Source organism: Callospermophilus lateralis, chromosome 1, assembly GCF_048772815.1.
Source record: "Callospermophilus lateralis isolate mCalLat2 chromosome 1, mCalLat2.hap1, whole genome shotgun sequence".
NCBI lineage: Eukaryota > Metazoa > Chordata > Mammalia > Rodentia > Sciuridae > Callospermophilus > Callospermophilus lateralis.
This window is the reverse complement of record NC_135305.1, coordinates 201,471,481-201,612,264: the sequence shown is the minus strand read 5'-3', so window position 1 is coordinate 201,612,264 and position 140,784 is coordinate 201,471,481. Positions and strand designations below refer to the sequence as shown.

Here is a 140,784-nt window from a genome sequence, read left to right as displayed (position 1 = left end):
GCAGCCAAGAGGAGGCAGGTGTGATTCTCCCCACCCCCATCCTGTCTGAGACTGGGAAGCTGATGACTCCAGGGTCAGAAATAACCCCACAGTCAGCTCCCACACGCCTCCCCTCCCCTCCCCTCCCCTCCCCTCCATTCCCGGGAGGTCTGGGCCCTGAGTCAGAGGGAAGAGTTCCGAAGTAGACAAGGACCCGGATGATGGGGTATGGAGACCACAGAACTCTTCCGTGGGATTATTTGAAAAATCAGGCCTAGCAAAGAGCTGAGGCCTGGTCATTCAGACGGTTCCCCCAATCTGCTTCAGTCAAGGCTGCGGGGCATGAGGAGGAATGGATAAGAGAGGGGGAAAGCTTTGGGGAACCCAGGAGAAAAAGAGCTGGGCCTTATTCTCAGAGGTGTTCCTGCTGGGGACAGAGAAGCCCGGCCCTGCCCATGGGGAGCCTCCAGTCTCCTGGCATGGTGGTACACACAAGAGTCAGAGGCCAGTCCGGCACAGAGACAGGAGGCTCAGAGGATGAAGGAGCAGGGCCACCCCAGTGTCAAATGCTCCTCCTTAATCATTCCTTCAAAATAGTCTGGACACCCCCATCCCACACCACAGTTGAGTCACTGACTGTCCCCAATTCTCCGAGCGGACTTTAGATGAATGGAGCTCTCCCCATTTCCCTCTGTTGCCCCTCCCCAACCCCAAAGACATGTAACTGATTCCCTGGGATGGCAGAGTGACTTCCACAAGCCCTAAAAATAGCGGCACCACTTAATAGTCTGAACATAGCCTCCCTCCCCGCCCCCTCTCCGGCCCACCCCCTAACCAGCAAAATAAAGGCAGCTGCTGGGGCTGGCAGAGAACAGAGACCCAGAGACAGGCAGTGAGAAGGTAGCTGACCAAGCCACAGAACAAAACCAACCCCACCCGAGAATCTCCAGCAGGACGACAGACGCTTAGGCCACACCTGCTACAGACCCAAACACCCCACCAGCCAAGCCACCTGCTACAGACCCCAAACACCCCACCAGTGAAGCCGGACCCTCAGTAAGTAATCTCCCTTCTGGGGCCCTCTGCACCCTGTGGAATGTGTGTATTGGGGTGGAACCCAGGAGAGAGGGAGGTTGAATGGTAAGAACAGGTGTTGGTGAGTGGAAGAGTTTCTGAGATAAAGAACCCATAAAGAAGGTAACATGAGTTTGTAGGAGTCCCACAGGAGAGCTCAGAGGGGCTGCCACAGGCCTAGGCTGGCCAAGGGGACAGGCTTTTGCGTGGTGCAATTCAGAAAGGCTTCCAGGAGATGGCCTGGATTTTGTGTGTGTGTGGTGCTGGGGATTGAACCCAGGGCCTTGTGCATGTGAGCCAAGCTCTCTACCAACTGAGTCATATCCACAGGCCTGGAATTTTGGTTTTTAAAATACAGGTATGGAGTTCCTCAGGTTTCAAGGATTCCTCTCAGGGAAGCCCCAGGAAGTCCCAAAATCTGGAGGAAAAAAGTGACAAAAGAGAGCTGAGAAGGAGCCGGGCAGAGTAGGAACAATAAATTAGGCCAGAAATGTAGTCTAGGATGGACCCCATGCCCAGCTGTTGTGGGTGAAAAGTCTTGGCATATCTGGTACCAGTGATATCTCCCTAGGGCTGGCCTGAGTTCAGCTCCCCACATATAATGTCCTTGAACCCGGGCGGGATGCCTGTAACCCAGGCCATCATCTTGACTTGTGGGAAAGTCCTCAGGCCAGAAGATGGTAGGCGTTGGGGCAAGGAGACCAAATCTGAGTCTGCCCAAAGGTATAGAGCAGGCCAGTATGGGCCAAGGATGAGATGGAGACAGAGGTGAGTCATCCCGAGAGGCTGACCCAGCCCCAGGAGCCCAAGCTCTGGGACAGTTCTTGGGGCTCACTCTTCCCTAAGCCTGGTCACAGTTCTGAATTCTGCCCTCCCAAGCTCAGGCCAGACAGGGGTGGAGGTGGGCAAGCCCAGAGTCAGGAAATCTGTTTCAGACTTTGCCACTGCCTTGGTGAGCTTCCCTGGACAGCTCCTTTCCCCTCTTTGAGCCTCAATTTTCCCCCTTTGAACTTCTTCATTAGAGGTTAGATTCAATGACCTCTGAGGATTAGCTCTGACATCCCTGGACTCTGTGCTATCAGCCTGCGACCCTAGCAGGGATTCTGGAGATTCCTGGGAGTGGGGGTGGGGTAGAGTTGGTGGCCTGTAGATGACATCTGCTCATCTGACATCTGGTGGTGACAGGCTAGAGCAGAGGTGGGGACAGGCATGAATTTGGTTTTGGCAGGAAATCCTTATCAGAGCTCAGAGACGGAAGGAAGCCATGCAGAGGATTGATGAGACTCACGCCACAGGTTTCAGACCTTATACTCCCTAGGGCTCTCATGCCTTTGGTGAAAAGGCCAGGTGTGGGTGAGGTGGGGCAAGCAGGTCTCCGTTTTCCAGCTCCTCCTTCTGAGGTAGCCATAGGAAGAAGTCCTATCTCCTACCTGCTGCCAGTGTCCTTGTACCTACCCACAGCCCAGGCCCCTCTCTAGGCTCTAGCACCTGGTTGGCCTGCAGACCAGAGTCCTGGCCCCAACTCAGAAGGCAGGAGGCAGGGTCCTCTAGGAACCACGGGTAGTGCAGGAGATGACGTGGGCCACAGGCACCCAGGATCCCCAGTGGTGGAGCCCAAACGTCCCTCAGAGCACAGGGCTCCTATGCCAAGGCCAGGACCTCAGCTATATTTAGTACCAAGTGTGGAGCACAGTAGTGGATCAGAGGCAGCAGTCGGGGGTACATGCTTCTCATTCTTGGCCTACTGGCCTCTGGGGACTGTCATAACACCTGTCACGAGACAGATAAGACATACATGAGACAGACCAGAAGGGCTTGAGAGGCGGGGATAGAGTGGAGAAAGGTCACACCTTGATAGAAGTTGATTGACATGAAGAGGGAGGGAGAAAAGGAGCCAGCTTTGGGGCCGGAGTGGGTTGAGGGCCTTCAGGGGTTGATCTTAACCTGAGACCCTGCACCCCAGCAGACCTGAAGCTGTGCTTGCTTACACATGATTGGGGAGGGGTCTCCATGAGCACGGGGCAGGCTGTTTCTGCAGAAAGGACCCTGATCCACAGGCGTCCCTCCCTGGAGATGTCACCTTCATATTCTCCTGAGGAGCCTGCTGAGGGATAGAGGGGGTTCTATGGCCGATAAGAAAGCTTCACATCCCCTACCCTCTTATTTCTTGGGAATCAGGCCCTAAATAGGGTCTAGGGACCTCATGCCGGCACTGCCTGCCACTTGTTTGCCAAGATCTGACTCTGGGCCCCAGTTTCCTCATTTTAATTATAAAGGGTTGGGCTTCATCTCCCTGGACCTGAGAAAGTTTGGAATTGAGACCCCAGAGGTAAAGGTTGGGCAGGTTCTAATCAAAGTGCTCAGCACGCCCTCTGGTGTTGTTTGTACGAATTTCCTCTCAATGAGAAATCAGTCACCCATTTAGGGACCTACCTCTTGAGACTCCTCAGTCAAGATTACCCCAGGTCACTCACTTAAAAGTCTAGCAGAAAAAAAAAAAAGAAAGAAAGAAAGAAAAAACTGATTTGGACAAAGGAAGGCAAGGATGGGCACATCCAGTTTTTCCACTGGAGATGTGGGTGGGCATCCCTTGTGGGGCCAAAGGAAAGACCCTCAGTCCCCCTAGCAAGTCAGGGAATCAGGGACCAACCTTGATGGATGAGTCCAAATGTCCTAAGTTCATGACTTTTCACACACCAGCCAAAGTGAACCCTGTGCCAGGATGACATAGAGAGGGAGAGAGTCTCTAAGTAAATGTCACCCAGAGCTACTCAGCCCCTGGGCCTTCCTCCCTGTCCTTTGTCCCAGCAACTGGACCCCACCCCAAGTGAATCCCCCAACCACATCTTCATCTCTGCCCCTTCTCCTCAGAAGAATGGCCAACGCCCAGACGCAGGCGGCCCCCACACCAACCATCCCAATGGCGACTACAGAGGACCTATCCCTCCCTCCACCCCCAGTCCTGGAGGATCTGCCACCACCGCCACCCAAGGAGTCCTTCTCTAAGTTCCACCAGCAGCGGCAAGCTGGCGAACTCCGACGCCTCTATAGGCACATCCACCCTGAGCTCCGCAAAAACTTGGCCGAGGCTGTGGCTGAGGACCTGGCTGAGGTCCTGGGCTCTGAGGAGCCCACGGAGGGTGATGTCCAGTGCATGCGCTGGATCTTTGAGAACTGGCGGCTGGATGCCATTGGCGATCATGAGAAGCCAGCTGCCAAAGAGCCTGTGCCAGGCGGAGACGTCCAGGCCACTTCCCGAAAGTTTGAGGAAGGATCCTTTGCCAACAGCACAGAGCGGGAGCCAGCAGGACCCCGGCCATCAGGAGGTGATGTTCGTGCAGCCCGGTGGCTGTTTGAGACCAAGCCACTAGATGAGCTGGGGGGCCAAGAGGAGACAAGAGAGCCTACTGTGAGGGAACCTGCAGCCAGTGGAGATGTGAAGGGTACTAAGATGCTCTTTGAGACGCGGCCGCTGGACCGCCTGGGCTCCCGCCCCTCCATCCAAGAGCAGAGCCCCTTGGAGCTGCGCTCAGAGATCCAGGAGCTGAAGGGCGATGTGAAGAAAACCGTGAAGCTGTTCCAGACAGAGCCACTGTGTGCTATCCAGGATGCAGAAGGTGCCATCCATGAGGTCAAGGCTGCATGTCGAGAAGAGATCCAAAGCAACGCAGTGAGGTCTGCCCGCTGGCTCTTTGAGACACGACCTCTGGATGCCTTCAACCAAGACCCCAGCCAGGTGCGGGTGATCCGGGGGATCTCCCTAGAGGAGGGGGCCCGGCCCGATGTCAGTGCAACACGTTGGATCTTTGAGACGCAGCCCCTGGATGCCATCCGGGAGATCTTGGTGGATGAGAAGGACTTCCAGCCATCCCCAGACCTTATTCCTCCTGGCCCAGATGTTCAGCAGCAGCGGCATCTGTTTGAGACACGAGCCCTGGATACTCTGAAGGGGGAAGAGGAGGCTGGAGCAGAGGCTCCACCTAAGGAAGAGGTGGTCCCTGGTGATGTTCGCTCCACCCTGTGGCTATTTGAGACAAAACCTCTGGACACTCTCAGAGACAACGTCCAAGTGGGTCACCTGCAGCGGGTGGGCCACCAGGAGGGTGAAGGACTCATGTGTGAGCATCTACCCAATGGTGGCTCCTCAGCACTGTCTCTGTCTCAGGGTGTGCCCCAGAGAGATGGGGTGAAGGGGGATGTGAAGACCTTCAAAAACCTTTTTGAGACCCTTCCCCTGGATAGTATTGGACAGGGTGAGCCTTTGGTCCCAGATGGTGCAAACAGATCAGAAACAACTGATTCTGCTAGACAGTCCCAGGGTGCAGGATCCCCAGTATATGCCATGCAGGACAGCAAGGGTCATCTCCATGCCCTGACCTCTGTCAGCAGAGAGCAGGTGGTTGGAGGTGATGTGAAGGGCTACCGATGGATGTTTGAGACACAGCCCCTAGATCAGCTGGGTCGAAGCCCCAGTACAGTTGATGTGGTACGGGGCATCACTCGGCAGGAAGTGGTGGCTGGGGACGTTGGCACTGCTCGGTGGCTTTTTGAGACCCAGCCCCTGGAGATGATCCACCAGCGGGAACAGCAAGAACGACTGGAAGAGGAGAGAAAGAATCAAGAAGGCCCCAAGTCTGAGACCCCCACAAAGGGCGATGTGCAGACCATCCGGTGGTTGTTTGAGACATGCCCAATGAGTGAGCTGGCAGAGAGGCAGGGGTCAGAGGTCACAGATCCCACAACCAAGGCTGAGGCCCGGTCCTGCACCTGGATGTTCAAGCCTCCACCGCTGGACCAGGCAGAGGGCTCCAGGGAGCAGCACCTGCAGGTCAGTCAGGTCCAGGCTGGGGAAAGACAGACAGATGGACATGTCTTTGAGACTGAACCTCTACAAGCCTCTGCAGGCCGACCCTGTGGAAGAGGACCTGTGCGATACTGCAGCCGGGTAGAGATCCCTTCGGGGCAGGTGTCTCGTCAGAAGGAGGTTTTCCAGGCCCTGGAGTCAGGCAAGAGAGAAGATCAGGGGGTCAAGATAACCCCGGGAACTATCGCTGAAGGTTCTGTACACAAGTTCACCTGGCTCTTCGAGAATTGCCCCATGGGCTCCCTGGCAGCTGAGAGCATCCGAGGGGGCAACCTCCAGGAGGAGCAGCCCGGGAGACCCTCAGAAAATGGGATGCTAGAGAAGCAAGAGACTGCAGCCGAGTTGACCCTGAGGACGCTGCATGCCACACCTGGCATCCTGCACCATGGGGGCATCCTCATGGAGACCCGAGGGCCAGGGGACCTCTGCCTTGCTAAGTACATGCTCCCCAGCCCAGGGCAGGGTCATCCTCACATACGAAAGGAGGAGCTGGTGTCTGGCGAGCTTCCCAGGATTGTCCGCCAAGTGTTGCGCCGGCCAGACATTGACCAGCAAGGACTGTTGGTACAGCAGGACCCAACTGGCCAGCTTCGACTCCAGCCACTGAGGCTGCCAGCTCCTGGCAATGGTGGGAATATTGAAGACCTGGATCCCGAGCTCCAGCAACTGCTGGCTTGTAGCCTTGGGGCCTCTGTGACAAGGACTGGGCTGGTGATGCAGGAGACAGAGCAGGGCCTAGTCTCTCTGACGGCCTACTCCCTACAGCCCCAGCTACCCAGCAGGGCCCCCGAAAGGAAAAGTGTGCAGTTGCTGGCCAGCTGCATAGACAAAGGAGACCTGAGTGGCCTGCACGACCTTCGGTGGGAGCCACCGGCTGAACCAAGTCCAGTGTCAGCCAGCGAGGGGGCCCAGAAGCTTCCCCCAACTGAGAACATCATTCTTGTTCCTCCACTGGACCCCAGCATGGGGGTGGGGCATCCCAGAGGCGCAGGAGCCACCCCCTACCTGCCTCAGGCCATTGGAAAGGCAATCCCTCTGGCTGGGGAAACTGTAACCCCAACCCCATTGCAGGATGCAAAGAAGCAAGAAGGCAGCCATCACACTGGGCAGAAAGGAATGGCAGTCATGGGAAAGTCAGGAGGAGCCATGGCTACCCCACCAGGGCCTGGGACCCCAGACCTACAGGCAGCCATGCAGAGTTTGCGGATGGCAACAGCGGAGGCCCAGAGTCTGCACCAGCAAGTTCTGAACAAGCACAAACAGGCCTCCGCCCCTGCAGCCACCTCCGCACCCGTCCAAGATGGTCTCCTGAAAGCACCAGCCACTGCCACTGGGGCCACCCAGAGCAACAGCAGGCCTGTGGCCAGAGGTGACTCCAGGAACCCGACAACTCCCAGAAAGGTCAGTGGGGAAGAGAAAGCACTACCTGGAGGGCTGCCTGAGGGGTGGGTGACGATTCAGGATGGCGTCTACACTGCTCACCCTGTGAGGACTTTTGAACCACCCAGGGGTGTCCAGCCTTCTGAGAAGGAACCCCAACCAAGGGACAGGGAGACTGTCCTCTCAGCCCAAGCTCCCAGCCCACTCCAGGGAGGCCTAGGACAGAGTCCTGGGCCAGGGCAGAAGGAGCCTGGAAGCCACACACAGAGAACCTGGGAATCTCCTGGGAAACTCCAAGTCTGCTCAGGGGGCCTCCAAGCTGCAGAGACCACCCTAAAGACTGCCCCTTTAGCCCACAACACTCTGCCCTCTGGGGTCCCTGCTGCAGGTGCCAACCTGCACTCCCATAATGCCTCTGTTCCTCCTCCTCCTACTCTCCCAGCTGCTGTGACGGGACCTGACTTCTCAGCCCAAGCCCGCCATGATGAAGACTCCACTCTACAGACCTCCAAGCCCTTGCAGGACTCCCTTCACATCCACAGCAGCCCTGCTGGCCAGAGAACCTCTGGGGGGTCACAGACAAAGGCCCCCAAACGGGAGCCCAACATACCTCCAAGGAAGAAACCCCCAGTGCCCCCCAAACCTGCACACCTAGCCCAGACCCACCCTCCTCAGAGGCTGCCCAAGCCTTCAGCTCTCTCTCCCAACTTTTCCTTGCAGACGGGACAGCAAAACTACAAACCAGGTGAGACAGAAGCAGCCATTCCTCAGCAGGCCAAAATTCCCACCACCTCAGACCAGGGCTGCCTGCCTCTGGTTGTATGCTCCAGTGGACAGAGCCATCCTGACCCCCAACACAGCCTCGGCACTGTGGCCTCCAGACCCACCAAGGATCATGCTGCTGGCAGCAATGTCCAGAGCCCTGAGCCCCATAAGTTCAATGCTCTCAATAATGACCGCACCTCACCGCAGCAGGACTCCAGTCCCCCTGGAGAGCAGCCCATGGAATGTTCCAAGCAAGGAGCCCCTGAGAACCCTCAGATTCTGCAGGGAAGCCAGCAAGAGCTCCAGGGCCTCCTGAGCCAGGTGCAAGCCCTGGAGAAGGAAGCAGCAGGCAGCGTGGATGTGCGTGCCCTGAAGAGGCTCTTTGAGGCTGTGCCCCAGCTTGGAGAGGCTGCCTCTCAAGCCCCTACTGCTCCCTGCAAACCAGAGGTCTCGGTGGAGCAGGCCTTTGGGGAACTGACACGGGTCAGCACAGAGGTTGCCCGCCTGAAGGAACAGACCCTGGCCAGGCTGCTGGACATTGAAGAAGCTGTACACAAGGCCCTCAGCTCTATGTCTAGCCTGCAGCCAGAGGTGAACACCAGGAACCATTCCCAAGGACCCCACAAAGATCCCAGTACCCAAAAGGTCAGTGTCTTAGCCAGTAATAGAGCCAGGCCCAGTTACTTAGACCAGGAGGTCAAAGATCCAGTTGAAGTCAAGAGCCAAGCCAAGGTTGAATGCCATACTGAGGACCAGGGTCAAGCCAATATCACAAATCACACAGAGGCCAGAGGTCAGGTTGCTTCAGCTGCTTCTCCTACCAGGAGGCTGGAGACATTGAGAGAAGATTCAGGCCTCCCTCGAGTCTTACCTTTCAGCAGAGATTCACCCTCCTCCCCAACCTTCATCTCCATCCAGTCAGCTACACGGAAGCTTCCAGAGGCTTCCAGCCCTAAAGGCAGCCATGACGTCTCAGGGAAAAGCATACACTTGGCTCATGACATAGGACAGACCCAACTTCACCAGGAAAGTGCCCAGGACCTGGCTAGGAAAAAGGAAGTGGTCACACAGTGCTCTGAGCAGCCCAAGCCTACGCCCACCTCAGAGCACCCCCTGCCCACAGAGCGGCAAAAGAGTGTCCTGGAGTTGCAGACTGTGCCGGGCGGTTCCCAGTGCTATGGAGCCACAAGAACCGTGACGGAACAGTATGAGGAGGTAGACCAGTTTGGGAACACAGTCCTTGCATCCTCCACTGTAGTCACTGAGCAGGCAGACCCGCTCAGCTGTCCCCACCTGGGGGCCCATGCCTCCCCCTTGCTGAGGCAGTTCCTGCACAGCCCAGCTGGGTTCAACAGTGGCCTAGAAGAAGCTGAGATGGCGTGGGTGCCCTACGGCCACTCCTAGCCAGCTGCTCACTGAGCACCTTCACCTCTCACCCATCACTGGGGTGCCTCCTTCCAGGGCCCCAGGATTAAGATGGGTCCCTCCCTCCTGCACATATAGGATGAGGACCAAGAAGAAAGAGCATCTCTAAGGAGTGTTGAGGACTGTTTCTCTTTTGTCAGTTCCATCAATATGCTCAGTTCCTGAAAAAAAAAAAAAAAAAAGGAGGGAAAGGTTAAAAAGAGGCCCACTAAGTAACAGAGGCCCGGGGTGAGGACTGCCACTCCCACTTGTAGAAGATGTAGCATGTACACATGCTGCTCACACAGGCCTGCCCCAAGCTTTGACCTGTGGTCATCTGCACGTCATTGTCTACAGAGTTGGAATCCCCAGCCTTTATTTTTTTTATTAGGATTCTGAATGTTCTTAGCCTTCTGCTCCTTAATCCTTGGAGAAAACCTAACTGGTCACAGCATTGGTCTCTGTTAGGAATTGGTCTGAGAGACCCAAAAGGACCTGGCCTCCAGTCCCTCCTTCACCACTTTCATCATTCATCTGGTCATCCTGGTGACCCAAAGGTCATGTGAAAAGAGTTCCCAATCAACAGGGCCCTTAGGAGCCAAATGTACTGTCTTTCTCTGCCCCCTCCTGCCCACTTCCCCTCTTCATCCCAAATGGGAAAGATTCAGTCTGAATAAACCAAAGCTTGATTCTCCACTCAGTGGGTGTCTGTGTGCATCTGTTCAAGAGTCTGTGTTCACACTAAGGGAAAAACAGCCCCAACCTCCAGATGTCCAGTTTTTCTAATAGCAGCTGCATTGAAGGCTCTACCCTCTCCTTTGTTCTTGCCCCCAACACACACATTTGCCCCCTCTACCTCTGGCCTCCCCTCCTAGATGTTCTTGGACATCATCTGGGCACAGGGGAGGGGTCCTACAATCCTGCTCCAAAATGGGAGAGCAGCCCTGTCACCTCACCAGGTATAGGGAGATAGGAAGACCTCACATCAGGAGAATTCCCATGCCCAAGTTGGCTGGGCCACTGCCTATTCATGCCAAGTGCAGTGTGCCAAGCAGTAGGGAAAGGGGTGCTGAGATTCTGACCTGGAAAACTGGGATTTGGTGAAGGACACTTTTCACTCTTTCAAAAAGCACTGAGCATCTTCCGTATGCCAGGTCTGTTCTAGGTAGTAGGAACACAGAAGCAAGGTCCAATAGGGTCCTCCTCTCAGGAAACCAACTTTTGAGAATGAGGAGATGGGCTGGGGATGTGGCTCAAGCGGTAGCGTGCTCTCCTGGCATGCCTGCGGCCCGGGTTCGATCCTCAGCACCACATACAAACAAAGATGTTGTGTCCGCCGAGAACTAAAAAATAAATAAATATTAAAATTCTCTCTCTCTCCCTCTCTGTCTCTCTCTCTCTCTTTAAAAAAAAAAAAAAAAGAGAATGAGGAGATGGACAGGCAAGAAAAATCAGATCAGAAACAGAGTGATGTGCCTGACTGTGCTGCCTTCCCACTCTGGGGAAACAGTCTTAATACATGGTGATGTGATGATGACCAGGAATTTCCTTAAAGCGAGTGGCCAATGCAGACCTTCCTAAGGAAAAACATCTTATTTCAGATCTGAATACAAAGAGCCAGCTAGTGAAAAGCAGAGGGGAAAGCACACTAGACACAGAGAAAAGAACTTGCAAAGACCCAGAGGTGGGATAAGGTAGGTTTTCTGGATCCTCTTCCATAGAAAGTGGTGTTAACAACTAGGTTTGCTCCTCACAAGCTTGAGCAAGAATTTGCACATACTGTGCTATGGCAGAATATGCAGGTTCCTACCTTACCTCCAGTCCAGGACTCAGCCCTCCATACCTGTTACTGGTCCCTCAGTGCCTATTCAGCTAGTATGGATGAGCTTCCCTGGAGCAAGAGAACTCCAATCTGGAAGGAACCCATCCCCTGTGAGAGACTGATGTATAAGAAACAATCAATATCAAAACTACCTACCTGGGCCTAGTATCCCCATATTGCTGAGTCCCTTACCACATCTCTCTCCCCTGCCTTTCATAGGATCTTTGATTACAGAACCCAGCAGCTGAAAGAATGAGTGTTCTCATGTGTATATTGGGTGCAATTATAGTACCTACCATGCTGAGGATTAAGAGAATTAATAGGTGTAAAGTACATGAAGATATACCTGAAGTCTGGACAAAGACATTCATTTTTAGTATTGTAGTAATTACTATTTAATAATCTCCTTTCTCACCTCCAGGGGGGGTCCCTTGCCTTGCTCATCTTAGTATCTCTAATGTTTATCACAAGTTCCTAGAAGGCACTCCATACATGTCAAATAAATAAATGCATAAGTGAATGAAATGATCGAGTACATCTGCAGATTCGTCCCACTAACATTTATTAGCACTTCATGCCAGATTCTGCTCAGTGCTAAAAATAGTGGTGAACAAGACAGAATTTATCCTTGACCTCATGGAACTTTGGTTTAAAGATAGAAGACAACATATAAACAGATTAGATAGATTTGCAAGGGAGAAATACTGTGAATTAAAAAAAAAAAAAAAAAAAAAAGATCAGCCCACAGGGCAACGGATGGTAGTTATTTTAACGTGGGTGACCTGGAAGGCATCTTTTCAGAGGTCATCTGAATGACAGAGGAGTCCTGATTCGCAGGATGTGGCGGCCTGGCAGGAAGAGAGGTAGGTGGTGGATGATGAATGCACCGGCGGCAGCAGCCGAGCAGCAGCCGCTCAGCGGGGCCTCGCCCAGGGCCCAGCACACCTGCCTCCACACCTGCCGCCCAGGCTGAAGCTCCGCCTCTCCTCCCGCCGGGAAGGGGCGGGCCGGAAGGCGGAGTACGCCGTGTCCAGACCCCGCCCCCGGAGCCGGAGAGGCTTGTTCCCGCCGGCCGTCGCCATGGTGACGGTGACGTCACGGGCCCCGCAGAGTTCGGAACGTTCCGGCGGCGGCGGCGGCGGCGGTTGCCAGGAAACGCCCGGCAGGCGCTCCGCCAGGGTCTGGCTCCGCGCGCGCAGACGCCGGACGCCAGGACGCGCCGTCCGGGTCGGCCCGTGCTCCGAGCCTCCCTCCTGGATTCCAGAAGGATGCCGGGTTCCGCTCCTCACCCACGCCTCGGCCCCGCCCAGGACCGACCTGCTGGGCAGGGCTCCGCCTCCCTCCTTGGTACAGTGTCCTGGCCTCTGTCTGGAATTCGTCCAGCAGCCCCATCGTCATCGCCATCACCCTGCTTCAGGCCACCATCCACCTTTCCCTTTCCTGGGCAGGCAGGGGGGAAGGCACTGCTTTCGCCTCCTGAGTGGTCCTCTTTCCTTTGCCGGTCTGTCCTTACAGTTTGTCCACCACCAAGCAGCCAGAATTCTTATTTCAGATCAGGTCACTCCTGCATAATACCCTTCAACGGCTTCCCAGTTCACTTAGTCTGGAATCTAAACTCTCAGTGGCCTGTGAAACAAGAATGGCTTACCTCTCCAACTTGGGTACCTGTGCTCTCCTCCTCACCTGCCTCCTCCTAGTCATGCTGACTTTCTTAAGCTTCACAGAACATACAAGATAATTTCTGCCTCAGGGACTTTGCACTTGCTTTATCCCTCCTGGAGGTCTCTTCTAGATCTTTTTTTTTTTAAAACCTTTATTTTACTTATTTATTTTTATGTGGTGCTGAGGATCCAACCCAGCACCTTGCCTGTGCTAGGCAAGCGCTCTACCGCTAAGCCACAACCCCAGCCCCCCTCTTCTAGATCTTTAGTGGCTGAGCTTCTCACTCAGATCTCAATTCAAATGTCTCCCATAAAGTCCTTTCCTGATCCATCCTTCTCTCTTCCTCTTATCTGAAGAGGGCTTTCTCATAAGTTTCCATGCCATTTCACGTTTTCCTTAGGACCCATCCCAAAAGGAAATTATCTTGCTCAGTTTTCTTTTTTATAGTTAATGTTGTAGATAACTTTCTGCATAGCAAAACATCCCAAGCTTAGTGGTTTATAGAGCTGATACTTATGAATCTGATTACCCAGGAATTTGGACTGAACATGATGGGGATGCCTTATCTCTGTGCTGTAATGTCTGGGACTTCAGCTAGACACAAACACCTGTCTATATGACCTGGGCTTCCTTACAGGGTGCAGTCTCCAGGTACTTGGACTTCCAGAGACATAATCTTAACAAGACAGAGACCTCATCACCTTTTGTTACCTAGCCTCAGAAGTCACGAAGAATCACATCTGCTGCACTGCTGGTTTACAAGTAAGACACAAGTCTTCCCAGATTGAAAGAAAGGGGCATTAGACACCAGCTTTTGCTGGGAATGAGGCAAAACCTAGAACACGCAGCTAGATGTCTTTGTAAAATATCATCTCCACAATCTTCCCCCACTGGAATATCATCTCCATGAAGCACCATCATATTCCCTTTGCCTAAAATGCTGCCAAAGCACATTGTGAGTATTTAATTTAAGTTTTAGATTGAATAAAGGTTTGTCTTTCAAGGAAGCATTTGAACCCAGCTCTTCTCCCTGTGTTTCCTGCACCAGCCCTTAACTTTGGCCTAGTCCGCTCTGGAGGAAGCCTGGCATTTGTATTATAAGGTGTGAGTCAAGTATAGGGGTTTTGTGGGGGAGATATAGGTCTACAATTATTGGGGATTGAGAAATATGTGGCCAAATGAGACTTGGGGGTGGTTTTCTACTCAAAGGAATGTTGAAACCCCAGTCTGTTTTTTCCCATTCTGAACTCTGGAAATGCCCAGATGAGGCAGTTTGTCCTCTAGGCTGTGAGAGCAGGAACGTGAGTGGCCCAAGGTAATGGAGCTTTGGGGAGGTGCATCAGGCAGTAGGGAGGGGCAAGATGCCTATCAGAAGCAACTGCAGTGACCTAGGCAAAAGGCAGCCTGAAGCTGCCTATAAGCCTAAGATAACTCAAATTCTCCCTGCTTTGTTTCTCCTGAAGGGTGTTCCATTGGATCATCTCAAAGTCCTTGAGCACTTAATAGTTTCTCCTCCCCTCTTCCTTTTTTCCCTGAGGGGCAGCAGCATCTGCCATTCACCCCAAGCCAGAGAAGACAGTCCAAAGCTTCTCCAGGCCCAGCCCTCTCATATCAGTAGGGGGGCAGGGGTTGTATCTCAGCGGTACCTAGCAGCGGGAGGCCCTGGGTTTGATCCTCAGCACCACGTAAAAATTAAATAAATAAAATAAAGGTATTGTGTCCAATTACAACTAAAAAATAAAGTATATATTTCTTAAATGGGCTCACTGTTTTTTTAGATTTTCCAAATATCTCTTCCCCTACCCCTCCTTCAATCTTCACTGTTGTTGTGTGTGTGTTCCTATATTTCAGCAATAGCCTGCAACCTCCAGTGCCACCCCAAACTGTCACTTCTCCAATCCAGCCCTGCAGTGGCTCACCATCTCCATCTTAATCTCCACAATCCTTAGGCCACTTAAGGCACTTCCAGTATGCAGCTGCTCTCTTGTTTATTACCTCCCCTAAATCACCCTTCCTTGGGCCTTTAATGTTCTATCCACCCTGACTTTGCCCAGGGCCAACTTATCCATTAAGTACATTGGTCATAGTGACTAGGGTCCATCATACTTTTAGGGAACCATGAAAATGTGTTTTGTTTTCTTTTTGTTTTGGGTACTGGTGATTGAACCCAAGGGAGCTTAACCACTGAACCACATTCCTAACCCGCCCCAGTTTAATGTTTAAATTTTGAGACAGGGTCTCCCTAAATTGCTTAGAGCCTTGCTAAACTGCTGAGGGTGGCTCAAATTTGCAATCCTCCTGCCTCAGCCTCCCAAATCCCTGGGATTACTGGTGTTTGCTCATTTCAAGAATGGATTTGAAAATGTTTAAACTTCTTTTAAAATCAGTAGAGGGAGAAAAGGAACTTGTAGATAAAAGAAAATGTTTACCATATAACATTACTCTATTAAAGCTTAAATATATATTATATATATTTTTTTTTTTAAATGGAAAAGGAGTCCATGAAGGCAAAAGTGCCTAGGACCCACAAAGTCCTAATAGGACCTTGTTTTTGCTTAGGCTGGACCCCACCTTCCCCCAATTTTCCATCTGCCATTTCTGGAAAGCTTGGTTCCAAAGACAGCGCTAAGGTAAAGCCATTGGGAATGTCCCAGTGGCTTTGGTCCCTGTCCCTTTCTCTTCAGTGCCCCGTCGCACCCCAACCTTATGAGTCTGGTAGTTTGTAAAAGTTTTGGCAATTTCTTTGGTTTTGTACATCTCTCTCCCCCTCCCCCATTACTGTTGCTCCCGCCAAGTCCACAGCCGTTTTAGCTCGGTCTTGGTACCCTCTCCCCCGAGGGCAGGAGCTGCCCAGTTAGTTGCCCAGCTAACTTCCGAAGAAAACTGGCAGAGGCTGGGCCTGGGGACCCTCAGGATCCGCCCCCGGGTGGGAAGCCAGGAGTGGCGGGGGCAGGCGGCCACCCGAGTCCTCTGGGGAGGGGCGCACGGTTCAGGGCTGAGGGTGGCGGGGCGGGTCCTCGGCCACTGGCCCCTGCAGGCGCCTCCTGTCCGAAGCACCCGAAGGAAGCCCGCCCCTTGCGGTCTCTCCTTATTTCCCCCAAGGCTCCGCCCCGCCCCACCCACCTCCACTGTGAGATTTCTTACGAAAAAGTGCAACTGAGAATTCCCAGAAGGTCCCGGATGTGAAGTCACTGGCGTGAGGTCACCGAGCTTGGTTCCAGGAATCACAAGCTGGTGGGGGAGGAAAGAATGCACGGAAAACGAGGGAAAGCAAGTGAAGTCGTGGGTGCTGGCGAGCGAGGGAGGGGGTGAATGACGGCGAGCTCAGCTGCGTCCCAGGCTCCTCTCCAACCAGGCCTTGGCGGGCCTGACCTCAGAAAAGATTTCCTTGGAAAGGAGGCCGCCCTCTCCCGTATTAGAGGAATGCCGATGGAACCCAGAGATACTATCCCTATTAACCAAGATCAAAGAGTCTGATACTACATGATGCTGGAGCAGATGGGGCAATAGTTGTATTTTTTTTCGCTGTTGACAAGAAGGGAGAACTGCCTGCGTCTGCCTGTTTGGAAAACAATTTGCAAATATGATCAGAATTTTAAATGAACATGCCCTTTGACCTCACAACTTCACATCTCAAGAGTTAGGCCATGGACACAAATATGAGGATCAGCCGGGTGTGGTCACGTACTCTTGTAATCCCAGCTCCTCAGGATAGACTGAGAGGCAGGAGGATCACAAATTGCAGGGCAGCCTGGAAAACTTTGTGAGACCGTGCCTCAAAGAAAAAATAAAAAGGGCCGTGGGCGTTGCTCGGTGATAGTGCACTTATCTACTATGAAAAAGAGCAAGGCCGTGGGTTCTATCCCCAGTACACAGGGGGAAAAAAGAAGATAAATGCATACAGTGGTTTTTAGAGGCGTTGTTTGAAATGCCAAAGATTGACTATCTGTAGGAAACTGTTTTAAAAAAATGACATGGGAGACCAGGCACCGTGGCACACGCCTGTAATCCCAGTGGCTTGGGAGGCTGAGACAGGAGGATCACAAATTCAGAGCCAGCCTCAGCAAGGGCGAGGCACCAGGCAACTCTGTGAGACCCTGCCTCTAAATAAAATACAAAATAGGGCTGGGGATGTGTCTCAGTAGTCAAGTGCCTCTGAGTTCAATCCCTGGTACAAAAAAAAAAAAAAAAGACATGGTATATCCAGACTTTGGAATACTATGTGTTATGAAAAGTTAAGTTATTCATGAGCCAAATGCCCAAGATACATAGTGGGGAACAAAACCCAGGAGCCCCCTCCCAATTCCTGTGCTCTTCATTATGGTCAATTTTTAAAGATGTATATGTGTTCAACCAATATGTATTGACTTATTACAAAATGCACGGCACATTGCAGACACTGGAGATATGCCAGTGAAGAAAACAGGCCCTGAAAAAGAAAGGGTATGGGCTCATGGGGAGTGCACCAAGGTGGTAAATTCTTATGGAGAAAGGAGGCCTCTCCAAGTTGACAGAACAAGGTTAGAAAACTTCATAAACCTGCCAGGCAGACAGCATAGTGAATGCAAGACAGGTTTTTACTTGGCATGTGGAGAGCAGAGAACCAGAGTAGCTGAAGCCAAAGGAGAAATGAGCAGCGAGGTAAAAGGAAGTGTGGGAAGGTTGGAGGGGTATGGGAGGTGGGGGGCAGGTATACCCCTGTAGGTCCTTGTGGGGCTTTTGTAGATGGGAAGATTTTGAAGGATGTTGAGCAAAGAAGTGACATGATCTGACAGGTTGCAAAAGATCCCTCTGGCTACTGAGTGGAGACATACTCCAAGGGAAGAAGAGGGGGGGGCCAGGGAGCAGGCTACTGCAGTAATCCCTCAGAGAGATCATGATGACTGAACCAGAGTGGGAGGAGACATCAAGCAGTGTTCTGCTCCTGGATGCATTTTGATAAGGGAGCTGGTAGAATTTGCTAAGAGACCAGATGTAGGTGTGAAAGAAGTCTAGTGACTATGTAACTGTAAACATGGAGTTAGCTTTTATCAGGATAGGGGAGAATGTGCAAGATTTTTATTGACTGGGAGCTGCTTATGTGGGTCAGAAGATTCTGGGTGATAGAAATATGAGCTGTTTGGAAATTATAGCAGAGAGGGTCCCAGAAAGAAACAGCTGGCATGCTTAAATTGAGAAATTTGAAGAGAGTTTAATAAAAGGAGAGTTTTTGTTTTTGGTACCAGGGATTGAGTTCAGGGGGCACTCAACTGCTGAGTCACATCCCCAGGCCATTTTATATTTTTTATTTAGAGACAGGGTCTCACTGAATTGCTTAGTGCCTCGCTTTTGCTGAGGCTGGCTTTGAACTCGTGATCCTCCTGCCTCAGCCTCCCCAACAGCTGGGATTACAGGCATGCGCCACAGCGCCCGGCATAATAGAAGGAGTCTTTAATCTTTACAAAGGGTAGTAGAGTATAGAGGAGCAACTTGGAAGGCTGAGGCAAAAGTTCAAAGCCAGCCCAGGCAACTTTTCTCAAAATTAAAAAAAAAAAAAAAAAAAAAAAAAAAAAAAAGAGCTGGTAATGTAGCTCAGTAGTAGAGTATCCCTGGGTTCAATTCCCAGAACTGAAAACAAACAAAATGAGAAGCCATGAGGACACTCTGAGATCCCAGGGTTACTAAGATGTGGGACTTAGACATCTATATTTCTGAAGAAGGGAGAAAAGGATGTTGCTGGAAACTTGAGGACAGAAAAAAAGTTAAGTGGAAAGGACAACATTCAAACTTGTGTGACCTCATCCAGGGAAGGGGATTAGTTTCTTTATTATATACATTTGGATGTGGCCCACTAATAGGAGCTGAGGCCTTTGGTGGAAGCCAGGTGGCTTGGGTAGAGGAATACAGCCAGTCCACCGCAATCCCACCGGCAGAACGTATATCCTGACCTCAGTCTCCTCCAAAGCCCAGGGAAGCCAAAGGCCAAGGAAGCCCATTGATGCAGCCAGTACAGGTCAGTTCCCAGCATGGAGCAAGCCAGGAAGTGTGGAGCATCAGTGGTGATATGCAGGGGCCAGCAGTGAAGAGGCCACACAAAGCCATAGGCCAAAGGAGGGATGTCTTAGGGAGTGAGTGCAGATAGACAAGGGGAGGAGGTCACTGCCCTGGGGACCTCCAATTAGAGATTGAGAGATAAAACAGAATCAGAAAAGGCTTCTTCAAAGGAGCAGTGAGACGGAGAACAAAGAGAGCCACTCATGCCTGTAGCCAAGCAAGCTGTCCAGTAGAATGGAGGAAGAGAAGGGGGAGGGGGAGGGAGAGAGAGGACTGGGATAACCACTTCAGGTAGGTCAAGTAGTCTGAAGGTTGTGGATGTGTGCCTGTGCTCGTGCGTGTGAGTTTGCATGTGTGTGAGTTTGCTTGTGTGTGGGGGGAGGGGGCAATAATGTACATAGAATATTTCTGGAAAGTGACAACAACAATTTATAGTGAGTGCTTCTAGCAGAGGGATCTAGGGGTGAACAGAAGGAGGGAGACCCAGCTTCTCATTTTCTTCCATTTCGGATGTATTTAATCAAATCCTTGTATGAATTTTTTCAAAGGAAGAAAATACAGTTTTAACCCACCCCCACCCCGCACCCCTACTGGGGTATAAGTGGTACATGCCAATAGTATCAGCAACTCAGGAAGGATCACAGGCCAGCCTAGGCAACTTAGCAAGGTGCTATCTCAAAATAAAAAATAAAAAGGGCTGGGGATGTGGCTCAGTGGTGAAGCGCCCCTGGGTTCAATCCCCAGTGCTGTAAGGAAAAAAAAAAAAAGGTTCTGTCATAACAAAAGAGATACAATATTTTCTAAAATAATTTTTGTAGTTGTGGATGAACAGAATACCTTTATTTGTTTATTTTTATGTAGTGCTGAGGATCGAACCCAGTGCCTCATGCATGCTAGGCAAGCCTTCTGCCAGTGGACTACAGCCCCAGCCCTGAGATACAATTTTTTGATGCTGGGGCTTGAACCCAGGACCTCATGCCCGTTAAGCATGCACTTTATCACTGAGCAATACTCCCCAGCCCCAAGAGCAGATCTGCAGTTTTCTCTAATCCGTTGGAAATCAGGCTTGGGATAACCCTGAGACTTAAGGAGCAGAGTTAATGGAGTCTGGGAGGTGCAGGCCTGAGAAGACAGTTGCCATAAGGATGACCTCCCTGTGTCACTCCAGCCAAAGGCTTGAGGAGCAGTGACCTCAGAGATCCAATTTAAACTATGTCCTGCTGTGTGCTGTAATCCCCTTCAATTACTCATAATCCCCTACTCCATTCAGCCCAAGACTTCAGGAAAGCTTAAGTCTTCTCATTGTAGTATCTTTTTGATAATTTTACACGGCATGCTTTTAGTATTCCTAATCTTATATATCAAAAAAGAATCCCTTGCTGGGCACAGTAGCACACACCCAGGAGTTCCTAGGTGATAGAAATATGAGTTGTTTGGACATTATAGCAGAGAGGGTCCCAGAAAGAAACAGCTGGCACGCTTGATTGAGAAATTGGAAATCTCAATAGTTTGGGAGGCTGAAGCAGTAGGATTGTGAGTTCAAAGCCAGCCTCAGCAAAAAGTGAGGCATAAGCAACTCAGTCAGACCCTGTCTCTAAATAAATACAAAATAGAGCTGGGGATGTGACTCAGTGGGCAAGTGCCCCTGAGTTCAATCCCTGATACCCCCCACACACACACACAAAAAAAAAAAAAAAAAAAAAAAGAAAGAAAAAGAAAAAGAATTCTCTTCCTTAAAGAATTTATGAGTTTGGACAACATTATCTTGAAAGAGTGATTCATCATAATTCTCTTTCTGATAAAGTTGTACCTTGGACAAAGTATTTTTTCCCTACAGAGCACTCTAGAATCCTTTGAAATTTTTGTTGTTGTTTGTTTTTTAGTTAAGAATCAGCTGTAATCCAGGCATGGTGGTGCATGTCTCTAATCCCATCTGTTTAAGAGGATCATAAATTCAAGGTCAGCTGGGCGTGGTGCCCATGACTGTAATCTCAGCTCAGGAGGCTGAAGCAAGAGGATCACGAGTTCAAAGCCAACCTCAGCAAAAAACAAGGTGCTAAGCAACTCAGTGAGACCCTGTCTCTAAATAAAATACAAAATAGGGCTGGGGAGGTGGCCCTGAGTTCAATCCCTGGTAACTGACCCCCTCTCCCCCCGAAAAAAAAAAGAAAAAGAAAAAAGAAAGGAGGTGGGTAGGGGAAAGAATCAGCTTAAAATTTGTGGAAATTAGGGAATGTGCACTAATTTTTATTCCCATTGCATGTCCAAAGGATAGGGACTCTGGTAAGGTCCCCAGGGGAATTAGCCTCTCAGGAGCCACAAGCCAACTTCAGGAGGCTCCTTACCAAGAGAAAGAAGGGTAGGATGTGGGAAGGAGATAGCTTTAGGAAACTGTTCCCCTCCTGGAGCTGCCTCCTTGGGGTGGGTGGGGGACTCCCAATCTAACAGACTTGATATTTTTCTAACACAGGGGTTTCCCAAAAGGGAAGGACCAGATGAGGAAAAGGAGCCATCAGCCCACCTCCCTTCTTGGAGCCCGACATGCTAAGGTCAGACTGGGCTCCACTTCCCTCTCCATCACCCACTCCCAAGTCAATTTTTCAATATGACCTATGCTTTGAGTCTTCCTGCCTCAGTCCTGATAAAAGAGAAACTACAAGGAGCTGGGGATATATCTCAGTTGGTAGAGTGTTTGCCTCGCATGCACAAGGCCCTGGGTTCAATTCCCTGCACGGCCTCCCCCCCAACACACAAAAGAAACTGCAACAGAGCAGGGGGCTTGCTTCCAGAAAACTAGTTGTTAATTATTTACTAGCACACAACTGCCCCTATTCTGTTTCTGCCATCAACAAACTCTGGGATTCAGGGAAGTCACTCAGTCGCTCTGAGCTTCAGTTTTCTGTCAGATGGAAATCTCATAATATCTACCTAATTGGATTGCTGGGAGGATTAAATATGATTATAATCCTGTAACATAATTAGCATAATGTTTGGTTATTAGTAAATAATTAATATACTTTAGTATGGTTCTAGTCATCTATTGCTGCATAACCAACCAACCTCAGATTTTAGGAATTTAACACACATTTGATTTGCTCATGAATCTATAATTTGGTCATAATATGGTGAAGATAACTCATAACCAGAGAGATACAAAAGCTGGAGTTTGGAACCATGTTAATTCATGCCTCTGGCAATTGATGCTGGCTCTCAGCTGGGAATGCCAAGCATATACCTACACAGGCTTCTCTGGGTAGCCCCAGCTTCCTTTCAATATGGTGTCTGGTTTTCCAGGTTTTCCAGAAAAAAGCTAAATGTTAGGTGTCTCACCATTTGTAATTTAGCCTTGGAAAACACACAGTATCACTTTCTATTAAAAGCGAAATTCTAAATCTAGGGAGGAGAATTAGATTCCTCCTTTTGATAAGAAGAGCAGGAAAGAATTTGTGGACTTGTTTCTAAACCATCACAGCTATTATTAGTATCATTGCTTTCAGTACACTTTAGCTTCTGTAAGTGAATTATCCCACTTCTTACTTCTGGGCTCCCTGTAGGAGGGTAGGGTCCATTGGATTTGTTAAGGTCCTTTCCCCCTTATCACTCTCCAAGTGAACCCAGAGCCCTGCCAACTGCAGAACTCAGTGAGTGTTATAGAAGTGAATTCTCTTCTTGCAGGAGCTGGCCCTGAAAATTTATGTTCCAGTTTCCTTGGATGGCATCCCAGTTGGCCACATAAAAACTGAGGTGAGAGACCTCGGCAGGACACAGTCCAGGAGGGCAGGAGACTTTACCAGCAGAGCTGTGACTCCAACAGGCCCTACTCATCTTGGAGTGGGGGTGATTGTGATAGCAAGTTTATGGCTTAAAGAAACTCTCTCCAAAGGTTGCTTTGAAGTTGGAATGTCGAGATCACTGTCTGGGAGTCAGATCAGGGGTTCAGGATGTAACTTCTTTCTTTGGTCTTATTTCCTGTCAAATTGAGATAAGAAAAGCTTCATGGATTGTTCATTTGGAACAGATCACCCTATTCTCTAGAAAGCCAGGTTGGAAGCCAATTTCTTCTGGATTGTGACCGATGCGGGGTCACAGTCTCTCTATATAGGAAAAAAGAATAGAAAAATCCAAAGTGGAGCCAGGCATAGTGGCACACGCCTGTAACCCCTGCGGCTGGGGAGGGAGGCTGAGACAGAAGGATCACAAGTTCAAAGCCAACCTCAGAAAGGGCGAGGCACTAAGCAACTCAGTGAGACCCTGTCTCTAAGTAAAACACAAAATAGGGCTAGGGATGTGGCTCAGTGGTCAAGTACCCTTGAGTTTAATCCCTGGTACAAAAAAAAAAAAAAAAAGGGCAAAGTGGAGAGAAATGCCTTGCCTACTGTGGGACATGAATCTATCTCACACTTTGAGATCCATAGAGCTGGGATCTAACTCCAGGGAGAAGTGTGTGTGTGTGTGTGTGTGTGTGTGTGTGTGGTGTGTATGGGATGTTTGGGTAGGGACTTAGGGACTTCTTGGGGAAAAACCCAGGAAGGAATGCCCCAGAAAACTCTTCAGTAGGAGGAGTTGGGAGTAAGAGTTGGAGAGGTTCAGGGGAGTAAGGTATAGAGCGTCAAGGCTCCTTTCAGCCTTAGCTGTCTCTCTCTGTTTCCCCTCCTGCCCAACTTATGCCAACAGGTTCTTGTCCTTGCTCAGTGATCTCCCTAGTAAGTCTAAGATGGGTTGAGGCCCTGTGTGCCTGCCTGGGTGGAGAAATTAGGGTCAGTCCTTCCTTCCAAGGCAGGACTTTGCAAGGGCATCAGGATTTTGGCCTGTGCTAGTTCCATCACAGGGAATGTCAAGGCCCTCTGGGCCTGTCTCCAACTATGGAGTAACCCTAGGCACACTGGGGCCTCCACTCTGAGCCACGGTCTGCTCACTTGTGCATAGCACAGTTGTCTTAAACCATTTTTCCCAAAATGTGGCTCATGAATCCTATAGTCAGTAGGGATATTTAGGAGAAAAAAAAAAAAAAAATGGGCTTGAGCTCATTTCCCCAGAAGCAGACCCAGAGACAAAGCTTTGAGTGAAAAGTGTCTCACTTGGGAGGGTGATCCAGGAAGCACGCGTGGAAAGAGAGGAAGGTAGGTGGAGAAGGACACGAACATAGGGTGTGCCGAGGAGATTACTATGGTGAGCAACTGTGGCTCGTCCCCCTGGTACCTCTGGGATACTATCTTACCTATGGCAAGTTAAGGGCCTGTATTCAGGGCACTGCCAGCCTGTCCTGTGCGCCCGCAGCCAGAAACCTCCAAGGGTGAGAGTCATCTGTGCTTGCAGTGAGAAGTCCTCAGCAGGTGTGAGAATTGTGAGGACTAAGGGGATATGATCGAGGCACAGGCAGGAGTTGCTACAGGGACAAGGATTTTGTTCACTACTCTTCATACGTGAGAGATCAGTGATAGTTTCCATAGAAATACTGTTACCTTTATGGTAATTATCATGGTCTTCAATGTGCACCTGGGCCACCAAAACTGAGTTGTCCAGTTCAGCTTAGCTTATATCTAGTAAAGAGAATGCCACTAGTTGTAGACCAACTGGCTAAAATATTCCCACACCAGTTTCATATTATTGCCTATGTTTGTTTTGTTTTCATTTTATTTATTTATTTTTTTAAAGAGAGAGGTGAGAGAGAGAGAGAGAGAGAGAGAAACAGAGAGAATTTTTAATATTTATTTTTTAGTTTTTGGCGGACACAACATCTTTGTTTGTATGTGGTGCTGAGGATCGAACCCGGGCCGCACGCATGCCAGGCGAGCGCGCTACCGCTTGAGCCACATCCCCAGCCCTTGTTTTCATTTTATTAGTAATATTACATGGTGGTATGACTCCAAGCTCTAAAGATGGATCATCAATGCATAAAAATAGGATTGAAAAATAGTTATAGGGCTGGGGATATTGCTCAGTTGGTAGAGTGCTTGCCTCACATGTACAAGGCCCTGGGTTCAAACCCTAGCACCACAAAAAAAAAAAAAAAAAAAAATTAGTTATAAATATTGTAAAATAAAATGTGATTAGATATACTAGAGCCAATGAGTATGAAGAAAGAGCTGAGTTAAACAAACAAAAAAGAAAAGAGAAGTGTGAATCAGAAAGGAAGTTATGTGACTCAATATCCAGAAATGGGATTTTTAAAAAATAGTTATTTTTTAGTTGTATTTTTTTTTTTTTTTTTTTTTTTTAATGTGGTGCTGAGGATTGAACCCAGGGCCTCGCCTGTGCTAGGCAAGCACTCTACCGCTGAGAAATGGGATTTTGTTAGCTGATCTGCATTTCCTCCAGTCCCTGAGGCATTGTCTATTTGCACCATCTTTGCATCAGGCCCTGTAAGCTATTAGAAAATTGTTTTTCTAGCATAGGAGTAAAAGAGGCTCCAGCATGATAGTTATGCATTTTCTCAACAAAGAAAGAAAAGATAAAACCTCTAGAAGGATCATTAAAGTTGTCCAACTTACAGTGAGGACCAACACAATTGCAAATCCAAATGGAGTCAGAGGCTACTAAGGAATATTTTGATCAGAAAAAAAAGCACAGCATGCTCTTGGCAAAATTACTTGATCAAACCCCACTTTCAGATGATGCATAAAATCAATGACACACAATGTGAAAGAGCGATTGTTGTCCCCAGCAAGTACTAGCAGACAATTGGCTTTATTGTTGAATAAAACCACTTGTGGCAAGTCTTGTTCGTTGTCCATCCAGAATTCATTCCTTTCCTTCTTTCTTAATAATAGATCCTTGATTTTGGTCCATGCACCAAAGTCTCCAGCTCAGGCAATCAATTGTAAGTGATCCAAATCAATCATGACCAATCCACTTCCCACTTCCCCAGTCGTTCCCTTCATGCTACCGAAGACCAGGAGACCCAGTTCTGGCCAATTAAATGTGATGGGACAGTTGGGTGCTGTGGTGCACACTTGTAATCCCAGCTAGCCAGGAGGCTGAAGCAGGAGGATTTCAAGTTCACAAAGTCAGACTCTGCTATTTGGTGAGATTCTGTCTCAAAATACAAAATAAAAAGGGCTGGGGGGCTGGGGATGTGGCTCAAGAGGTAGCGTGCTCGCCTGGCATGCATGTGGCCTGGGTTCGATCCTCAGCACCACATACAAAGAAAGATGTTGTGTCCGCCGAAAAACTAATAAATAAATAATTATTAAAATTCTCTCTCTCTTTCTCTCTCTCTCTCTCTCCCTCTCTCTCTTTAGAAAAAAAAAAGGGGGGCTGGGGATGTAGCTCAGTGGTAGAGTGATCCTGGATTCAATACTTAGTACTGCCAAAAAACAAACAAACAAATAAACCACTGATGGAATATCTGCTGAGGATCCTTCTCTGAGAACTTTTGTTTTCTCAATAAATTAGTTGTACACGCCAGCCCTCCTCTTCCCCTGTCTTCCTAACTTGAACACAGTCATGGTGCCTGGTGCTGGACAGCCATCTTGTAAATATGACATAACCAGAACAAAGCAAAGTAAAGGTTGAGAGAATTATTGAGCCACTGAATGCATGTGAGTGTCTGCCTGCTTGTTCACAGTCCAGAAGTCAATCTCTCCTTCTGCTGAAAGCCATTGTAAATACTAGTAACTGAAAGCATCTCTGATGGGCGTACCGCTGGCATGTGGAATATACGTTAGCGGTAAAAAATCTTTTCAAAAGGCATGAGAGAAATGTGCTTGATGATTTTTTGTTCTGTTTATCCCTGAATTCCTTTGCAAGATTAGAGATGAGCTCTTGGGTCCAGCTGGCTTCAGCCATGAGGAACCCCAGCAGGAAATGGAGAAGGAAGAGAGTGAGATGAGGCACCTGATCGCCTGGTGACCTGCCTGTGAGTCCCCATGGGTTGTGTGCATTCTTCAAGAGGCCATGGTTCCTCCAAAGGCAGCCTCTTCTACCAGTTTCCTCCCTTCTGATCATGTCCCCAGTTCTCTCCCCTCTTGCTTCAGATCAAATGGTAGAAACAACTCTGCTGCTGCTCACACAGGTTGTCACCCTGTCCCGTGGGGTGCTCCTACATCCACATGTGTGTAAATAAGCCTTCCCCAAATAAACCAGTTTTGAGTGCATCATTATCTTTTTGTATGCTGACCCATCAAGCAGCATCAATTCACAGATTCAAAACAAAACAAAACTTGCATCTGTGCATCAAACCACACCACCACTGTATTCACAAAGACCAGCTGTCAGGCAACAATCTGGCTCCTGATCTTGATATATATAGAAACAAATAGCAAGAAGAGTCAATGCTTTCCATTCATGGCCTCTCTGACTATTTTCAGATACTGTGTAGAGAAATGGACAAGTAAAAGACACTGTTGAATAAAGTATGCTGGCTGTTGAGGGAAAGATATTCACATGAGGTTTTGAAATAAGAGATGAGATACAGCATCCCTTCCTGGCACGGTGGCCCTTTGATGTGGGTGGCTGGCCCAAGCAGGAGCTCAGTTGCACACTCAGTCTCTTGATTACCCTGAACTTTCAGCTTCAGAGTGAGACTATCGCTTTTTTTTTTTTTTTTTTTTTTTTTTTTTAATGCTGAGGAAAAGACATCAAGATTTGGAAGACAGAATGGCGGTGCCAAAGCTTAGCCTTTGAGAATATAATTCTTTCCTTCCGTTTTAAAGGTTTTCTTCTCTTGGCAGAGAAATCTATATAAAAGCACCACTAGAAAAATAAAAAAACTCCATCAGACACAAATACAAACATGTGCACACACATGCATATCAAAGAAAACACAAAAATGCTTGTGGTAAAACAAAACAGAAGATGCAATGAAATAGGAAACACCGCAGAAAATAAGATGACAGAATCGCTGGGCGTGGTGGTGCACGCCTGTCATCCTAGCAGCTCGGAAAGCTGAGGCAGAAGGATCCCAAGTTCAAAGTCAGCCTCAACAACTTAGAGAGGCTCTAAGCGACTCAAGTAAGACTGGTGTCTCAAAATACAAAATAAAAAAGGGCTGGGGATGTGGCTCAGTGTTTAAGTGCCCCTGGGTTCAAATCCTGATACCAAAAAAAAAAAGAAAAAGAAAAAGAAAAATTAATGTGAATATATCACCTATATCAACAAATATAAATGGGATAAACCCACCCTTATAACAGAAAAAAGATACATTGAATAATAAAACAGTGTCCTATTGTATGTTATATGTGACGCATCTTCACCAAAATAACTCAGAAAAACTAAAAATAAAATATGAACCAAAGTATATATACCAGAAAATACTGAGCTGAGACTTCAGTGTAACTATCAGCCAAGGTTAAATTAAAAATGTTAAAAAATGTTAAATGAGGCAAATGGAAGTTAAACAGAAAAAGGAGCATTATCTATGTTAGGAATCTAATTTCCAAAAATCTCTCTTCCCCAATAACCGTTTCAAAATAAAAAATAAGCTATGATAATTTAGAATAACTCTATACAGAAATGAAATCAGAATGAGCTGAAACATGAGAATAGGTATTAATCAACCCCATCAGCTCGTAATATATCAAGAAAGCAAAAGATAGGTAGGAATACAGAGAATTTAAATAGTAATTAAATATCATTAATACTGAGATAAGAATCTCAAAATATTAGCAAACATAAATAAACACTATCTCAAAGGAATCATTCCTCATTCCTCGTATTTAAAGAAGTTCATCCTAATTGTACAATTAGGAACTCTCTGATAAAATTGATTATATTAACAGATATAAGGAGAACTACATAACATCTTCTCAACAGATGTGAAAAATAAATTTGACAAAAATCTCACATATACTTTTTTTTTTTTTTCTAGAAAAAGCTAAAAGGTGATTTATTGCTCTGCTAGCAAAGGAGAAACACAGGGGACTTCTGTCCCAAAGGCTATGTTTCTGCCCATTAGCAGGAACTGGGGGTTTTAAAAGAGGTGATTCAGAGAAAATGAGATTAGGGAGGAGAGATCAGGAATGAGAGGATCAGGGAAAAGATCAGGGAGGAGAAAGTTAGGAAGAAGAAGATAGAGAAGATTAGGGAGGATAAGATCAAGAAGGAGAAGGTTAGGGAAAAGATCAGAGAGGAGAAGGTCAGAGAGAAGAAGATTGGGAAAAAGAAAAACATGTAAGTTTTAAAGCCACAAGGATAGAGTCAAAGCATCAAGTGAACCTCTGTTACATCTCCCCACTGTCAGTTTCTAGCTTCCATTTCTATGGAAAGTGGGCAATGACATCTCCAAGCTATTTCCTGTTGAAAGGGGGCGAAGTTGGGGGAAAGACCCAAGATTCACATCCACTCCTTGTTTAAAAACAAACAAAACAAGGCATGGTGGTATGCCTGTAATTTCAGCAATTTAGGAGGCTGAGGCAGGAGGATCTTAGCCTCATAATTTAGTGTGAGTCCCTGTCTCAAAATACAAACTAAAAAGGGCTGCAGATATAGCTCAGTGGTAAAGAAGCCCTGCGTTCAATCCCCAGTACCAGAAACAAAGAAAAAAAAAAAAAAAAAAAAGGAATAGATTGATGTAGTTCCTCACCATAGTTTCATACATCCGTATGCATGAACCAAAACCAGCATCACACATAAGAGTGAAACCGATAATTCATTCCCACTGAAGGCAAGTACTGGGTGATAGCAGCCACCAACATCACTATCATTTACTATGCCTCTGGCAGTTCAGACCAATGTAAACAAAAAAGAGAAATAAGAGGTGTAAATAGGGGAACAAGATGGGGCTGGGATTGTGGCTTAGCGATAGAGCACTTGCCTGGCATGTGTGAGGTCCTGGTTTCAATCCTCAGCATTGCATACAAATAAATAAATAAAATATCCATTGGCAACTAAAAAAAAAATTTAAAAGTTTTTAAAAAGATATGGGAACAAGAAAGCAGAACTACGCTTTCTAAAGCCAGGCATAGTGGTGCATGCCTGTAATTCCAGCAATTCAGGAGGCTGAGGCAGGAGGATTGCAAGTTTAAGCCCAGCCTCAGCAATTTAGGGAGGCTTAAGCAACTTAAAGAAACCCTGTCTCAAAATAAAAAATAAAAAGGACTAGGGGTGTGGCTCAGTGGTAGAGTGCTTGCCTGGCATGCATGGGACCCAGCACTGCAAAAACAAAGAAACAAACAAAGGCTCAGATTCACTTATCATAAGAGAAAAGATGCCAATTAAAACAGTAAGATTCCTGTTTCTCCTATCAGATTTTCAAAGATCAGTATTTTTGATAACACCAAGTGTCACTGAAGATGTTGAGAAACAGTTTCCCCAGAGACAACGGTTAAGAGCGAAGTCAGTACAGTTTTAGGGAGGATGATTTGGCAATAGTTGTCCAAAATCTTTTACCCAGAATTCAACTTCTTGGATCTTTAATTCACATAACTACACTTAAAAGTTTTCCAATTTAAAACCAGATGCAGTGGCAGACCTGAAGTCTCAGCTACTCAGTAGGCTGAGGTGGGAGGATCACTTAAGCTCAGGAATTTAAGACCAACCTGCAATACTTAGTGATACCATCTCAAAACAAAACAAAACAAAAGCAAGCCACCAACGACTTGGGATGTTGAGGCAAGAGGATCACGAGTTAGAGGCCAGTCTGGGCAACCTAGTTGGAGCCTATCTCAAAATAAAATAAAGGGCTAGGGATGTAGCTCAGTGGTAGAATGCTTACCTAGCATGTGCAAGGTCCTGGGTCCAATCCTCAGCCCAGCAAAACAAACACCACCACCCAAAAGCTGTTCAAGATATGTGCTTGAGCTGGGTGGGCATGGTGGCACAGGCCTGTGGTCCCAGCAGCTGGGGAGCCTGAGACAGGACGATCACAAGTTCAAAGCCAGCCCCAGCAACTAACAAAGTCCTAAGCAACTTAGCCAGACCTTGTCTCAAAATACAAAATAGAAAATAAAAAGGGCTAGGGATGCAGCTCAGTGGCTAAGCACCCCTGGGTTCAATTCCTCGTACCAAGAAAAAAAAAAATGTGCTTGAAGACAGCCTTCTTTCCTGGTTTCTGTTTTCTAGCGTCTTAGCTTAGTGGGCCTAAAAACTGATGCACAGGGGCTGGGGTTGTAGCTCAGTGGTAGAGAACTCGCCTCACATGCGTGAGGCCCTGGGTTCGATCCTCAGCACCACATTAAAAATAAACAAATAAAAATTCATGCACATAAGAATCAAGTAGAGGGGCTGGGGAGATAACTCAGTTGGTAGAGTGCTTGCCTCTGCCTTGCATGCACAATCCCCAGCACCACACACACAAAAAAGAATCAAGTGGAGGACTTGTTAAATCACAAGTTGCTGAGCCTTCCCTTCCAGAATTCCTGATTGAGTAGAGCAAGAGGAACCAAGGAAAAATACTTTAACCATAAATTTTGTATGGCATAAGGTAAGGTTAAAAATTTACTTGCATGTGGATATGTTGAAAAAGTGTTTTTTTGTTTGATCCCCCAGATCAAATTAAAACTTCAACCTCACCCAACCTCTTATGTTGAAGCCTAAATGTAAGAGCTAAAACTATAAAATCCTTAGGTGAAAAGTAACATGAAGTTCCTTGTACTTGAGAGCCATGGTGTACTCATCTGTGGTAAAGTAAGAATATTGGGTCTCTGTGCCCAATTTCTGACAGAGTTCCTGAAAACCTGTGGAATTTCCTCAGTGATAGAAATATCTTATTTATAAGGAGCCCCTTTTGATCACACCTGGGTTTATGCTAATGAGGTGATTTAAGCTAGGTTTCCTAGATAATTTCAGGATGGGGCTGGTCACCAGAAGGACCAAGTGATTAGAGCGAAGTCTCAACTCTACCCTCTCAGTAAGGGGTTGGAAATTAAGGTCTATAAAAATTCTCAAACAGCAAGATTTGATAAGCTTCTGGACTGGTGGACACATTCAGATCTCCATACCAGGAGTGTGGCACAACCCAACTTCACAGGGACAGAAACCCCTGTGCTCAGGACACTTCCAAATCTTGCCCTATGCACCTCTGCCTCTGAGGGATCAATTGTATTCTTTTCAACAAATTAGTTAGTAAAGCATTTTCTTAAGTTCTGAGAGCCCATTCTAGCAAATTACCAAATCTTAGGAGGACATCATGGGAAACCCAGATTTATGTCTATGTCTGTCAGAGTAGGCCAGGAACTTGTGACTGGTGTCAGAAGCTCAGAGCTCTGCATACTTCCGAAAAGTTAGTGTCTGAGAAAGTGTCCAGAGAAACAGAGAACTGGTTGTTGGTGTGGGAAAACTCTCCAAACCAATAGTTTCATTTAGATGGAAAGAAATTCAAACAGTTGGACCTGATCTGCAGACTCTTCTGACCTGGAGGTAGACTTATGGATGGAAAGCACGGTTTCCTATTCATAATAATGGCACTAATATTGTCACACACACACACACACACACACCCCACACTCACTCCCCTACTCCTCCCCCACTTTTTTTTTTTTTTTTTTTTGTCAAGGTAAAACAGTAAAGTAAACAAATCTTAAACCTGACTTTTTACATGTACACCCATCTGACCACTACCTAGATCAATACATAGAACATCTCCAGCATCCCACAAGGCTCTCTTGGACCCCTTCCCCAGTTTTTAAACCTCACTATGTTTTCATTTGTTCCTATAAATACATGGAATTGTAATTACTATTCTTTCATGCCTGGTTTCTTCTATTCAATATGACTTTATAAAGATTCATGCATGTTATTGTAGGAAGCAATACTTTGTTGTTTTTCATTGCTGAGTACCATAGCATTATATGCTAAGTCACAATTTGTTTCTACTCACTTATTAGTGAACATTGGGGTTGTTTCCAGTTTTTATTACACATAAAATTGCTATAATATCCCTGTAAATGTCTTTTGGAACATATAAGCACCTTGCTTCTCTTGGCTATACAGTATATCAAAGAGTTTAGTACAGGATCATAGAGTTACCTGTGCTTAACCTTAGTAAATGACTGCAAATTGTTTTCTAAGCCATTGTGTCAATTCACCTTCCCAACAAAAATGAATGGCAGATCTGGTGAATTCTCCATCTTGCCATATTTGGTACTGTTAGTCCTTTCAAGTATAACCTTACTAATAGGACTATATCATTAATTTTTAACTTCTTATAATTTTTATTTGGCTTATATTAATTTTTACTTACCTAAAATGGGTGGTCCGTGGATGCTGAATGTTTGAGAAATGTGTAGGACTCTTCTAAGTATTCAGAAATTCCCTGAGGATGTGTGGGTGTGCTTTTGCCTATATGTGTGCCCCAGTCACAAATGAATGCCGCAGACCCCACCCTCCTGGCTTCAAAACAGACCCTTCCTTTCCCCATGAACAGGAAGAGTTTAGTTGGGATCCCAGGGGAGATGTTTCCATCACCAGCAACATCTGGGGAACATCTGGTGAGCCTATCCCAGGACAGGAAGATGCTTTTATGGAGAAAACACATCACTTATTTGATTGTATTTTCCCTTAATCTCTTTTCTTCTTCCTGCTCCCCAATCTTAAATCCTCACTCCATTCTTTGCCAACTCCCTGCCCTGGTTTTCCCAGTGCAAACCTAGGCAGCTGGAGAGATCCTCATTAACTCTAGTGCTCAATCCTGTCCGTTCCCTGATCAGCAAGCAGTCCCTTCCAGAAACTGAGTCAAGGAATGTTGCAGCTCTTGGGTTCTCTGGTTCAATGCTTCCATTTTACAGATTGGAAAGAGGGAGTCAGGGATAGAAACCAGACCAGAATGCCACTTCTAGGTATTTCAGACACTACTTTTCTGCAGGATGCTTGCACTGAGGATTGGAGGCAAGTAGGAAGGCAAATAGTGGAAAGGATTCCTTGGGACCAGCAAATTCTGCAGCCTGTAGCCAGGGAGAACACAACTGAATATCTGGGGTGGGGGTGGGGGTAACTGCTCTGACAGCTGAGTCACCTTTAGCAAGTGACACTCAACTCTGTAGACATTAAACTCCTTCCTGAGCAGTCTCAGCCACACCATAGATTTCATACACCACTGTGTGTGTGTTGAGAATTCCTCAATTGCCATCTCCAGCCCTGTCCTCAAGAAGTCACTGGAAGCTTGACTCCAGCTGCCCAGACACCTCCCCCTAAGAAATGCATCTGGAAGGACAGGAGCTATGTCGGCCCCTAACCTGTTTTCCTCTTGTTCTCTCTGGGAAGTAAAGGGCCATCGATAGGTCCTAGCCCTCTTTTTTTTACACACCAATGTCAGAAGTGGGGCCCTCACAATCATCTCCACTCCAGATGCCGTCCAGGAGGACAGAAGGTCACCCCCACCCCCACCTGGAGGAGGGTGGAATGGAATCCTGAGGGCTGGGCTAGTCGCTGACAGTATTCATCTAGGACAGTCAGAAGAACCCAGAATGCAGCGGGAGCATAGCTGGAAGGGGGAGGGTCAGGCTCCCACGAAGGCTCCCTGGAGGAGGCAGTGCAAGCAGAGAGCCCTTAAGGCGCTGGGATTCAGGTAAGCAGAGAGAGGGCCAAAAGGCAGTTCAGGTGATAAGGAGCTGCTGCAGCAAGGGTGTGAAGGTGGGAACCTCCAGGTGCTGGATAATATCAGGACTGGTGATTGGGAAAAGGAGCAGGGAGTGGGCTCCTGGACCAGTAGTTGGTTGCTGGGCACACACATTTTCCTCTGCGCAGAGGTACTGGGGAGAGTTGGCCCTGAGTCAAGGAAGGTCTTGGCGGGAGCAGAAAAGGCAACAGGCCATTTTAAGTGGCCAAGGTCTGGCCCGGAAGAAACCAGCTTCTCTCCACTTTTTTAAAAGGGGGGGATGGGTGGGGGTGGGGAAGTTGGTTCTGAGAACCTCTAGTCCTGGGCTCCAGCAGGGGTAGGGTCTCCGGCCCGGGGGCATAGGTGAAAGTCAGGCCCTCGGATGATCTCCTTTACTCTCCCTCCCTACTCCTCTTACATCCCGGAGATGGGTTCATCTCCAATCAGTTTACTTTTCTGGCGGATCTGGGGGTGGGTGGTAGTGTGGGGGCAGAAGAGTTAACGCTTAGATTGGATTATAATAGACTGTCTCCGGTGGAGTGAGGGTAGAGGGCGTGTAGGAGGCCTCCCTTCTGCTGTCTTGTCCCAGGGTCTTGCGAAGTTTCGCGAGACTCCTGGCCTCAGTCTACCCTTCTGCAACGGCGCGGTGGGGTGAGGTGGGCATCTTTACGAGAGGGCTCTCCCAGCCAGGACGGTCGGCGCCTTGAGGACCAGTGCAGGAGGGCGGCGCGGGCTGGGGGAGGGTTGGGCGGAGAGCTGCAAGGCGCCGCCGCGGGGTCAGAGTCCGCCGGGAGGCCCCACGGCCGCTGCGCCGGCTCCGGGCTGGGAGGAGCGGCGCCTCCGGGGCGGGGCCGCCGGGCGGCCTGGCGGGAGGCCCGGCGTGCGTCAGCGCAGTGAGCCCCGGAGTTTTCCACTGACGAGGAGGGCGGAGCGGCGGGCGGGGCCGGGCGCAGCCAGTCTCCCGCCGCCGCCGCAGCCGCCGGACGCGCAGAGCGAGGGGCGGCTTGACCGACGGCTGCCCGGCGGAGCGCAGAGAGTCACGGCGCGGGGAGCGTGCCGGGCTGGGACGAGGGTCGCGTCGGTGTCCTTGGCGAGCGACCGGCTCTCAGGTGAGTGCTAAGGGGACCCGAGACCGACTGGACGGGACTTTGGGGAGGGGGCATCCGGCGCTAGTGGCAGTGCTGCTCCGGCCCTTGCCATCCACTCTCGGGCAACCCAAGTGGGCTCCGGGGCTGGGGGCTGCCCAACCCGGTCCGAGTCCACGGCTAGGAGCCGGGGAGGCTGGAGTCGCAGGTTTTTCGCTCCCCTCCCCCGCCCCGCCGCAGTTGCCCCGAGATGTCCCGGCTCCCAGAACCGGGTGCAGGTGGCAGAGTGGCCGGGCGCGCGCGTCCGCGGGTGAGTTTCCTTTTGACCCCGCTGCCTGAGAACTTTTCAGAAGTTTCTCGCGTGGCCGGAGCAGGTGACATTTGTCGCCTTTCTCATCGGGCTCCCCCCCGGGGAGGGTGCGGGAGCTGCGGCGTGTGCCGGGTGATCCCGGCAGGCGGGGGTCAGGGAGGGAGTGGAGGGATGGATGAACGAGGAGTGAGGCTTGGTGAGTCACGGACCCCGGGAGGGAGGAGGAGGGATTGTGTCGTACGCTCACCTGTGTGTCAGTCACCGTCACACTCAAGAGGCCACCACCGTGAGTCACGGGGCGCAGCTATACCGGCCACCCGCGGGCACACGTAGGTCCTCTCCCACGCACTCTGCACGTACTTCCTCTCCGTCCTCAGTTTCCCCTCCCCGGGGGGCCTTTTCCCCGTCACGCACTGTTGAGATGCCCACACCACAGCAACAGCCATACACTTAGTCACTCCTGTTCCCGGCACAGTCACACAGCCATAGCCCACATTCCTGACACCAGAGCGTCCTCCCCAGCTCTCTCACTGCCCACCCAACACCTCCACTCAGAAGTCGCACAGTCCTCTGAAGCGTAACTCATCACCCCACGTCCCCAAATCCTCCATAGCCCTGCCCTCTTATATCTTCGCATCCCAAAGTCATCAGGCCCACCCCCCTTTCTCCTCTGTTCTTGTACTGTCACCTCACCTGGCCCTGGCTTCTCTGTCCAACAGGTCACACCCCCTCTAGTCCCGGTGCTGAGCCATCTTTTAAGAATGCAAATCTGGTATTGTCACTCCCTACTTAAACCCTTCAGTGGCTTCCTGTGCCCTCAGGCTAAAGCCTGCCCTGTAGCCCTGGCTCTGCTGTCTCTTAAGCTGCCCCTCCTCCACTCACCTTTTTGGCTGTTTCTGCTCCAGATCCTCACCCACTCTCTTGAAGAACTCTCCCTACATCCATTTTCCAGAGAAATTTGCCTGTACCCCCTCTTTTCCCTGTGATTCTTTCCCTGCCTGCATGGCCCTCTCACCCTCTCCATTCCATCACCCCACACTGATTGTCCCCATCCCCCAGCTCACACTTCTAGAGGACAACATTTGTTGTAAATCTTGCCCCCTGTATGACCAAACACCTACCCCTGTACTTGACTCATTATGGGAGCTCAGTAAATATTTGTTGAATGAATGAATGAATGAATGAATGAATGGAGTTAAGGAGGCCTTGGCTTAGGTGGAGGGAGCTGTCACTGTCAGGTGTAATTTCCCTCCTGCAGAAGCAAGTGCCTTAAGTAGCCAGCAAACGTTTGGCACCTACCCAGTGCCAAGCCCTAGAGGCTAGGCCTAGGAACTGTCCCCTCCCCCAGATGACTTTCAGAGGGATGGGTGGGGGAGGGGTGTGCCCATGCTTCCTGTCTGCTGTCTCTGGGCTGTCCAGGCAATTTGTTTCACTAGGGACCAGAGGTGCTCTTAGGTGCTTTTCCCCTGTCCTAGGAAGTAATTCTTGGGGGTTGGGGTCATGTGACCCCAGGTTTTGGGGGTGGGGGTAGCTGGCCAAGGCCTTCAGTTCTGAGGTTAAAGGACACATTCTTCAGATTCCTGGAGGGGTTTGGAGGCGACTAAAGGTGCCCCCTCCCTAATACCAGCTCTGGCTGGGAGCTGGGGCGCTGATGGGACTGCTGAGGTGGACAGAGGAGTTGATGGGACTTTTTAGAGGTCTTGAAATGTCCTTCCCCAAACAGCCCTGGGTTGCTTGGTGCCAAGAGTGAGGTGGCCTTCCTTGGATTCACATAGTGCAACCTGAGTGTGTAGTTGTGGCCTGTAGGCTTGGGAGACATTCTCCTAGGCTGCCAGTGCCTGTGTGTGGTGGCTGGAGGGCTGCCTGATTCTCAGGGCCCAGTCAGATCCCGGAAGAAGCCTGGTTCTCTTTGATTCAGGGCCTGTCTCCCGGGGCTCCTTGGGGGTGTGGTATTTCTGTCTGAGCCAGCTCCCTGGGAATTTCTTTTCCTTCCTCCAGGACCCCAGGAGGGGGTTGTGCTCACCCTGGGAACAGTGCCACGGTCAGGATCTTGATTCCTGGGGAGCTGCAGAGGGCCCCTCCCCCACCCTCTGACTCACTGTCTGACACTTTTCTTGGACTCTTTTCACTATCTTTCATTCTTTTTTCTGACTTGGCTTCTCCTTGTTTCTGGCTCAGTCTTTCCATCTCATCTCCTGCCTCTGCCTCTCTCAGCTTCTGAATCCCCAGGTGGGACGGAGGAACTGAGATCCAGGAGCTCTTCCCCACCTCCCCAAGGGAATATCAGGGAGGAGATGATTCTCATTTCATTCCAGGTCTGCAGATCCTGCAAGGGTCTCATCGCTCTTGCCTGCAGTGATTGTAACTTCCCTATGACTCTTTTCCTATCTGCAGCCTTGGAGGCTAGAACCCCCTCACCTTAAATCCTTCTGTGGACATTCCTGATGGCAGAGCCCTGGTATCTGGCCTGAGCTGCTTCCTTGACATCTCTTCATCTGTTTACTCTTGGGGAACAGGGGGCCTCCTGTTATGCCTGTGTTGGCACCACCTGCAGTTGGACCTTCCCTCTCCAGTCTTTAGGACCACCTTTAAGTGTCATTCTTGCTTGAATCCTCTGGCACTGGCCGGAGGAGGAACATGTGGCCCTCTCCTAAATTAACTGCCAGGAGCCAAAGGTCACATTGAAAACTTGTGTGCTTATAATCTGTTTCTAGGTCGATTCCTGATACCATGGGAGCTATCTTGGTCAGTTTGGGCTGCTATAACAAAAATGGCGTAGGCTGGGTGGCTTAGACAAAAGAAGTTACTTCTTCTGTTTCTGAAAGTGGGTGGGTGCAAGTTCAGGGTGTCAATCTGATGAGGAGGGTTCCTTTTCTGATTTGCAGATGCACTGTGTCTTACTGTGTCCTCACATGGTAGAGAAAGAGGTCATCTCTGTGTTTCTTATAAAGGCATTATTTCCATTCATGACCTTATCTCCCAAAGGCCTTTAAGCACCATCACTTGGGATTTGGCTTCCAACACAGGAATTTTGGTAGGACACAAATATTTGGTCTACAGCAGGAACCTAGAGAGGCAGGAGGAAAGAGTAGGGGACTCTCTGGAGGTTCCTTTAGAGATAACTTCTGAAAGAGAATGAGGTTGGGTTGTTCCAGTTTGTGCAAAGGCCGGGAGATGGGCAAGGGCATGGTCGGTAGGGGAAATGCAGGTTCAGCTGGAGTACAGAGAAGAGCCATAGGGAGACTGCGGGATGAGGCTGGAGGCCAAGCCGTGGCCAGCTCTGCTTCAGCCTCTTAACTGATCCTAAGGTCAAGCTTCCCCAGGGGGACTACAGACAGAGTGGTGCTCTGCAATGGAATGGCAGGTGGATCTTTGGTTTTACAGGGTCATTCTGGCTGCAGAGTAAAGAATGGTTGGGTGGAGAGAGCAGGAGCAGAAGCAGGGGATATGTGTAGTAGTGATGGGGACAGGGAGGTGATAAGGGTAATAAACTTTTAAGTGCTAGGAATTGAACCCAAGGCTTGAGCATCCTAGGCAAGTGCTGTACAGCTTAGCTACACCCTCAGCCCAGCCTTTTTTAAATTGATGGTGACCCACATAGAAGGCATGCAGTATACACATTCCACATGTACAGCTAGATGAATTTTTAGTTTTTAGGCACCCCTATCACCACCAACCAGAGCACAACAGAGAACATTTCTAGACCTCACAGGAAATCCCCTCATGACTGTCCCCAGTGTGTGCCCCTCCCTCCCCCTGGAACCACTATTCTGACTTGTGTAATCACCGATTAGTTTTGCCTTTTCTTGAACTTCACGATCAGGATTTTGTTTCTGGTTTCTTTGACTCAGTGTAATATCTGAGATTCATCTGTGTTGTGTGTATCCAGGAGCTCATTCTTTTTTCCATACATTTACTGAAACAGTTATCATTGTCCAAGAACATGACTTGTATTGATTCCTGTAAACCTTCTAACCCTATGAGGTTTTAAGACAAAAGAGTCGGAGGCACAGAAATGTTAAGGAACTTGTCCAGGATCACCCAGCCCATTAATATCCAAGGTAGGGTTCAAAGGCAGGCAGTCTGGTTCTGGAGCCAGGGTTTTTAATACAATGCTGGGTGGCCTCCAGGATACCTACTAAGTCTGTGCCTGACTTTGTGTGGAGTACACGAATGTGTACGGAACTTCAGGACCCAGGGCCGGGACGTAGATGAAGGGAGAGGGAGGAAGGAGTTGAGGATGGCTGCAGGTTTCTGGCTTGAGCAACTGGGTGGGTGGCAGTGCTGTTACTAAGATAGGGAACACAGGAAGAGGAACAGATGGTGTTGGGGGTGGGGGACAGAGACCAGGGTTCAATTTGGGGCCTGTGGAATTGTATGTTTCCTGGGGAAGGCCAGGCATAGAGAGTGGGCAATTGGTGGTGGTGAGGAGGGAGACGCCGTCCTCAGACCAGGCACGTGATTAAGGAGGCATTCAGCACCCTATAGATGGCACCTGGAATTTGGGGGAAAGGATGGTTTCTCCCCACAGGGGCAGGAGGTGTGGGTGCTGTTTGTTCATGTGTGTGCTTCTGTGTCTGAATATCTGTGGTCTCGGTGTGTGTGCATGTATGTGCCTGGCTCTGGATTATGAGTTCCCCCATCTCCTGGGAGAGCCTGCAGGTCAGCTGGGAGCTAGGTTGTTTTTGTTTGTGGTTTGACCCTGGGAAGGGGGGTGCCAAGCCTAAGAAACTACCCCCGGAAACACCTGTGTATCCTCTTCCCCCAGGCCCAGGGTGGGGGGCTAGCCAGGGAGAGAGATTTTTCTTGCTTCTCTCATGCCTGCTTGACAGAGGCTGTCCCTGGGATGGATTTTATCCAGTTAATTGGTTCACAGCACCTTCCCTAGGTTCAGGGACTCTGGAGAGGCTTGGGATAAGGAAAGTGGTGTTTGGAAAGGACACCTGAGTAGAAGAGACCAAGACAGCTTTCTGGTTGGTTTTTCCTGTTCTTTCGTTTCCTGTGATGGTTGTGGGGGTGGGGTTCCCTAGCCCTAGGGCCTCAGCTTTGTTTCCCCTTCCTCCTGGCCGCCTCCTGGGGACCCAGCCCTGAGTGCCATAGGACCTGGCCACAGATACAGGGTAGCCATGAGCAGCCCTGGAATTGAATCCTCTGGGGGTTCCTCGGGCAGAGAGCCCCAGCCCTCTCCACTCTGAGGCCAGGCTGGCTGTGGCCTCTCTGGTTGCATTCCACCAAGGGTTGAGGTCTCAGTGGGGAAGCACAGTGTGTCCTGGGGTGCCGCACCTCAGAAGCTAAAGGGGAATAGTAATTTCCATGGGAGGTTCATTCAAACAGTTTAAAATATTGGAATAGAAGGCAAGACATAGGTGGAGTTTATGATCAAATGAAGGTTCCCTGTCGCATTAAGCCTGCAGGCAGGGGACTTCTCTCCTGCTGGATGGGGGTTTCTGAGGGAAAGTCTGAGAAGTTCCATCACTGGAAGGGAGGGGCTCAGGAAAGTCCTCCGTGTGGGAATGGGGACCATCAAAGCCAGCTTTTCCCAGAGTGCCTGACCCTGGAAGGAGGGCCTGGGGCTGCCTGTGTGCAGGCTGGTGGGTGTGGGGGTGTTCTGGAGAAGAGGAAGCAGTACCACCTTCTGAGGGCCCTGTGGACTGTGGCGCGTGGCTGGGTTTCACACACAAAGGTGCACAGACGGGAGCCCCCATGAGTCACCCCTGCAATGAGTCAGCCCCCATGACTCCTGTCCAGGAATGGTACAGCTGAAGTCCGTCAGTCCATCTGTTGGTCTGTCTGCTGGTTGCCCTTGCTGGTGTGGATGTTGTGTGTAGGTGGGTTGTAGAAGGTGGTGGGGAAGATGCCAGGCGGTTTCCCCAGAAGGTTCTGGGCAAAGGTTGTGGGAGTTCAAAGGCATCAGGATATGGATTTGTTTGGAGGAAGAAGTGCTGTGTCTTGTGCTGGGGGTAGGAGGGGCCTCCTGGAGACTGCTCCTGTACCTAGAGCTTCTGGCTTGGACAGGAGGGCCAAGACCTAGCTCTGGGACACTTGGAGCAGAAATAGGAGGAATAGTGATCGTGGCTCTGGAACCCTCTGCCAGGGCTTGCTGTTACCACCTGCCTGACACTTAACTTTCTCATTCCCATTCCAGGCCGTCTGTCGCCAGCCCCTAGAGCACCTCTGCAACCATGACTGGGCTGCTGAAGAAGAGGAAGTTTGACCAGCTGGAGGAGGACTCCTCCTCCTTCTGCTCCTCCACCTCCTCAGACTGCGTCTCTCGTTCCTGCTCCCCAAGCTCTTCGGTCTCAGATGAAGAGAGCCCCTGGGGTCAGATGCCCCTACCTGAAAAGGACCTCTGTGGCTCCCAAAGTTTTACCCGTGAGTCCTCTCTTCCCTGGGAACCCCACTCTACTTTTTCTTCCTTCCTGAAAGGTGAACTGGGAGGTCAGGTTTCCAGGGCTGTAGCTCCCTCACTTGGCTTCCTATGGCATCCACTTCAGGGGCTAGCTTGATTCACCTTTGACCTTGGGAGTAGTGACATCCAGCTTGCAGCTCCTTGGAGTGGCCCTGGGGCCTTCCCACTGAGCCCCTCCCTTCTGTTCCAGTTTCGTTTCTCCAGCATGCACCCTGCCTGCCCTTCCTACAAACCCAGCTGCTGGAGTTCCACACCCCACACATCTCTGCCGCAGGGCCTGCCAGGCCAGTCCCTCTCTTGTCAAAATGCTGTTTGCCTTTGCCTGAACACACTGCAAGAGGGTTTTTTCTAGGTTATTTTCCAAGCTTGTGTAATTCTGATTCCAAATTGATAAAGAGGACTGGGGATGTAGCTCAGTGGTAAGAACATTTACCTACTATGCACAAGCTCTGGGTTCAGTCCCTGGCACTGAATTAAAAAAAAAAGAAACAACAAATCCAGCTTTCCAACTGATTATCTTAGAGCATTGTTTCTCAAGCTTGTTTTTCACTATTGCTCCTTCTACCTCCAAGGAATCTTTTAAGACAATTTTTTTCCTAATCACCGCCTCATGAAATTTTAATAGCACAGATATATGCTGCGTGTGTGTGTGTGTGTGTGTGTGCATTGTACACTGATTTTTAGCACACAGACTCGAACAGTACAAAGTTTTTTAAAATTAATGTATTAGCTTGAAATATTGAATTGCCAATATTTGGTTTATGAAAATAATAGACCAATATATGTATTGAATGTATCAATATGTAGCTTAGGGATCAATATATAATCAGTAACTTAAAAAGGAAAGGACTTTCTAAGCCTGTTGCAAAACAGGCACTATGAAGGAAAAACATCAGTATGTGTTTTTGACTACATAAACCTTAAAAAATTGGTTTGTGTGGACTGGGGCTGTAGTTTAGTGGTAGAGCACCTGCCTAGCATGCACAAGTCTGTGGGTTATTCAATCCCTGGCACTGCCAAAACAACAACAAAATTACATGAAGTGCCATACCAAAGGGATGACTAAAATATTTGCACAGAGAGACTGAATAGATGATCATTATCTCCAATTTCATACATAAAGAGTTCCTACAAATCAATATAAAATCATAAAATGGATAGGTAGATGACTGATAGTAATGGAAAGACATTCAACCCTATGAATACTGTCACTTGGACTGGTAAATGACTTCGAGCCAATGTTGACATGGGTGTTTGTTCAGTTTTACCAGCTCCAATCCCAGCCAGGCTGGCTCCTAAATTCAGGTCCTCTTTTTTTTTTTTTAAGGAGGGTGGAGAGGGGATGCGTGGGGAGAGACAGTTCTTTGCACTCTTCCTCGAGGTGATACTGCACTTCAGTGAACTAATCCCACCCCTTCCCCGCCTGTCTTCCAGCTCGGTCCATTTTGAAGCGGGCTCCTCGGGAGCGCCCATGCCGTGTTGCCTTCACTGGCATCACTGTCTTCTACTTCCCACGGTGCCAGGGCTTCACCAGTGTGCCCAGCCGTGGTGGCTGTACTCTGGGCATGGCCCCTCGCCACAGCGCCTGCCGCCACTTCTCCTTGTGTGAGTTTACACAGGAACAAGCCCGGGCCCGGCGTGAGAAACTCCGCCAGCGTTTGAAAGAGGAGAAGCTGGAGATGCTGCGATGGAAGGTAGGGAGACCTGTCCTCGTGGCCCGTGCACTCCAGCTGCTCCTGGAATCCTAGCGCTGGGTGCCAGTTTGCATGTCATATGTGGGCAAATAGGTCTGTGGGCTCTGTGATTGGCCTAATCAGACCAGATTATCTGCAGACACAGGGAAAGGATGGCGGGTCCAGGTGGACTGAGGGCCTGATGGCTGACCTTAACAGGGAGGAGGATGTGGAGTTTATGTTGTTGGGGAGTGGTGGTGGTGTATGTGTAATAGGAGAGGGAATTTTGTCCCTGATCTGGGGATTGACAGGACATTGATAGGACATCTCTGCAAGATGCCCTAAGGGCAGTGTTCTTGCTTGTTCTCAACGCCATATCCACAGTGCCCAGCACATAGTAAGCGCTTTGGGCATTTGTTAAATGTTCATTCAACATTTATTAAGTGTTCGTAAGTGTTCGTGCCTCTCACATTTCCTCTCCCATGGATGCAGCTTTCGGCTTCTGGAGTACCTGAGGGGGAGGCAGGCCTGCCACTTACAGTGGATGCCATCAATGATGCCTCTGTGGAAGAAGACTTGGCAGTGGCTGTGGCAGGCGGCCGGTTGGAAGAAGTGAACTTCCTACAACCCCACCCAGCTCGGCGGCGGCGTGCTCTGCTGCGGGCTGCGGGTGTGCGAAGGATTGACCGCGAGGAGAAGCGGGAACTGCAGGCTCTGCGCCAATCCCGTGAGGACTGTGGCTGTCGCTGCGATAGGGTCTGTGACCCTGAGACCTGCAGCTGCAGCTTGGCGGGTATCAAGTGCCAGGTATGGTTGCTGTATAGGGCTGGGCTGGAGAGGTTGAGCCTGGGGTTTCTTGCACTCCACAGAATTGTCACTTGTGCCTCCGCTTTCTTTGCAGATGGACCACACAGGGTTCCCCTGTGGCTGCTGTAAGGAGGGCTGTGAGAACCCCAACGGCCGTGTGGAATTTAATCAGGCGCGTGTGCAGACCCATTTCATCCACACGCTCACGCGCCTGCAGCTGGAGCAGGGGACCGAGAGCCTTGGAGAGCTGGAGGCCCCTGCACAGGGCAGCCCAGCCAACCCTGGCCAGCAGGACATGGTGTCCTCTTTCCCGCTGGCCAATCCCCCAGCAAGCAGTGAGCTGGGAGACAATAGCTGCAGCAGTGACATGACCGATTCTTCCACGACATCTTCCTCATCAGGCGCTAGTGAGGCCCCAGACCACCCCACCCATCCAGGCCTGCCTGGTCCTGGCTTCCAGCCAAGCATGGATGATGACAGCCTGGCGCGGATCCTGAGTTTCAGTGACTCTGACCTTGGTGGGGAGGAGGAGGAAGAGGAAGGGGGTGTGGGGAACCTGGACAACCTCAGCTGCTTTTACCCAACTGACATCTTTACTGGTGACCCTGGTGGCCTGGCCAGCTGGACCCACAACTACTCTGGCACTAGCTTTGTGCCGGGTATCCTGGATGAGAATGCCAACCTGGATGCTAGCTGCTTCCTAAATGGTGGCTTCGAAGGGTTGAGAGAAAGTAGCCTCCCTGGCACCTCGGTGCCACCCAGTGTGGACATCCGCCAGAGCAACTCAGTGGACCTCAGCCTGTCTTCCTGCGACTCCTTCGAGCTACTCCAGTCTCTGCCAGATTACAGTTTGGGGCCTCACTATACCTCCCAGAAGGTGCCTGGCTGCCTAGACAACCTTGAGGCATCCCACGGCCCCTTGCCTGGCCTCTCTCCACCGGGGGATGGCAGCACTTGCTTCTTGGAGTCCCTCATGGGCTTGTCTGAACCAGTTGCCGACGCCTTGGCCCCCTTCATCGACAGCCAGTTTGAGGACACTGCCCCGGCCTCTCTGGTAGAGCCTGTGCAGGTCTGAGGTACTAGGGTACCTTTCCCCTGCCCCAAGAGCCCTGTTGCTGCTTTTTTTTTTGTGATTTGGGGGCTCCCCAAGGTCTGTATGTAACAAGTTTCCTATTGGCTGGCTCAGCCACAGGTATGTGGGCACTCCTGGTTTCCACGAAACACTCTGAATTTATTTATTTATTAACTTTTGTATGCTGAAGAGAAGGGGAGGGGCTTCCCCCTTTCAGCGGCCTGGCCCCCCATACCCACACAGTGCTCTTCCACCTCCACAGTGTGTGCCAGGAAGACAAGACATAGCTCTCCTGGAGCTTCGCAGACCTCTTTTCAGTCTCTGTATGATATTCCTTAGCCCAAGGACAGTGGAATGGGGCTAATCAGCCTCTTCAGGCTTCTCACTCCACTCTGAGCCCTAGACCCATGGGGTGGCTAGATCCTCTGGACTGTGAAGACTGTAATTTATTTCCATAATTTATTTGGAGACTGAAGCAGCTTTAGCTGTGCCTCTTTGGCTGGTAGGTTGTGCTGGGGGCAGGGTCCCTTTTGTCCTGCATCCTGTCCTGCCTGGGTTTTGGTGTATATCAGGTGTGGATGCAAGCCCTGTGATCTCCTGTTGGTTGCCTGGTTCGGGGATGGCTGTGTAAGCAGGTGCTGGGCTGGCCAGCTGTGACCAAAACCCCCTTATGCCTGCCCCACCCAGCCCCTTTGCTTCCTGCCCTCCGATTGACTTTCTCCCCAAAGCAGTGGCCTCTGTTCCCAGCCCGTAATGTAGGAGGGGGAGACTAGATGCCCGGAAAGGGCAAGGGACTTGCCTTGGTATGAACACCACCTTGCAGGGCTTTGGGGCACTGCACTCCTTCCCAGCCCACCATGTACCCCAAGGCCAGTTGCTAAGGGGTGGCTCCTTAGGGCTTTTATGCCCTTTGTTTGCTGATGTTGAATTATGAATTTTGAATTTTACATTAACTTTTATATTGTCCCTAAGTGTCAGAACTATAATTTATTCATTTCTCTGTGTGTCTGTGCCAAGAAAGCTAGGCTCTGGGCCTGCCCCTTTGCCTAGGCAGCCTTGCCAGCCTGTGCTGTGGGAACACATTGTACCTGAGCTGACAGGTACCAATAAAGAGGCTCTATTTTTAACGGTGTGGTCTGCATTATTGGGATGGGGAGCTGGGGTACACCTCCAGGAGGCAGTGGAGAGGGAGGGGGTGGCCTTGGAGGGCAGTGTGGACATCGGGGCCATGTTGGGTAGGTGGGCTGCACATAGCATACTGGGCCTTCTTCCAGGCAGGACAGTCAGACTTGGAGGCAGGAAGCCAGCTGAGAGGCTGGGTGGGCAGATGGTGCACTTTTCCTTTTGAATTAACCCATTCCTCCCCAGTGGTCATTTGGGGTGGCAGTGGGGAGCAGCAGCAGGCTGCTCTTCTGGAATGGGGCTGTCTACTTTGGGTAAGTGAAAGCACTGAGCCAGGGCCTGGCCCAGAAGGTTAAGTCACCCACCACCAGGTTGGAACAGGCATTGAGATGTGGCTGGTGGAGGCCTGGCCTGGAGATGGGCTCAGCAGCTGTGGCACCAGAAGCTGCAGAGCTTCATCCATCTGCACCAACCAGACCTGTCTGACCTGTCCCCAGCAGCTGAAATGGGCTGTGGGCCAAACGAGCAGGCTGCACCCTGCCCCAGGGAGCCTTTGGAGGCATTTCACCCTCTCTCTTACAGATGGTAATGATTTGTACAGGTGCTGGGAGGGGGACCCACCAAAAGACCCTTTTCGTGGTCTAACCCTCTGCCTCTTGGTCTGCGCTGGGTGCACGCATGAGCATGACCCAATATGACAGGTTTGAATCCCAGCTTTTCTATTACCTAGTGAGGTGATTTATGCAAATTAGGTGCTCTGTACCTGGGTGTCCTCAGTACTGTGCAAATAACATTGCTCCTTTCATTAGCTTGTTAAGTTCATATATGCAAAACACTTGGAGGAGTGCCTGCAGCATGCAAGCCTGTGTTTGCAATTTCATTTTGTTTTTATATTTCTGTCTTTATATGTTCCCCTCTTTTTTTTTTTTTTTTTGCCAGTCCTATCATCCCTTGGGTGTCTGTCTCTTCTGGACATGCATGGGCATGACCACATAATAATGGCCATTAGAAGAGTCGTGGCTTGGAGTCTGGCCTGTCGTGGGGCAGCATGTCCTTGTAACCAGTTTAGCCAGAGACAGCCCAGCCCTTAGGCTTCCCAGGATACAGCACCCTGGTACATTCAGTTGTTCTGCTTCCTCACCCTTCAGTGTTGCCTGCAGATGCTTTTGCAGATTGCTTCAGCGTGCCTGATCCCAAATCCTGGTCTTTCCATGGGCTCTGAAGCATTTCTGACTATCCAGGGTTCTGGTGGCAGCCCTCAGCATCTCCTGCCTAGAAGCCCCTAAAGGCTCCTGCTCCACAGATTCAGCTCTTGCCTGGATTGAGGCTTGCCCATTCCCTTCTAGGGCCACAGTGTTACATCTTGAGGTTTTTTTATTTGTTTATTTTTGAGATAAATGAAGATAACTTGTGTTTTACAGCCACAAAATAGTATGGTTAATGCACACTCCTTTCATAAATAATTCTCCAGACAGATCTGCCTCTCAAACTTGTCCCAACAAAACTGGGTTGTAAAGCAGGTCACAGGAAAAGGGACTGGGGAGTTTTCCTAAAGGAAAGATGGCAGTAACCCGGGGAGGGCATTCCAGAGCACCAGCTCACCAAGAGGTCCTGCACATGATCAGTACTACATTAGAAAAAGAAGGTTTGACAGCCATCAAGGACAACTGACACTCTTCTAAAAGCGACCCTTATCTGCTCACCGTTCCCAACTTTAGTCATTAAGACAACTTCTCTTGAAAATTCTACCCCTCGGCTTCCTGGATGTTTCTTTAAATCAATTATATGGGCTGTTTTCCTCGCTTGGAGGTGGTCTACTCCACGTGTCTGGAGCATTACTTTCATTTCACTAAATAAACTCTTTATACTCTTCTAAAACAAAATATATCGATATGCTTAATAGTTAGACCCATCCTATGCAACAATTTTCATGAATTCTTGAGTTCGTTGTGCTAGTGACTCTTCTGTTATATAAACACATAGTTTTTAAACTGAGGGCTGGTGTGTAGCTCAGTGCTAGACCACTTGCCTATCATGAGTGAGGCCCTGGGTTCCATTCCAGCACTATAGAAATAAATAGATACATTCATTAATTAAACTTAATATTGACTATATACATCATTGGCAGAGATGTATATAGATTTGGGAAACATCTAGTCTAATTTCTTGCACTAAAGGGGGACACTGAGAACCAGAGAGGGGAGGGGTTTGGGGAGGTCACATGGGAGATCTTAGGCCTCCCGAATTCCAGTTCAGAGTTCCTTCCCCTGAGGCTGGACTGTCCCATTATTGCCATCCTGAAAAACAGGAAGAGTGGTATTGGGAGCCCAGCAAAGGTGACCTCTGTCACCCTCTTGCTAGTTACAATTCCATTATTCATTTGAATAGGGGCCACTGCATTTGCCCCCTTGGGCATTAAAAGGATTCCTGGGGGATGCATTGGATGGCAACATCTTTCACAAATGCTAAAGTGAGTATTATTTTTTTCTTGGAATGTATTTTCCTATTTCAGGCAAGAATAATCAGATTTGGCCCAAATTGGTGAGGATCAGCAGATGCTCCCTGAAGACTTGGGGAGGGGGTAGGGACAGAATGCATGTGACAGGGTGGGACAATAGCCCTTGCAGACCTGCAGACCCTCTCACCCAGGTTTCAACTCTCGAGAAGGACTTCTGTACCTGAGTCTCCTGTCTGGGTCCATTGCCCAGAGTATCCTGGGCCCATTCCCGGTGGAGACTCACTGGGTAGCATGGCAGGGAGGAACAGTGCTTCTTTAGCTCCAGGATGTTGGGAACCAGACAGAAGTGGGGAGGCATTTAAAAATAGCTACAGGAGCTGGACACAGTGGTTCATGCCTGTAATCCCAGTAACTCAGGAGGCTGAGGCAGGAGGATCATAAGTTCCAGATCAGTCTCAGCAACTTAGCAAGACCCTGTCTCAAAAATTGAAAAGGGTTGGCGATGTAGCTCAATGGTAAAGTGCTTCTGAATTCAATCCCCATTACAAAAAATGGGGTGAGGGAGTGGATATCTGCCCTTTCAAGAGTCTAGTATTAAAGTAGGGCCTATTATAAAGTGCCCAGTGAACAAAAGCTAAGCCAATTGATGTCTTTCTTCCCTAGAGCAAAATTACTCTTTAGACCTTAAAAATGAAAAGCTTTGAGTTGGGTGTCTTGGCGCATGCCTGTAATCCCAGTGGCTTGGGAGGCTGAGGAAGGAGGATCACAAGTTCAAAGCCAGCCTCAGCAACTTAGTGAGGCTCTGTGAGACCCTGTCTCAAAATAAAAAATAAGGACAAAGGATGTGACTCAGTGGTTAATTACCTCTGGGTTCAATCTCTAGTACAAAAAAAAAAAAAGGGTAAAGCTTTGGGTTGCCTTTCAGGTCCATTGAGACATGATTCCAAATAAACCACATTCATAATAGAAATAGGGAAGAATATGTTATTTTCTGAATTTCTTCTCCAATAACCCACTTCCCACCCCCTCCAGGAAACTGCTCAAGGTTTATGGTTTCCATTGGCCCAGAGTCCCTCCGACCACAGCTAGATCCTCAGCGACCCTTGGGCTTTTCCCAAAATCTCCTCTCTGATCTTGGGGTAGTTGGGGTGCTCCATGAGTACCTGTACCAAGAGAGAATGGGTATGCAGCATCAGGCAGGGGTCCTGGCCACTACCCCTCCCTGCCAATGTCGGTGGCTTACACTGTGGCAGACTTCAATGGCTTCCACAAATTTCTTGTCCTTCAAGTAGTTGAAAGCAAGTTTGAAACCTGCACAGGACCAAGGAGAACACAGAGGGTGGCAACCTCATGACCCCAGAACCCCTTCCCCAATATCGAGGGAACAGGCCTTGAGTTCTGGGGTCAGGTTGGGGGTCCTGTGATGCCCTCCCTCCCACACCAGCTCATGTGCATCTTGGCTGCTGCCTTACCAATGGTGGGGTTGGCATGATGACTATACTTCCAGGCCAGCTCGTAGTTGTTGGCTGCGTCCTTGTAGGACTGTTCCTTCTCCATGATGAAGCCCATATACTCATAGGCCTTGCAGCAGGACTGCAGGGAAAGTGGGTCAGCACCTCTGTGGAGGGGGAAACCAGCGCCCAAGTGTAGTGTGGGTGTGGGACCAGAAGGGGGCGATGGAGGGAGGTGAGCTGCATTAACCCCAGCCTGCACAGGGACCCCAAGGGTACCCTCAGCTTTGCAAGGGGTTAGCTGTGTGCCCTCCTCACTGCCTCTCCAACGCTGGAGAAGCCCTCTTGTCCCATTATTAGTTGGGGACAGGCATGCACCACTGTTTCCATTGGTTAGTGGTGTGCTCAGATCCAGCAAATCTCTCCAGCCCTGACTGCACTTCTGCACCTCTTTGACCCCACCAACAGCTTCTCTCTCTCTCTCTCTCTCTCTCTCTCTCTCTCTCATTTCATGTTTTTTCCTCCTCTGGGAATAGTCTGACCCCCTGCACCTCCTCCTGCCTGGCCTTGTCACTGGTGTTCCTAATTCCAATCCTGGTTTGTTGCCCACATGCCCCTCGCCACCTGTTTTTTCCCATCCAGTTCCTTCTCAGCATCTCCTCTGTCCCTGAAGCCTGGGCATCGCTCACAGCGCTCCTTGCAGTTCCTGGACCCCTGCTGCCCCGCCCGGCCTCCCTGCTCAGAGCGCCTTCTCGCCTTGTTGTACTGTACGCAGCGCCGCAGTAGCTCCGAGGCCAGGTCGTATTTGCCGCCTTGGCAGTAGATGTCCGCCAGCAGGAGCCAGCTCTTCTCCAGGTCCTCGGCCTCGGCCAGCGACCAAGCGACCTTGGCCAGGCGCTTCAGCTGGGTACGTGCCTTGGGAATCTGCTTCAGTAGCATGTAGGCTTGCGACATGGCCAGCAGGGCAGGGGTGTTGTCCTTCTGCACATGGGGTGGGAAGTGGCCATCAGCGCACCTTGGCCCTTGTCCTCTGCCCCGCAGCCCGCTGGTTCCCCTAAGCTAGCGCACCTCCGCCTGTGCCATCTCGATGAAGGTACCAAGTGCCACCTCCACGTTCGCCTTCTCCCTGGTGGCCATCAGGCAAAGGCTCTGTAGGAGCCTCAGCTGGGTCTGGTCAAAGGCAGAGTGTGGGTAGAACTCGCGCAGCAGCTTCTCTGCCGTGCGCACCCCGTGCTGCTCCAATTCCTTCCTGTTGGTGGAGCTGCAGGCAATGGGACTCAGGCTGCCGGCCTACCTTGTGCCCATTGGCTCCCTCCGCCTTCTCCAGCCTCTCACCCCAGCCCCCACCACCCCTACCCCCATCCTTACTTGCTTTCACTCATCAGGTTCTCAAAAGCCTCTCCACCCACAAGCTCGTTGTCTGGGTTCAGACAGATCTGCACCATATAGTAAGTGGCATACGGGCCCCAAGTGCTGTCCTTCCGAGCTTTGTTTAGGAACTTCAAGGCTTCGTTGGGCTGCCCTACGTGCCTGTAGTGGCAGAATCAGGGAACCTGAGAATCTGGGAGACTGAGAACCAGAGAGTGCACTAATACACCGGAGCCACTGAGCCTGCATAGCAGGGGCTGTGTCTCTGGTTCTCTGTCCTGGAGGCTGAATTCCTGCTCCCCTGAAACTGAGCAAGATCTCTGGTGTCTGCTAGCATACAGGGAGGGTCTCTAGCACACAGCCCCACCTCAACACGCCCCACCAACTAACCAAGAGTAGATGCCTTTGCAGTAGTTGAACCCTGGTTCCAAAGGTACCCGACTGGATATCTTCTTGGATGATTCAAAGAAGGCAGGTGCCTCTTCAAGTTTGCCACTTCGTCGTAGCAGATCAATTAATTTATTCAATACCGAAAAATTGTCTAAAATAAGAGAGCAGAAAATTCTAGGCTGTGGTGGCCAACAGCTGTATCAGGCAGGAGTGCTTTGGCCTGGGAGGGCGAGCAGGCTGAGGTGCAGGGCATCTAGGAGGAGCCAGTAGACACTGCCCATCTGGTTTACAGTGTTGAGTGAATAATAATAATAATTATGCTTAATAATGGTAATAAAATATAGCTGGGTGTGGTGGTGTACACCTGTAACCCCAGTGACTCAGGAGGCTGAGGCAGGAGGATAACAAGTTTGAGGCCAGCCGCGGCAATTTAGTGAGACCCTTTGCTATTTAGTGAGACCCTTTGCTATTTAGTGAGACCCTGTGGATATACCTCTGGTAAAGTGTTCCTGGGTTCAATCCTCAGTACTAAAGTAAATAAATAAATAAATAATGTGATAAAAATCAGGTACAGTGGTGCATACCTGTAATCCCAGCTAATGGAGAGGCTAAGGCAGAAGGATTGCAGGTTTGAGGCTAACCTGGGTAACTTGGCAAGACCCTGTCTTAAAATAAAAATAAAAAAGGCAAGGGGAGTAGCTCAGTGGTATAGTGCCCCTAGGTTCAATCTCCAGTAACACACACACACACACACACACACACAGCAGCTAACTATTGTACCTGACACTATATTTACCCATATATTACCTACAGGATATAGTCAGTACTCTTATTGTCCTTATTTTATAGATGAGGACACTGAGCACAGAGAGGTAATTTGCAAAAGGTTACATGCTAGTAAGTGTTGGACCAGGATTCAGACTCCTGTCCACTTGGACTTGCTGGGCCTGCTCAGAGTCTGGCTTACACCTCAGGTTTGGGCCCTTCCCCAGCGAGAAGGGGATTTTTATGTTGCAGGGAGTGGGAATGGGAGGATTTTAGTCCCCACTAAGTGGTTGTGAACTCAGAAGGGGACTGTGTTGAACACCAATGGCTGTGATTTGGGGACAGACAGGCTGTCCTGGGTTCAGTGCCAAGTGCCTGGGACCAGGAACTGGCCCCTTGGACTCGGGAAGGGCCGGCACGTTCCACTGGGTCTTTATCAGTTTCCTGCCTCTCTGGGAACAATCAGAGAGGAAGGGGCTTCCTCTGCCTGGGCAGGAAGGAGGGGAGCAGCCGCCCTGTTTGGGAGGGCAGCACTTGCTAGGTGGGAACTGATGCAGGCTTTCTCAGTGGAAGGGATTACCTGGCGCTTTCTCCAGGACTTGTTGGTATAGATTGATGGCCTCTTCATATTTCTGTTTTCTAAACATCAGGTCAGCCATCATCTATCAGAAAACATTCAAGGCTCTGAAATTCCTGAGAGCAGCTCTATGGGGGGAGGCAGGGATGTTGGGCAATGTTGAGGGTGGTAAGGAGGGAAGGTAGAGAGAGACTTCCAAGGCAGCCTCTTAGGCCCTGGGAGAAGCAGCCACTGCCTACAGCCCTCAGGCTGGGACCGGAAGGTGAGGATTGCAGAAGGTTCCTTCCTCTGCTCTGCAGGGGTTTGGCCTCTGCCCCTGGGGTTCTGGAGGAGGTCCAGGTGATAGGGAGGAGAGAGGCAGAACTGGGAGAGCTATTCCACACACTTCCTGAAGCCCCCAGACTCTGTCCCACCCTTGCCTTCACCTACAGAGGGTGTGGTTTCCTGGCCTCAGAACCTCACCCCTTCCCCTTAGACTGGCTAGGAGGCTGCTGCCCCCTGCCGGCCAGCCCCACTCTCCCATGGAAAGGTAGACTGCAGCACGAGTTTTCTCTTGCCCCAAAGCCCCTCAGAGGTGGGCCAGAGAGGCATCTGAGCTTATGGAGCAAGGAAGCAGCCACCCACATCTCCTCGCAGGGTCCCTGGGAGGGTGGGGAAGGGTCCCCACGGCCTCCTACCACAGAGGCGCTCTCCTGGGTCTTCTCCGTCTGCAGGAGGGTGGTGCAGTGCTGCTCACACAGGTCCAGGTGTCCCTGGAGCAGGTAGAGGTGTGCCAGCTCCAATAGTACCTGTAACAAGGTTGGGTACAATAAACTAACCAAGGAACACTGTGGGAAACCCTGAGGTCGTCTTTGAAAGCTTTTTCCCCTACCCTTTCTATCAGCTCTGTCTTTTGAGCATGTCCCAAATCCTCTGGGGTGATGTCTCTGGCCCTCTCCTTCTCTTACCCAGCACTCCAGCCATGGCATTGGTTTTACTCACTACACTGTAAGAGTTGGGGCCTGGCTACTCATCTGTCAGCTTCAGCTCCAAACTCATCTATCCGGGGAGCCCTCTGTGCCCTAGGTACCCTTCCTCTGCATCCCCATAGTGTCTGCATCCACATGCAGATGCATATTACAGCTGTCTCATCATCTGTTCCCATTTCCTGACAGTAATCTGTGGGTAGTGACCACATCTTGATCCACCTTCTCCAAGCCTAGGATAGCACCTGGCATATATTAGGTACCTGTTAACTGAGTGAATATTAACTGAATGAATGGATCTCTTACTAAACTCTGTATCTATTATTAGCTTTTTTCTTTTCTTTTCTTTTTTTTTTTTTTCTTTTTTTGGTACGGGGGATGGAACCAGGGGTGTTCTACCACTGAGCTACATCCCTAGTCTTATTTTTTAATTTTGAGACGGGTCTTGCTGAATTACTTAGGACCTCGCTAAGTTGCTCAGGCTGGTCTCAAACTTATGATCCTCCTGCCTCAGCCTTCTGAGTTGCAGGTATTGTAGTCATGTACTGTACCTGGCTTTTATCTATTCTTAGTGTGAACTCCAGCCACTGTGCCTTCATCTAGAACTAAACCCTCTCATGACCCTAAAACCAATTGGAAGTTTAGCCTGGGCTTCATGCCCAAGCAACACTGGCATCCACAACTCTCATCATCTCCCTGTCTCCAACAGAGGCTGGAAAATGTCACTCTAACATGACTTTTAGCAATGGCTTCCCCAGTCCAGCTTTGCTCTAAGACTTGCAGCTGGGGAGGGCCCAGATTGACTGGAGCAGTTGCCTCATCCCAGAGGCTGTGGCTGGCTGGGCTCTCACTCCCTTTGCACGGCAGCTCTTCAGAGAAGAAACCAGCCTCTGCACCTGGTCCGTGATCTCAGCATGGCATGCTACCCTGACAGAAGAAGCAAGGTCTTGTTTTGGGGCCACTCACTTTATTGTCAATGGGTGAGTAGGAGAGGGCATCCTTATAAGAACGCACTGCCTTGGCATATTCCTTCTCTGCCAAGTAGTGCTCCCCAAACTGGATACAGATGAAGGCTGCCATTTGCTTCTGGGAGGGGATCATTTCTGGTTGCTCCAGTGGAATCCGCTTCAGTATCCGAGACTGGAGGTCCAAGGCCTTGGGAAACCAATAGTCAGGATCAGAAACTCAGAGCCCCAGTGTTCCAGTTCACAGAAAGTCCCAAGTCCTTATTTCAGAGCTAGCAATGTTAGGTAGGGCATCTCAAATATGCTTAGACTGTTAGAGCTAATAAATTCAGTGAAGTAGCAGGTTACAAAATAAACATATAAAAATAAATAGCTTTCCTATAATAATGAATCTGCTGACAAAGAAATCAAGAAAACAATTCCAAAAAGAAAGAAAGAAAGAAAGAAAGAAAGAAAGAAAGAAAGGAAGGAAGGAAGGAAGGAAGGAAGAAAAATAAAAAACTAGGAATAAGCCTTACCAAGGAAGTGGAAGACCCATAATAAAATGGTACAGCACTAAAGAAAAAACTGAAGGAGACCTTAGAATATGGAAAGACTTCCTATGTTCATGGATAGGCAGAATTAATTAATATTGTTAAAATGGCCATATTACCAAAAGCAATCTAATATTCAATGTAATCTCCATCAAAATACCAATGACATTCTTCACAGAACTACAAAAACCAGTCCTAAAATAAAAAATGCAGAATAATCAAAGCAATTCTAAGCCAAAAAAAGCAATGCTGGAGGTATCACAATACCTGACTACAGAGCTATAATAACAAAAACTACATGGTACAAAAACAGACACATAGACCAGTGGTACAGAATAGAAGACACACAGACAAATCCACACATCTGCAGTTATCTGATCCTTGACAGAAGTGTCAAAAACACATTGGAGAAAACGCAGTCTTTTAAACAAATGGTGCAGGGAAAACTGGTTATCCATATGTAGAAGAATAAAACTAGACCCTTATCTCTCATCTAGCACAAAAATCAACTCCAAATGGAGGAAAGACCTTGAAATTAGACCAGAAACTATTCAATTTCTAGAAGAAAATATAGGGTCAATACTCCAACATATAGGCCCAGGCAATAACTTTCTAAATATCACCCCTAAAACTCAGGAAATAATGCCAAGAGTTAATAAATGGGAATGGCATCAAATTAAAAAGCTTCTGCACAGCAAAAGAAAACAATCAGGAATGTGAAGAGGGAACTTACAAGATGGGAGAAAAATCTTTCCTAGTTACCCTCTGCCAGAAGATTAATATTTAGAATATAAAAATAACTCAAAAAACTTTACACCAAAAATCAATCCAATTAATAAATGGGCAAATGAATTAAACAGATAATTCTCAAAAGAAGAAATAAAAATGACCATCAAATACATGAAAAAAAACATTCAATATCATTAGCAATTAGGGAAATGAAAATCAAAACTACACTGAGATTTCATCACACATCAGTCAGAATGGCGGTCATCAAGAATACAAATAATAATAAATGCTGGAGAAGATGTGGAGAAAGTGGAACACTTTTACACTGTTGGAGGGATTGTAAATTAGTACAACCATTAAGGAAATCAGTATGGAGGGTCCCATAAAGACTAGGCATGGAATCACCATATGACTCAGCTATCCCACTCCTTGGTATTTATCCTGAAGAATTAAAGTCATCTTACTACAGTGACACATGCAGACCCATGTTTATAGCAGCACAATTCAAAATAGCTGAACTATTGCAACAGACTAGGTGTCCATCAATGGATAAATGGATAAAGAGAATGTGGTATATATACATAATGGAGTTTTATTCAGTCATAAAGAAAAATAAAATTATATCATTTGCAGAATAATGGGTAGAACTAGAGACCATTAGGTGAAGTGAAATAAGTCAACCCAGAAGGTCAACAGTGGTATGTTTTCTCTCATATGCAGAAGCTAGAGAATAAAAAGGAAAAGAAACGTGGGGTCAGAGCTCATGGAATCAGAGAGATCAGTAAAGGAAAGGGACCAAAGGGTGGGAGATGGGAAGGCGGGGGGGAAATCCTAAGGAGTGATATTGGCTAAATTATAATATTGTGTACATGTATGAATATGTAATAAAAAATCCCATCGTTATGCACAGCTATAGTGCACAAATTAAAATTGTGAAAAAAAGTTAACAATTGTCATTATTCTTGGAGACAGTCACCACCTTACCTTCGGCCTTCCCTAGCCCAGCCCAGAGCATGATCACTGGGGAAATAAATGGAAGGTGAAGGTCAGAGGTGAAGCCCAGCCTCTCTTGAGAAAGAGGTCTGAGGCCTCCCAGATCTGCAGCCCTATCCTTCCTCCTTCTGTAGCAACTATTGGGAAATGGCAGAGAAAGAGCTTGAGTGTTCAGGGTTAATTACCTTGTTCAAAGTATCTACCACATCTTCTTTTTTATAGTTCTTGTAAACTTTTGCCAGCAGAAGCAAGCACTTGACATCATTTATCATGGATGGGAAGTCTTTGGCTGTGAAAAGAAAACTCAAATGAGTGCTCAGCGGTCCCTGGGAAGCTGGATTGGTGTTTAGAAGCCCAGGCAATAGGGGGAAGGACCAGGGGGCAGTATGCCCACTCCAAATATTTAGGGTGGGTTAGAATGCCACCTCACCAAAGTCACGTCCCAGTGCCTGTTTCAAAACTTTTTCTGCTTTGTTGAACTTCTTTAGCTTCATGAGCAGTTCAGCCAGATCACAGCACAGAAAGTCCTGCCCACTAATCTTCTGGGCAGCCTCATAATAATTAATTGCCTTAGAGCAAACAGGAAATGAAGGCCTCAGGCCTCATTCTGCACTGGAGGGCCTGACACTACATACCGCTTGATGGCCACCACATCCGTGTGCCCCTCCAGAATGCAGAAGCCTAAGAGGCAAAGGGCCTTCCAGCTGGCACAGGGCTCAGGCCTCAGCTGGAGCAGGCATAGGCTGTGGTGGGTGTCACTGACATCTCCCCTTATGTATCTTATCCCAAAGGGACACTGTGGGAGCAGGGAGCTGGGATAAGGGCTCAACCATCCTCTTCCAATCCAGAGCCCTCCACTCGTGCACCCTCCCCTCCCCTCGTTGTTGGGAGGCCCATCCTGTGCCACCCCAGACCAGTCTGACCTTGGCATACTGGTGGGTCTTCACATACGCTTGCCCAATCCTGCTGACCAAGGAGGCATCGTGGGGGTTCTTCCTATAGGCCTCGTCATAGACTTCCAGGGCCTTTTCAGGCTGGTGGAAAAAGTAACCGGGAGTCTTATCTCTTCTCTCCAACTGGAGAAGTGAGACTGGGGGGGGTATTTGGCAAGGCTGTGGGGTCCCTCACTCACTTCCTGAATGTTCATGAAAGCATCACCAAGAAGCAGGCTGGTGTGGGGGCCGGGCAGATGTTCACAGAGCTCCCTGCAGGAATAACCAAAAGCTTTTCTCAGGCCTGTGCATCCCTCATAGTCCTGAAGCCATCTCCTATTCTTTGCTACTGATTCTGGCTGATGCTCATTCATCAGCCAATAGTTACTGAGAATCCACCTGTGCATGAGGCGCTGCGCTAGCTACCTTAGTCAGGCTCTCCTTGCCTTGTAGAAGTTTTTAGTCTTGTCCCTCTCTCCCTTTCTGACTCCCAATCTCTCTCTGTCTCTGACTTTGTGTGCCTGTCTGTCTAGCTCTCTGTGCCGGGAATAGAACCCAGGGCCTAGCACATGCTTGGCAAGCACTCTACCACTGAACTACATCTCCAGCCCCACAGTGCTCTTTCTAAAACTCTCATCTGGGACTGCGGAGGTGGCTCAGTTGGTAGAGTGCTTGCCTTGCAGGCACAAGGACCTGGGTTCCATCCCCAGCACCACCCTAAAAATAAATAAATAAATAAACCTCTCATCTGACCAGGGACCCTCCTGTTGCTGGGATGGTGAGAAAGGAGCCTCTTTAGCTTGGGGGTACAAGAACCCCCAACTGCTGGATGTCTCCCCCCACCACCCTCAGCATCCCCCCACCCCACCCAACACACCTGAAATTTCCTAGAGAAATTTTTTTTCTGAAGTTAGGTACTGGAAAGGAAGGTACCTCTGAGGCCCTGACACCAAGTCATACAGAGACAGAGGTTTTGGGGCTCTCTATCCTCAAACATCCCACACGGGTCACATCCAAGTCACCGGATATAGTCTCAAGGACAGACAGAACCAGGGGTCAGAGAGGAAGTATGCTCCTATGGTTCCTTCTGTGTCTGCTCTAGCATCCAGGCCCACAGTTTCCCACCAGAATGTGAACCATGCAAGGGTGCAGGGGGTGGGGAGGCAAGCAGGGCTGAGGGCCTATCAGTTCTGTGTCCTTAGAGCTCATCCACAGTCAGGGCTTACTGACCTAAGGGAAATTCCATATTTTGGCCAATGCATTCCAAGAACATATCCTGGAGATCCAGGTTGAAGGAAACACTCCGAGATATCATCAGAGGAGAATCTGTCACTATGCTGCTGCTGGGACTCACCGGTAGCATCCAATGTAGAGGCGGATGTCTTTGCGGGTATGCAGGTAGATGCTGGCCATCTTCTCCTTGGCTTCCATGTAGCAGGGCTGCTTGGGCGTGACGTTCCTCAGCATACTCAATGCCATGTCCACATTGCCCTTGCTTAGGGCCAAGTCCACGTTGGCAATGGTGATACGGATCTCCTCTGGTGTACCACTGAATTCATTAATGGCATCTTGCATGACCTTGGTAGCCTCATGCTAAAACATGGGAACCAAAATAGACAGACCCTCCATTTGGTGTCATCCACTACAGGTGGCCTGACAACACTTGAAATCTTCTGGAAAACTTAAAGCAATCACCATTCCCATTTTTGTCCTGGGAGAGGAATGAAACATGAGTCTGAGCTGGGTTCAGCCAGGAACAGACCTGCTACTGGAAAGTCAAGGAGCAGATACCCTTGGAGCAGCTTTGGAGGCAGGAGGAGAGAGACCTCCGAAGGTCCATGGCCACTGTTCTTGGTGAGATGGTGAGAGAGGAGCCTGCTTAGCTTGGGGGTACAGGAACCTCCAACTCTAAGAACCTGCCTGTTACCTCAAAATCAAGTTCCAGTTTCCTCCTATGTGAGAACTATGGGCATGATTTGTTGATTTTTCCTGCTTTTGTCCAAAGATATTTGAATGTTCTGGTAATCAGCACATAAAGGTCAACTGAGTTACTTTCTCTCTGCCCGTTTTTGGTGCTTTTTGCTTGGAATTCAACCTTCCCAGACATTTACGTCTCAAGCTCTGCTTTCTGTTAGCCTGTATGTTTGTACCATCTTTTCACTTTAATTCTGGCATTTTAGTTTTTGGAGTGGCTTCCACTGCTTGCTTGTTTAAGACCCACTGTGAAATCTCTTTTTTATTTTGTAGGTACATTTACTTCATTTCATTGTCATAGATATATGTTCCATATTGGGCTCTTTGTCAATTTATTTTGTTTCCACTTTTTTTGGGGGGGGAGTACTGAGGATAGAAACCAGGGGTGCTGTATTACTGAGCCACATCCTGAGTCCTGTTTGTTTTTTTACTTTGAGACTTAAGAGGCTGAGGCAGGAGGATCTCAAGTTTGAGCCCAGTCTGGGAAACTTGGTGAGACCCTGTTTCAAAGTTACAAAATAAAAAGGGGGGCTGGGTTGTGGCTTAATGGTAGGGCGCTTGCCTAGCATGTATGAGGCACTGAGTTCGATCCCCAGCACCACATAAAAATAAATAAAATAAATGCATTCTGTCCATCTACAACTAAAAATAAATAAATAAATAAAAGAAAAAACAAAATAAAAAGGGTTGGGGTGTGGCTCAGTGACAGAGCATCCCTGGGTTCAATTCCCAGTACAGCTAAAAAGGAAATATGTATGCTCCTATTATTCCCTACCTTCCCTTCCTACCCTCTCTCCCTGAATCTTTTCATGTGATGTCATAGTGAAACTATTGCTATTTTAATAGCTTTTATGTCAAGAATTTAGCCATTATACTGGCTTAGAGTCAAAATTACCTGTTGTTTAAGGTAATTAGATTTATTTAGTTTAGTTCTATGTTTAATTAGATTGAATTTTTATACTATTATACCTCAAAAATTTTCCCCCCTGCTCATAAAAATTTCATTTTATTTCATATTTTGATTGGTTGGATTATATCTACAAGTAGATTTTTCAGAAACATGTAGCTAACACTACATTGCTTGAGTTATTCCATTTTCTAGTGTCCTTTATTGCATTTATATACGAAAGACATCCTGAGGGACACCTTTCCATGCATTTATTAATGTTGTCTTATTGTTTTCCTGAATCCAGAATGGATAAGAGTCTGAGGGGAACTTCTTTTTTCACAGGGGTGAACTGCTCTCTGCCTAGATGCTCACAGGAAGCTCCACTCACACTGTGAATCCTTGATTCCACCACTTCCTTAGGGTGTTACTATGAAGACATTTCTTTGTCTTGATTTTGCTATAATTTCTCCAACATAAAGAGCCCAATTTGCTGGTTCACATCTTCCCTAAAAGAACTAGTCTCTTTTGTCTCTTATTACATCTTTGCTGCTTTTCCAGTTCCATTTTTTTTTTTTTTTTGGTATCAGGAATTGAACCCAGGGGCAATAACCACTGAGCAACATCCCCAGCCCTTTTTATTCTTTTGTTTTGAGACAGGGTCTCGCTAAGTTGCTGAGGCTGGCTTTGAACTTCTGATCCTCCTGCCTCAGCCTCTGGGATTACAGGCAGGAATTCCAGTCTAACTTGTTCTGCCTTCTTTAGGAATACAATGATGCCTGTTTTAACTGGGTTCTTCCAGGAATATACCAGCTTCTCCCCGAGGACTGTGCACAACCTCAGTTTATCAAGGTTCAAGTAATGGAGGCATCTCCAGTCTCTCCCTGGCTATGACGCCCCACCCTGCCCATCCCTGAAAATTGGAAAGACAAGGGCCTGGGTGGCTTGTCTTCCTATCACAGTGCCACTTCCTATCATCAGTCAGCTGACTGAGTGACTAAATGAATAATTATTCTTGTGACCACCCCCAAACTCCTCTACTTTTAATTCTTTTGTTCCTCTTGGCACATTTGGAAGAAGGCAGTTTTTATCTTTTTCACTTTCTCCCTGTGATTCCAGAGATTGAATTCAGGGCCTTGTGCATGAAAGGTGAGCACTCTACCCTAGCCCAGTGCTATTTTTATCTGTAAGGAAAAAAGGCCTAGATCCCTCTCTACATCAGAATCATTGCAGGAGAAGGCTAGAGGCCCCAGTATTCATGGATCACAGACATGGCCCTGGACAGACCTCTTCCTGTGAGCTGGTGAGGCCAGAGGCCTGTGAGGTCAAATGAACTTGCAGAGTCCAGCTCCCCCAAGTCTTGCTTCTGCCTCTGTGTTCCCCAATGCTCCCAGGGACCAGCTGAAGATACCCAGGTGTTTTCTGCCTCTGTCCAGCCAGACCCTCCAAGGCCTTGGGGCTGCTTTATATGTACAGCAGGTTGGGTACTGCAAAACTCCAAACAAAGAAGATACAGCGCATAAAAGATTGTGGTGTGACTGGCATCCACTGAATCTGTGCAATACCCAATCTGCACAACCATTGTTGGTGACCCTGTTGAGCCTGTGTGCTCCGTCTCCCTGAGATTCTCATGGGGACATTAGGGTAGAGAGGGGCCAGGTCATGCAGGACCTAGTAGGGTCTGGACTTACCTCGAGGTCAATGGGAGCCACTAAAGCCTTTTTAGGCAATGGGAGAGGCATGCTCCCAGCTGAATAAGGGACCAAATGCTAGCACCAGCAAACATCAAAGAATCAGAGAACTCGTTCTCAGGTTGACCTAGGGCCTCCAACTTGCTCCAGTCTCAAGGGAAGAAAGCACAGCGTTGCTCACCAGCTCCCCATTCAGCCGGAGGGCATCTGCCAGTTCCAGCAGGATGGACACTCGCTCTCTGGGTGGCAAGGGGGACCCACGAAACTTCTTGCCTTCCTCCACCTTCACAGTTGGCAGTTTCATGATCATTTTCAGCGTCTTGATGGCCTCTGGATGGTCTCCAGATTTGTTGAGGGCCCTGGCCTTGATGAAGTGGTAGAGGGGGTGGTCTCGGACCTAGGAGGAACACAACAGAGTGTGGGGCTCCAGCTCACCACTGCTGCTGCTCACAGCAGCCACTGGAGAAAACGCCAGGAGCCAGAGCCAGGGAACCACCTGCAGGCAGCAGAGGGTTTGAGGGATGCAGGTGGCTCCTGGGGTTGCCTCACTTTTGAGGAAAGTGGGAGCTGTAGCTAGCTTGGCTTTGGGATGCTGAGTGGGCAGCAGAGTACAGAGGACACCCACCTGAAAGTTGTGGCTGACACCCAGCTCTAAGCTGTGGGAGCACATGGCAAAGTTGCCCTGAGCCAGGTGGATCTGGGACATGAGGAGGTGGGTATCCGCAGACGTGGGGTCCAGCTCCAGGCAACGCTGCAGGACGCTCTGGGCATTCTCCAGCTCCCCTAGAAACCAGAAATAAAGCTCTGCAAACGGGGGTCCCCGGGGACCTGTCGCCCAACAGGTAGAGGCAGGATGGATTGTGCACTGTGGTTTTCTGGAAACACCCACACTGGGCATTTTACCCAGTTCTGCTCTACTTCAGGGGGTCTCTTCCTAAAATTAAAACTACAGTTTTGCCTTGATCTGGACAAAAGCCAGGATAATTAAATCTAGGTCCAATACCCTCCTTGCCTCTGTGACCCTAAGGTGACAGCTAAGTCACTTTGCTGCTCCATCCAGAAGCTCAGGGGAAAATGGAAATCTCAATTCCCATAACTAAGAGCAGAACAAAAGCTATAACAGCAGCAACTATGATAGTCTCAGCTTACGAATGTGCAACATGTGCAAATCACCTTGGAAAGTCTGATCTAACATCTGTGTGGCCCTGTAAGGTTGGTATTACCTGCAAGGTTGCTGCCAGAGATAGGACCCCAGGGCTTCAAACATGCTAAGCAGGTGCTCTGCCACTGAGCTACATCTCCAGCCCTGATCCTTGTCTTTCAGGTGTAGGAACTAAGGCTCCAGTGATGTTAGCCACTCAGCTCAAAGGGACAAAGACCACATTGAAGGGCAAACCCACCAGTCTCCTGAGCCAGATCTCTGAATCCCCTGGCACTAGGGGGCCAAGGGATCTCCTTACAGCCAGGCTGGTGCTTATGGGGTGGTGGTGCTGGCCTGGGGTTGAGGTATGATGAGTTGGTAGGGAGCTTCCTCCCTCTGCAGCCAGGTCCCTCAACAGTCTCCCACCTGCAGTCCCTAACCTGCATGGGTAGCTAGGGTGTACCTGCTTCTGGATTCCAAGCTCCCTACTCTCTTGTGTGCTGTGGAAATGGAAAGAGGTCACCATGGCAACCTAAGCACCTGGAGACTTTGCTTGGGCCCCAAACCAGCTGGGGCCAGCTGGTAGCTGCTAGCACTCCTGGGGGAGTGTTTCTGCCCTGGACTTGAACCCAGGAGACCTTGAAGCTGTGGGTAAACCTGGCTCCCAGATGATCATGGGGGGAACAAGGATGACAATGGGAAGCTCTCAGCAGAGTGCATACCCCACATAATGTAGTACTGGAGGACAGATGCACGGTAATACTGTGTTTTGGATCCTGTAGACTCCCCAGACTAGATTGGCCTGGCTTTCGGGCAGACAGGATGGGATGAAAGGCCACATAATAACTTTGGAGATGGCTGTGTGCCCAGAGAGGACACCTATATAAATTGTCTCCCTCTCTTTCCTTCACACTCTAGTGGCTGGCCCTCGAGCTGGGGGAAGCTTGCAAGGTGCTGATCTGTGTAGCCAGGAGCTCTGAAAGCCTCATGGTACAGGGCCCCACCTCTGCATGGGGCTTTCCTGACAACTCTTTTCACACTGATTCCCATTAACATCCTCTTCCTTGCTTCCTTATTTTACTTTTCTCTGTTGCGTGTCATATTCTAACAAACAACACCAGGTGCTCAGTTGTTCGTTGCTTCCTCTTACTAGAATGCAAGCTCTATAAGGAACCTTTTGTTTACTTGGAGTATTACTGTATCCCAGAAGTTCTTCCGTACTACCCGCATAGATCAAGTAAGTAATCTGCAAAAGGCCTGGGTGGGAGAGACCTCTGCTGGTGAGGGAGGCCAGGAAGGTTACTGGCAGGCCAGGAGGGCAGGCTTGTGTGTCTGCATGTGTGCATACAGCATGAGTGTGTATGTGGATACAGCCGGGGTGGGGGGTACAGAAGCCCTGTCAGGTGTCCGAGCAAGATAAAGAGATGTGAGAAGACACAGGCCGCCCCCCTAGCCTCCAGGACCTACCTGAAAGATACTTGACCTGAGCCATCACAAAGAGGGGTTCCATCATAGCTGGGACTGCTTTCACGACAGGACTCAAGATCACAGTGACTTGTTTAAGAAGTGGAGACAGGATCTGGCCTGGTGCCCGGGGCTACAAGAACATGAGTGGCTGGCTGTGTCATCTGCCCCATTCTAAGAGACTCCTGGAGCCCTGAGAAACGCTCTCAGTAGAGGAATTTACTTGCTTCCATGGTTCCTTATTATCCCCCTGTACCACCTAATGTTAGAGCACACATCAGAGAATGGGGACTTGGTTCTGCTCACCCAATACCTAGAATGGTGTCTGGTTCAAGGCATTGCACTCAATGAATTTTTTGTTGACTGACGCATTACAATGTACTGGGGAGGGGGTATTAAGACTTCTGAAAACATGGTCCTTGCCCACAAGGAATCCTGTGTGGTAGGGAAAGCAGGTTGAACGAGCACACACTAACATTGTTCTTAGAAGCCTTCTGGGGAGAGGGGAGCCAAGTGCTGTCTAGGACACAGCAGGTACATGGCCAGTGTCCTGCTCCTCCAGGAATGTTCCCCTGAACCAGCTGCCTCAGCATCCCTCGGAGCTTATTAGAGATGCAGGACTTTGGGCCTCACCTGTAACATCAGAATCTGCACTGGAACTACCTCCTGGGTGAGTTGGGAGCCACATGTCCACATTTGAAAAATTCTGATTGCCCAAGGCTCAGACTGTCCTGATGACTGGACAGGTAAAGTCCCTCCCCTGTCCTTCAGGTGGGCACCACCCACACTTGTACTGTGGTCCCCACGGTGAAGATGGGCCTTCCCCTAACCTGCTTGGGGCAGAAGTTCAAGTATTCCTTGGCGATGCAGACCAGGAAGAGGGGGTCTAGCTGTTCGAGGTACTCGGGGCCCAGGGGGAGGCCCTGCATGCTGGAGAAGTGCAGCTCCACTGCCTCCTTCAGAAGCGCCGTGGCCTCCTGCTCCCCCTTATGCTTCTTGGATGCCAAAAGGGCTTGGAGGAAAACCAGCAACTGTGGGAGAGAGAGCCTGAGTCTCAGCCAATGCCAGCCTGGGCAGAGTTCTTGGGGAGGGCAAAGCAGAGGTCCAGGCCATTCTGGCTGCCCTCTCTTGTGAACTGGGGATGGAAGGAGAGCCAGAGAGGCAACCCTGGAGCATGCCATGCCTCTGGGGAGCTCTGACCTCAGACTTCCCGAGGGACTGCTGCACCTCCTTCAGGAATTCCAGCTGGTGCTCAGCCTCTTCCAGGTGGCCTTTTAAGATCTGGCACCAGATGATTCCTGTTAATAGGACAGAACAAGGATGAGCAGCCAGCTCGGAAGCAGAGCCAGCAGAACATCTGGCCAAAAGGCTTGGAAGAGACAGTGGAAGGGAGGGCTCTTTGGGGCAGGGGATCTTTTCCAACACCCTCACAAGTTTAAGAGCAACACGTCCTCATGGGAAAGAATTGAAATGATAAGGCAATAATAAAAAAACAAACCCAGCTCTGCCTTTAAGACTCTCTCTAATGATAACCACAATCAGCAATTTGGGATGTATTTTTTTTAATATATATATTTTTTAGTTGTCAATGGACCTTTATTTTATTTATTGATACATGGTGCTGAGAATCGAACCCAGTGCCTCACACATGCTAAGCAAGCGCTCTGCCACTGAGCCACAACCCCAGCCCTGGGATGTATTCTTTAAAGTATTTTTCTAAATATTTATTATTAATGTATACATATATGCACAACTCAAACATACGCATTTTGGGGGCTCAGGGTGTAGCTCAGTGATACAGCACTTGCCTAGAATGCAGGAGGCCCTGAGTTTGAATCTCTAGCCTTGCAAAATCAAACAAAGAAAAAAAAATCCAAAAAATTGAATTTATCGTTGAGTGTAGTATAAGATGGTGACTTACCTTTATGTCTTTCATAATGGAAAGTCAGATGACCAACCAGAAATTACTGAACAACTTATCAGTTTGAAATCAGGCCTGTGTGTCCCATTTGTCTGTTTGTCTATCCTAGTCAGTGCTGGCCTCACTTCACTACTGTTGTCTTGTGATACGGGTATTTTTTTTTTTTTTTTTTTTCAGGGATAGGGCTAGAACACAGAGTCTCACGCATGCTAGGCAAGCACTCCACCACGAGGCTACATCCCACAGCCTTTTTCATTTTATTTTGAGACAGAGTCTCACTAAATTGCCCAGGGAGGTTTCAAACTTGGCAATCCTCCTGCCTCAGCTGAGATTACAGGCCTTCACTACCATGCTTGGCTTGTGATATATTTGATGTTAGAAGGACAAACTTCTCTTTCCCTGCTAAACTTTTTTTTTCCAAATATTTCCTGGACATTCTGGTGTATTTGTTCATGATGGCTTTCCTAAACACCCTCTTGGTTTTCAATTCTAGACAGCTCACTACCTGGCATGTTTGAGGAATTTTTCATTTTGCCACGATGTTAATTTTTTTAAAAAAATATTTTTTAGTTATAGTTGGGCACAATATACCTTTATTTTATTTGTTTATTTTTTTTGTGGCGCTGAGGGTTGAATCCAGTGCCTCGCACGTGCTAGGCGAGCACTCTACCTCTGAGCCACAACCCCAGCCCCTACGATGTTAATTTTTGGCAACTCTCTTTTGGTTCTCTGTACCCTTCTCAGAGTAGTGTGTTCTTTATTTATTGACAACCACCACCTCTCCAAACACTGAAGGCATTTTGGGGGGATAGGTCCTTCTGTATCAAGCCCTAATTCGGCTCCTCAGATGGCCCCCACTTTGCATGTTCCACTCCAGGCCTCTTTCAGACTAGCAGATTTATACACAGGACTAGACTGATGAGGATTAGCTGCTGGGCAGACTTCCAAATTGTTAAGGTCACTGATTTTTCCAGACAGGCCAGGAAAGTCAGAGATTCTAGAACACCTGTGAGTGAGCGGGACCTTCTGACCATGCACTTCCCTCTGGCTGCCTGCTGGGGCGCTCCCTTGATTGAAGAACTGGGGAGGAACTCAGCCTGCTGGAGGACTGTTAGTGCCCAGCAGCCAAGTCTTTTCGTCCTTCATGGCCCTGGTGATAATTGGAAGGCCTCTGGAGCACCACTCTTCTCCCTTCTGCCCCAACACCCAACAAGAGCCTCTTTGATTCCAGGCTCTGGATGGAGAACGGTTCCAATGATCCTCCCTTTACCTCCCTGAGTGCCCCATGGGATGCTTTTGCACTCAGCCTCTGGTGGCCCTGAGCTGGAGCTGTTTTGGTGGTGGTGTTTTTCCTGGAACTCTCTGGGGAAAGCTGGTCTACTAATTTCTTTAGCTGACTTAGCTCTGCTTACGCTCACACACAGGTTTGTAGACCTGCTTAGAATCCGCGTGTTTGATGCCATTTGCCTTATATCATATAGAAATGTGATGATCTTCAAATTTCTGGTCCCCTAGAGGCATCTTTCCCTGTTTCTAGGGCTGCAATAGGCTCATTATCTTTTTAAGTGTCTCATTTTGAGGGAGATGGAGGAGAGGCATGGATTTGAGGGGCTAGCCTGACACATTAAACCAGAAGTCAAGATCAACTACTCTGGCAACTGTGCTGTGCAGATGAGAAGCTTGCAGCTGAGAGAGAAATGACTTGCCCTCAAACACTGAGGGCCAAGCTGAGAACCAGCCGCCTTGAGCAGGGGACCATCAAGCTTCCTCACCTAAACCGAACACTGCTGTTTCAGAATTCATAGAGACCATGGAGCTGGGGCTTTTTAAAAAATGTGTAAATGAGGGCTGGGGTTGTGGCTCAGAGGTAGAGCACTCACCTAGCAAGTATGAGGCCCTGGGTTCGATTTTCAGCATCACATAAAAATAATAAATGTATTGTGCTCATCTACAACTAAAAAATTAAAAAAAAATAAGTAAAATAAAGGTATTGTGTCCAACTACAACTGAAAAAAAAAATATTTTAAAAAAATGTATAAAATGAAAAAAGCATGTGGGCAGTCAGGGAAATAAAATTCTCTCTTGCTGGTGGCCTTCCAGCTCAGGGACCTCTGTAAGCAGAACATCTCAACATTGGGCTGTGGGCCCTGAAAAGAGGCAGAGCCATCAAGAAGGAGGTTCAGGCCATCAGTCCTCCAGGACACCCAGGGTATGGGTATTGGGGTCTGGCATGGATCAGAGTGGCTCTGATGACACTCCTGAGCCTTCCCCTGCCTCTTACATCAACACTGTATGTCCATGGAAAGGTATCCCATCAAATACTCACACATCTCCTGGGTAAATGCTTCCCAGCACTTCTTTTCTGGGCCCATGGAGGCCACCCTGTTCGGATCTCCCACTCTCCCACCCCCTCTCCCACCCCACTCCCCGCCCAGCCTGCAGAGACCTGTCAAGGCAGCCATGCTGTTCTCATCCAGTTTCATGGCCTCCGAGTACCACAGAAATGCCTCCTTCACTTGGTTCTGCAGGATGAAGAGGTAGCCCAGCTCTGTGGCCACAGGGGCACAGGACGGGGAGGCCATGAAGATGCGTTCAATGAAGCTACTCACTAGCTGCAGAATCACCTGGTGGCTCCCACACTGCAAGGAAGAGGCATATGGGAATGGGGAGAGCAGTCAGTCCAGCCTGCCTGAGCAAGGCCATGTCAAGTACGGGGGGCACTTTGGCAGGGCTGGGTAGGCTCAAGAGAGCTCAAAGAGGTGCCCTGTGTCTAGGCAGCTGAGTTAATGGAGCTGTCCATCTCCCAAAAGACCTTCCATGGGCCACCTCTGCAGGACCTGCCTCCACCACAGGGTTTCCCAAGGGATCCATTCCCTGTCTGGCTGCAGTTAATTGGTGCAAGGAGTCACCAAGAGGTTTTTTTAAAAAAATTGAAGCTGGGGGAGAAGAGGCTCTTTGTGTCCAGTGGTGGAAATTGGTTTCAAAGGCTACAATTTGCCATGTTCCCTATCATGTGTGGAGGAGAATAAGTCTGAGAGAATCAGATGCACAGGTAGAGGGGAAAATGGTGACCCAGAGGCATTTAGCAACTCAGTTCTGGTCCCTGAGGCCCCAGAGCTGCCCTTGTAGTTACAATTTCTTCTCATTCTGTAGCTGCTGATAAAAGACACAGATTCTTTGGTGACTTGGTCTATTTGGAACTTCTCTGATATCAGAGAGGCCTAGGCAGGCCAGCCTTCCCAGGTCCCTTCCATAGAAGGAGTATGGGCACTGGGCCAGAGGTGGTGTAGCTCTGCACAGTAGCTGCAATGCAACCCTCTGTCCCCAGAAGGATGCTGCCACTCAAAAATCACTTCGGACCCCATCTCCCTGATCTTCATAGCATCGCTGGGGCACCTGGACCAAGGGGACAGACAGAGCCTACATGTCAGGTTAGCAGTCAAGAGTCCACTAGCCTAAAAGGCCAAGTTTGAGCAGGAGGGGGAGTGGTAGGGTACCCAGAGAGCTTCAGTGGAAGCCTGGATTTCCAGGAAAAGCAGAGACAAGCACCATTTTACAAACCAGGAGACAACCTTCTTACCAGTCTGTTAATCACAATAATTTTTTTAAGGTGGAGGCTTGGATTTTGGGGCTCTCTCATTTCTAACACTTTAATCAGATTTCTGACATGATCAGCAGCCTGTGGGGACAAAACAGACAATGTTGAAGGCAACATGTAAAACTAGAGCAGTGATTCTTGAACCTGGCTGCACATTCACATCAACTGGGAGATTCAATACCCATGTCCTGGCACCACCCCAGAGATTCAGATGTAACTGGACTGGGATGGCCCAGGCACAGAATTATTTCAAAGCCTCACAGATGGAGACTTAGGGGACATTACTGCCCCAAGAGCTGCTTGCTCCTCTGCCCTGAGTTTGTGAAGAGAAGCTGCCCTGTTAGCTCCATGGAGTCAGAAGCAGGGCCATCCTGCTGTGGCCACTTCACAGCCTGCCAGGCCCACAGCAAACCACCTGGGTGGGCCCAGACCCTCTCCATTTTGACATGAGTCACCACATTGGTGCCTGTCCAGTGAACCCTCCCAACAACCCTGTAAGTCACAGCCACTATTATCCAAACTTTCCAGTACAGCAGATGAAAGGTCAGAAAGGTTGGACAATTGGTCTGAGGCCACCCAGCCAGTCAAGGGACTGACTTAATCTAAAGCTTTTCCATTGAGTTCTCTGCTCACTCCCCACCCAGGAGTTCTCAACTGCAAAGATGTACTGAAAGAGAAACCTGAGATGGCATGAGTTCGCTCTGGTGGGTGAGCATGGCAGGACTAGAACTGGGCAGCTGGTGGAGGAGAGGGATAGATCCAAGGGTTTGAGGTGGGGGTAAAGGAGGGACACCAGGTGCTAACTCTGCCCTTGGGATCAACCCTCAGGCCAGGGCCTGGAAGGAAACAGAGTAGAGTCCTATTCCTGCCCAGGTGGCATTTCCTCCTGCTTCCCCCCAGAGAGAGTGCACACCTGTAATACCAGTGGCTCTGGAGGTGGAGGCAGGAGGATCGCAAGTTCAAAGCCAGCCTCAGCAAAAGTGAAGTGCTAAGCAACTCAGTGAGACCCTGTCTCTAAATACAATACAAAATAGGGTTGGGGATGTGGCTCAGGGTTCAAGTGCCCCTTGTTTAATCCCCAGTAAAAACACAATGTTTGGGGTGAAAACTCAAACTCTTTTTGAAATTGAGACCCTGTTTGAGCATTGCATTTTATTCATATTCTAGTCATTTTTTACTGCATTTAAGGGCTAATTTAGGTTTCTGGGGGAAAATATAAGGCTTAGGAGCAGGTTGGGTCCTAATCATTGTTTGAGAAATTCCAACCAGTCCCTAAAAAGGTAGCATTTCCTAAACTCTGAAATAATACCATGACTTGGCAGTTAACATGAATCAAATTATTCCTGTATACCAGGCACTGTTCTAAAATTTCTCACTTCTCATCTCAGTCCTTTGAATAACTTCTCAGCTCTGCAGAATTGTGTCATTTTATAAATGAGTGGTTGAAGCTTTCCCAAGGTGGAGATACCTTCCCAACCTCCTATAGGTAGCAAGTGGCAGGACAGTGTCAACCTCACTGCCCAAAGCTGCCTTACTCTTGAGCTGTTCAGCCCAAAGAGCCAAACCAGAGCAGGCCCTCTTGGCAGGAATTATGGGAATAGGTTGGGGAGAAGGCTGCTGAGACACAAGGGGCATCCTTCAGGGCTGTGGGGTGGTGATGAGGTGGGTTATAAGGGGTTCCTCCTTGTCTCTCTCAAGGATCAACTTCTGAGTCTTGAAACAACTTACTATGGTCATGTTTCCTTCTCTTGCAAGCTCATGCACAGCTAGTAACTGACAGGCATCAATATTGCTTTCATCTTTTTCAAGGATTCTGAAATAGGAGGAAAAACCACATGAATTCAGAGTATTGGCAACTTCTGATCGTCTTCTAGTATCCATTCTCTCTCTTTTTTTCTCTCTCTCTCTTTTTTTTTCAGTACTGGGTATTAAACAGGCACCTTACCACCAAGCTACATCCCTAGTCCTTATTATTTTTGTTTTGAGACTGGGTCTCAGAAAGTGGCTGAGACTGTCCTTGAACTTGAGATCCTCCTGCCTCAGCCGCTGGAGTTGCTGGGATTACAGGCGTTAATTGCTGTGCCTGACAAATTTCTTTTGTCTATTTTGGAAGTACTGGGGATAGAACTCACAGCCTCCTACATGCCAGGCAAGTGCTCTACCACTGAGCTACATCCCTGGCTTCTTTATTCATAACAGAACTCCCAAACTAGCCAGGCACATGGCTACAGAATAAAGACTATACTTCCCAGGGTTCCTATGCAGCTGAGATGTGTGGCCATGTGACTAATTTTTGGCCAACAGGATATAAGTGAAAGTGATGTGTGTGGCACCTAGGTGTGCTATGGCAGCAGGCCTTCCCTTTCTGCTCTTTCCCCTCCCTGCTCTCTGGAATGAGGACCATGTGGACATCACACCTAGGAATGGTAGGACAGCCAGAGAGGAGGGCCTGGTGTCCAACAAAGTCGCTCCATCCCAGCCATGAACCCTCACCCAAGCTTTCACTCGAGAGAGAGAAATCACCTGTTATGGTATGCGTGTATTTGAGGGTGTGTTTGTTATAGAAACCTACTCATTCCTGACTAATAGTCCTGACCTTGGTACCACGTTCTGAAGTGTGGGGGCAGCCTGTGGTTAAGATGGAAAGGGAACCTTGGATTTGGTCCTGCGTCTTTGTGAAGGTGCAGCTTCTGATCATACTATGGGAACTTTGATATTGTGTTTCTTTATAGAAAACTTCATATTTTTCAGCCTAGTCAAGGAATGACCTTCTGTTTAATTGAGGGTTACCCAAATTATACAAAATTCCAATGTGATTGGGCATAACCAACATTTAGAGAGTTCTAACCAACTGATGATTCTGAATGCATGCAAACTGTATGCATTTGGAAATTTAAAAAGAAAACAACACACTTTTAAATAACTTATGAACAGAAGGAGAATCAGATGATTGTTAGAAGCAAATGATACTGAAAATTCTACACATCCAAACGTGTAGACATTTTTTTCTTTTTTGTGTGTGTGTTAGGGATTGAACCCAGGGGCACTTACCACTGAGCCATATCCCCAGACCATCTTTGTATTTAATTTAGAGACAGGGTCTTGCTGAGTTGCTTAGGGCCTTACTAAGTTGCTGAGGCTGACTTTGAATTTGCAATCCTCCTGCCTCAGCCTCTGAGCTGCTGGGATTACAGGCGTGCCCCACCACGTCCAGCTGTATAGACATTCTAAAATGGTACTTTGAGGGACATCCATAGACCTAATTTATGTATTCTAAGGTATGACTAAAAAAGGATGAGTCAGGCATCTAATTCAGGAGTTAGAAAGTAACAACAGAGTAACTCTAAAGGACACTGTTGGCAGGAAATAATAATGAACAGAAAAAAAAAATAAATTAAAAAACAAAGATATAACAGGATCTAGATAGTTCTTTAACAAGACTAATAGGGCTGGGGATGTGGCTCAAGCGGTAGCGTGCTCGCCTGGCATGCGTGTGGCCCGGGTTCGATCCTCAGCACCACATACAAACAAAGATGTTGTGTCCACCGAAAACTAAAAAAAAATGAATATTAAAAAATTCTCTCTCTCTCTCTTTCTCCCTGCTTTCTTTCTTAAAAAAAAAAAAAAAAACAAGACTAATAAAAGAGACAAACTATTTTAAGGTTGATGAAGAAAAAAAAAGAATCAAAGAAAAATAAATACTATAAGGGATGACAGGAAACACACCTAGATGAAGTAGAGTTTTAAAAAACAATGAAAGCCAGGTGCGGTGGCACACACCTGTAATCCCAGCAGCTAGGGAGCCTGAGGCAGGAGGATCACGAGTTCAAAGCCAGCCTGAGGAATTTAGCGGAAGACCTAAGTGACTCAGGGAGACCTTGTCTCTAAATAAAATACAAAAACATCTGGGGATGTGACTCAGTGCTTGAGTGCCCTAAGTTCAATCCTGGTACCAAAAAAACCAAAAAAAAAAAAAAAAAAAAAACAATGAGAGAGGGGGCTGGGGTTGTGGCTTAGCTTGCCTAGCACGTGCAAGGCACTGGGTTTGATCATCTCCAACACATAAAAATAAATAAGGTATTATGTCCAACTACAATTTATATATATATATAAAACAATGAGAGAATTCTATGAATATCACTAGCTGGGAAAGCTTTGGGGGATGGTGCCTGGGTATTGGACTCAACCTTGTGGTATTGGACTCTGTCTCCCACTCTTGAGCACACAAGGCCAGGGTGAGGGAGTCCACACCTACTCCTCCCCTAGTCTGGCCTTCAGCCAGGTGCTTCCTGATAAGCTGCTGGCCCAAGGCCAAGCCACCGAAGCAAATTCTTGCCAAGATACTGGCCAGGTCTACACCACAAGAGAGCTGAGGGTCCACACAGGCACTGTACTGTGGCACCTGTGCCACTTTTTGATGGCTGCCACCACCTTTCTATAACTCAAATTCTAGTCATCAGAGGGTCAGCACCCTCCAAAGGGAGGAGGAGGCTTGTTGGCCTTTTTTTTTTTTTCCTAGAACTGTGCTTTGTATTACCACATAGTCCAATAGCAATTCACAGTGATGCATCATGGTCCATTAACTCTTTTTAGGGAGAAAATTAGGATCATACATGTAAGAATGACAGTGGTAAAAATAGTTAAAAGTGTTAGAGTTTAAAGAGACAATCTTACGTGATATAGGAAAGCTCATCTTCAATAAGCCTCCCATCACTCATCCCTCCCCCTTAATTCACCTCCATTTCTATTCGCAGTGCTTCAAGGTCGCCATACTGGGAATCTGACTCCCACAATTTCTATAGCCCTGGAACCCTGCTCTCCAGTGTAGGGACTGTGCCCACCTTTAAATCTTCTCTCAAAGATACCAGTGACCATTCCTCCTTAAATTTTTTTTTTTAATTGAAGTACAGCATGCCCATAGTTTTAAAAAATTAAATAATCCAATTGTCTCACATCCCACTCTTCAGCCATGCCTCACAGCCACTATTTTCTACCCTGTAACTCACGTTGCCTTGGGTCCTTTGGGTGGACTCCTCCATATCTCTTGCATCTTGATTCCTTGATTTATTCACTTAGGCCACAGCCCTGGCCTTATGCTTGAAGGCTATGTATTTAGTTTGCTTACCCCAGTCTTCCCTGTCCTTCGCCTTTCAATATGATCCCATCACTATTCCCAACTCTACTGTGGGTGGTATTTACCTTCCTGCCTCACCATCTTGTAAGATGGGAGCGTATCTTAGGCTTGTGAAGGAAGTTGTGAAAGTGAGCTCTTCCTCTCACCTGTGTCCGGTTTCTATTGCCTGTTCCCAGTCCTGCCGAGCCAAGAACAGGCGCATCTTCAGGATGAGGGCGGGCAGAAAGTTCCCAGAGGCCAGAGTGATCTGGTTCACCACCTCCAGGGCCCCCGAGTAGTTCTGCTGCATCATTAAGTATGTTGCCTGTGGGAAGCCAGAGAGAAGAGCCTCAGTCAATGAGGCAGGTGTCAGTGACTCCACTGAGATAGGTTGGAGCCTGAGGGACCTACAGTCCTCTCTGTTGAGCCAGTGAGTCCTCAAGCCTGGCCCAGGGGAACAGCCGCTAAGAACATCTTGGGAAAGAAGTTGCCACTCAGAGCAGTGACAATGGTCCTAGGTTCCAGGACAGGCAAGGCAGAGGGGCTCCCAGGAGCCAGCTAAGCCCTGAGTTTGAGAAACTCCACAGGCCTGGCAGAGGGCACAGCTGTGGGAGGTTCACCCCAAGAGCTAAGGTCACGAGCATTTTGCAGTTCTACAAATTGCCCATTCATTCCTGAATTTGCTGTCCTGAATTTCATCATTGGGATGTGCTCACTGAGGCCCAGTTCGCAACTTGGAGTCAGTTAAGGTTTGTGGGCACCTCCCTCAGTGGCAAGGCTGTGGAGGGTATTAAGTCCTGTTGGATTGGAGTCAGGACCTCTGCAGGCCAGCACCCGCTATCAGGTTCTCCTGGAAGACTCATGGCAGGTGTCCTGAGGGCCACAGGACAAAGCTTCTGAAAGACTTGAAACTGGACTCTGAAAGTTTGGCTTAATTAAGACCCACAGCACCTCTCCCTTAAGAAACTTCTCACTAAAATCAAGAGAGGATTATTATGAATAAGGAAGCGTGTTCATGTGCTCACTGCAATGCTTCTATGTGGAGGACTGGAAACCATCTCAATATACATACAAAAGGGAACAGGGTTGGTAAATTACATTATGCTCATACAAGGGGGAGTGGCTTGACATAGAAGTTCAAAATGACATTTGCTTATGACAGAATATTACAGGAAGAAAAAGAAACTAATGATCATACGCCCTAGGATTAGCAGGGCAGGGGTTGGCTGAGGTCTTGACTGTCGCTGCCCCACCCCCCACCCCTGTCCCCCACCCCAGGGGGTGGCCTCTAGGGTGTTCCCTGATAAGCCTCCACTGTTCCTGCTGCCCAGGACACAACCTGGGGCACACCCTAATCCAAGCACAGAAGGAGGCCTTGCAGTGGTAGTGCAAAGCGTGTCCTCTTGTCATCTCATGTCAGAGTTCCAGGTTTGTTTTTTGTGGGTTTTGTTTTCTGGTGCTAGGGATGGAAGCCAGAGCCACTCTACTCCTGAGCCACACCCCAACCCTTTTTATTTTAATTTTTGAGACAACATCTCCCTGAGTTGCCCAGGCTGGCCTCAACATTAAGATTCTCCTGCTTCAGCTTCCCGAGTAGCTGGGATTACAGGCATGAGCCACTGAGCCCAGGTTTAGACTTCTTCTTTTTTTTTTTTTTTTTTTTTAAATTATGTAATTATTCATTTCATAAGGACAATGTGTACAAACAGAAGAGAATAAGATGGCAGTTTTTTTTTTTCCTCAAAGATTGAGTCAATGAGGGTCATAAAAGAGAAAAAAAGAAACAATTTGAATTAAGACCAGAAAAAGCAAACACATAAAATATATATCTCTCGACATAAAACTACTAGGTGACTAACAGGTGGGATGAGAAAGGGTGAAATAAGAAGAATGAAAGAAGCAGATAGAGAAATGAGGCAGTGAGTGAAACCAAACAAGCAGTAGAGTAAGCAAGCCTGAGTTGAGCTTAGGAAAAATGACCTGGAAAGTGATCCTGAGAAGACACCCATGCAGAATGACTGAAACTCACATGGAGCAGGAAGGAGACTTGGAGTGAGCTAGATTGTTGTGTGACCCTAGATTGGTCACCAGCCCTCTCTGGGTCTCTGCTCCTCAGCCACCAGATGAGGCATCTAGAGACTGAGGGTCTGGCCTGAGGTCACCTGGTAGGTCTCTGGTTCCAGGAGACAAGCCAGGGATACTGTCCTCTGCCTACCTTTCCCATCAGCCCCAGCACATCTTTGGTGTCTCGAATTCCTTGCTCCAGGTACTTGATGGATTTCTTCACAATGTGAGGTTTATCTGAGGTGAGTTCCACCCAGCCTTTGAGCACATAGCCCTGGGGTGAGAACAAGAGGAAAGATGAAGTCCTTGGTCCCATGGAGCCTGTCCTAGCCTGCTCATGTCCTGCAGGCTGATGTCTTGGGATAAACCCCAGAGCAGGCCAACCCCCTTTCTCCCAGGTCTCACATTGTCCCTGCTGCCTGCAGTGCCCTGCAAGATCTGCTTCCAAACCAAGTCCACTCCCCTGGTTGACTACTACTTTTACCTCAGCTGAGGAGAACACTCCTGTAGGAGGGCTGACCCCCTTGCACCCCCACAGCTCTCTGCCACCCCTTCCTGCAGTCCTCTTGCCTGTCTTGCCATCATCTGATTACTTTATACTGGGGTCAGGCCCATCACAGGGGCATGGGCGGGGCCAACTCTTGGTCCTTCTACTCCTTAGACCAGCCAGGGCCTGGCCATGCATATAAAGCCTGAGAGTGCCCACAGCATGGGTGAGTAAGAGCCATACTGACCTCGGGGGACCTTATTTGTTCCCATCAGCCTTCACTCAGCCTCTCCTGGTAGATGGGGAGGGTCAGGCAGGAGAAGCAGAATTGGAGGGGCACTTGGAAGAACCCTGTCTTGAAGCATCCCTTGATGGCCTAGTCTCGTGTTTCTCTTTTTTCATTTTCTCTCTCCTCAGCAGCCTTTTTTAGATGACCCCTCATCCTCTAAGAAATGTTAATATCACAAATATACCATATCTGTGTTTTGTGTTCTATATTTGTTTTATACATAGAGTAAGATTTTTTTCATTCTCTCCCCTAAGAACCAATGTTCACATCCTTGAAAACTCATATCAAGCCCCTCAGAATGAGAGGCCTAGACCGAGACTTTGAAATCCACCATTAGCACAGACATGCTGCATAAGCCACGTGCTATGTGTAGGCGCCACCACTCGTATCTGGTGAATAGATGCAGGCAGGGAATAGCTGTAGCCAGTTCATTGGGATTTTCAAAAAATCTGGACTTGATTTCTAAATATCAGTAACATGGATGGTTACTGGGGTCTTGTCAAGGCCTGGGTTGGCCCTTCCCAGCTCCAGGGCCCTTGAAGGGAATAAAGGGCCAGCCTGCTGTGATGTGTTTCGATGCTCACTCTTTGCTATTGCCCGATGATGCTCAGGGTAGGTACCTCTCTGGAGCTGTGGGAGACCTTCAGAAAGTGGTCGATATACTCCTTGGCCTTGTCGTGGTAGCCCATGAGCCAGAGGAAGAGGCTAGCATAGTACAGGGCTGTCTCAGGGGCTGTCCTGCGTATTTCTTTCAGGCTGCTCTCCAGCTCCTGAATTGCTTCTCGATCTATAAATCCAAAGTGGAGGAAGAGGCTGAGTTAGGATAAGGAGGCATACCTGTTTTGCAGGGGTCACCAGGGGCCCAGGGAGTTGCCCCTGGACATTCTGGATCTGCCTCCATGTATGCAGTTAATTATGGGCCAACCTAGGGCCTGGGAACTAGCCATGCCAGCCACTGAAAATGCCCAGGACTCAGATTTTGCTCTCTGACATTTATCTTTTCTGCTCTGGACCCAGCACAGTGTGTTGAGTAGACAGACCAAACCTGAATCTTTGGCCTCAGGCCCACAAACCATTTTGGGTGGGAAAATGGCAATTTGTAGCCCCTCTAGGAATCTCTTCCTGACTCCAGAGTGGTGGAGACTAGTTTTTTTTTTTTTTTTTTTTGTGGTACTGGGAATTGAACCCAAGGCCTTGCTCATGCTAGGTAAGTGCTCTACTGGCTGAGTTACATCCCTTTCCCTATTGGCTTGATTTTTCTGACAGGATTTCACAGAGCAAAGGAAAGAAGGGTGCTTCTTCAACTCTTGGGACCTAGAGGGAGGACCCTTCCCACCATCATGTTCTCTGCCTCTTCCCACTCAATGGTGCCCAGGCCTGGCATCTTCTCTGAGGCTTCCAAGCGAAGACTGCAGCATCCTCTCCTTGCTGACCAGCAGCAGTGAGCTGCACAGGCACCCTTGAGGGGTGGTGTCACTGGAGTGGGCTTCCTTCCCTGCCGGGCCAAGCCCTGTTGAGTGTTGCTACACTCACCAATGGTTTCGCAGCTTTTGTGAGCATAAAGGAGGGCCATGATGGAGCAAAGGGATGTGTCTGGGTGATTCCGGATGCTCTCCAGGTCACTGATGGCATCCTGGATGCGCTCTGCAAAGAGAGTCCACATGATTATGCTTTCAGACTCCAAGCCTGAAAGGCAGGAGACTCTGGAAGATGCCCAGAATCCCTATCAGGGCTGACCGACCCATGGCTTAGCACCACCTGCCTTTACTTGGAATTTGAAGACTAACTGGTCTGAAAGGTTCCTGGTGGCCTGAGTTCCCTGGTGACTGAAGCTCCTGAAAAGGCTGCCTGTACCATGGTCCAGGCTGCCAGGGGCAGGAAGGTCTTAGAGCTGAAAGGTGGCCTGCAAGCACTTGTGCAGGATACTTGCAAGGCTGGGACTATTGGCTGGGGGTCAGTTCTAAGGAAGGACCTCAAGCAGGGCATTCTCCGCTAGCTGCTCAAGACTACCAATTACATTTATCCCTTATGTTTCCTGACACTGGCAGCTCTACCAGCCCTTAGCCAGACCACCTCCAGAATATCGGTGAATTGCTTCTAGGCCTTTTGGCTAAGTGCAGAGTGTCAGCAAAGTCAGCACTGCTCCTGCCTATGCTCACCCACACCTGCCACTTCCTCCTTCTTTTCCTGCACAACTGGCTCTCAGTTTCCAAGCCTAGAATTAGATCAATAGTCATACACTTGTCTCTCCAACCACGCATTTTGCAGATAGGGAAACTGGGATGCACAGCAGGATAATGAGCCCTTTGAGGTCTCAAGGGTCAACTAGATATGGATTATATATGCTTTTGTGGATTAACCCGGAAAACTCAGTCTTACAGTCAGTGAAAGACTGTTTCCATGGAAACATAACTAGGATATAAGTAGGCATCCAGGTGTTGGCCATAGTGATGGAGCTGGGCTAGTGCCTGGCATCAGAATGCCAACATTGCTAAGACCTTACCTTCTCTGAGGAGTCCATAGGCTTTAAAGAAATGCAACACGGGGTCATTGCTGAATTTCTCCAGGCCCGCAACTACAGCCTGCTGCACATGGTGGAAGTACTTTTCCTGGCTATAGTAAATGATCCCAGCCTGTGTGGAGGAAGACACAGTTGCACTAGCTCTGGCTCCTTTTCTCTGTCCTGACCATATGTGATGAGACTGGTTCCCTTCCCTATCCTCTACTTTCCCTTAGTCTACATAGGGAAGAGAGAGAGAGAATATGCAGGCCTCATTCAGTCCCTGAGCGTAGCTCCATGCAGTTCGCCTAGGAAGGAGTTTTCCAGTGTTCGGATATTACCAATAGATTCTTGTTAAAATATGATGTGTAACTCAATTCAGGCTTTTTTTGAGAGTAATAAAGGAGAAAGAATGAGGACCAATATTAAGAAAAACTATACCAATAGTTATAGTTACAAGTTCAAGGGCTTTGTGTCCATTATCTTACACATAATCCTATCTGTATCTTCCACAGTTAAGAGCTAAGTCTCACTTCTCCTAAGGTCTATGTGTGCTGGGGTTGGGTCCAAGTGTGGCTGGATTGTAAGAGCCTGGGGGGCCATATGAAGGAACTCAGACATTATCCTAAGGGTAATAAATAGGAGGCAGTTGGAATGGTTTTTAAGTAGGAGAGAGATGTATTAAGATGTATGTTTTTGTAGAAACTACACTAGCTGCTGTGTGTGGTAGAAGTGCACACTGCTTGTGAAGACAACTAAAGCAGGAGGGAGCCTGTTGCAGGTATTCAGATGAGAGACCATGGTGGCCCTGGGCTAAGAGATGAATAAAAGAAGTGTGTGAACCCTGGGCACATTTAGGAGTTGACATTTCTTATTGATAAAAGTATTAAGAGACAGGTATGGGGAAGAGGTATTAATTAACGCTGGCGATCAAATGGTGGTGGCATCTACTGAGATGAGAGATGCAGAAGAAGTGCAGGCAAGGGTAGGGGGTGGAGAGGGTTAAGTAGAAGAGATGACAAAACAGTGGAGATGGAATGATTTGGTTTGGGGTGCTAAAGGGACAGGACCCGGATGGTGGGTGCTAACTTGGGGCTCAGGGTGCATAGAGGGCACTAGTGTCAAGGCATTCTCCAGGGACAGTGAGGCAAGATAGGGCAGGGACTCCTGAGGAGGCTAGGGACAGAGAAGGGAGGCCAAAGAGGTGGCTCGCGAGTAGAGGGCCAGGGTTACCCGGCCGGAATTGTCGGGCAGCAGTCGGGCCACGCACCATAAGAGAAGAATCATTGCTGCTCATCTCCGGCCACTCGCGCCGGCGAGTCCGGCTCTGGTAGGGCGGTGCAGAGCTGGATTCCAGGGTCAGGGTCCTGGGCACGCCTCTCCTGGCTGGAAGTCGAAGGCACGAGAGTCCTTGGAAACCGGGCAGCCAGCCGGTTGCTAAGAGCGGCGGCGTAGGGAGTGGGCGGAGTACGGCGCACCACGTGACAAGGCACTGGTAGTTGAGCTTCGAGAAAGTGAATCCGCGCTGGGGCTCCCCGGCTGCCTGCGGGTCGGCGTTGGTGGTGGACGCGGGCGCCGAGCAGGGCAGCGGTCATGGGCCTGGGCTCCAGCGCCCAGCAGCCTGCTGGCGGCGCCGAGGGCTTCCACCTGCACGGGGTGAGTCGGTCCCGGGGCGCTGGTGATCTTGGAAGCGCGCCTGTAGCGACGCGTCCGCGCGTTTGGTCACCTTTCGGTTGGCGACTACCGCGGGGTCCCCGCCCAAGCGTTGCAGCTGTGGGCTGCCAGCCTCTTGAGAGAAGTGGCATCGCCGGACTCCAGGCCTCGACGCTTCTGCTATCGCCATGGGGCTCGGCGCCCGCCCCAAATGCCAGCTGTGCAGGAAATGGGGGCGTTCCGTGTGGCGCTACCCGGAGTGGCGTTCTTCCGGGTGAAGAACGCGCCGGCTCCTGGCAGAACTCTCTGGTGCCCTCAGCGCACATTGGTGATGACCTCTGTGTGCCGTGCTCCGTGCTGAGTTGGGGACAGCCAGCAGCTCCAAGGACCGAGTGGTTCCCTGCATCGAACTTGCCGTTAAGACTTGCCTGTCGCATTGTCAGGAGGGGTATGGGGGGTGGGCGAGGACCAGTGGAACTAGCCAGGGAAGTGGGGCGCAGGAGGCCAGGAGAATGCCGCAGAAGCCCCGGAGAGTGTTTGCAGCTTGGGGAAGCGCCCCAGTGGTGAAACCCTGTGGAAAGGCGGGTCGGTGAGGCAGGGACTGAGGATGAGCTTTAGGTGCCAGGAAGTCTGGACGAATGGGCTTTAGGTGCCCCTGCAAGGAAGTTTGGACGAATGGGCTTTAGGTGCCCCTGCAAGGAAGTTTGGACGAATGGGCTTTAGGTGCCCCTGCAAGGAAGTTTGGATGAATGGGCTTTAGGTGCCCCTGCAAGGAAGTTTGGACGAGCAGGCTGCAGGACAGTGGAGATGGAGAGGAGTTCCTAGCCTGACTGTGGAGGTGGGGAGAAGAGCCTGCAGCCAAATGGGCTCTAATGTAGGTGAGAGAAGCAAGAGAGCATTTGGCCCTGGAGTGCAACGAGTTAAGATCCCTTGCCCCGGTTCAGACCCCCACCCCTGCACACTTAACCTTGTGTGAAGCGATGGATGTAGAGATGGTTGTAGACAGACAAGTTTGCTCCTTTGGTGTCTGGCTGTTGAGTGGTCTCTGCTTTGAAGGAAGGCTCTGTAAGCAGGTGTCACATGGGAGGGGTTTTCTAACAGGAAAGCCAGGCCTTTTTTGACTACCCAGCATTGATGGGATTTGTGCTTGGGGATGGCCTTTCTTATGGGGAGGCACAGAGGCAGACAGTGGAATTCATCCAGCCAGGATAGTCTTGGAACAAGTTTGATGAATAAAAAGGAATTCAGGATGTAGGCAACCGGGGAAGCCATGGGGTGATGGTAGGAGTGCAGACAGGAGGACCTAGTGGAGAGGGACAGGATGAAGAGGCTAAAGGATTGGAAGTCATCCTCCACATGTTTGTGAGCACTTAGTCTGTGGCAGGCAGAGTTCTAGGCAGCAGAGATAAAGCTGTGAACAGAATAGACAATGTCTATAATCCATTCTTGTGGTGCTTGCATTTGGATGTCAGTTTGGAGAGAAGGAAGATCATAGGAAACAAATATGGTAGGTGGTAACCTGCTAAAGCAGGTTAAGGGATAAAGAGAGATGAGTTGGTGCCATTTTCTAGAGTGGTCAGGAAAGGCCTCTGATCAAGTGATTTTTGGACAGATGTCTCAGCCAGAAGAGCAGACAGTATAGATATGGAGGAGAGAGTATTCCAGTTAGAAGGCCCAGCAAAGGTGGTTTGTGCTTGTGTGTCTGAGGAAGTGCGAGGAGGCAAAGACAGCATTTTGGAAAGTGTGGCAAGTATCAGGAGGAAGCCAGGCTATGTATATTGTCCTGAAGGTTCAGGATTTTATTCTGAGATGTGGGGCCTTTGGTAGGTTTTATGTGGGGAGGTAACATGATCTGCTTATATTTTTAAAACTTAAAGAACAAGTGTGCTCCATTCTATAAATACTGGCATTCCCACCACGTGCCAGGCCTGTTGGCGATGTCCCTGCCCTCAGTAAGCATATGGTAAGGAAGGATTCACAAGGAAATGGCTGTTATATGGCAGTGGTCAGGGGAGGACTGTGGGTTGGATTTCCTAGGGACTGAGCCCCTTTTCTCATTTTAACTTGGGTTTAGTAAAAGAGTTGAATGGATAAAGCAGGTGGAGTGTTTCTGTCCTTGCCACTGGCCAGCCAGCGCTGGGTGACTGTGTAGGCTGCCATCACTGTTTGTTCCATGAGGTTCACTGGTGGGGAAAAATAGGATGGGGTGTTATGAAAAGCAGCACACATTGTGGGGCTAAATAGTATGGGGCATGCTGGGAGTCTCCAGGGAGAACTGGGTGAAGGGGTGGTGGGTTTTGCAGGAAGAGGGTGCCGTGGATGGCGGTAGAGATGACTTCAGCTGTGGAGCCCAGTGAACAATGACAAAGCCTGGGGTGAGGGAAATGGAGTTTAGCAGGCAGAGGGCAGGCCCACAGGAGAGGATGGGTGGAAGTACTGGGTGGGCTAGGGGAGCACCAGCCCTGGGGACTGGGGGCCTGAGTGTCAGCCCTCATCAAGGGTGGCTGACATAATGTTGAGGAGGGGTAGCATGGCCTTGGGTATGGCCTTTCCTGAGGGGAGGTGGGGTGTTTTGCAAGTGACCCTACTCAGGGAGAAGCACCTCCAAAGTAGCCCTGCCCTTTGGTTTTCAGAAGCCCCTGAAGGGATAGAGGGCAGGCTCAGCTCTCCTGAAGCAGGGCCTAGGAACAGATTGCCCTCAGGGCTGGGCCAGCTAAGGTTGCTGGGCCCATGTTGGAAGCGATGGCAGCTTCTGGAGGTAATAAGGAGAGATTCAGTTGTTGCTGCCAGAAGATAGTCCTGATTCCAGGGACAAACTGGCCTTATCCCAGAGGCTCAGCAGTTTGTTCTCAGCAGGCTGTCTGAGACCTCTCTTTCACCTTGGGGAATCCAAGACTGGAGGGTTGGCGAGCAGCAGAAGGTCTCAAGAACCCGAGACCACAAGAGTCCTGTGCCTCTCAGGACACAGAGGCCTGGCTGTTATCTGACCCTACGAGGTCATCAGTGTCCACGAAGGCTTAAGTATGGGCCTACATCAGGGTCCAGGACCTGGGGACAAAGGCCACGTTGTGTGAACTTGGACCTGCAAGGCCTGGTTGTATTTTGGAAATATATTGAGCTGGAGAGTCCAGAGAGGAATACGGAGCAACCTGGCCTGGGAATGGCTCATGAAGGAGGTTTCCTGCATAGCTGGACTGTGAGGCTACTAGGGAGGCTCATCAGGCCCAGTCCTGCCCCCTGTGGTGTGCTTTCCTTCCCAACATTCTTCAGTGGACCTCAGTTACCTGCTGGATTGAGTCAAGGCCAGGCCTGTCAAGATCTGGTCACAGGCTGCCTTTCCCACTCCCCCTTTCTGGGCACAGCCCTGGTTGTATTTCTCCTGCCTGCTTTCCTTGAGCATTGGGGTCCCTTGTCCATGTCTGAATTTTCTAATAACACACTCTGGCTTTCTGGCCAGTCCAACTCAGCCCTCTGGGGCAGCATTTCCCATAGGCCTGGGCCAGCTTATCTCCATGTGCCTCCTGGTAACCCCCAAAGGCAACCCTGGGCTGTGAGGCATCTCTGGAAGCATTTGTGAATGATGATCAGGAAAAGATCCATTTTCTTAAGAGGAAAGCTTGTGACCAGGAAGGTAGAGAAAGGGAAGGAGTAGACCTGGACAATGCCAAGAAGCTGTGCTCTCGAGGGCACTGGGAGTGGTGATACGCCAGGGTTGGCAGTGGTTCTGGGAACAGCGGTGGGGGCTTCTTGAGCTTGGGGTTGGTGCAGTGACTAGCCTCTGTCGTGGGACAGGTGCAGGAGAACTCGCCGGCCCAGCAGGCGGGCCTGGAGCCTTACTTTGACTTCATCATCACCATTGGGCACTCGCGGCTGGTGAGGCTCCCCCCACTGCCTCTGCTTTGTTTGTGTACTTGCATCCCTCTGTCCCACAGGAGGTCCAGCCTGCCTCTGCTTGTGTTTTTTACCCAGGGTCACTGAGGGCAGAGGGACTGTTGAAGGTGGGCTTGAGGGTGTGGAGGGGACTGGCCAAGGGCAGTATGGAGTGCTCTGGACCCAGGAGGCTTTGTGCTTGCTTGGTTGTGTTTTCTGGCCTAGGGAGGGAGGAGGATTGGGAAGTGCTGGGTGGTGGGGGTCACGGTGGCTGCAGCTTACTCTGGCACCTGGCTCTGCTGGGGCTGCTGGCCACCAAGGCCCTTGTGCCATCTTAGGCCCTGACTTGTCTGAAGGGACTGACCTGGGGCTGGGGGATGAGGGCTGAGGCCTTGGTGTCAGCCCTGCTGCCCCTGCAGAACAAGGAGAATGACACGCTGAAGGCGCTGTTAAAAGCCAACGTGGAAAAGCCTGTGAAGCTGGAGGTGTTCAACATGAAGACCATGAAGGTGCGCGAGGTAGAAGTGGTGCCCAGCAACATGTGGGGCGGACAGGGCCTGCTGGGCGCCAGTGTGCGCTTCTGCAGCTTCCGCAGGGCCAGTGAGCATGTGTGGCACGTGCTGGTGAGTACAGGGTGGGGTGCTCGGAAGGAGGTGGGACCCGGGTGGGGGCAGGCGTGTCAGGATTGAATGGGTGGGGTACGGGGCAGAGGCCAACAGCAGTGGCTTATTAGGGGACTCGGTGTGGGATCTGGTGGTGTGTCAGTTCCTGAGAGGACAGCTCGCATTACCACCTGGACTGTGTACCCTGCTTCCTGCTAGCTATGTGACTTTGGGCACTCTTTTACCTTCTGCATCTTAGTATCTTCTTTTGAAAGGCGGGGATACCATCTACTGGCATAGTGGTTGTACTGCCAGAATGCTGCTACTGTTATCAATCTGTCTCTCAAGATAGCATAGATAGTGATTTTTCTGGTATATTGTTATATAGCGAATCGATACATAAACAGGCCACAGTGGCTGAGCTGGAATAATGTCTGGTTACAGCTACTGTGCACCTGACACCTGTGCTCATAGGTGGTGTCCAGGTTCTCAAGTGCATAGTCCTATGGTGTGGTGGAAGGAGAGTTCCCTGAGCTAGAAGCTGGCTCATTTGTGTTCTCCTCTATAGCTTACCAGCTCCTTGGGGGAGACTAACCAAGGTTTTCAGCCTATCTTTGCAGCCAGCCTACAGAGGTTTGCTCATGAGTAAAATGTGACTGATACAGATGTCTTTGCATTTCTCAGGATGACTGGGAGGCTGGGAGGGAGTGGTAGAGCTTTTTAAGGGAGAAAGCAATCCTGTGCCCAGCTTTGCTCACTGTCCTCGCCTCCTGGCCTCAGCCAGGGGTCTCATGTGCCTCAGCAGTCACAGCAATGCAGTTGGCACTTCCTCTGGCCAAGATGTGGTTTTCTTTCTTTAAGGTATTTCTTTACTCTTCTCCCCAGCCTTATGAAACCTGTTTTGAATTGTGGAGAAATGCTGAGAATGGTTTAGTAATTCCACAGTCATACAGCTAGTAGTTGGAGCCAGGAGTTGAGGCCCAGGTCAGATTCTAGAGCCCAGTGCTGAATCATGCCATGGTGCTGCCCTCTGCTGGGCAGGCTGTAGGCCTGGGGAGGTAGGGGAATTGGGGTGAAGGAGTCTGGGCTTGAGGTCCTGCTTGACAAAAGAGGACAAGTATCCTACTCACTACCGGAAGAGGTTCTGCCTCCTGCCTCTTCTCCCAGCTCAGTGGCGAGGCTGCTGGTTTGTGATTCTTTCTCCAGGATGTGGAACCCTCTTCACCTGCTGCTCTTGCTGGCCTGCGCCCCTACACAGACTATGTGGTTGGCTCAGACCAGATCCTCCAGGAGGTGAGAAGCCCATGGCCTGCCCCTCCCAGAGAGATGGATGGGGTGTGCAGAGATGGGTGGTGTTCCTAAGAAGCGTCTCATTTCGAGGCTTCCAGTCCAGTGCCAGGAACAGGCCTCAGCTGCTGTGTGTTTCTCATAGTCTGAAGACTTCTTTTCTCTCATCGAGTCCCATGAGGGGAAGCCCTTGAAGCTGATGGTTTATAACTCCGAGTCTGACTCCTGCCGGGAGGTGACTGTAACTCCCAACGCAGCCTGGGGTGGAGAGGGCAGGTACTTCCTGGGGTCTGAGGGCTGCAGGGTTAAGTGGGCGGGGCCTGTCTAGTGGGCGTGGACTTCCAGAGTCCCCTGGAGGAGGTAGAGGCTGACTACTGGCCTGGGAGTGCCCTTTCCAGCCCCTCAATTGCTGGTTAGGGATGGGATGGTAAAAGCAGGGAGGGCTGTGACTGTGGACAACCCCATGAATGAATATTTCTGGCCTTTGGTAGTCTAGGGTGTGGCATCGGCTATGGGTATCTACACCGGATCCCCACCCAGCCCTCCAGCCACAAGATGCCACCTGTTGTTCCAACACCTGGCACCCCACCACCTGGTGCCCCACTTCCTGGCGCCTCGCTGCCCGGCATCCCACCACCTTGCACCCCACCACCTGGTGCCCCACCACCCGGCGCCCTGTCACCTGATGCTCCGCTACCTGATGCCCCACCACCTATTGCCCTGCCACCTGGTGCCCCGCTACCTGATGCCTCACAACCTGGTGCCCCATCACCTGGGCTCACCCCTCAGGACTCTTCTGGCCTGGACCTAGGTTCCAGGCAGAATGACTACATGGAGGTATGTGTCAGCCAAGGGAAGAGGGGAGCTTATATGGGCAGAGGGGGCCTGCCAGCTGGAAAAAGACTCTGGAAGCTACCCTTGGGGTGCCCCAGCACCTCACCTTGTGAGGCCCTTGTGCCTTTAAAGGGAGGCCCACCTACTTCTGGGACACAGTGGAGCAGATGGGCCCTATCTGGGACAGTCAAACCACTTTTGGCCCTCCTGTCCCTTCAGGTGAGGCACTGGTTGTTGTCTACATTCATAGGTGGAAACTGGGAATTAAGAGATGGGCAGAGCCTTGCTCTGTGCCCCAGTGAGACTGTGGCATTCTGGGAGGTTTTCTGTTACACCTGATGGGTGTCGGGCTGAGTCTGCAGGGCAGTGCTAGCCCTGCCGTCGTGGTTAAAGAGTGAGTTGAGGGCACCTTGGGCAATGGGGTTTGTGCCAGGGGGTATGCTGGGATGTTCCTTCAGTTGTACCTGAATTCAAGGAAGACCCTCACTCCCTTCTGGTCACCGAGGGTGCCCCCAAGTAGCAGGGGGAATATGTTAGAGCCAGGTAGATACCTGGGGCTCAAGGATGTGGATAGAGTGCTCCGTCTATGTGGATATGGCAGGGGAGGCCAGGCCATGGCCCTCTGGCTTGACTTCACATTACTTGTAGGGGAAAGGGCAGATGACCAAGACCATTTCCTTCCTTAAGGCATAACAGTTTGCACACAGCAAAGGTGGGCTGGTACCTAGGCTGGATTGTGAAATCCACCTCAGGTCACTGTCCTGATGGCCCCCTTCCTGTTCCTTCTTCCTTGGTGCTCCTAGGCCATGCTACAAGTACCTGGCTCCCTCATGGATGGACAGCTCCCCAGGTCTGGAAGTCCCAGCCACAGTGCTCCAGACTTTGGGGGACTTCCGCATTCCATGGAGATTTCTCTTCAGCCTCCACCTCCAGTGCAGCGAGTCATGGATCCAGGTACTGGGCAGGCCCAGAGGGGAGGCTAAGGAACCTGCAACTCCTGGTGCTGAAGTGGGCCCCGGCTTGCAGCAGTGCCAAAAACATTCCCTAGGGCCTGTTGCCCCTTCATACCTCACAAGTGCCAAGACTGTTGCAGGCCATCTAATCCATTGCATGGGTGGAGTCTAGTTCAGAGAAGAGAGATGGCCTACTTCAGGTCACACAGAAAATTGGAGACAGGGCAGGGTCTGGGCTGCCCCCATGGTCTGGGCTAACACTGAGCTAACCCCATGATACCCAGTCCCTAAGCCCCTTTCCTCAGAAAAAACCCAGTGGGAACCTCCTTGGGGTTGATTGGATGGCACTACCAGGGGATGAGGACGTTATAGTCTCCGGCTAGGCCAGGGATAGCTATCCCAGGCACTGGGCAGGGTGAGCCCAGGGTACTGGCTTTCCAGCAGTCAGGGTTTTGTGCTGGCAAAGAACTGTGTTCCCTCCTCAGGTTTCCTGGATGTGTCAGGCATTTCCCTCCTGGATGGTAGCAATGCCAGTGTGTGGCCCAGCCTGTCCTCCTCCACAGCGCTGACTACCATAGCCAACTCAAACATAGGACCAGAGGATGTTGGTTCCAGTAGCAGTTCTCATGAGCGGGGTGGTAAGTTACTTTCCCTTCTGAAGCCCTCTGGGAAGGACCCCAGGTTGCTGGTAGTCTGCCCTAAATTCCTCAGCTGGGTTAGTTAGAGGCTGCCCCTTGGGTTGAATACAGCCATATGGGAATTCATAAACTTTATCTCCTATACCCCATTAAAGCCTAAAGAGGTGGGGGATTGGGCATCATGGTTACTGGTCCTAGGTTCTGGCTCCTTCTCAGCCCCATCCTTGTGTTTCAGGTGAGGCCACATGGTCTGGGTCAGAGTTTGAAGTCTCCTTCCTGGATAGTCCGGGTGTCCAGGCCCAGCCAGACCACCTGCCTCAGCTGACTCTTCCCGACAGCCTCACCTCTGCGGCCTCGCCAGAAGACGGACTGTCTGCTGAGTTGCTAGAAGCTCAGGCTGAGGAGGAGCCTGCAGTCACAGAGAGCGCAGATTTCAGGGCAGAGGCTGAGAAGCCAGCCAGCCAGGCCCAGATATCTTCCCCAGAATTACAACCAGGGCTGTGATAAGGTCTCTGATGATATTTCATGAGGTCCAGATGTGGGCAAGCAGCCCAGCTCCATGCCTGACCCTAGCCTTGTGTGTTCCACTTTCTAGGCTGCAGTTCCAAGTGACATGCAGGGACCTCTGTTGGCAGGGTTTTGTGTCTTCTTTGAGCCTCCTTGGGGTCTTCAGGAGATGACCTTGAAGCACTTATACTGTCTGATGGTCCTGGCTTGGAAACTTCCAAGCAAATACTTTTGGGGTGTTAGAGGGCTGGGAGCAACACTCCAGCTTAATGTTTTCCAGGAGCTGTGATGGTAAAGGAGGGGATTCTTTGCTGCTTTGGAGGGACATGAAAGCTGACTTGGTAGTGAGAGAAGGCCATGCACCCTCAGGACCAGTGCCTATTCTGGTCACTCGGGTTACCTAGGAGCAGCAGGGTCTAGACATGTTCCAGTATGAGGTCAGGTGAGGGAGGAAGGGGTTGTTTCAGGTGTTTCCTGATGCTTTGTAGGGCTTGCCTTGATCCTGCCTGCACAGCCCAGCTAGCCCATCTGTACTGAAAGGGACCCAAGCCCAAGACTCCACGTGCCAGTCACAATCACTGATGACTCCCTCATGTGCCCTCATGCACTACAGTGTAACATTTGGCTCAGGCTGGCTGGTGTGCCCCACCGCTGGAGGAGAGAGGCAGTGCACTTGCCTCTCTTTTAGTGAGGGTTTGAATATTCTAGGCTCTTCCACAGAGACCCAGCTATACCTGCACCACATTTGTTCTTCCCCAGGGCCTGCATGCCACACATCTAGTATTCTAGTGGCAACTCCTGTCAGCTCCCAGACTTATGCAATGATCTCTGATATTCAAAGCATCCAGCCCCAATGATGAATAAAAGTTGCAAATTAAGCTCACTGTCCTACGCAAACTCTCAGTCAGTCCACCTCACTAGGTCTCTTCAACACCTAAAGCTCCATCCAAAGAGTCAATCAGGGGCCTAGAAAGGCCCTTCTGTCCTTTTCTGTAGTATGTGGGAACAGTTTTCTCCACCCTCTGGTGCCTTTGTAGGCTAAGACTAGGTTAAGTCTACCCTGCTCAATTCCTGCAGAAGGGGATGGCTCTATCCAGGGATAGCCCTTCATCAACTGAAATCCTCTGCTGCTTTGACCCAAGGCCCTCACTCCTGAGGCTAATTACTTCCTTGATAATTACTGCGAAAGCTGCCTATGGCCTTGTCTTCTAGCCTTTATCTCGTTTCTTAAAGTTTCACTCTTGCAGTTCCATTTGTATAATGTGTGTAGGATGGTGAACACAGGAAATTCAGTTCTGTCAGGCCTACGGGACAAGGACTGGGGAGCATAGACCAAACTATATGGAGGAACTAGGGCCCCAAATTAGCAAAAGTTTCAAGCACTGTGACTACATTTAAAGCCAACCCTTGTCAAGCCTACCAGAGCAGCTGATAAATCTGCAGTACAGTGAGGCATTGTGTCCTGGATTGTCTGGGAGCCCAGTGTCAGTCTGTAGGAATGCAGGAAGTAGAAGAGAACCGCCACAGGACTGTCCCGGGGCCAGCTTTCCTTAGCTCTGTAGCCTGGCAGTCTGACCCACAGTTGCCCTCACTGTAAGGTTATAGCTCCTCCTCCCCTCTCCTTCTCTTCCCGTATAAACTGGGGGATAAAATGGTATCAATGCTAATGATTTCTAGGGTGAACATGAAACCAGAAGTTTCCTTCTCTGTAATTTGCTATGAAGGAAAACGCAAGTGAAAAAATAAATATGTATTACACCTTGAAATATTTTAACTAAAGCCTTTATTCTATACAACTGTGAAATACAGATTTTTTACCCTTTTGGCATTGCAGACTGTCAGATTTTCTGGAAACTGTATTACTGGTGAGACTGAAGGGGAAAAACAAAAATATAACCATGCTGGGGGTCAGATCTACAATAGAGGGGACACAGCCACCCAAGGCTCAGCAAACGGGGCAAAATGACCCAGCAAAACACAGTCCTTTAGCTCAAAGGCCCCTTGTGCAAACACAGCTGATGGCTGGTAAATGAATTTTTTTTTTTTTTTTTGCTATTAGTTCACAACTATTGCTAAAAAATGTGCACCAAAAGCGCACTATTGTATCCAACAGATAGAAAGGATTTTAAAAAAAAGAATCTGGTTGCTCTGAGGAAAGGATAAAGACCACCTCAGCTCCTTGGAAATGTGGCTGTGTCTCTGCTCACTTCTTCAAGGTGCAAGAGGTACACTTTCCAGAGTTAGCTGACCAGCAGTGAGGGAACCCTGTCTCTGCAGTTGTGCGGATCAGAATATCTCAAATTGTAAGGTATGGACCTGGGTCCATAATCTGCCCCTAACTGAACCTGTGAAGATGTAGAAAAGAAAAACCTTCCTCAGCCTCCTCCCCAGTCCCTGCTACTGTGGGGACAGGCCACACACAAGCTGGGGAGGCAACTGGACTGGAATAAACTGCCCTCTGAAGGCACTTGTGCTTCTGGCTTCATACAAGGAGGCTAGTCTTATGTAGTTTTATGGGGGTGGACCATTGATCTATGCTGAATACAAATGACCTTGGGAAGAATCCAAAGTATTTTCTGCCAAAAGTTGAAGTGTTTATCCCCAATAAGTTATATTCTGTACAAGATCCAAATGATTCTATGAAAGCTTTAGATTGTTAGAAAGAACAGTGAAAAGAAGATCTGGATACAGGTACAACAACAAAACCTGCATATAAAACTTTGGAAAAACAAATATGTTTACTTTCCAGATATGAATATCAAACTAACTCACTATGATATCCCTTTACTGTGACATCATAAATTTTAGGTAGCATCTGAATGAAATTAAAATTTCATCACGGTCTTGTTTTGATGGTGTCAAGGCTGTTCACCCAGAGCAGGAAGCTGTGGTCTCAGGTGCTTTGCCCATGAATAAAGCTGCACACTGGAGGAAGGTGCGAACAGTTGCGCCTCCCAGGGGCTGCTGCCAGCCAGGGTATCCTTGGGCTGCATTAATTCCAGCACCTGGAACTTCAACAGCTCTACTACAAGAACACATCTGAGATGCAATATTAAAAATGAGCCCAACATCAGTTATTTATTATGAAGTGGGCTGGCTCTCGAATTGTGCAACAGCAAATGCCCATTAAAAATAACTTTCAAACAGTGAAAACAATTAGATTTTCTTTCTGTGACAAACTTGGAAAAAGCTTTCATAGGTACTGCATGAATGGAATGTACTCTTAGAAAAGCTACAGAGCTTGTGGGTTTGAAATTGAAACACAGTGACAGATGTGGCCCTACGGATGTTCTGTAACAAGTGCTAACAGACAAAGATAAGGTCCCTTGAAAGAAAAAGAGGAAGCAAAGTCTGCACTGGCCTGTCATCAGTTCTCAGGACAGAGTCTGCCTGGGGCTCTTCTGCTCTCGCACTCTGCTTCCCTGGGGGCAGCTTAATCTACACGTAGAGACTGGTTTCTATATTACATCTCAATTAGTCACTTCAATTGAAAGATAATCTCGGTCCATACCAAATTGGCCATTAGAAGTCTTGCTCCCATTGGGGATCAGTGGGCTTCCTAGGACTACTCTTGGGGCCATAGAGGAAGGTAGTAAATGAATACCCAGGAGCACAGGCCCACCCTTCACGTGGACTTCTGACGGTAATGGAGGGTGAGATCACCACCACTTTTCCATATGAAGTGTTTCACTGTTCGAAGGTCCATATTTGGATCCAAAACCTGAATAGCAAAAAATATGTGTATCTTTTGTAACTCTGCCAGAATACTTTTCAGCCTTTCCCCTGAAGAAGTACCTTCAGTGCATCTCGATTTAAAACAGTACCACCATTTCTCCACCCACCTCCACTGCACATCTTAACTAACACAACAGGTGTTGCTCTGCAAATCAAGACAACTTTGTTTTTTGCTCATCAGAAAAAAAGCTATTCACATATTCACATTTGTCTACATGTGTTTTTAAATCTGTGTCCCTTTACTGAAAACCATCAGGGGAAACAGGAGCTTTAGGTTGGGCTGAAGAACCCCTCTGGAAGGGACACACACAGGTAGGGGAGACCCAGAGCTTAGAGCTTCTGTATAAGCAGAACTCCCCAAGAGATTTGGGGACTACAATCACACCACAATTATGTAACTTTCTGAGCACCAGCACTAGAAAAGAAATTGGGCTATGGTCCTCAAGTTTGCTTACCTGGTCCTGGCATAAAAGTTCAATTTTCTCCTCTGCCAACACAGCAATATCCTCTTCTTTTTCCTGTTCTCCTGGTTTTTCATTATTAGAAGAACTAGTGGTTTGAGACTCATTATCCAGGTTGATGATTTTCTCATAAACATGTTCCATTACTTTCCGGACTTGGAGCATGTCACTAGCAGACAATCTATCTCTGTAAAAGGTAATGGACTATTGTGACACCAAGAAAAAAACATGAGATTTTGTTCAAACATACCACAGAAACATAAATCAATAATTTTTTATCATTGTCTTAGACTATTTTTAGAAATGTCAAAGACTTTCTGTAGTGTCTCAAAGGCACAGATTATGTGTAGGTAAATGAGATTAAGCATGTTCTTGAAACTTAACATGCAGAACAACCTTCTGGATTTTATTTCCTTAAATTATCTCCCTAAGCACAAGCAAATTAAAGAATCAGAAAAGCCCAGTGCTCTTAGGGCTCAATTTTCCTTGGGCTCTTTCCCACTGCCACATCTTCAACTAGCACCTGAGGGAGATAATGCCTCAGTCTAGACCACAAGCCTCGAGACTGGGCATCTCCAGTTGGCTGTCCCAAAACAGACTCATCAGTGCCTTCATCCCCAAACCTACTTTCTATCTTTGACATAAGTCAACAGGCATTAAACCGAGTAGCTAAGGTTTCAACTATAAAAGCCATCTGGAACTTCAGTCATTCAATTTATTTGAAGTGTTGTCCAGGACATGCTTTAAAATAATCCAGTGTGTTTGTGTGGAGGGAGATGGCTGGAAAGGTAGGTAGAAGTATAGGTGAGCAAGATGTTTAGCCAAATATTGATAATTACTGAAGCTGTCTGATGGGTCACTGGATACTCATTATTCTATTTTCTTTGTGGAAGTTTTAAAATCTTTGTAATAAAACAGTTTTTAGTAATCTAATTGATTTTACTTCCTAGGGTATACACAGTGTTCCAAGTTCAGTGTCTCATTCTCAAGACTACTAAAATTCTTCTCGTGGGTCATCCTGCTTTGAGCTTTTCCCTAAGTTACCTTTCATGTCTTCTCAGATATTTCTGGTGTTTGGTCACTATACGCTCTATGGCTTGGCATTCAAATTCACTGCTGAGGAAACCTCATCTTTCTAATTTACCTCCTAGAACCCCCTGCTGCCACTCCAGCCTATGCTCATGTACCCAGAGTACATGAGTTCTCAAACACCACTTTCCAAAATCTTGAGCATGCTCTTGCTCCCACATGTCTGAATGAGCTGTGCCCTGCACTGTCTTTTGAAGTTCTACCCACCCTTACAAGTCCAGCTCAAATCCCAGGTTCTTCAAGAAGCCTTTCTGGAAAGCTCCAGTCAAAAACTCATTTCTTTCCCCCACTCCCATTATTCCTTTTGTATTTACAACAGCAGTTAATATTCACAGGTTGGGTACTAAACTGGATCTTGGCAAAACAAAATCCATCAACATGATAAACCAGCCTTAGACCTAGTCCTTGCTTCCTGGGCTATAAAGCAATCATCAGAAAAAGGAATTCTCTCCATCAATTATCTAATGATCAAGGAACCACATGGGCCTACATTTACTTACTTTTTTAAGGTTTTTGCTCCTGAAGATGCATGAGGTTGGAGGTAGAAAGGAATTTTGTTGAATTTGGGCATATTTTTCTGAAATAGTAAAATTTAAAAAGGTATAATAGTTTCTATTAGCTGATAAACTAAAATGCTGTCAATAGGAAAACATGATTTACAAATAATTATTTTACAATTAAAAGTGACTGTCTAACTTATAATAAACTATTAAACTATGTCAGCCTTACAGAAAATTTATCAGAAAAAATTACATTTAGTTTTGTAATAAAAGATACGTGAAGGCAAATTATATGGAATATTAGTGGCAATATGAACTTGTAGCATGGCTCATCTTAAATAATAGTACAGGTATTAAAGGAAAACAAACTTTAATTTTTTAAACATATAAACTAAAACCTTAACTCTACATTAAAATACTGGGCTAAAGAAACTTAAGTGTCTTAATAAAACCCCACAACATTCACCTCTGAGCCAAGCCAAACTTATGCGGGTGGGGGCCCATCACCCAACTGAAATGGCAGTAAGGCCCTCCCCGCTGCCTTTCCCTCGACATCATGGTGAGGGCTGGGAAAGAGTGGAAATGCGGCCAACAACCTGGGCATCTACCGTGAAATAAACCTCATGGTAAATGAACGATAAAACCACCTGGTCATCTTTTCTTGGGGTATTAATCCCCTCCGAGCTTCTCTGTCATAGTGTCTGGATGTGTCCTCTCAGATTTGCACCACAGGCCTACAGGCAGTAATGCAAACTGGCTGAGTTTTACACTCAAAGGAAGGAGTGGTGTATGGACAGCTCGGACATAAAGAAGACCACAGCATAGCCATCAGGTGTCACAGTGGCTTTAAGTTCTTGGGGTGTATCTGGGACAAAGCAAATTTCTAAAGGTTCTAGAGATTAAATTCCTTTTCATATGGCTTAGGAATGTACAAAATAGGTTAACAGTACATCAGAGAGTCTCAGAAACAGACCCAGGTGTATATAGAAATTTAGTGCACAATAAAGATAGCATTTCAAATTAGTAGGAAAAGGATAGATTATTCAATAAATTGTGCTAGCACACTGGCTATACCTGTGCAAAAAGAATCTTACCACACACTAAAGAGAAGAATAAATTCTAACAGATTAAAGATCTAGACATAAAAGAAATTATCATAAGGGTACTAAAAGAATACAGGAGAATATTTTTTTTGCTATTCTGGAGTGGGAAATACTTAAACAAGACACAATACTCAGCCATGAGGGACTGATTTTATAAAAATTAGAACTTTTCACCCAGCAAAAGACACCATGAACAAAGTGAAAGTTTAGCTGAGAGACATAAAGAATAGTCAAAGGGTTAATAGTCAATATAAAGAACTATAGATCAATAAGAAAGACAAACAACCCAACAGAAAAACGAGTAAAGAATACAACAGCCAATTCACAGAAGAAATACAAATGGCCAATATGAAAAGATGCTTAACCTCACTATGAAATTAAAAAACAAAACAAACAAACAAAAAACCGGCCTTAAAAAAATAAGGTATTTGTCTATCTTATAGCAAAGATTAAAAATATCCAGTGTTGGTATCGGTGTGGAGAAACAGATGTTTATATGCTGTTTGTGAGAGTGTAAACTGGTACAGCCTTTGTGGAGGGCAATTTGGCAATATCTATCAAAATTTAAAATGTGCATACCCTTTGATCCAGCAATTCCACTTCTAGGAATTTATCCTAAAAAGTACACAAAGATATATGTACAAGGATGTTCACTGCAGCACTGTTTGTAATAGAAAACATTGGAAACAACCCAAATGTCCATTAATAGGGGACTGATTAAGTAAATTATGGTACATTTACACAATGGAATACTATGCAGTCATCAAAAGGGAACGATCCATAAGTACAGACATGAAAATATGTTCATGATACATTTTTAAGAGAAAAAAGTTGCAGAACAGTTTTAAAAGATATTTTGAGCAAAATAAAATGAACTATACACACATATATGCACACAAATAATATATACTTGTGTATGCAATGAAACAAAAATACTGAAAGCTCTACATTAACCTATTAACACTTGTTACCTTTGGGAGGAAAAAATAGGAAGTGAATGGCGAGGAGTGAGGGGAGAAGAGACAGGCATTTCACTTCATTCATTTAATATTTTGTTAAATAAGCATATATTGTTATAATTAAAATCCAATAAAAACAGACATAAATAATTATCAATACTACTTCTGCAACTTTGGAATTCCACTTGGAAATCTAGCTTTTATTAAATTTAAGATCACATTGTCTAAAGCAGTTCTTATTTTTATGAATTGGAAAAAAAAAAAAAGGGCAAAGTGCGAGTAGAGGACACTTACATCCACAGTGATGTCAATTACCCATTGTGGCACTGTCTCATTGAGAAGCATCGACTCAGTCTCACCCCCGGAATCTCGGCAGAGCAGCCTAAACACAACCCATTAGGTAGTGAGTAACACAACAAGCACAGATGACATGATCAATACTAATCAACATAAGAGGGAGGAACCTGCCTAGATCTCATTGAGGATGATCCCTACACGACAGCTGAGGAAATGAAGTGCAGCAGGCACAGGACTCAGTGAACCTGGGCACTGGCTTGAACCTCAGGCCCTCTGCGCCTGAGGCCAGGCATACACTATAGCTGCGTCTCTAAGTCCTTGGGGCACAATAAGAAAACAGTGTAAGCAAAGCACTCAAGAAAGGGCCTGTGCCAGTGCCACAGGTCTTCATAGGCAGGATATTTTTGGTGATCACTTTCAAGAAACCACCATAAAGGGAGAGAATGCTAGGCTCAAGGGCAAGATTAGCATTCTTACTTCTGGGACCCAGAGAGGACTAGTGAACTCTTGCATTTGGGTCCACCACAGTCCTGCTGGTAACCTGCAGGGCCTCACAAAGGATAGCTTGGCACCCCAGGGTAGGCCAGTGCTGGGCACATCAGTTCTAGAGCCGCCCAGCATTCCTTGCCTGGTCTACTCTGATGCTCTCCTATGGGCAGTGACACGTGGTGATGCCATAGGTTCCTTGACCCTGGCAGTCATACTGGCAAAGTAAGAATTTCCTGCAGAAACCACCAGAGGTGCTGCCTGGGGGCAGGATATCTACCTGGTCCCAACACCAGAGGCCACCTCGGATAGAATGTAGTCTGATGGCATCAGATGGTTAACTATCTCATGAAAGTGGAACAATTTCTAAATTCCTGACATTCCTAGAAGTTAGTAATAAGTAACTTCTAACACCCGTCTGAGTCAATACATCTTAGCAAAAGGGATGCTCTCTCAGGCAAGGCCTCTGGTCCTTCTTTACCCATACCTGAACAACGTGCGGCCTCCAGCTTCACCAAAGATCACAGGTGTGTGTGGTGGTACTTGAAAATATCCATTTCCCTTCTGCACTCGGTTCTCCTGCTCCCCATTTACTAGGAAAAGATGCAGATTGTGTCATTATCCAGAGTTAGCAATGCTAGAAACACAGACTCAAAGCCTTTTACTTCCACGGGCTTCAAATACAGTAAGATTTTTAGAGTCAAAAATCCTTTAACCCAGTCAGAATTACAAATAAAGGTCAAAAACAAAGTTGAATTCCTGAAAATAAGAAACAATTTGTGTTGTACCTCATGAGAAATGACTATACTGCAAGATTTTAATAAAAGCGGAGATTCATGTTTGAGATTCTGTTTTGAACATAACCAGCTACTTCAGCCACAAGGAAGTCTAGGACTTGTTTATAAATGATCTGTATTTGTTTTTTTGGCATTTGGTAGAAAACCAACCTCAGAAAAATTTCTACAAGGAAAAACAATATGTTTAATGGTAGCCGTAGTTAATGGCAGAAGTCTCTCTTTCATGAACATGACTCTGAATAAAATTGGAAGCAATCTCACCTTCTGAAATCCTATAGCATTCTGCAACTTCTCTCACAGCACCCACACTTCTCTCTTATCACAAAATGCTCTATGATGTAGCTCTCCATCCTACCAGAACATCAGCCCCGGAAGGACAGAGTCCACTATACCCATTTATCTTTATTAAGCCCCCTGCAACTTGCTAACGGCCTCTGAATACTCAAGCTGTTCACAATGCAATTTCCAAATAATGCCAACATATCCACTGAGCAGGATGCAGGTGTCACAGGAGATTCCAAGACAGGTGGAGTATGTAGTGCCCTGAGCTCTGGAAGAGGAGGTGGGCAGGCTTTGCCCTGCTTTTAACATGACAGCTTGATCTAAGAATGGTGTAGGGTGTTTTGATGACTTCTTCCTTACTGCTCCACCTACAGCCTGGATCCAAGAAGTACTGTTTTTTGATTGCTTAATCCTCACTGTTTATTTGAGCCTCTGAGATAATCCTAACTAGAAATAACCTGCTCAGAGCTGCATAGTTGACAAATGGCAGAGCTCACACCAGAACCTAGTTTTCTTGACCCTCTGTAGAAAAGATCTTCCATTAGTTTGTCTGGCTTCCAGTTCATGGTATAATTATGACAGGGAGAGAAGTAGGCTAAGTGAAGTTAAAAAAAAAAGACTCCATGATGGGTTAGTGAGCTCTCTGAAAGAGACACCTGCAGACTGGTAGTCTGGTTTTATTTTTGTTGTTGTTGTTTTGTTTTGTTTTTGGTACCAGGGATTGAACTCAGGGGCACTCAGCCACTGAGCCACATCCCCAGCCCTAATTTGTGTTTTATTTAGAGAGAGGGTCTCACTGAGTTGCTTAGTATCTAGCTTTTGCTGAGGCTGGCTTTGAACTCACGATCCTTCTGTCTTGGCCTCCTGAGCTGCTGGTTGCAGACTGGTTTTGAGAAAAGATGAAGCATGTTATCACTCTGAGAAATTTAAATTGCACAAATCACTATGGATCAATCTGTAGGCCAGAATGAAGTTCATGAAAAGTGATGCTCGCCATTGCCATTGCTGCTTATTCCTGGTGGTTGGTGAGAGGCATCGGCAGAGTCACCCTCAGGAGCTGGGACTCAGAGATTCCTCAAACAGCTACAGTTACACGTGACATGTGAAATTCTGAGTTTGTTCTTTCTTTCCCCTTCCTTTAACCAAATTGCATACCTTCAAAATACATTCTCCTCTGCTGCCCACAAAAAGTTATTGCCATTGTCTGTGGCACACATGCCTTTTGAATGTACTTCATGACATCAATTCTTCACACATACACACTTACCTTACTGCTTCTGAATTAGAATGCTATCTGAGTCAAAATCAGATAGATCATCAGGCTAGGTACCAACATTTCACACCAATGTGAAGTATGACTATGCAATAACAACCCTGGCTTTCTGGTATAGTTAATTCCCTATCTGGGTGGTAGATTCAGGTCACATACACTCTGAGGAATATTTGTGGAATAAGCTTGCTAAGGTGGGTAGTTTTAAGGCAAATTTTACTTGCATGTGTAGTGGGTATTACAACTTTACCTATCTTGAGCAGTCTCACTCATAAAAAGCCACACCAAACAGTGGTCTGCTCTCTTGTAATCTCAGTCTCAGCTAAGACTGGATGGACACTCCACTTTAAGATGCAGAAGGGAAGACAATTAATTAGGCATACCACAAATATTTATTATGTCACATTTTAGCAAATAGTTTAAGTACCTTTGGTCCTGAGTAACTCTTAATCAATTTTCTAAACATAAGAACACTAACCATGGTTTACTTCATTTTCTTCTTCATCCATTGGATTCACATGTGTTCTAGGCCAATATTCTAGGAGTGCCTGGAGTAAAAGTCCTCCCAAGTTCACTGCAAAAAAGTTAAGAGAATTAATTAGTTATAACCTAGAAATAGAAGAAATAAAAATATTCTGATGTTAAATTCTTAAACCAATACCCATGATATTTAAAATCGAGACTTAAGTATTTGTCAAACCTGTTAAAATTTTCTCTTAAAATGTTTATAGCAGGCATGGTGGTGCACGCCTATAATCCCAGCAGCTCGGGACGCTGAGACAGGAGGATCACGAGTTCAAAGCCAGCCTTAGCAATGGCGAAGTGCTTAGCAACTCAGTGAGACCTGTCTCCAAAAATACAAAATAGGACTGGGGATGTGGCTCAGTGGCCGAGTGCCCCTGAGTTCAATCCCTTATAAAAAAAAAAAAAAAAAAAAGTTTAAAGTAATGATGACATAGGATAAATACTTTACATGGTTATTCTAAGTAGCCACTCTTCAAAAACAAATAAAAATAAGAATCACATTCTTTAAAGGGCCAATTTCATATGAAGCTGCTAAAACTGTATCTACACACATTAAGCATCTATGTCTATATTTCTACCTCTGTTTCTACATACCATATTAGTGACATAACTAATAAAACATAAGGGACTCTGTACAAAGACAAATAGATAGCAAAAACAACACAGATGTGCTTTCTCCTGTGGAAGGAGAAAGAGAAAGAAAGGCACTTAACTCACATTTTGGATCTGACCCATCAGGGCTGCTGAAACCAGCATCTTTTGCAGAAACCCAAGCAGCAAAACAGTCACTCTCATCCAAAGTAATAGTCAGCATCTGTCAAAAGAAAAAACTGATCATCCCATTCCACTTGAATATATTCTTTAAATAAGTCTCTAAATCTTTAATTATTTGTACTAGTTGACTAAAGTGCTAAGCCATAGATTCAAGAATCAAAATGTGTTTGTGCTTCAACAACACTACAATTTAGTTTACTGAGATACCAAAGGCATTTAAAATGCAATTTGTAAGTATTAATATGAAAAATTATTTTCTCACATTTAAAAATACAAAACCCTAAGAATAATTATGAGTTATTTAGAAATCTCCAACTGTCTCAGATTACACAAAGAGCCATAATTAACTTACCCCTGTTTTTAAGTCTACAGAGAACCAATTTGGCACATATACCATTTTAAATCTTTTCTTAATTTCATCTTCAAAATCCACTTTTCCCAGATCTTCAACTTTGCATGCCTATACATTAAAAAATAAAGTATAATAATCAATGTTAAGTGATGAATTGATTTGATTCTTACATTACTACTCAAAAAATTTACAATTTTTCACATTTATTTAAATGAAATAGACTCCAAAATATAATTTAAAAAGAATGCATCAGTTGTTTTTGAATCTCAAGGCAATTTCCTTTAAATAACTATCTGCTGCTATTAAAAATTTTAATTTAAAAACCCATAATGTGGGGCTGGGGATGTGGCTCAAGCGGTAGCGCGCTTGCCTGGCATGCGTGCGGCCCGGGTTCGATCCTCAGCACCACAAACAAAGATGTTGTGTCCGCCGAAAACTAAAAAAATAAATATTAAAATTCTCAATAAATAAATAAATAAATAAATAAATAAAAATAAGAATAAAAACCCATAATGTAGGGCTTGGGCTGTGGCTCAGTGGTAGAATACCTGCCTCGCACAGGTAAGGCACTGGGTTTGATCCTCAGCACCACATAAAAATAAATAAATAAATAAATATATATATATTAAAAAAAAAAAAAAACTCCACAAAATAAGCCAGGTGCAGTCTCAATGGCTTAGGAGGTTGAGGCAGAAGGATCATGAGTTCAAAGCCAGCCACAGCAAAAAGCAAGGCACTAAGCGACTCAGTGAGACCCTGTTTCTAAGTAAAATACAAAATAGGACTGAGGATGTGGCTTGGTGGTTGAGTGCCCCTGAGTTCAATCCCTGGCACCACCTCCTACTCCAAAAAAAGATCCTGAAAATATTCTTTTGTCTTGGTGGGGGGAGGTAATTTAATTTTTTTCTGACACTAATATAACATACCACCACTTATCTGGAAGCAATATCAAATGAAAGTAAAGAAAAGAAATCCAAAATAAGTTACTAAAAGTGCTTTAAAAGAACTTTGAAGTTACCTTCAGAAAACGGCTAACAGAGGCAGTAATTTTGAAGTTTCTCTTTCTTGACCATTACAGTCCTTCCCTATTCCTTCTCTAATTTCTTAAATAGGTATGCTCCCCAAAGCATCCCCTTAACTTCCTCTGTTGCCAAGAGGCATTTTCAGATATAGCTCACTTCAATTCTGAACCATGTTGGAATGTTCCCTTAATCTCTGCAGCTCAGCAACAACTTGTTTTTTTTTCGCTGAGGGTCCCACTTCATCAATCATCTTCTCAGAGGGAGACTCTACTTACTCTCCGCATTCCACTGCTCCCCAGGGCCATACGGAGACCCTTACTTCACCATCGTCATGTAAAACACTACTATTTCTCTGATGCCTATGACATTTAGTTGTAGTCAACGGAATAAGTTTCCCTTGCTTCATCTAGCACCACCATGGCCAGTCTCATTCACTGGAGACTCGAGCCCTGGCTCGCTGTTCTCCAGTCCATCTCAAGTTCTTGCCTTCATCTTGGCAATATCAGCATCTACATGGATAGTGCATATGACATGTTGGCCTCTCAATTCCCTGATCATATTGCCATTATAAATCCACAGTCGCCAACCTTAACTGGATCGTTATTACTACCTGGGATTTTTGTTCTGTTTCCAAAGTCAGTTCTCCATATAAGTTTGTCAAATCTCTACTATCACCCTATCTCAGACCTTTCCACTTCCCCCACATCTCTAAGTCCAAATGCCTCTAACTTCTTCTCAAAAAAAGAAGAAGAATCTTGACAGAATTGCCTTCTGGTACCAAAGAAAACTGTGTCCATCTGGGTGTGCTCTGATTTTCTTCACCTCTCGCTTCTTGGGACCTTATGTGTCTACCGGCTTCTCCCCATGAGTAGTGAAACATGCATTAATTGTTCCATCTTAAAAATTCCCAAACACCAAAAACCCTAAACAAACAAAACATTCCCTTGGCCCTCTTATTCCTAATCCTCTAGCTATTGCCTCTTCTTCTTCTTTTTTTTTTTTTAATTAAAGAGAGAGGTAAGAGAGAGAGACAGACAGACAGAGAGAATTTTTTTTAATATTTATTTTTTAGTTTTTGGCGGACACATCTTTGTTTGTATGTGGTGCTGAGGATCGAACCCGGGTCGCACACATGCCAGTCGAGCACGCTACCGCTTGAGCCACATCCCCAGCCCTATTGCCTCTTCTTATATCCCCATTCCCTGCAAACTCAAATTTCTTCGAAGATTATCTCTCCTCAGATTCCCCTTTCTTTATCTACCAATTATTTCTGAACCCATTCCATCTGGCTTGTGCCTGTAGGACTTCCCCAAGACTACCCTTTTATTGGTTAAATTAACATGCATGTTAATGTCCTTATCTTAAATGAACTCTCAGCTGGCTGATGCAACTTGTGGTTACAAGTTCCTTTCTGAAATATTCCATGTTCTCAAGCTGCTATTGGGTCTTCTTATCCCCTTTCATCACACATCTCTGTGCTTCCTTTTCCCAACATTCCTGACAAGAGTGATAACTGAATTATTCTCTTCTCAGTCTAGTCATAGCTCTTGGAAACTCCTGCATTTCCTATGACAGCAGTTGCAATCTACAAGCTGCTAACTGCTGAACTGTTAATCCAGCTCAGTTCTTTAACCTACACATTAGATTGTACAGCTGTCTGCCCACCAGACACTTCCACCCAGCTCTCATATACACTCAAATCCACCCTCTTTCTCAGCATGTCACTCTCTCTCCCCAATCCATTTTCCATCTTATATTCCCAATATCACTTACACTCACCAAACTGTTCAATCCGACTCATCCTGCTTCTCTGCTTCCCCCTTTCCTCCAAACTGCCTCATTCTTTGCATCCCCCTTATTTCCACCCCAGTCTAGACAAATACCACCTTTCACTTGTATTAGTGTAACAGTCTCCTAAAGTAGTATATGCAAGGCACCGTAATAAATAAAAAAATTCCTGAACATCCCCTTGACATCATCAAGAAATAGGTAACCTCCACATTTTAGGAATGGAGACCTAGGTTTAGAGAAGTTCAGCATATTCTATAGATCGCTTGGCTAGTAGCTGGCAGAGTCAAGAGTAGAAGGCAACTCTACTGTTCCTAAACACTCTTAACTTCCCTTCACTGTTTAATGTCATGCTTACTATACCCAATCATTTGACATCAAAACTCCAAGGTGTACTATCTGGACGTAGGAAACCATAAGGCACACAAAAATGCCACCATGGTGCATGCTAGCTCAGGTACCCATCAAGTAGAACTTTCTCCTACTCACATAGCAAGACCCTACTCAGGCATCAGCTAACAAGACCAAGAGTTGGTAATAGACCCATAGGCAGAAAATGGATGGGTCCTCTCAAAGAGCAGCTTGTCTGATCAGATTCTCTTGGGTGTTTGGAAAACAATTAGGTGCTGGGCAGCATGAGGCAAAGTCCAGCCATAAGAAAGAACTCAGGCCATGTGGACTAACAAAGAGAGGAATCAAGAAATTCTGCTGATGAGTTTCTTAGGGAAGCCTTGGATCCTCCTAATCACCATGGGACCCCTTTGAAATAAAGATACAGCTCTATCTTTCTGAAAAGCATCTCTCTACCATAGAGAAAACCAGATCAGACCTTTAGTGCCTGCCTCATTTAAACTTTCCAGTCAAGTAACTAAGGCCTCTTGTTTAGAAGGCATTTCACCCAGCAACTGTTTCATAATGGACTCCCATAGCTGCCCCACAGGAAGAAAAAGCAATGGTCAGGCCAAAGATTCTATTCTATTTAGAGGCAAGTTACTTTTTCCCATAGAGAAACCTGCTTATCTTATTCTTTAGATTATGAAGTTAACTTGACTGAATCTCTCATTCATCCTTATTGACAAAGAGCTTAACCAAAACATTAGGTCTTTTCAATTCTTCCTTTACAATATACACAAAACCTGTCTCCCCTTAGATTCTAAAATCATATGCTTAAGACAACCATCTTCTGGCTGACAGTTTCCTATTACATACACAACTACTACTCTGAACTTGGTATTTTCTTGCTCTAAAATTATCTAGATTCTTTAGGGAGCACCAGAGAAAGGTCAACTCCAGGACCTGCAACTTAAGACTCTTTAGGAAATGACTTAAGTGTCACATTTTATCCTTATACCTCCACCACTTCCTTATAAACAAAACTGTTTATCTTGATCTAAATAAAGCATGTGCCTTCCCTAACCAATACCTCTGTCATTCCCTCCACTTCTCGAAATTCCCTACCTCCATAAGCCATCTTCAGGACATCTTTAAGCCCTTGTTCAAATGCTTTCCCCACCATGATGCTCTGCTGACTTATCCAGCTGTAACTGCCTTGTTCATAGGCTATTGTATAATCTGTTTATTCTTTAAGGTTTTCACATTTCATTTCTTTAGTCCAGCCTACCCTTTTCCATCATTTATGGCCCTCAAACATAATTGTTTACCCACAGTATTCACTCAATCCAGGAAATATCTGTTGAATAAATATACCAAGAACCCTAAGAAGGGACACTTGGCAGAATTTTCAAAGGAAATTAATTTCAATCTGTCTACCAATTCTTCAGTGCTGTTTAGAATGTGGGTGAACAGCTTAATGCACTTCAACTATCCCAAAGGATGAGGACAATGTGACCCAGGATAGCAACTCCCACCCACAATAATGGTTATAAATCTAAAGAAAGAGTCAAACTTACTTTGTGCACCCCAGTGGGTGTTAACCTGAGGTTATTTTGTATCCTTCTTCCTCCTTCTCTCCAAACATCTCTCCAAACATTTGGTAATATCTGGAGATAAGTTTGGCTGTCACAACTTGAATGGGGTAGAAATACTGGCATTTAGTGGGCAGAGGCTAGGGATACTGCTAAACCTTCTGCAGTTCACAGGACAGCTTTCTCTCACACCAAGGAACTGTCCAGCCAAACAAATCAACAGTGTAAACAATGAAAAACTTCAAATGTGTTCATTTTTAGGTAAGACAGCATGAATACTAATACACTAATCAGAGAAAATGTTCTTTTCAAATAATTTAGGTGCTTAAAAAGATAAACTATCACCTTATCTAATACAAACATATTAAGAATCCACTCCTAAATAATTTTATCTTAATTATCATGTATGTAAAAGGAAATATAAAGGGGGAACATGAAACAACAAGCTATATTTAATCCAAAAAAAGATACTTACCTTCAATACATCCCAATATGCCACATTATTATTGGTATCTTTGGTTAATATATGTCTCTTATCATTAAGAATGTGGCACTGAATAATACTTGCACCCCCTAAAGGGGAAAAAAACACAATTAGTGAGACAATCCTTTCATATTTAAATTCACACTATGGCAGTAATTATTAATTGGCATATAATAGAAACTTTAACTGTATGAGCTATCAAAAAGGAGAAGTCAAGTCCAAAGATTATATAATATACCCAAGGTACTTTAAGGTCAATCAATTACTTATGTTTCATTATTTGAATTTATAAACAAAGAAAAAATTGTCTGATTTAATAATAGAATATAGATTAAAGAGCTCTTCACTTCACGGGGCTATTTACTACCAGTGTAGAATTTTGAGAGCGAACAGTTTTATTCACAGGTAAAGTTCAAATAATGAGAGGTCATCTCTGAATTGGTCCCCATCTCCTTCTCTCTTTCACTTCCTGCAGGGATACCCTCTCTAAAGGCAGAAGCTCAAACATCTAGAAACAAAAGAGAAATGTGTTGCCTAGGATTCTAATCCCAAGCTCTAACACATTAAACATATTCTGCTTTTTGCCACAACCAGATGAAGTATGTAGAATTTGAGGGCTACATATGTATTTTCTGACTTGTGCCAAAAGAAAACATTAAACCCTATACACTTTACAAAGAGGCTTCTGTTTTACCCGAGCTATTCTGCTGCTGGACCTAAAAATTAACTCAAGAATAGTGCTGCCATAAACATGGGCATTCAGGTTATCTCTCTGGTATGCTGTAGATGTACACACACACACATAGATGGAATATCATTCAGTCATAAAGAACGAAATTCTATTATTTGCAGCAAAATTAATGGAACTGGAGGACATTAGGGTAAATGAAGTAATTCAGACACAGGTACAAGTATTTCATGTTCTCTCTTACATATGGAAGTTAAAAAAAAAAAAAAAAGGTGACCCCAAATATAAAATAGTGATTGCTAGAGACTGGGAAGGGGCAAATGATAGTGGATAAAGGGAAGCTGGATTTGATTACTGCTTGCTGTATTCATGTATTACCACACTAAGCCCCATTAATATGTACTATTAATACATGTTAATAAATTCAAAACACACATTTTTAGTGTTTTGAATTTATTAAGTAGCATTTTTAAAAATAACTCAAAAATAAATCCATACATTAATAGCCTTTTGTGTTCATCAAAATTAAATTTATAGAAAGATCATTACCTTTGTTCTTGTCAACTTTTAGTAACTATCATTAACTTCAATAAAAAGTAGGATACCTTTCAGTTTCCTACTCACCTTTAATAACCTGGTCAGGCTGTGTACAAAGGGGAGTTATAGGATTTGTACAGTCATTGTCATAATCTCCCGAGGCTCTAAAATTATGAATTCCCTTCAATGTCTAAAGGAACAAAATTTGTTGTTTAATCATTTTCTGTTTTACATGCTTTGCCAGTCTAAGAAAAATAAATCTAAAGAACAAGCAAATTAGAAAACTTCAACAACTAGAACAGCTACCAAAAAATATTTAGTCACAGTACCATCATTAAAAAATAAATATTAAAGAGGGAATATCATCATATTGGAGAAAAAACTAGGCATGAAAGCAGGAATACTCTTCCAGGTAAAATTATGTTGATCACAAATTGGTACAAGGAAAGTTAGACAAGATAAATAACAATTTTTATAAGTATTCTGAAAGGGAATTTGACCTGAATATAAACAGGAATAAACACAAACCACCTTTCCTTTGTAATCTCCAAAGAGTCTGGTATGTAAGAAAACTTAAATCTTCTTTAAGATTTCAAAATAACAGTACTTTAGATGACTTCTATCCCTGTTATTCTATTTTTATACCTGTTCTTCATGCTAAGAAAAAGGACATAAATGTGAAAGCACAATTTTATGCTTTCTCTTAAGATGTAGAAAGATAAGAATCTTGATGAGGATCTGTCTTGCTGGCACCTGGATGGCCTATTTTCCAATGAAGCTTTATGAGGCTGGAAGCTGGCTTTATCAGGCAACAGAGCCTGTTCTAAGCACATCAGACATTTATGCTGGCTCATGACAAGGGTATCATGGTTTTGATTGGACTACTAACTTTAGAATGACCCTCAGAATCACACCTACATTCATAGGGGCTTTCAGGTTTTTGCTGCTACTCAGAGACATACTAAAAGTCAGGTTCATACTAAGCACTTGCTACTGGTATCTGGAAGGTCCAAGTTAATAAACCAAATATTTGCAAACCTTTGCTAGGAATTCAGTGGCTCACTTACCCATTTATTTACTGTAGACTTAGTTGTTGCAACCCAGATTGCAGGAGGGGGATCAGCTGATCTATCAAGCTCCATCTGAAAACAAGGCACAAAAATATTGCTTCAAGGAAAGTAGACTGTCATGAACTGCCAGGCTCAGCTAACACATTATTAAATATCAACTCATTTGTTCTAACAATTGGAAGTTCACTACATAAAGGACATATTAAAAGCTCAGATGACCAGAATAAGGAGTCTCTTTGCTAAAGGAATTCATAGTCCTATGAAAGTGTAGTAGGAGGAACTTCTCAGGAAAACAGCAGCTGAAAGAATTTTTTTTTTTAGGTTTATTTCTAAGTATTTTATTCTTTTGGCACAATTGTAAATGGATTTGTTTTCAGAATTTCTTTTTCAGATTGTTCACTGTTACTGTATAGATACTCAACTGATTTTTATGCATTGATTTTTTTCCTGGGGGTGTTGGTGGGTAACAGGGATTGAACTCAGGGGCATTTGACTACTGAGCCACATCCCCAGCCCTATTTTGTATTTTTTTATTAAGAGACAAGGTCTCACTGAGTTGCTTAGTGCCTTGCCATTGCTGAGGCTGACTTTGAACTTGTGATCCTCCTGTCTCAGGTCCCAAGCCACTAGGATTACAGGCATGCGCCACCATGCCCAGTTTATGCATTGATTTTATATCCTGTGACTTTGCTCCACTTATTAGTCCTAATGATTTTTTCTTTTTGTTTTGGCGATAGAATCTTTAGGGTTTTCAACATATTAGATGCTATCATCTATGAAGAAAGATAATTTTACTTCTCCCTTTCTAATATAGATGCCCATCATCTTTTTTTTCAATTAATTATTTTGGTTATACATGACAGTATAATATATTCTGAAAAATTATACATATATAGAATATAACTTATTCTAATTAGGAATGAAAGTTTTAAGTGTGGTTAATTTGAGGGACCTAAATGGATATAGTTGAAAGAATGAAGATGTTTTATAATTTTGTTTTTGCTTCTCTAGTTTTTACATTCTTTTTTTTTTTTGTGGTACTGATACTGGGGATTGAACCCAGGGTCTTGTGCATACAAGGTAAGCACTCTACCAATTGAGCTTTATCCCCAGCCCTTATGCTCTTTCTTAATAACAAGGAAATATTTCTTTTTTCTTTGAAAGTGTAATTAAAAAAAAAAAAAACACAGTAAGAACACAGCTAAAGTGAAGAGTACCCTCACTTAAGAATGGAACATCAGGAACAGATTACCATATATACTTCTGTATTTTTAAAATGCTGCACACATATAAATAACCTTATATGCATGTATGTAATTACATAAGTGTAATCACTTTACATTTATCCACTATTCTTCCAATACTAGAAAGTACAGATCGGGAGCAATGGAAACAGGGCTGGTAGCCAGGAATCCATCTTAGTTCAAAGTAATGCTCTTTAAAATATATGGTTATGTTTGTCCCAAATTCTTTTAGTCTCTTCTTCATGGTCAAGAGATTCTGGCAGAGTATTTCTCTTCCAGGCTTGTCTCTATCCATCAATCTGCTGCCTGTCCACATGCTATGTATTATTACCAGTTCAGACTCAATTCTTTGCTTCTATAAAGGATTACTGGTCCATTACAGTTACCATCTACTTTGGGTCCCATTTTGCTCATATCACAGATCCTGATTATCAGAACTGCTCTGTGGAGTACAAAGAAGCCTGCTCTCTCTTCTTCTTCAGGAATACTTTGTCTACCTCCTTACTCCTAAGACTGTGGACACATTTCCCAGACCTCCCCTATTTTATTGTCTGCTCACAGTAACCTTAACTGCTCACACTCCACCTAAGGACAGGTCAGACAGTCAGAACAGTCAGGAAGTAAGAGATAACCACACTAGAATTCACCAGTGGGAAGGCTGTGCATCACTGACAAACCTGAGAAGTCACAGGTGACTTACAAAACTGTTCCAGCACTAACATGCCACCCGCCCAGGTATCTATACAACACTCTTCCATCCAAACAGGTGCCTACTCTTCTTTGCCCTGTCAAGTTCTACCTATGATAAAAAGATCTTTTGTTCAATCCCACAGTTGATTCATGTTTTAACACAGTCTTTGGTATACTTGGCTGATGAGTTCAACAACCTTAATTGTAAAACTATAATATATGACATACCTTGAGTACTGGTGCTTTTTCTTCACAAATTAGCACTCGAATATCAGGGTTTCTTAAGTCAGTACAATAAATCTTCCTGTCCCTTCCTCCAGAATATACATGTGTGAAGGCATCATTGACCTGCAGAGCCCAAACACCTTCATCATGGACTCGGTATGTTGCTATACATCTCTGTTGGCCAAGAGACCAAAGACGAATTGTTCCATCAGAACTACCAGAGAGGCACTGCAAACAAATAAAAGAAACGTGAGACATAACTAAGAAGCTCTTGCTTTCCTGTACCTTGTGTATGGTTTTCTACTGACTCTACATAGTCAAGTGCACATATTTTGTAACTTGCATTTCTCTCTGATAAAGGCTTCTGACAGGCATCTACTAGTCTGAAATGACCAAAGGCCAACAGTGCATGATCAAGGAAGGGATACTCTCAGCAAAACTGCCTTTGTTCTCTCTACCTGGTCATCTGTTGATTACCTGTAAATCCTACAGGCGAGTCCTGTTCTGAAGCTCTATTACTAAGGGAGGAAGATGGTTTTTGTTTGTTTGTTTGTTTTGAGATAAGGTTTTGCTAAGTTGCCCAGGCTGGACTTGAACTTGCCAAACCCCTGCCCCAGTCTCCCAAATAGCAGGGGTTATAGGTGTACAACACCACATCCAGCAGGGAGATGGATTTTAAAAACAGCTGAAGATAAATGGCAGTGGTCTGAGCAGCATCAGTCTCCCTGGCAACTTGTTAAAAATGTAAATTCTTTATTTTGACATAATTATATAAAAGCATGCAATATAATTTGTTCTAATTCAGTGCTCAGTACATTCCTTTTCTCTTCCTTTCTCCCACCCTGTCTATTCCCTTCCCTCTACCCTACTGATATTTCTGCTATTTACTTATAGTTATTACTATTTTTTTTTAAATTAGGGCCTTGTGGATGGTGATAATAGTGAGATTTGAATACTCATGTATGTACATAGGGAAGTTAGGTCAGATTCATCCCACTGTCTTTCCCTAACCCATACCTCTTCCCTTCCCTTCATTCCATTTTATCTACTTCACTAATATATAAAAAGAACAATAAAAAAGGGGTGCAGCTGGGATTGTGGCTCAGAGATGGAGTGCTTACCTAGCATGTGTGAGGCACTGGGTTCAACCCTCAGCACCACACAAAAATAAAATAAAGATATTGTGTCCACATATAACTAAAAAATAAATATTTTTAAAAAAGAAGAAAAAAGATTGAACAGATCTCTTAAAGAGTTCTGTACAATCTTTTAAGTTCCTTCTCTGCCTTGAGCTTTGAATGCAAAAAAAAAAAAAAAGTAAATTCTTGAGTCCCATCCAGACCTAATGAGGAGCAGTAGGGTTTAACAGACTATACAGGTAATTCCAATGTACCCTAAGCTTGACAAACACTGCATTAGGCCAGCATGCCTTTTGGAGTCTTGGAGCCACATCTTATTCCTTCTCTCATGGCTCCAGATTCTTAGCATCCAGTAGAAGCAAGATCTAGTTCCAGGCTTATCACTCACTCTCTGTGACCTTGGACACTTTCCACATGAGCCTCAAGTGAATTAACATTAATAATTCTAACAATTTCTGAAAGTTCAGAAGAGTCAACGACATAGAGGTTGGTAGCCAAGCACACTGTGAGTCTAACAGAAACAGGCAGAATTAGCCACCCCACATTCACATTCAGCATGCTTAGTGTTCTGGACCAGTTACCGTGGAGACTTGCAAAGAGGATAAAAACTTCATTTCCTTGGGAAAAAGAATGGCCCTAAGGAGAAAGCAACTCCTGTTGCTGGAGTATGAAATTAAGTAAGAAAAGAGCTTCAAAGAAAAGATAATTAGGGCCTTCATGATTTAGAAGGTGCTTGACTAGATGAGGTTTTAGGGAATGTTAAAGATTTACTGGCCTGCCTTGTAACTTTAGCACTCTGGGCAAGCTTAATTAAATGAATATACTAGGAGAATCCATAAATTGCTAAGGAGTATCAGAGTTCTCTCCTACTTCAACTACTTTACAAGGGAACTGAGAAACTAACCAACAAACTGTCAGGGGAAAGTTTATGAGCAGACCTTCAACCTGTGTATGGGAGAACTGTGGCATTTTATGGGATGGGAGCAAAAGAGGGGCTCCCCATTCCAGGAGGAGGTGCTGCTCTGAGGCAGCAATGCAATCAGTAAAGCTTTGATCCCTCAGACCTTTGATCCTAGACTACACATCTACAGAAAGTAAAGTCTAACAACTCAAAGAGGCAAAGAAAGACAAACGAGATGGCTTAAAGTCCTGGTGCCTCAGCAATTTGCAACAGAAAAGTGATATGGTCCAAACCCTGAGTGTGCAGCTGGAAACAGAAGAGAAAACACAAGAGTTCTATCAATCCTGGTAGAAAACACAAAATAATTTCTGATGGTTATAAGTATTCTAAGATAAAAAAGAGAAGGCTCCCTGAGAGCAACCACTTTTTCTTCTTTTTTATTGGGGGCAGGGTGGGGAGTACTGGAGATTGAACCCATGGATGCTCGACCACTGAGATGCATCTCCAGCACTTTTTATCTTATTTTGAGATAGGGTCTCATTGGGTTGCCCTGGCAGCAATCCTCTTACCTCAGCCTCCCAGAGCGAGCGACCAGGATTACAAAAACAACAATTTTTAATCCAGAATCATGCTGTTTTAGTTACATGGCTCCGTGGTATATATTATAACTTAAAACTAGGTATCATGATGTCTCTAGCATTGTTTTATCCTTGGAATTGCTTTGGCAATTCTGGGTATTTTATTCTCTATATGATTTGTTTTCCTAATTTCTTTTTCAGCAGATTCACTACTGGTACATAGAAAAGCTACTGATTTCTGTATGCTAATTTTATGTCCTGCTACTTTGCTGAACTAATTAATTAATTTTAGGAGTCTCTGGTGAAGCTTTTCGGATCTTCTAGATATAAGACTGTCATCAACAGGCAGAGATAACATGACTTCTTCTTTTATTTGTATCCATTATCCCCATACCTTGCCTAATTGCTCTGGCTAAAATTTCAAGTACTATGTTAAATAGGAGTGAGGAGAGTGGACACCTTTGTCCAGTTCCTGAAGAGGAAATGCTTTTAGTTTTCCCCATTCACTTTGATGTTGAGTTTGTCATATACACCCTTTACAATGTAGAGGTAAGTTATTTCTATCCCTAGTTTCTTCACTGTTTTTATCATGAACAGGTGCTGAATTCTGTCTTTTTGTTCATCTATTGAGATAATCATGTGATATTTATCTTTGATTCTACTTATGTGATGTTACATTTATTGATTTGCTATGTTGAACCATCCTTGCATCCCTGAAATAAAACCAACTTCATGATGTACAAGCTTCTTTTTTTTTTTTTTTTTTTTTTTTAAATATTTATTTTTTAGTTCTCGGCGGACACAACATCTTTGTTGGTATGTGGTGCTGAGAATCGAACCCGGGTCGCACGCATGCCAGGCGAGCGCGCTACCACTTGAGCCACATCCCCAGCCCTGTACAAGCTTCTTAATGTGTTGTTGAATAGCATTTGCTAACATTTTATTAAGGATTTCTGCATTTATATTCATCAAGAATATTGGTCTGGCTGAGCATGGTGGCACATGCTTGTAATCCCAGAAGCTTGGGAGGCTGAGACAAGAGGACTGTGAGTTCAAAGCCAGTCTCAGCAAAAGCAAGGCACTAAGCAACTGAATGAGACCGTGTCTCTAAATAAAATGCAAAATAGGGCTGGGGATGTGGCTCAATGTAGAGTGCCCGGCTTCAATCCCCAGTTACCCATAACCCCCAAAAGAATATTGGTCTGTAGTTTTCTTTCCTTGATGTGTCTTTATCTGATTTAGATCTCAAGATGATACTGGCTTCATAAAATGCATTTGGAAGTATTCCCCACTCCTTTCTATTTCATGGAATAATTTAAGGAGCAATGGCATTAGAACTTCTTTAAAAGTCTGGGAGAATTCAGCTTAGAGTCCATTACAGGTTGGAAAGCTTTCTATTACTGCTTCAGTCTCATTGCTTGTCACTTGTCTGTTTAGGTTTTCTATATCCTGTGGTTCTATTTTGGTAGGTCACTTTTGTCTAGAAATCTGTCCACTGCTGGATTTTCTAATTTATTGGAGTGTAAATTTTCAAAGTAATCCCTAATGATGATCTGGATTTCAGTAGATCTGGAAGTCATCTCTGATTTTTATTAATTTGGGTCTTCTTTCTTTCTTTTGGTTTGCTTGGTTAAGTATTTATCAATCTTTATCTTTTCAAAGAACCAACTTGTCAATATATTGATCCTTTGTATTATTTTTTTTACTCTCTATTTCATTAGTTTCATCTCTAACTTTTAATTCAGATTTCTAATTTGCAAAGTATGTAGCCAACAGAGCTAATGTTCAAACTTTACTAATGTGTTTTTCTTTAAAATGTTAACTCTAAATATTGTTAGAAAATTAAACTTACAGTCTACATAGTCAACTGATGAAATCTGCCCAAGTCAGACTATTGTGAGGTTTCCTATATAATGGTATAAAACATTCAATACCAAACTTTCCTTCTGCTTTATGCAGGTAACATTTTTTAGCTATTTTAGCTTGTATGCACCATAATTATATACACTTGTCAGCAGTAGATCTTTTCTAAAGAAATTCTTGTTTTGCCTTTATTAAAAGTCATTCCAAATAGAAGAGTTTTAAATGAAAATATTATATGTGCTATAAAGAACTTTAAAAATTAGGCCACAATTTATGTGTGGCTTTTGGTTCAAATCAACCTGTGCAATAGTATAGAAAGGAGGGAAATTTCTGACAAGGTCATTAGTAAGGTGAAACTGCATACCTGTGTGCCATCTCTGTTCAACAGCAATGCTTTTACATTGTCTGTGTGCCCTTTAAGCTTCATTAGTTTTGCACATGTTCTTGGATCCCATACCCTTAAAACCTGTGAATTTTAAGAGACTATTACACAAACTGAGTATATACATAATTAAATTTAAATAATTGATGACTTTTTAAATATGACCTTTAAATTCTGAGAAGGAAATACTGCTTTAGCCAATAATTGCTAAGGCTCCTAACCTTAGGAAAGCCTTTCTTATGTCAGAAATTACACAACCTCCCCACCCACTTTACCACGGACATAGTAGTCATACAGTTATGTACTCATTTATTCAAATAACACCTTTCTTTTAGTATCCTCAAGGCAAAAACCACTAACCAAATATTTAATAATTACATAGATCAAAATATTTTGATTTGTTTTCTTATGTTCAAACATACTCTTTAAGCTCCCCTTACCTTCTCTGTGGACCCCGATACAATGATTGTTCCCAGTTGATTCATGGCAAGGCTATAAATGGAATCTTTGTTCCCACTTAAAGAAGAAGCTATTGAGGACAAATGGAATTAAATGTTAATAAAAAATCATCAGCTGTTTAGTTATTAGTCAGCAAAAATTATAAGTCTGATTATTCAGTTTAGAGAATCTTATCTTTATGAGTCTTTAAGGAAAAGAAATCTACCAAAAATGGAGATAATTCTAAACCATAGTATTATTATCAAAGTTTATATCTTTACCAGACTTGAATGTACATAAGTGCTCAATTAGCACTCAATAAATATTTAGCTCAATAAATATTGGCTAAATTGAATTGCACTGTTATTTAAAAACCATCCACATAAATAATGCATTTTCAAGGATATACACGTGCCAGTGTATGGAAAAAATGCCCAAACTCACTATTATTCAAGGAAATGCAAATCAAAACAAAATACCATGTTCATATACCAATTCAGACAAAAAACAAAGGTAGTGCTTAATGGCAAGAATCATGTTAAATGCCCTTTGATTCAGAACTCAGTATTACTAAAGTGAAAACAGCTGCATATAAAATTATCTATACAGTATGATCATAATCCTTCAACAAATAAACATACTGAGAAGTGATCAGTAATGGAGTTAGTACATGTGAAGTGTTTAGAAAAATGCCTACTTGTAAGTATTCAATAAATGTTAACTAGTGTTAGTATTATTTCTATAATCTTAAAAAAAAAACTTGTGATATCATCTCTAAAGAGTTCTAAGCAAGACATATCAACAATAGCAGAAGCTGTATCCACTAAGCCTAGTCTCTGACCTAGTAACAATCTTCTTTCTATTGCTTTGTTCCCTCCCCTTTAGTGTCTCTTTGAGGAAGGCCTCACATATAAACAGAGCCCAATCACAGGACAGCCCCCAGCAGGGACTAGCTGCTCAATCACTGAGAAGGTATACAGGTGAAAAAAAATCAAGGGTAATAAGAGAAACATAGAGTTTATATATTTCCTGATTGGTAAAACGATATTCAAGGAATTATATGTACCAATCTCCCAACTTGCCCTTCTTGGCACATACTAGGTTACATTAGAACAATTTTGGCTAAGTCACTGTGAGCACTCCACTGATTCATGACAAGTTGGACCTGTAATATGGAGTTCCAGATAGTCCGAGTCCATGTCTTGAACATAGTTCTTCCAGTCCAAGCTATGTTAAAAATGTGCTCCTACTGGTCCCCTCTGACATGTGCCCTAGAGGGCTCTAGGAGGTTGGGTCAAGTGTGATGTTGAATTTCAAATCCAGATTTGCATAAGTCTGAGATCTATTATTTGATTAAATTGCCGCACTATTAAACTGTTGTGAATATCTCTGAATTACCTCTAAAACAATCCTATCCTCCCTGGGCTCTTCTGAAATAGGCTAGATTCTTTAGGGTTACTCTGAAATGGTCTTCTCGACTGGCACTGGAAACATTTTTTTCTGTTTCTTTCTCCCTGTACTTTCCATTTTGGCTATTAACTCAAAAGCTCTTAATATATGGTAATACTTGTAAATCAGAAAACTGACTATTTTGTTAGGAAATCACCATCTCCTTCAAAAATACCTGTGGGTCTAAGCCAGGCAATCCTGTGGGATACAAAGTAGTGATAAGACAGATTTTCCTACCCCGCAGGGACTTATACTTTGGCTAGGGAGCTAAGACATGCACATGTACAAAAAATAACCAGGTTACACCTGGAGAAGTTACCATGTTTAGACTGCAGTGAGGAACTATCGCCTTGTTGCTCAATCATACTCTTGGGGGCTAGAACGCTGTAGGTAGAAGCACTCTCAAAATATGAACCACTGTCTCGATGCAAACCTATCAAAGATGTTTTATAAACCATTCTTTATTTATGTCAACTCAGATCACTTTCAAAGAAATTTTTTTCAAACACCTTACTTGTGACAGTGTTATTTGAGGCAGTCAATGCTGTTAGAGTATTCACATCCCAAAGGAATATTTGTCTGTCCAACCCAGCTGATGCTACCAGTTCCTTATCCTTGGCATATGCTAATGCCTTTACATAATCCTGTAACAGAACAGACATACTATGATCTACTCTGTAGATCAATTAAAAAATGAGCCAAAGCGCTAAGATTTCAATATTACACTTAAGATACTGAGAACTGTTAGCTGTTTTACCTTATGCGTTCTTAATGTTGACATGCAAAATCCCTTATGTGCGTTCCATACTTTTACTGTCGTGTCAGAAGATGCAGATATTACTGGAAGAGCCAAAGAATTAGCAAAACCCTTAGTAGAATGATTTATGATAACTTTAAAACTTATCTTAAAACAAAGTAACATTATTTCAAACTAATGTTCATACTCATACACTCTTCAAAGATCTCTCTAGAACCTATTAGATATTGTTACACACACATCCAAATTTTTAATAGGGCAAACTTTCTTAATGTTCCAGGTGAACACCCAACTAATTTGAAAGAGAAAAATTTCTCTCAGACTGCAAAACCAAGAAATGGATCCTACCAAAATAAACACCAAAAGAGGTATCAAAATGACTAAAAGGGAAAAAAATGTGTGTATTGTATGAATCTACTGCTATACAGCTCAGATGCAAGTAAAACTAATGTATGGTGTTCAGAAGACAGGAGAGAGTTTACCTTGGGGCATGACACAATGACTGAAAGGGTGACACAAACAGGCTCCTTGCAATTTTCTGTTTCTTGAATTATATTAAGTTGTAATCTCAAGGTATGTATACTTTTTTGTATGTATTTTAGACTTTAATAAAATAGTTTATATAAAAATATATCAAATTGAATTAAAAACTTTTGAAAGCTCAATAATCCAAAGAAATACTTACATGTTTTCCCATTACAACAGAGTACAATGTCGTTTACCCAATCAGTATGGTGTTCCATAGATGCTATATATGGATCTTGCTGAATTAAAAGAAAAATTGTAAGAGTTTATATTAGAGAATGAAATAATTAAAAATTCTAGATCTGTTCAGATTTTTCAATTAATGTAACATTGCTCTAAGGTCTTAAAACTGACAACTGAATTCAGAATAAAATTTTACAAACAGGCGATGCTTTCAGAAACAGATGAAAACACTTTTGTTTTAGGACATTTACCAGTAACAAAAGGTACATTTCCAGCATAAATACTTAATTGTTATGCCTTATGATGGTGAAGGCCATGCTCTGGGCTAGGCACTGTGTGTGATGCAGAGTGTTGCAGGAAGGGGTTTGCTTCTGCAGGCTGGGGAAATCTTAACTCTGGTGGTGAAGGCTCACAGCAGCCAGCAGGGGCAGAAATGAGTGTGAGGAGCATGGTGAGGAGTCTGGTCTGCTGGCAAAGGGAGACAAACACTTCTGCTTTCTCCTCCTGCTGTTTTTATCTTTTGAGTTTTAAATGTTTTCTACAGTCCTTCACAGAAGAAAGACTGAGCAAGTTCATGTCACCATTCCAGTTCAGTAACTGGAGACTCTCTTGTTCCCCTCATCTGGCTTAATTACCAGGACAAAACCAAAACAAAACAACAACAACAACAACAACAACAACAAAAACCCCACTCTCTTCATGTATGAAAAATGATGGTACTTAAACTGTCATAAAAGGATGACTAGAAAAAGATGTTTGAGGGCAAGTCAAGAAGATTTCCAGATTATTCCACATTAGTTTTCCTTACTTTGTTTGAAATACTGTGAATTCCCAGAAAGGAGACATCTCAATTTAAATATAAGTGCATTTAAAAGCTAAACATAAATAGTTTTCTGACTTTTGACACAGGGTCACCACTGCTTCCACTGGCTAAAGAATTCAGAGCCTGCTGGACTGAAGTCCATTTAGAGAGACCTCATCTAGCAACTCTACTTAGTAGATCTTTTTCAACACTGACTTGTAGAGCTTGCTAAAGATAGACTTTTAAAAATACGAGGTCTAGAATCAGGGTTTTGAAGTAAGGCTGGGTTCTCATTCTCTGCCACTTACCAGCCATTTAACCATGGCTTTTTCTGACACTGTTTTCTCACCTATAAAGATGAATCCTAAGAGCTGACATGAGAGATTACTGTGAGAATTAAAATCATGGTAGATATAAGTGCCAAGAGTGTCTGGCACATAGTTAAGAACTCAGGAACTATGTTCCTTTTCCTTCCTTGATCTTCTTTTCTATGTCATTCACAATACGGGTATTTAAATAAAATACCAAAAGAGTTCCATCCTGTTTGATGTGGGATTTATTTTTCCATATATTTAAATTCTGTTCCCTGTTTAAGAAAGCAGACTTTAAAACTCCTGAAGGAGTTTTAAACTATGCTGTCCTCAAAGTTTCATACCAACCTTATATAATGTAATAGGGTGCTGCAGGTTTTGTGGGAACCCTATTCACCTCAAATGAAGAAAATCAAATATTTGTTCAAAATTGCTTATAAATAATGTGAAAACATACCTAATCCTTTCTTTTTTATTTTTTTAAAAAGTATGGTTGCAAGGAGACTTTTGGGAGTCATATTCTAAAGCAGAAAAACCGCTGAAAGTAATCACTCCCTATCAGTCAATATCACTGGTCCTTTGTGGTAAAGAGCTCTTAAAGAAAACCTGGTTTATGGAGTCCTTGCCTTAGCTAAAACACTTGTGAAATTCTCGTGGGGGTAATTTTTCTCAGAGGCTTACAGAATTCTGGTTTCAATGTCTTAATATAGAGTGTACTAAAAAACTCAGTGCTTAGAGATTAAATCAGAAACTGAAAAAAGGCATCACATAAGACAGGGAAAAGCAACCAAAATTTACAAATTTATAGATTTTTAAATGTAAACTTAATCTTTGCCTTACCTTGTGCTGATTGACACTCCATATTCTTATGATGGAGTCTCGTCCAGCTGTGAAAAGTCTATTTAGTGCTGGATCCAACTGTAGGGCATTGACTCCATTCCGATTGTACTTCTCTACTTCATCCCGAATAACATAGGAAACCTGATAAATACATCAACAGATGCTTTTTATGATGTTATAAGCCATGCAATAAAAAGATGTAGTCTACTAGTAGCCAATTAATAATAAAACTTATTTTTCAAGCCAATAAAATTTTTATTTTTATTTTACTCTAAAGATTAAAGGGCTAAAAAGAGAAGTTAACCTAGACCAAGATGATTAAGTTTGCCCTAAACTACTGCTTCCTAATTGGACTCTCCTTCTACTCCTTTGCCTTTAATTCATTTTCACAAAGCAGATAGGGTAATCTTTTGGAAATGTAAATTGGAATGCAACCCATCTTGGTTCAAAAAACATCCAGCTGCTTACTGCTGAACTCGTGATTTGATGTAAATCCTTACCATAGCCTCAAGAGCCTTGTTCGCCTTCCTGCTCTCATTTTTGTTCTAGGTCCTTGTGCACACAGGGCCTCTAGACCCCATTTGGAAGTTCTCCCTCCTACTTGTCAGGCTATCTCCTATTACAGTCTTCGGGTTTCTCTTTAAATGACATGCTTCCTCAAAAAGGCCTTTCATAATTTGATAAGCAGAATGCCATCTCAAGTTCTGAGTTCCTATAATAAACTCAACTTTTCCTTCAGGATGCTTTTTCCTACTTCATTTTCCCTTGGTGACCTCTATTTCCTGGGAAAACATGTGAGAATCAACCCAAAAGAATTATAACTAAGAAAAAGTCAATACACTGGCTGGTAGTCCAAAGCAAAACTTTTCCAATGTAATAAGATAACTATTTCAAAATACAAGGGCAGAGGGAGGGAGAGACCTAATTATAAAAGCAACAAGATAAATACCTATAAATACATTTAAAAAAATATTTATTTTTTGTCATAGTTGGACACAATACCTTTATTTCACTTATTTATTTTTTATGTGGTGCTGAGTATTGAACCCAGGGTCTCGTACATGCGAGGCAAGCGCTCTACCGTTGAGCCACAACCCCAGCCCCCTAGAAATACATTTTACAAGAAAACACATAACTGATAGGAAATGGTACAAAAGAGAAAAATCAAATAGAGAAAACATGTAATACTACAGAACAGAAAGATTCAAAATTGGCAATTCATGCCTAAATTTGTAAATTTAACCCAATGTTGGTTAGAATAGCATTAAATTCTTCCTAGAAGTGCTCTAACACTGAGCCACAACCCCAGTTCCTACTTTAAAGATCTTAAAAGGTATTATAAAGCTACTGGAATTACAATAGTGTACCATAATTGGAATATATAACAGGATAAATGAAATAAAAAATTTGGAATAATTTTCTATCACAAATTTTCTATTTTGATATAAACATAGTGTTTCAAATCAAAGAAGACATAATTAATTTAATAATTTATTTTAAGAGTGCATGAGTCTTTTGGGGGAAAATTATGTACTCCTTTTCCATATCTTAAACCAAAAATGCATTTTTTTGAATTTACCATTTTCACTAAAATGCATTTTTTTATATTAAACAAAAAGTTGAAATTTAATAACATAGTCATTCAAGTAATTTTAAAGGCAGGTGAATATTTACATAGTCTGTAGATATAGAAGGCTCTTCCAACATGAAAAGAAAGATGGTAATTATTTGACCAAATACAAGTCAAACCTTTTGTAAGTATAAGAATGTTTAAAGCAGTATTCACAATGGCCAAAAAGTGAAAACAACCCAAGTGACCATTAACTGACAAATGGATAAACAAAATGGAATTTATCCTTCGGAAGGGCTAAGAATGCATATACAAATAATTACTAAGATGTTTTCTTAACTTGGTCTTTTGGAAACAAGCATCTGCAACTGAAATCTACTCAAATTCTTGAGAATTTAACAACAACAACAAAAAAACACAAATGTAAGTCATTATTTTCTCATTTTTTAGAAAATTTAACATAAGAATACAAGGATATCTAACAGAACTGAAAGGCAGAAAATACACCCATCACTCTAGAGGCATTTTTAAAATAAAATTGTAGCACTTCTCTGTTGAAACCTTTTAACAATTTTCCACAGATTTAAAGTCCAGACTCCTTCAATGCTTTGGTTCTAACCCTGCATCCCTTATACTTACCTCAGACTAACCTCTCAGTTTCTTTCACGTTAGTGACCCTAAACTCTTTTATGTTCCTCAAACATGTCAAGCTGTGAACTCATCCTCCTCAAGACCTTCTCATTTACTGAAGGTTCCTCAACCTTCCAACCCCACTGGGATACCCAGTTTTTATCTCCTCTGGTTTGCCTTCACCCTTTCTGTCTTAGTAGATCACCTCTGAAAGGCCTTCCCTGATCTCACTTCCCTTGACACCAATATCCTACTTATTTCACAGTTTTTAGCACACTCCCGTTATTTATCTTTTTTATTATCTCTTCCTATATTAGAATAAGCTCTGAGTGGCAAGGACCTTGTCTGCCTTGCTCCTCCTACCACTCTATCTCCACTGTGCCTGGCATGCAATAGGCAAATACATTGGAAATCTGTTGGAAAGCCACTAGGAACCAAGGTGACTTCAATGTCAAGTTCTGCCTCTTAATCCCTCTCTGTGCACCATGTCAAATTCAGTCCCTCTCACTCTCTTTCTCTGGAACACGAAATCCACTTATCTGGAGCACATTTCCTTTAACTGAGACTATGTAGTATATATGAATCTTAATTTTCTGATTTCTAGGAGATTATCTGACTGAACCAGTAGGCAAGGTTTGGAGGATAACATAATTATTGGGGCTATCATTTCAGGTGGAGAGTAATTCTTAGCAAAACAAAGTCTGGGATGACATCTTCATGTATCTACAATGGGTGTGTTATTAAAAATGTAAACGAATTAGAAGTATCCTAGTTGAAAAAATTTTGGCACACATACCTATAAAATAGTGTTATTCAATTGTTAAAAATGTTGATGTAGATCTAGACTGACACAGGAAGATAGTATATTTTAAGTGAATTATGCATGATTCAACACATCGTGTATAATAATCATTATTGTGAAAGTGTTTCAAAATATTAAACACATAATATATTTTGAAATAAATACCAGCAGTTATTCCTGAGTGATAGGATTATGGTGATTTTTTCCCCCCACTCAGTCATGACTATTTATGTGGCTTAAATGTTTTATAATGGACACACATTACTTTATTTTAAAAATTTATAATCTACTATCAAAGTAATTCTTGCCTGTATTTAGAAAGTCAAACACTATTAAAACATTGCAATGAAAAAATAATCTCCCTACTGCCTGAGAGTACCCAGTCTTCATTCATCCCTAAATGGAACTAATTTTAACTCTTGGTTGTTTCTACTGGAGGGTTACAGCATTTCCCTAAATATTATGCTACAACTCCAGCACATTCATTTTAGATATTCCCAATTTACTCATTTTATTATAGATTAGGATATAAAACCACCTTTGATATTTCTTGTCTATTCTTCTTATATAGATACATTATTATCGGTTGAATAAATAATCAGTACTACATTGTTGTAACTTCATCAGGCTGTCAGTTGACTAACCAAGTACTATATTATGAATAACTTCCTTCCTCAAAGATCCTTTTGTTTTCCCTAAAGTTCTTAATTTTCCTCCTTCAATGTTTTCTTCTACTTTAAATTCGATTTTCTTTAACTGCTGCACCATGGAACTTACCTACCCCTTTGTTCTCATAAGGCTCCCTCAGTCCTCAGTCTCCTCACTGTACTCTGGGGTGGTTACCCTACGGGTTGCTGGCACAGTGTGTGCCACCTTTGCTGCTTTCTTATACTGCTTTTCTGGGGTAGAGTCACGATTTCCAGAATTTTGATTTCACCTTGTTCATTCCCCAGTTTTGAAGTACTTCCTTAGGATCTTAAGAAAATAACATGAAAGGTCAGGCACAGTGGCTCAGGCCTGTAAGAACAGCTGTTTGGGAAGCTGAGGCAGGAGGATCTAAGTTTGAGGTCAGCCTGGGCAACCTGAGATTCTGTCTCAAAATAAAACAACATGTACATTTAGAAAAATGAGAAATTATATCCCATCTATGTATGATATTTCAAAGTGCATAAATGCATTCTACTGTCATGTATAACTAATTAAAACAAATTTAAAAATTAAGAAAAAAAGATATCTTGTTAATATCATTGCCTCTTAAAATGAAGACATTTATATGTTGGTGGTTTAAGAGTTCTCCATTATAATTTGAGAATGTTTCTGTTTAGATGATAAAACAAAACTTTTTATGTAATAAAACATTTTATTCTTGAAAAACAAACAAATAAATAAATAAGACAAAAAGAACTGAGGCTGTAGCTCAGTGGTAAAATGCTCTCCTACCCTGTGTGAGGTCCTGGATTTAATCCTTAGCATTGCCAACAAAACAAAACAAAACATTCTCTCAGCTTTTGAAGATGTTGCTCTAACTTCCTCTAGCATCCACTACTGCCAATGAATTCAATGCCATTTTGTTTCATTCAACTTTAGTATGACCTCATTTTCAGTCTCTTCTGGACACCTTCTCCCTAAACTTTTAGGCTCTTCCCTTTTATTCCTGTTATATTTCTTCATTTAGTCTTTTTAATCACTAATTTTGCTATGTAATTAGAAAGTCCTTTCAACTTGGAAGCTTGTAGTACTTCATGTCCGGTCTGCTTTCTTTGTTCTTTCTTGAAATCCCATCAGTTGTATGCTAAAACTTTCAAACTGATTATCCATCTTTTATGCATTCTATATTATCTATCTTTGTCCTTTATTTACTTTTATAAGACTTTCTCTATCATTTTATAACTACTATTTTTAATGTAGTATGATAAAAATAGAAACAGTATATCTGATAAGGAAATAGTTACATAAAATACCTCATGTGGTTATTAAAGAATGAAGATAAACTATATACACTGATATATTCCAAGACATTTCACATTAAAAACTCATTTAAAAAGTCTGGATATAGAAAGAGGAAAAACATAATTTAATTTTTCCAACTAATATTGATTAAGTGCTCCCTAGTTGTCAGGTACTACTTTAAAAGCTGAGAATACAGTGTGTTCTAATGAGGGAAAGATCGAACTAGAAATGACAGCAAGTCAAGTGAAATTTTTCTCCCCAAGATACAGGCAAGCTTTTGAAAGCAGAAGGGACGAAAGCAATAAATAAATAAATAAATAAATAAATGAAACAAAAGTAGAATCGGTCTGAGAAACAATAACTTGGTGAACAAGGTCATAGAAAAGCTTCATTTAGACAAAGTCAAGAGTGTAGGTTAGCAATTGAATATAAATTAATAGAAAAGCAAAAAAAGTCATAGAAAAGCTTCATTTAAACAAAGTCAAGAATGTAGGTTAGCAATTGAATATAAATTAATAGATAAGCAAAAGAAGTCTAGTAGAGCAGAAGAATGGGAGATGAGAGGGAGGACAAGAAGAAAAAGTGTGGGGGGGATCATTAACTGAAATCAATTTCCATTCATGTATGAGTTTGTTGGGATAAACCCAACTATCACATGTAACTATCACATGTAACTATAAAACTCTAATTTCTTTTTAAAAAGAGCACATTTTAATACTGCACTTTAATACTTTAAACAAAGTAACAAATAAACAAATATTGATAGCTGGGAGGCACTGCTGCACCCCTGCCCCAAGGGCACAGCTTAAAGCAGAGATAAGAACTTATATCCAACCACCATGATTTACTTAAAAAAATGGGGAAGTGTACTAAGTGAGCTTTGCAATGGGATGGGAAGCCAGGTCATCAGTAGTAAATATACATTTGGAAGAATCAGTTAAAGGGACTGGCAGGGGGAAAAAAATAATTGATTAGCCCCCAGGTAACAAGTATCCAGTTAAGTTACAAAAACGTAAATATTTGTATCTGGCTTAGAAAGCAAATTTTTTTAACCTTTATTTTTTATTTATTTGCTTTTTATGTGGTGCTGAGGATTGAATCCAGTGCCTCACCCATGCTAGGCAAGTACTCTACCACTGAGCTGTACTACCCCAGCCTGGGTAAGCAATCTTTGACTAATTTCTTCAACAATTATCTAGGACCTAAAACAAAGAAATCAGATGGGTGATCCACTAAAGTTCATGTGATCTGTCTAAGCATCTCAAACTTAAATACCCTAGAGTTATTGGCAACCTGCCAGAGAGTAGAAACAGTCATGAGAAAAACATATCTCTCTCATCACCATTTTACTTAGAGGTAATCAGACTGATTTTCTATCATTAATGTAACAAATCACCACAAATGCAGTGACTTTACACATACTCATTTATTATTTCAGTTCTGAGGGTCAAAAAGTCAAGGCTGGGCATAAGTGGGTCCTCTGTCAAGGGTCTCAGAGGCCCAAACTGATCAGGGCCAGCAATCAGACTAGAGGCTCTAGTAAAAAGCCTGCGTCCAAGCTCATCCTGGTTGGTTGAAATCAGTTCCTTAGGATTGCAGGCCTAAGGTCCCTGGTTTGTTTCCTTGCTGTCAGTTAAGGATCTGTTCATCTTTGCTCCTAGCAATTGTCCGCATTCCTTCTCATCCTTTCCACGGCCCTCTAGCGGTGGAGGGTGGAATCCATCTCACACCTCAAAGCTCTCTTATGCCACATCTCAGGGCCTTCTGCCTCCAGTTGGAGGAAGTCCTCTGCTTTTAAGGGCTCACAGGATAATCCTTCTATTTTAAGGTTTGGAACCTTATTACACATGCAAAGTCCTTTTGATCATGTAACTAACATATGTATAAGTTCCAGGGATTAGGAGCCCCTTCTTTCTCCCATAGTAACTAAACAATACAAAAACAAACACGCTTCATATACTATGGAATAAACAAAAAGTTCATTTTAAAAAAGGGAGAGACTTAAAACCATTTCAGGCTCGGAAATGAGATGCTCTGGGTGATTCCCCTAGGCTCCTCTAGGGTGTATTTTATCTTCACTTGGATCTCTAATGATACCTTAATTGGAATTTGCCCCAAATCAAGCTCCTGAGAGTTCTCTCCAAACTACCATTCCTGAAGTCTCCTCCATCTCAGTTCATGGTTACTCCAACAAGTTGCTCAAGTTCAAAACACCTTAATGTCATCCTCACTTCTCTTTTATCTCAAAACCTGTCATCAAGACTTGCTAGCTCTACCTTTGAGACTTATCAAGAGTTCAACTCCTTCTCATCACCGGCTGGAATCACTACTATCTCATGGCATCTGGATTTTTAAAAAGTCCTGCTAAGCCTATTAAAACACATGTACAGTAGTCCCTCTTATCCATGGCAGATACATTCCAAGACCACCAGTGGATACCTAAAACCACAAGTGGTATTAAATCCTATACATACCATGTTGTTTTTCCCTATATGTATCTGTAAGGTTGTACTTTCAATTTTTCACTTAAAGGAAGCACTATGTAGCATCACTACTCTGGTCCTCTGGGGTCATTATAAAATAATGGATTATTTAACTAACACAAAATAAGGGTTATTTGAACATAAGCATTACAATAACATGAGAGTAGATTTGATGACCAAGATACTGATAACCTAGATGACTAACAAATGACTAATGGGTGGTTACTAATGGCATGAATACCTTGAACAAAGCCACCTCTTGGGTGGCTGGGCTGGCATGAGATTTCATCATGCTACCTGAAATAGCAGATAATTTAAAACTTACAATTGTTTATTCCTGGTATTTTCCATTTAGTATTTTCAGACTGCACTTTAGCACAGATAACAGTGGAAAATGAACTGCAGATATGGGAGGCGGGCATTACCATATATCACATTATTCATTTGCTCAAGATCCAACAACTGCTTCTCATCTCATTCGGGGCTCACTGCAAAGTATAGGCCCTACAAGATCTGACCTCCAACCACCTCTCGGATTTCATTTTCTGCTTCTCTTGTTTCACTTGCCCCAGGCCAACCACAACGTGTCTCTACTGATCAGAAACAGGCCAGCATTCACCTCAGGACCTTCGCATTTGATAATCTCACTGGAATGCTCTTCTCCCAGAAGGTGGTGTTGCTATATCATTCTCTCATTTTTCTCCTTTCCTTCAGACCCTTACTGAAAAGTTGGCTTCTCAAGCAAGGACTTCTCTCCCCACCATAAATAGAAATTTCATTTCCCCCTCTTCCACTGCTAATCACTATCTAACTATTTTCAAATCTTTAAAGCCAACTTCCTTCCAGTATTTGTGAAAAATTTAAAACACAAAAATAGAAAGAATCACACAATTAAATTTAGCATATATATCCACCACACATATTCTTCAATTAACAGTCTACATTTGTTTTAACACATCCATCCATTTGATTCATCATATTTTTGATGCCTTTGAAAATAAGCTGTACACCATCAACAACACTTAAGGCTCTAGCACATGCAAATCATTTTTTGAGGGCGGTTAAGGGGCATTTGACCACTAAGCCACATCTCCAGCCCTATTTTCTGTATTTTATTTAGAGACAGGGTCTGACTGAGTTGCCCTGTGCCTTGTTTTTGCTGAGACTGGCCTATTGCCTCAGTCTCCCCAGCTGCTGGGATTATAGGTGTGTGCCACCACGCCCAGCATTGCTTATCATTTTTAAGGTAAAATTACACAGAGTGAAATGTGCCATAGATAGTTATGACAAATGAACACACCTATATAAGCCCTTTCAAAGACACATACAACATTATCACGAAAAAAAGTTCCTTCATTTTCTTCCCAATCTGCATACTCTATTCCCAGGCAATCTAGATCTATTTTCATCACAGACTAGTTTTGCCTGTTCTTACAATGTCTTATTAATGGAATTGCACAGCTCTCATTTAAGGCTACTTCTGGCTATCAGGTTTATTTAGCCCATTCCAAGAAAAACTGGCCAAATATAAATAATTCCCATATGTGTTTTTCCTGTCCAATCTTATGGGCCATGACTTTCTGCTTGTACCTATATTTCAGTTGATTTTTTAAAGTATTTTAAAAAGTAGTCTTGCAAATAATATAGGACACCTTCTAACATTTCTTCTAAACCAGGGGTTAGGTAAAACCTGCCTGTTTGACAAACCCAGACCAAGTCCTATTTTTGTAAACTAGCCTTACTGGAACACAGCCATGCCTATTCATTTTGGTACCATCTAAGCTGGTTTCAAATTATAATGGCACAGTTGAATATTTATGACATAGAGTTGACTCCTTAAAATATGATTAGCCTGCAAGGCCTAAAACATTTACTTTCTGCCAGTGATTTTAGAGCCTGAGGCAGGAGGACTGCAAGTTCAAGGCCCTAACTACTAAGTAAGTAACTACTAAGTAAGATCCAGTCTCAAATTAACAAATAAAAAGGCAGGGACAGGGGTGGGGGGGGGATGGGGGAATGTAGTTCAGTTGTAAAGCACCCTAGAGTTCAACCCTTAGTACCAAAATAACAAGAGCAAATCATTTACCATCTGGATCCTTTCAGAAAGTTTGCGGATTCCTGTTCTAAGGCGTCATATCACTATCAAATTTTTATTAACCATCCTAAATAAAAAGTAATTCAACTTCAGTCCAGTGAGGTGGCACACACCTGTAATCCCAATGACTAGGAAGGCTGAGGCAGGAGGATCACAAATTCCAGGCCAGCCTTAATAACTTAGTGAACCTCTGTCTCAAAATAAAAACATAAAGGCCTGGGGATGTAGCTCAGTGGTAAAGTACCCCCCCTTTTCAATTCCCAGTGCCAAAAAAGCATTTCAATTTAGATATTTGGAAGGGCTTCTCCTCGAAAAGTCAGGATTTGGCATCATTCTACTTCCTTGAAAAAAAAGTCTCCAAGACTAAACAACCAACCCAGAGCTGGGACTGAGAATGAGGAGCGAAGGCCACACTGAGCTCTAAAACAAATACTGGTGGAACAGACATTTGTTCACTGCTTATCCATTACACACTTATCCATTACACACTTATCCATTACACACTTCTGACTCCAATATTTCCCTCAAAGTAACAAATCCTGAAAGATCTTGTATAGGGTCTATCTAAGAGACTCTTGTTATACTGGATAATGTGAAAGGACGTGAGATCTGAAATGGTTGTGCCCACCATGCCACAAGAGGGAAGGGCTAAAGAGTTTGAGAATAGGAGAGGAAAACTTGCATAGAGCCCAATGGTGAAGACTTTACATCACTTCTTAGGATACAGTCACAGTTGGCCTACTGGATCAGGGTTTGCATGAAACTAGCACTACCTCTTAATACATATCCTTTATTATGTGAGCTCAGTTAAGATAGATTTGGAGTCATTTCCAACCAAAAGAGTCCTTCTGTTACAAAAGGCTAAGTACTCATATTCTTGAATCATCTTGGAGTGCTAGGGTATGGTTGTTGCTCCTAACTCAGGAATATTAGTGATCCAGTCTAATTTTTTCCCCAAGAATTCTGAAGCAAGTGAAGGAAGAGGCCATAATAGGAGAAAAAATGGAGACAAAGAGAGCTAATCAACAGACTGGATTGCTGGAAAACCATAACAGTAAGGCACTAGAGGGAGTGAAAAGACCTGCTTTTGGTATGTTCCATCAGATATCTGAATTCACATATTTGATTGATCATGTTTCTAGCAATCACATTTCCATCCCTCCTCTCAAATACCTTCAATTTCTTTAGCAGTTGAAGATGGCAGGGCATGTACTCATTTTTAATTTTGTCTATAATTAGTAAGCAGTATGTTTGGATTCCTCTCCACTGATTCTTTAGCAATATTATAAGTCTCAAGGGTTCTTTTTGGCCTATAACTCAACAACGGAGTTCTGGGCTACTCTCTCTTGGACCAAGACACAGATAGCGAAGGGGCAAAATAGATTTACATTTCCAAGTACCCATATACTTTTCACAAAACAAAGATCTCTTAAGTTGAAAAATATGTAAAGATGCATAAAATAAAAGCTATCCCATGTCCTGTCTTATTCATAATAACACAGGCTAACCCCAAAGAAATAATCACTGTTGATAACCTTCCTGATTCTAAAAATGCCATTATTTCCTTTGTGGAAATGGGATCACACTATGTTGACTTGCTCATTTGACTTCTGGACATTTTTTTTTTAAATTTTTTTTTTTGTTGTTGGTTGTTCAAAACATTACATAGTTCTTGATATATCATATTTCACACTTTGATTCAAGTGGGTTATGAACTCCCATTTTTACCCCGTATACAAATTGCAGAATCACATCAGTTACACTTCCATTGATTTATATATTGCCATACTAGTGTCTGTTGTATTCTGCTGCCTTTCCTATCCTTTACTATCCCCCTCCCCTCCCCTCCCCTCCCCTCTTCTCTCTCTACCCCCTCTACTGCAGTTCATATCTCCCCCTTGTATTATTTTTCCCTTTCCCCTCACTACCTCTTGTATGTAATTTTGTATAACCCTGAGGGTCTCCTTCCATTTCCATGCAATTTCCCTTCTCCCTCCCTTTCCCTCCCACCTCTCACGACATATTTTAATTATATAGCTCTGGCTGATCTTTTTTACAATTGCAAATTAATTCTCTATATTCATGTCATAATTTGACAACTGCAGACATTTAGCTTCCAATGATGGATATCTAGTTTTGTTTTTCACAATGACAATGTTCCTACAATACACACTCTTGCCTAATTACAGACAGATTAAACATATGTACTAATGTAGAATAAAAGAATTTTTAAATAAGAAGTTGGAGGTCAAAGGAAATGTTTATTTAAAATCTTGGCAAAGCAAGATAGCAGTAAACACTATGGGTCCATTTATAGTAAAAAACCACAAAATCCAGGTACATAAACAGGAAGAGGTAACAGACAGTGGTTCTCAATTAGCAGCAATTTTGTCTGCAAAGGGATGTTCGAAAATGTTTGAGACATTTCTGACTGCCATAACTGGTGAGGTGCTGCTACATCTAGTGGGTAGAAGCCAGAGGTGATACTAAACAACCTACAGTGAATAGGACAGCTCCCCTTATCCCTACACAAAAAAGAAAGAGCCAGCCTAAAAAGACAATAGGGCACAGGTTCAGAAACTGGTCTAAGATTATAGATCACACAGCCCACAGTAGCTTTCTTTGAAGAGTGGAGGCCAACTACAATTTATACTTTTGAACTGTTTGTGGATTTTTATTGCAATGAACATGCACTAGTTCAAAAAACACTTCCATGCAAAATGAAGTTTGAAATGAAATCAATATCTGTGGCTTCTAACATTGCTTTTATACTTTGGGGACAAATTCTGAAAGCTCCTTGAATCTTTTAAGTAGGCTAATCTTAGCTCTTTAAATGCTCTTGATAGGAAATGGTTTCAAGTCACTTCACCAATTTAATTGCTGTTGCTACTTAAGAACAAAGCGATGAACACTCTGATCAGTGAAGAGTAGAATTGTCACCTCCCTCATTATACACGCACTGGCTCACATTCAGGTTATTAAAACACTGTTTTTCCATACCTGCTGCAGTTACTTTTCATCTTCCCCATGCTGCTCTATTACAGTCGTCTTTTTGCAAATCTCAACGCAAGAAACTCCTTTCTCAGAGCATACTCCCCTAGGCTCTGAATACTATCAAACTACAATTTTGAGTTACTTTGTAGTCGGGATGAGACAATTTCACCACTTGGCCTGGATGTTGGTATTACTTAAATCCTGTCATTAACGCACATAAAATTCATCTAACAGGGTAAGCTATATTCAATAGCTAATTTCACTCAAACAAAATCTGAGTGCTTAAGACACTGTACTAAGCAATAGGATCAATAAGACACATTACCTATTCAGAAGACTTTATGGCCTATAACATTTTGCTCGGATTATTTTATTGAAGGATCCTTAATCCTCACTATCTACTAAAGACTCACTGATTCCAACTTGTAGAACAACACATACTGCTCTGTTTTATACAGAAAGCTTGGGTGCTACTGATTCCTATACCCTCTCAATTCTTTTCCCTCTTTAGGGCCAATTTAAGTGCCCTGTAAGTGTTTAGTACATAAATGCACCTTATCGCCATTATATACAATATACCTGCAGGCATTCATCTGTAACGGGGATTTTACTGCCTGTATTGCTGCAAATGCAAGGTAACAAAAACTCCTAAACATAGTTCAAACAAAAGTGAATTCGTGAGGACACAATGCGCACAAGGTATGGTGAGATAACTCTTCACTAATATATAATAAATTTTAGAAACAAGAAAAAATGGTTCGAGGATGCATACTGACAGGAAGATGCTAAGTAAGAAATTCAATTCCAAAACAACGAATATTGTAATTTCCCCAAGAACACCGGCAGACTCGCACGGCGTTCCCACCTCACCCCTGGGGAAAGCTCCCACGTGCGGAATTCTCCGCAGAAACCCCGCAAGGCCTTCCGCTACCTCACCACGCCCCCGCACTGGCCAAGTAACTCTAACTCCTCTGCCGCCCACCTGCCGAGAAGCGCCCGGGGACCTCCTCCAGGGGACCTGCCCGCGAAAGCAGACGCTCCGGAGAAAAGCAGGGGACAGGGGAGGCAGGTGGGCGGGGAACTAGCACCTTCCGACCCCGCACACACACTCCTATAGGGCAGACAACACCAGCAATCCCGGGCTCAGAACCCTTGCAGCGAGGACCTGGGAACTGGCCTCGCGGCCAAACGGCAGCCCCCGTCTCCTTCCTTTAGCCGTTAGCGCCACGGCCCCACCCCTCGTCGCGGGCCGCGTCCCGCCCCGCTCATCCCAAGCCACCACCCCAGCTGGCCGCGGCGTGGGGTATCTGCCCGCTAGAGGTGGGTCCGGACCGGCTGGCCGCGTTCAGAAAGCCGAGGAGCCGGGCTCCCATACCTGCACTTTCCTCCGCCCGGCCGTGTTCTGCCGGTGATGAGCCGCCATCTTGCATGTTGACACTCCTACGTAACTTCCGGAAGAGGCTCTGACCGGGCGGATGTCCCACCCATTCCCCTTTGGCCAAGGGCGGTTGGTGGGGCGGAAGGGGTGCTAGTGGTAGGCTTCCCCGGTACTGGGCGTTGGTGTGGCCTGTGGCCCTTTGGTGCTCTAGAGGCGCCTGAGAACAAAACGGTAGTGCGGGAATATGCAGATGGAGGTAGAGCCACTCGATAGAGCAGAGGGAGCAGTTCTAAACTGGCTTCATGTGGGTGTGCCTAAACCTGGCCTTGCTTTGCACCATTTTCCTAGTTCCTCTCCCAGAGGCCGCAGTGGGCTGAGGGACAGCACCGAAAGAATGGATAGCACTTGTTCTCAGCTTTTGAGGCCTACGCCAGAACTCCTAGGCAACATGAAAAGCGTGACATCTTTGATGCTGATTCCTGTTCTCATTTGCATATCTGTTGTAAAATAAAATTTCTGGCTCCCTGTCAGTGTCCTGTGGTGGTAATGAGCCATGATCTTTAGAATACTCTCCAGTCAACCTTGACCTGAAGTTGTTCACATGAAAAGGTTGGGGATAGGGCTCAATTGGTTGAGTGCTTTCCTTGCATGCATAAGGCCCTGGGTTCAATCCCAGCACCACAAAAACAAAAAACATGCAAAGGGTTGAAGTCCTAGGTCAGCCTTTGCCCTTTGGTAAGTCACATCATTTCTCTTGACACCCCAACTCACTAAGTTGATTTCTATAAGACAGAAATAACAATATTTTTCTTACAAAACGGGAACACATGGTAGCTCAGAAACTTAGGGATTTCTGAGCAAAATGTAAAGTTTTGACATCCTGGGGGCGGGGGGGAAATAACCCACGTGCATATTAAATAGAAAATTTAAAAAATAAGTAGGAATTCTAGAAGGCTCTTCCTTTCAAATAAACCATATTATTGTTAAATCTTGCACCAGAGTCCATCTTTCTTAGGCAAGTTAATGAACTCTTCAGTTTCTTTACCTGTAAAATGAGAATAAAAATGGTACCTGTCTCACATGGGTCTTACGAAGTTAAGTGAGATAGTGTGTGCTGTATCTGGTATGCAGGAAATATTTGATATATTTTAGGTATTATTTTGAAACATAACCAAAGTGTTGTAATTTACTAGGATAGACTCTATTGAAACCGGAACTAGGCAGATGGGCAAGGTCAGATCCAGAGAATGGAGGATGTGAAATGTTAATTCCTTCTGAGCCCTTCTTCCACCCTATCGAGATAACCTGCCCCTGCTCTAACCTGTTGCTAAGGTAACCTGCCCCAGAGATTGTCCCTCCCTACTGGGAGTTGTTAGTTATGCCCCCTTCCTGCCCAGAGCACTCCAACTTGGCCCCTCCAGCCCATCTGCTTCTCACCTTTTGGCCATCCCAGAGCATCTCCTGGGCCTACTCATTTATACAGGAAGGAGAGAGATAAGGGGAAGAGAGCAGGAGAACAAAGGAAACCTAGGACATATAAAAAGGCAAAACACCCTCACTTCTTGGGATGCCAGGATACCAGCTATGGCCCCCTTCTTCCTCCTGGTGTAACCAAAAGCTTGGTCCCTGTCCCCAGTGCCAATCGATACCAATTTAACAATGAGGACATGGTTTTGAGAAAAAGGAAAAAGGGTTATTGCTTTACTATTAAAGGAGAAACACAGGAATCCTGTGTCCCAAAGGCCATGACTCGCCTGATTAGGAGGGACAGGGGGGTTTTAAAGGAACTTCCAGGTTTACATTCCAGGTGTGCTCTGGTAGGAGGCCCCAGTGCACCCTGATGGCGTGTTAGGATCTGTTAGTTAATTTGAGAGACATTC

At 45.7% G+C, this 140,784-nt stretch overlaps 5 protein-coding genes across 17 annotated transcripts; 3 read left to right on the top strand and 2 right to left on the bottom strand.

The window, feature by feature from the left end:
* The first annotated feature begins 865 nt into the window (after positions 1–865).
* On the top strand, positions 866–10,101 carry Xirp1 (xin actin binding repeat containing 1). Of its 3 annotated transcripts, none has more exons than XM_076843870.2 (3): positions 866–1,035; positions 3,928–7,318; positions 8,018–10,101. In XM_076843870.2, the coding sequence occupies exons 2-3, from the start codon at positions 3,929–3,931 to the stop codon at positions 9,464–9,466; spliced, it is 4,839 nt and encodes a 1,612-aa protein (XP_076699985.2). In that variant the 5' UTR covers positions 866–1,035; position 3,928; the 3' UTR covers positions 9,467–10,101. The 3 variants fall into 3 exon arrangements, with proteins under 3 accessions (XP_076699985.2, XP_076699974.2, XP_076699991.2); XM_076843859.2 differs by having other exon boundaries at positions 3,925–7,318; XM_076843876.2 differs by lacking the exon at positions 8,018–10,101 and adding an exon at positions 7,740–7,813 and having other exon boundaries at positions 3,925–7,318.
* A 24,279-nt stretch (positions 10,102–34,380) lies between these two features.
* Positions 34,381–46,938, top strand: Csrnp1 (cysteine and serine rich nuclear protein 1). Of its 2 annotated transcripts, none has more exons than XM_076869161.2 (5): positions 34,381–34,425; positions 41,996–42,222; positions 43,694–43,953; positions 44,425–44,739; positions 44,834–46,938. In XM_076869161.2, exons 2-5 carry the CDS (start codon positions 42,033–42,035, stop codon positions 45,812–45,814), a joined length of 1,746 nt encoding a protein of 581 aa, XP_076725276.2. In that variant the 5' UTR covers positions 34,381–34,425; positions 41,996–42,032; the 3' UTR covers positions 45,815–46,938. The 2 variants fall into 2 exon arrangements, with proteins under 2 accessions (XP_076725276.2, XP_076725267.2); XM_076869152.2 differs by lacking the exon at positions 34,381–34,425 and adding an exon at positions 35,439–35,564.
* Positions 46,939–50,389: 3,451 nt separating this feature from the next.
* Positions 50,390–84,055, bottom strand: Ttc21a (tetratricopeptide repeat domain 21A). 2 transcript variants are annotated; one of them, XM_076843749.2, is made up of 29 exons: positions 83,458–84,055; positions 82,191–82,320; positions 81,221–81,331; positions 80,308–80,474; positions 79,063–79,185; positions 77,015–77,172; positions 73,463–73,547; positions 71,717–71,815; positions 70,583–70,775; positions 67,416–67,513; positions 67,046–67,246; positions 66,219–66,348; positions 64,236–64,393; positions 63,792–64,007; positions 60,414–60,652; positions 59,260–59,332; positions 59,051–59,161; positions 58,558–58,696; positions 58,313–58,416; positions 55,874–56,062; positions 54,620–54,730; positions 53,946–54,027; positions 52,601–52,751; positions 52,211–52,372; positions 51,911–52,103; positions 51,599–51,823; positions 50,864–50,984; positions 50,635–50,702; positions 50,390–50,554 (listed from the first exon to the last, which is right to left on the bottom strand). In XM_076843749.2, the coding sequence occupies exons 1-29, from the start codon at positions 83,482–83,484 to the stop codon at positions 50,477–50,479; spliced, it is 3,942 nt and encodes a 1,313-aa protein (XP_076699864.2). In that variant the 5' UTR covers positions 83,485–84,055; the 3' UTR covers positions 50,390–50,476. The 2 variants fall into 2 exon arrangements, with proteins under 2 accessions (XP_076699864.2, XP_076699872.2); XM_076843757.2 differs by lacking the exon at positions 82,191–82,320.
* Positions 83,688–94,359, top strand: Gorasp1 (golgi reassembly stacking protein 1). Of its 6 annotated transcripts, none has more exons than XM_076843815.2 (10): positions 83,688–83,843; positions 87,633–87,713; positions 88,049–88,333; positions 89,519–89,605; positions 89,745–89,875; positions 90,091–90,436; positions 91,237–91,387; positions 91,872–92,024; positions 92,260–92,532; positions 92,620–94,359. In XM_076843815.2, exons 1-9 carry the CDS (start codon positions 83,781–83,783, stop codon positions 92,526–92,528), a joined length of 1,566 nt encoding a protein of 521 aa, XP_076699930.2. In that variant the 5' UTR covers positions 83,688–83,780; the 3' UTR covers positions 92,529–92,532; positions 92,620–94,359. The 6 variants fall into 6 exon arrangements, with proteins under 6 accessions (XP_076699930.2, XP_076699956.2, XP_076699921.2 ...); XM_076843832.2 differs by lacking the exon at positions 83,688–83,843 and adding exons at positions 83,908–84,288; positions 85,718–85,803 and having other exon boundaries at positions 92,260–94,359; XM_076843841.2 differs by having other exon boundaries at positions 88,130–88,333; positions 92,260–94,359.
* Wdr48 (WD repeat domain 48) lies at positions 94,298–138,980 on the bottom strand. 4 transcript variants are annotated; one of them, XM_076843768.2, is made up of 20 exons: positions 138,902–138,980; positions 125,003–125,143; positions 123,027–123,105; positions 122,342–122,424; positions 122,099–122,228; positions 120,138–120,226; positions 119,680–119,781; positions 114,838–115,062; positions 112,673–112,747; positions 111,693–111,795; positions 110,372–110,469; positions 105,162–105,269; positions 104,753–104,849; positions 103,989–104,084; positions 101,649–101,754; positions 100,673–100,760; positions 99,999–100,034; positions 98,317–98,393; positions 96,722–96,914; positions 94,298–96,252 (listed from the first exon to the last, which is right to left on the bottom strand). In XM_076843768.2, the coding sequence occupies exons 1-20, from the start codon at positions 138,947–138,949 to the stop codon at positions 96,157–96,159; spliced, it is 2,070 nt and encodes a 689-aa protein (XP_076699883.1). In that variant the 5' UTR covers positions 138,950–138,980; the 3' UTR covers positions 94,298–96,156. The 4 variants fall into 4 exon arrangements, with proteins under 4 accessions (XP_076699883.1, XP_076699909.1, XP_076699893.1 ...); XM_076843794.2 differs by lacking the exon at positions 99,999–100,034 and adding an exon at positions 121,904–122,017 and having other exon boundaries at positions 138,902–138,965; XM_076843778.2 differs by lacking the exon at positions 99,999–100,034.
* Between the last annotated feature and the right edge of the window lie 1,804 nt (positions 138,981–140,784).

Excerpts from the sequence above, each read along its gene's own strand:
- Csrnp1 (XM_076869161.2), top strand. The coding sequence starts at position 42,033 with ATGACTGGGCTGCTGAAGAAGAGGAAGTTTGACCAGCTGGAGGAGGAC. Across the intron at positions 42,223-43,693 it reads TGGCTCCCAAAGTTTTACCC|CTCGGTCCATTTTGAAGCGG; the intron begins GTGAGTCCTCTC and ends CCTGTCTTCCAG. Across the intron at positions 44,740-44,833 it reads TGGCGGGTATCAAGTGCCAG|ATGGACCACACAGGGTTCCC; the intron begins GTATGGTTGCTG and ends CTTTCTTTGCAG.
- Gorasp1 (XM_076843815.2), top strand. The coding sequence starts at position 83,781 with ATGGGCCTGGGCTCCAGCGCCCAGCAGCCTGCTGGCGGCGCCGAGGGC. Across the intron at positions 89,606-89,744 it reads CAGACCAGATCCTCCAGGAG|TCTGAAGACTTCTTTTCTCT; the intron begins GTGAGAAGCCCA and ends TGTTTCTCATAG. Across the intron at positions 89,876-90,090 it reads GCCTGGGGTGGAGAGGGCAG|TCTAGGGTGTGGCATCGGCT; the intron begins GTACTTCCTGGG and ends GGCCTTTGGTAG.
- Xirp1 (XM_076843870.2), top strand. The coding sequence starts at position 3,929 with ATGGCCAACGCCCAGACGCAGGCGGCCCCCACACCAACCATCCCAATG. Across the intron at positions 7,319-8,017 it reads ACCCGACAACTCCCAGAAAG|ACGGGACAGCAAAACTACAA; the intron begins GTCAGTGGGGAA and ends TTTTCCTTGCAG.
- Wdr48 (XM_076843794.2), bottom strand. The coding sequence starts at position 138,949 with ATGGCGGCTCATCACCGGCAGAACACGGCCGGGCGGAGGAAAGTGCAG. Across the intron at positions 101,755-103,988 it reads AGAAAATGAAGTAAACCATG|TAAATGGGGAGCAGGAGAAC; the intron begins GTTAGTGTTCTT and ends ATCTTTTCCTAG. Across the intron at positions 100,761-101,648 it reads GGAGGCCGCACGTTGTTCAG|GCTGCTCTGCCGAGATTCCG; the intron begins GTATGGGTAAAG and ends GGTTGTGTTTAG.
- Ttc21a (XM_076843749.2), bottom strand. The coding sequence starts at position 83,484 with ATGAGCAGCAATGATTCTTCTCTTATG. Across the intron at positions 67,247-67,415 it reads AGTCCCTCGGGAAGTCTGAG|TTGCTGGTTTTCCTCCAAGC; the intron begins GTCAGAGCTCCC and ends TCTCTCCCACAG. Across the intron at positions 52,104-52,210 it reads AACCTGATGAGTGAAAGCAA|CTCCACCAACAGGAAGGAAT; the intron begins GTAAGGATGGGG and ends CATTGCCTGCAG.